Source organism: Ipomoea nil, unplaced genomic scaffold (assembly GCF_001879475.1).
Source record: "Ipomoea nil cultivar Tokyo-kokei standard unplaced genomic scaffold, Asagao_1.1 scaffold3251, whole genome shotgun sequence".
NCBI classification, from domain to species: Eukaryota; Viridiplantae; Streptophyta; class Magnoliopsida; order Solanales; family Convolvulaceae; genus Ipomoea; species Ipomoea nil.
The window spans coordinates 114,876-259,054 of NW_017619679.1; the positions used below are offsets into that span (position 1 = coordinate 114,876).

Sequence of the window (144,179 nt, forward strand, 5' to 3'; positions counted from 1 at the left end):
ATCTTGGTTATCCTGTCTTGATTCTTGCCGCGGTGGTTCAACAAAATCGTCATCAGTGTTTTGCCTAACCGTACCCTCTCGTGGTTGCTTCTTGGGTTTTTGATTCCTTGTTGCAACTGCTCAATACAAAACGCGTACAAAAATAAGAACCAAAGAGCTCACCACTAGGAAAAAAAAAACTAAGAATCAAAATACTCTATCCCACTTGTGCACACACAAAATATATATTAAATGTATTCAAAAATTGGTTAACTATTTCATGTTAGACACAAAACTTATTTCAGTTGCACAGAGAAACCACCTCTTACTGCACATATTACCCCATACCACATCCAAACAAAACTCAATTATGTAATCTGTTAATTTCTGAAATGCACATTTTAGCTAGTAATGCTTAGTCATAAAAAACAGAATGCACAAAAAAAAAAAAAAAACTCAGTAAATACAACACATCTAAAACAAGAACATTAAAAAACTTACTTCAAAAGTGTTTAAGTTTTCATTACCGTTTAGAAACACCTTAATTAGCATAATTAATTGTAGTAAAACAAGAATCGACTCTAGGCTCAGGTTTATGTTTGTTTCTCGTGATACTGTTTGCATAGAAAATTACAGATAATATTCCATCTTTTTCTCCAGAAAGAAAGTCAGCAAATTGCATGGTAAAAAGTTGACACTGTTAATTTAATATTTTTTTTAAAGGAAACGACCCTTACAAATTATTCAACACTAGGGCCACCATTCTTGAATCATCTAAATGGTATTGCCATTACTATAATGACAAGGAAGTCAAATATTGTGGATTCATTGGCTCAATTTGGTTGGCAGTCGGATTTCTCTTGCTAATCTTCTATATTTCGCTTATATATTTGTTGCACAACAACCACACTCATTCCAGCACAAATTAGCGCATCCCACATGCACAACACAATAAGGTAATATGCTCAATATCACAACAACAAAATGCACACTATCAAAACAACTAAATGCACAAAATATCCGTTCACTGTGTCATACATTTTTACCCAATTACTTATTTCGGTTAAGGTTCTTGCTGTAGTCAAATAAGTTGATGTATTGGGCAGTACGGTTTCACTTGCTAAGGTTCTATAATCCCATCCCCATGACCGGCGTCTCGTATTCAAAACCATTACAAAAAAAAAAAAAAACAAAAAAAAAAAAAACAAAAAAAAAACAAAAACCAGTGTAATCTGCGCCGTCTCTACGCTGTCGTACCCAACCCATCGCTACTCCCACGGAGTGACATTCAGTCGACACCACCCACGCCCAAAAGCGGCATTTTTTATTCAAAAAAAAAAGGGAAAAACAAACAACAACCCAAATAAAAACAATCATTAAATTCCAGTTTCCCTTACAACAAAAAAAAAAAATTAATTAATTTGGTCTCAGATTCTTACGGATTCTAGTCGTCGCTTCCCTGGATGCAGTCCATTGACTTCTCCTAGGTGTACTAGCCCCCTACTCTTCACGGCTTTGTTTGGTTGTGCAAGAGATTTGGTTGAGTTGGATGTGCAATGCTGAAACCTCACCATCACAATCAGTGTTTTAACCCTAAACGAAGAGGCACGCGTTTTTCGCTCCTTCCTTTTCCGTCAATGCACATTTAATTTCCCATTTACCCTTTTACCCCCAACCATAATTACTTGTACCGTTACTACCATATTTAGTGGGCTTTTAATTTCTCCTATTGTGCAATATTAGCCGTTTGATTATCTAATCCGGCGGATCAGAAAAATTCACAATCTTCACCTAAGGCTATATCCTCACTTGATCTCCACCTATATATAGGGAAAATCATATTTTTGGTCCCTCAATTAGTACCCCATTTACAATGTTATCTTTACTTTTCAATTTTGACAAATTTGGTCCCCTCAATTAGTCTGACGTTAGTCAATTTAGTCCTTCTGTGAGTGAATCACCCTTAACTCTATTTAGACTATGGGTATAATTGGAATTTCACATAGCAGTGATTATTTCTACCCAATTTCTTCGCCTTTGACATCTTTCTTCCAGCTTTCTTTCTTCCACAAGCTTTCTTAGACGACAATGTCTTCCTTCGCCGGACACCAATGTTGCCAATAGCCATTTTTGTTTAAATTCAATGAATCTAAATACAGATAGATGGTTGAGTATTCTGCAATATGCAATGGCCTTTATATGGAGGAGGAGGGCCTCCTCAGTCCTCATTAAAAACAATGAAGTGAGTTATATGAGACTCATGTTCTCATCAAGACCACTCTACGTTCTCTCTCCCAAAGCGTCGTCGCAGATTAAATCTTAGCTGTAATTATTCAAAACCGGCCGTTAAACGCCATCCTCTCGGCTTCAACACCTCGACATGCTTGGATTGTAGAAATGGTTTCTTAGGTCCTACGCTCCATCCTCAATTCCTCCCCTAGTCACCCATGACCATTGGCCGCCAGGACGATTTCCGCCATCGCTACCCTCTGAAACAAAGAAATCTCAGACAAGAATTCGACAAGGCTCGCTATGGAAAACTCGTTCTCGGTCCGACTGCTTACAAGGACCCCGAGAAAGTGCAGTTAGGGCTGTACAAAGCATTGGAATTTTTCGATTGGGTTAAAAGCAGTTGTAATTTTACTCACAATGAGCTCACTTGCATAGAGACGGTTGTTGTTCTTGCGAAAAGCGGAGGTAGATTGAAACTCCTCATGGACTTTGTAAGCATTGAAAAATTTAAATAATATTGTTGGACCGTGGTGGATAATTGATTGTTAAATTAATTACTTTAATTAGGTTAATTGGATTAATATTTATTTAATTGGGTTAATTAGATGGCCCATTGAATAATTAATTAAATGTAATTGGATGTTGGATTGTTCGGCCCGAGATGATGAAATATTTAATCGAGTTGGACCAGGCTGCTTGGATGAATTGGGTTGCCTAATTAGCGGGCTTGACTTGGTCTTGGTCCACTAAAATTATATGTGGATTATATAATTTTGAGGAATTTGAATATTTGATATTATTTGGAAATTTAATGAAATGATGAACCTGGACGCAATGGTGTCCCGATACATTCCTTAATTTAATTAAAGAAATTAAATTAAATAAGGAATTAAGAGTTGGTTGGAGATTTTCCCTCACCCTCACCACTATAAATAGTGGTTTCATTTTCAAGAATTGGAGCTCTGGAAATCTGCATACTGAAGCTCTGCCGAAGTCTCGCCAGGATATCGTCTGGAACACGCTCGCAGTTGTATTGCGTATACCGCGCTGAGGAACACGCCACTTGAACACCGGAAGCCCTTCTTTGAAGATCAAGCTGCATATTAGCCCTTCATTGAGGAACAAGCTACCAACTCCGGAGGCCCTTCAGCAAGGAACTACTCCAGTTCGGCATACTCCCGAACTCGGCATACTTCCAGTTCGGCCATACTCCCGAACTTGACATATTTCCAGTTCAGCATACTCTGAACTCAGCACACTTCCAACAAGGAACTCGGCATACTTCAGTTCGGCCATACTCCCGAACTCGGCATACTTCAAGTTCAGCATACTCTGGACTCGGCACACTTCCAATTTGGCATATTCCAAATTTGGCACACATCTAATAGGCATACTTCTAGTAGAGAATCAGAGGACTTCTCATATACAGAGATTGTACCCCTTCTTGATTGATACATACTACTTGTAACCGATACTTTGAATTTTGAATATATACAATTCAAGTTTTTCGCGTTTACATATTTTGGCACGCCCGGTGGGACAGCTCTGCCTCTCATCTCTCTACTACTACCATACCTCTACCTGCGCATCAAATGGCATCGAACAATCCCATGTTCAGGAGGACCTATGCCCAAGCTACCAAGTCCAAGTCTACGCCTGTAGCTAGCTCTGACACTACCCCAAAAACGCATGGTCCGCTGACAAGGAACCGCGCAAAGGATTTGGGGTCCAAGTGCCTGAACCTCAGTCCATGGCACGACGTGTGGTTTGAAGGCTCGACAAGGCCCCTGCTGCCTCAAAGGCAATTGCTTTTGCTGGAAGTCCACCCTCTCCCAAGGGAGCTACCGATGGTGGTAGTCCAACTTCTATGCAAGGGAACGCTAGTAGCGGGAGCACTTCCCCCGTAACTCCGCCTCATCCATTATGGAAGGCTGCACCTGAGTGGTCGCATGTCTACAACGTCATGCCGGCCATGGAGACAAACACAGAGTCTGTGGAGGAGCAATTAGCTAGAATTGCTAAGTCTCTGGAAGGAATGGCTGTCGCTCTCCAAAATCAAGAGAAACGGCTTAACACCCTCGATAATAGGGTAGGAAGCATCATGGAGGAGCAAGGAAGTCGTGCTCCAGGAAAGCAACCTGAAGGGCAAGAAGAGATTGGTCAGCAATCACCACCACCTCATGTTAGCCATGTGGTAGGAGAAGCTGCTTCCCACTTACCTGCAACTGAGAAAACTATTCCAGTTACCGAAGGCATGATACCGGTGGATCAATTGAAGGACTATATAATGGGGGCCATCAAAGGCAAGTTGGATGAAGGCCAACCTTCATATTCCTATGCTAAGCCCTACACACAAAGAATTGAGGAGTTGAAAATGCCCTACGGCTATCAACCTCCTAAGTTCCAGCAATTCGATGGCAAGGGAAATCCCCGACAGCACATTGCCCACTTTTGGAAACATGCAATGATGCAGGGACTTATGGCGATCTGTTGGTAAAGCAGTTTGTCCGTTCATTAAAGGGAACTGCGTTTGATTGGTACACTGACCTTGCGCCCGGCTGCATTGATAGATGGCATGATATGGAACGTGAGTTCTTATCTCGTTTCTATAGCACAAGGAGAACGGTCAGCTTCTTGGAACTCACCACTACTCGCCAATGGAAGGGTGAACGCGCCGGTACCTACATCGAAAGGTGGAGGGAACTATGCCTGAATTGCAAAGAAAGAATATCCCAAAGTTCTGCAATTGAGATGTGCATCCAAGGAATGCACTTTGAACTCTCCTATATCCTACAAGGGATTAAGCCAAAGTCCTTTGAGGAGTTATCCAGTCGTGCTCACGACATGGAATTGAGTATCGAAGCCAGCGGAGGGCTCAACATATTGAAATTGCCTAGCTCCTCCAATGCACCTGGAAAACAAGAAGTTAAAAAGTGGAACAAACCTTTTCCAAAGCAGGAAAAGAAAGAAGTGATGAATGTGAAGGCTACTCCCATGACAGTCTTCACTAAGGCAACTGAAAGGCCTAGGTCAAGATCATTTTCTGGCCCGTCAAGGGGTGGTAGAAGGCCGACAATTGAAGAAAGGCAGGAGAAGACTTATCCTTTCATGGATTCCGATGTATCTCCCATGTTTGATGAACTACTCAAACTTAGGCTCATTGAGTTGCCTGAAATGAAACGTCCCGATGAAGCTACAAGGGTGGATGACCCATATTACTGCAAGTACCACCGTCTTCTTGGTCATCCGATTGAGAAGTGTTTTATCTTCAAAGACAAAGTTATGGCACTGGCCAGGGATGGAAAAATTGAGCTCGCTGATGCTAACGCAAGCTCGAATCAAATCTCGATCACACCCGGACGGTTCGCTCGGCTGTGCACTGAAAAGGAAGATGGGAAACAACAGAAGCGTCCACTCCCCTTCATTGTTAAGCACGCTGTCGGTCAAAGTTCAGAACCACGGCGGAACGATAACACATCCGAAGGAAAATGGGTGATTGTCACTCATAGAAAGAAGAAAGTTGAGCCTGTGAAGCATCAAAAGCACATAGTGAAAAGTTGGCTTGAGAAAACCTCAAAAAATACTCATGCCCGCAAATCAAAACCGAAGGGCCATGTCAAATAGCCACATGCACCAGTTCCTTTGGCTCAATATATGCCAAAAGGATTTGATCTTCAAGGGGCAGGCACTTCTAGCTCCTGCTTAAATACAAATGACAAGCCAGAAGATGGAGGTGAATGTTCATCTCCTAAACATATCGAGGACGAGGAAGTGCTAATGCATAAGGCTACTTCCTATTCCACAGAAATTACCTTCAAGGATGAAGATTTGTTACTTGGAGGCACGCCACACAATCGCCCATTATTTGTTGAAGGCTACACCCGTGGGCAAAAACTCAAAAGAATTATGGTTGATCAAGGCTCAGCTGTCAACATCCTATCCCTCCGAGCTGTGAAGGACCTTGGTATATCTACAGATGAGCTTGCCCAAAGTCGTCTAATGATACAAGGCTTCAACCAGGGAGGGCAAAGAGCAATCGGCATCATCAGACTTGACTTAAGAATTGGAAGCCTAAGTTCAGGTGTCCTCTGCCATGTCATAGATGCAAGGACATCTTATAACTTGTTACTTGGAAGGCCGTGGATACATGAAAATGGGGTGGTACCCTCGTCTTGGCATCAATGCCTTATGTTTGAAAAGAACGGCGTAGTTGAAAAGGTTATCGCCGATGAAAGCCCTTTCACAGAGGCTGAGTCCTACTTTGCGGATGCAAAGTTCTACATTAAAAGGCAAGTTATTGTTGAATATGTTAAGGAAAGCAATGACGATTCACCTTCCCAGTCAAGGTCAAAAGCAAAACAAGTTGTAGAGGGAGATCAACACAACACAAAACTCATTTTCCCGCTTGCAAGGATCGATACACTCAAAGCAAATGCAGCAAAATCATCTGAAGAGAAAGATGGTGGTAAAGTGGGCCAAATATTCCCCGCCAAGCGTACAAAGGGTTTCGACCCTAATGCTTATAAGCTTCTAGCCAAGGCTGGCTATAACCCCAACGAGCCACAGAAGTTGGGAAAGCTTATCCCAGAAGCCGGTGGTAAAGGCAAAGCAAATCACCAAGAACCTCAAACGCGCAAAGGGTTAGGCTATGTTCCCCCTAAACCAGTGCGAATTCTTATAAACAGGGCTGCAAGTAATTGTATCTCCGCGGAGGGAAGCGAGTATGACCCAAAACTCACTCCTACCAATGGTAATGGGCAAGACAAAAAGCAGTCAGTCTTCGACCAAATTGGTAAGGCGGACTCTCGACGCTCAGTCTTTGATAGACTGGGGTCAAGTCCTAAAGCCCTAAAGAGAAAGTCGATGCATGATCGACTTGGAGCTGTCCAAGTTGTTAACGACAGTGCCAATGTTCTTGCTGAAGTGGAACCTCCCAAAAGGCTTAGAAGCATGATTCCTTCTCGGATGAGACGAGAAACATATATTCATGTTTCATGCGGTGAAGTGTTGAAAGTCCAACCAAAGACCATTGTACACACTCGTGTACATAAAGAAGAAAATGAGGAAAGCGTAGGCTCAAGTGATGACGTACCACCAACTACTCAGGAAGAGGCGGCATCGTCGTTCCATATCACGTTATGTGATGAAACCCCGATTGAGGGGGAAGGTGCAGAAGATGCACCCCATGAGTTAGAAGAAGGGGTACGAGCCGCAGTGGATGAATTAAAAGAAGTTGATCTGGGAACCCCTGAAAATCCTCGTCCTATCTTCATTAGCGCACTCCTATCCGATGAAGATGAAGAAATCTATGTCACATTGCTGAAAGAATATATTGATGTCTTTGCATGGACATACAAGGAGATGCCAGGGTTAGACCCAAAGGTAGCTGTGCACCGCTTAGCAGTGAAGAAGGGGTGTCGCCCGGTTAAGCAAGCTCAACGACGCTTCCGCCCCGAGCTCATTCCCTCGATTGAAACAGAAGTTAATAAGCTTATTGAGGCTGGCTTCATTCGTGAAGTTAAATATCCAACCTGGATATCCAGTATTGTGCCCGTGCGCAAGAAGAACGGCCAGATCCGCGTCTGCGTAGATTTTCGGGACCTCAATGTGGCATGCCCGAAAGATGACTTCCCGCTTCCTATCACCGAGTTAATGATAGATGCTGTGACTGGGCATGAGATCCTGTCATTCATGGATGGCTCCTCCGGTTACAATCAAATCCGCATGGCGCCGGAGGATGAAGACTTAACTGCATTCCGAATGCCGAAAGGCATCTACTGTTACAAAGTAATGCCCTTTGGTTTGAAAAATGCAGGTGCCACATACCAACGGGCTATGCAGACAATATTTGATGATATGCTGCACAAAATGGTTGAATGCTATGTAGACGACCTGGTTGTGAAGTCGAAATTGCGCACAAATCACTTGGTGCATTTAAGGCAAGTCTTCGACCGCCTACGGAAGTTTCAACTGAAAATGAACCCCCTGAAATGTGCTTTTGGGGTTGCTGCTGGAAAGTTCCTCGGGTTTACTGTTCGACACAGGGGCATCGAGATTGAACAAGCAAAGATTGACGCCATAATGAAGATGCCTGAACCAAGAAACCTTCATGAGCTTAAAAGCTTACAAGGGAAGTTGGCTTACATCCGAAGGTTCATATCAAACCTAGCAGGAAGATGTCAACCTTTTAGTCGGTTGATGAAAAAGGGCATCCCATTCATGTGGGATGAGGCATGCAAGAACGCATTTGAGAGTATCAAGTCATACTTGATGAAGCCGCCTGTGCTAACCACTCCTGTTCACGGTCGCCCACTAATCCTCTATATCTCCGCCCAAGACAGTTCTGTGGGCGCCTTGCTTGCTCAGGAAAATGACAAGGGGAAGGAGAATGCTCTGTACTATCTCAGCAGAATGATGACCCTGAACGAGTTAAAGTACTCCCCAATTGAAAAGCTATGTTTGGCACTTGTGTTCTCTATCAAAAAACTTAAGCACTACTTCGAGGCTCATACCATCCGACTTGTTTCCAAAGCGAACACGGTGAAATATGTTATGGCAAAGGTCGTTCTCTCCGACCGCCTCGCAAGGTGGTACTTATTGTTTCAACAGTTTGAAATTGTATATGTGCCGCAAAAGTCTGTCAAGGGACAAGCCTTGGCCGATTTCCTAGCAGACCACCCGATACCTGCTGAATGGGAGTTGTCTGACGATTTGCCTGATGAAGATGTGCTTGTCATTGAAATCCTACCCCCATGGAAGATGTACTTTGATGGAGCTTCGCATAGAGAAGGGGCAGGTGCTGGAGTTGTCTTCGTCACTCCAGAAGGCGAGGTGTTGCCATATTCATTCACCTTGACCGAGCAATGTTCAAACAACGTTGCTGAGTATCAAACATTGATACTCGGGCTCGAAATAGCGGCTGACATGAAGCAACTGAGAATTAACATTTATGGAGATTCAAAGTTGATCATAAACCAAGTGTTGGGTCTATATGAAGTGAAAAAGGCGGAGTTAGTCCCATATAACAACTATGCAAAGATACTAATGCAATGGTTGGGGGACGTCACAATTGAACATGTACCGAGGAAGGAAAACAAGCAAGCTGACGCCTTAGCTGCATTGGCTTCAACTATTACTCATCCTGCAGCCCGAGTGCGGGTATGTCAAAAGTGGGTAGTTCCACCAATCTTCAATGAAGACGGCTCAGTTGATGAAATTGTTGAACTCCCTACTGCCTCAGTGTATGATATTGGCAAAGATGATTGGAGGCAATCGCTAATGGACTACCTCGCTGACGGAAAGTTACCCGAAGATCCACGTAAGAGGGTGGATATAAAGCGTCGAGCTCCTCGCTTCATCTACTATAAAGAGACGTTGTATCGTCGTTCATTTGAAGGAGTCTTTCTCCGATGTTTAGGGGAAGAGGAAGCTTTACAAGCTATGCAAGAAGCTCATTCTGGGGTTTGCGGTGCACATCAATCCGGTCCCAAGTTGCACTTCCACATTAAGCGAATGGGATATTATTGGCCTGCAATGGTAAAGGATTGCATAGACTATGCTCGAAGATGTCAAGCTTGTCAATATCATGCAAACTTTATCCATCAACCACCAGAACCTCTGCACCCAACAGTTGCATCTTGGCCATTTGATGCTTGGGGACTTGATGTGGTTGGCCCAATTACGCCTAAGTCATCTGCAGGGCATGCCTACATATTAGCTGCCACCGATTACTTTTCAAAATGGGCTGAAGCCGTGGCATTGAAGGAGGTGAAGAAAGAAAATGTTGCAGACTTTCTCTGTGTCCACATCGTCTATCGATTTGGTATCCCGCGATATATCTTAACAGATAACGGGAAGCCATTTGACAACAAGTTGATGGACAAGATCTGCAAGCTTTTTGACTTTAAGCAGCGAAACTCATCAGCTTACTATGCAGCTGCAAATGGGCTTGCTGAAGCTTTTAACAAAACCCTATGCAATTTGTTGAAGAAAGTGGTCTCAAAATCGAAAAGGGACTGGCATGACAGAATAGAAGAAGCTTTGTGGGCGTATAGAACCACATATCGCACACCTACTCAAAGCACTCCATATTCTTTGGTGTATGGTGCGGAAGCGGTCTTGCCTCTAGAGCGCCAAATACCTTCCTTAAGGTTGGCTATACAGGAGGGTCTTACTGATGAAGAGAATGCTAAGCTACGCTTGGCTGAGTTAGAAGCCTTGGATGAAAAACGTCTGCAAGCGCAACAAAGCTTGGAGTGCTATCAAGCTCGTATGTCTAGAGCTTTTAACAAAAGGGTAAGGACCCGTTCCTTTCAAATTGGGGACAAAGTCCTAGCTGTTCGCAGGCTCATCATCGTCACGAGAAAAACTGGTTACAAGTTCACTTCAAGGTGGGATGGTCCCTACGTGATTTTAGAAGTTTACACCGGTGGGGCTTACAAGCTGATTAGTGAAGATGGTTTGAAGATCGGTCCAATTAATGGAAGGTTCCTAAAACTTTACCACTCTTAAACTTGGGGTGTCAACACAAGTCATGAAGATCTGATGAATGACTCATCCACCAAAAATGCAGCACGTGGTTAAACTGCTAATGCATCTCGCTTTGTCTATGGGTGGGCCCAAATCATAGACGCTCCTGGCCCGCATGAGTCTAAACTGTGAACGGCTCTACTAAAAAAAAAAATTATTTGAACTACGTTTGACTTGATCTCCTTCATAGGAGTACGTAGGCAGCTTAGAAAACAAACTATCTAAGTTCAGTCATAACAAAAACAAATCCAATTCATGTTGCAAGAGTGGTTTATCAAGACATCCGCTCAGCTCAGCAAGCCAATGCAAAGATGTACGAGTTTGCTAAAAGTCAAGCACAAAAATGAGAAGCACCCAATTATCAAGAGTTGAGGAAAGAAACAACATCAGTCTTGCAACAAAAAGAAATGACTAAAGGGAAAATGGCCTCATTCAAGCTCTCCCCATCTTTTGGAGTCAACAGAGTCAACCCTTAAATGAGAGAGACTTCTACCTTGGCATTTGAGACTGAATTCGCCTCAGAAGCGATAGAAGTGTCATAATCACAGCCATAGGGGCAAACCCTTCATGAAATCTTAAAGGGAAGAAGCTACAATTTTAAAGGAAAGAAGCTACAGGATACTCCCTGGCACGAGTCGAAACTGCCTCATCTTCTAAGACTCCCTGGCACGAGTCGAAACTGCCTCATATCTTTTCAAGACTCCTTACGTCACCAAGCATATATTATGTACGTACATATGTATATGATCCGCAAAGTGAAAATGCCAAACATATATATATTGTATACATATATATATACAGTCGCATGGACCAGTAGTGGAAGTAATATATCTACAGTGCATGCAAATGGTGGGGCAAAACAAAAACATTAAACATATATACCTATGGACCACGCATATATTATATATGTTATGCACAAAGTGTGTATATTATATATAATTTAAACATGTGGATTATGCATAGTGGGCCGCCGTGAGTTTATATTATATGTACATATACATATATGTAATTCGCACAAACAAAGCAGTGCAGTACATATATATTATTAATATTCATATACACAGTCACAATATACGTACATAAATAGAGAGGAGTGGCATGCAAAGTAAAAGACATGTGAATGTTTGAGTCATCTACACGCAGAGCAAAGGGAAGAGTACGCATGGGAATGCGTGAAAGGCTCTATGTAGACCCTCCCTTATTCCACTTCAGTCGTGCATTGAACAGAAAACAAAGCAAACATGTATATATGTGATATTTGGCCACATATATATACATGTACACGCAAGGGACAAGATATAGTGCATGCACTGTGAAAGGCACGTGGCTCAAGGTTGGAAATCAAAGCAGTCCAAGAGTATAAATTGTGAAGGCCTGGAGCGTGTGTGTACCTTAGCAAAATTTCTGTAAGGATTCATGCAATGCTCTGTTATGAAGAACTGCATGGTCAAAGATACCGGGAGGTGGTCTATGACGAAGAGCTGAGATGTTTTTAGTTACCTCGCTTGACGACGGTGACATGCCGGAGCAGGCACCTAACGATCTCTCAACAGTTTTCTCCTCCAGTGATGGTGGAAGCCGGAGAGTTCAAGAAGATCTATAGCAAAAAAAAAATCAAGAAGAAATGCGATACTAGATCACCGGAGTGATCCCATTCTCGATGAACACGCTGCGTCCTAGGCGCCGGTTGTTTTTGGCATGCGGGGGTTCAGCCTGGCTCCGTCTTCTTCATCACCAAATGCGATGAGAATAGGGAGGCAGTGGTTGCAGCGTCGTAGCAATCAACCCGTTCGTAGCAAGGTGCAAGGGTGAACCGTGACCTTGGAGTCTGAGCAACGATAGAAAACAAGCCTGGAAAACTCAATTCCCAAGTGTTTCTTCTTCGTTGGCAAAGACGACGGTGATGTGTGTCCGTGACGTGCCGGAGCAACGTCCGAGGCGAGTCTCTTGTGGCAGTAGCAGAAGCGTGCCGGAGCAAGTAGCCATGGAATCAAGTCCAAAGCTTGGCGAGATCTCCCTTTCGACGGCATTGCTATACCGTAGAACGGCGGCAACGGAGCACATGCTCGGTGAGTATAGTAGATGTCCTCCAATGCGATACTAGATCGCCGGCGTGATTCCGTTTCCTTCATCATCAAGTGCGAAGAGAATGGAGACACTGATCGGCGGCCTTCTCCTCCAACATTAACTCCCAGTGGCAAGAGTGAAACCAGACAATGGTGGAAAGCATTTCGAAAAAATCAATTTTCAAAAAAGTTCCGGCACCATGTTTGTGAAGATAGCGAGTCCAAGCAGTGATACAGTAGGAACCAGTCTGGATTTTTTCGTTCCTCCTGCAAAATTGATTAAGGGCAAATATGTATTCATGAATAGGGAGTAAAGGTGAAGATTACCTGCAGATTCTGCCCCTGTTTGTGAAGATGTAAGCGGGTGAATGACCGGCTAAAGATGCAGAAAAGAACATGTATTTATACTGTTGTTTGGTGGTCCATCTAGACTCCGAAACTATCTCAACTAGATACGTCGTATTTATCTTTGGAGTCAATTTGCAGGAGGTTTGTTACGTTTGTGTTATCTGCAATGGCATGGTTTATATGGACTCCATTATCTCCAGCAAGGATTCTAAAACCAATTACTATACGCTGTATATAATGGAACATGGGGAAATTTTCGTACGTTGCTAAGGGTTAAATTCCAAGTTCTGAAGGGAGAGTAATTTTGACTACAATTAGAATTAAAATTCTATTAAGAAATGGAAGAAGAATGGTAAAATGGACTGTCGATAACATGGTGGAAAATTGGATGTAGTTCCGTTGGGCCTGTGTATAACTTGGAAGTCTATAAATATGGATTCTTGGACTACTACGGTTAATTTCGAGACTACCTTCCCTCTGCATTTAAGGCACGTCAAGCAAGTCTCGAAGGGGCAATTTGTAAGCATTGAAAAATTTAAATAATATTGTTGGACCGTGGTGGATAATTGATTGTTAAATTAATTACTTTAATTAGGCTAATTGGACTAATATTTATTTAATTGGGTTAATTAGATGGCCCATTGAATAATTAATTAAATGTAATTGGATGTTGGATTGTTCGGCCCGAGATGATGAAATATTTAATCGAGTTGGACCAGGCTGCTTGGATGAATTGGGTTGCCTAATTAGCGGGCTTGACTTGGTCTTGGTCCACTAAAATTATATGTGGATTATATAATTTTGAGGAATTTGAATATTTGATATTATTTGGAAATTTAATGAAATGATGAACCTGGACGCAATGGTGTCCCGATACATTCCTTAATTTAATTAAAGAAATTAAATTAAATAAGGAATTAAGAGTTGGTTGGAGATTTTCCCTCACCCTCACCACTATAAATAGTGGTTTCATTTTCAAGAATTGGAGCTCTGGAAATCTGCATACTGAAGCTCTGCCGAAGTCTCGCCAGGATATCGTCTGGAACACGCCCGCAGTTGTACTGCGTATACCGCGCTGAGGAACACGCCACTTGAACACCGGAAGCCCTTCTTTGAAGATCAAGCTGCATATTAGCCCTTCATTGAGGAACAAGCTACCAACTCCGGAGGCCCTTCAGCAAGGAACTACTCCAGTTCGGCATACTCCCGAACTCGGCATACTTCCAGTTCGGCCATACTCCCGAACTTGACATATTTCCAGTTCAGCATACTCTGAACTCAGCACACTTCCAACAAGGAACTCGGCATACTTCAAGTTCAGCATACTCTGGACTCGGCACACTTCCAATTTGGCATATTCCAAATTTGGCACACATCTAATAGGCATACTTCTAGTAGAGAATCAGAGGACTTCTTATATACAGAGATTGTACCCCTTCTTGATTGATACATACTACTTGTAACCGATACTTTGAATTTTGAATATATACAATTCAAGTTTTTCGCGTTTACAGACTTCCTCAAGTAAATGTCAAAAAGAGGGCTTGTCACCACACCGATCATTACCTGTTTGATAAAAGTCCTGGTAGAGGAAGGGCTGATTAACGAAGCATTGTTCACCTTGTACAGGATGAAACAGTTTCACTGTAGAGTGTAGACCTGATGTCCATGCTTACAACACTGTCATATATGCCCTTTGTAGAGTTGGGAACTTCAAGAAAGCCAAGTTTTTACTGGAGCAAATGGATTTGCCTGGGTTTAGGAGGCATGTGATTTGCTTGTTGAGTTGGTGCAAGGAGGATCAATTCCAAAGGAATATACTTATGCTCTGGTGTGCAAGGCATTAGAAACTGCAAGAGAAATGCAGCTCTTAGATGGCAAATTGTGTTTTAGAGTAGAAGAAGGTATACAGTGCAGAATTGGACAAACAAAGAAACTTAATCCCTTGTTTAGCTGGAAATATGTGTTGTGACAATTAAGATAGTTGAGCGGCGGAGGAAATGGCAGACGACGGATGAAGGGGAAGAAATTGGGTAGAAATAATTAATGCTATGTGAAATTCCAATTATACCCATGGTCTAAACGGAGTTAAGGGTGATTCAATCACATAAGGACTATATTGACTAACGTCGGACAAATTGAGGGACCAAATCTGTCCAAATTGAAAAGTAAGGATAACATTGCAAATGAGGTACTAATTGAGGGACCAAAAGTGCGATTTTCCCCATATATATATATATATATATATATATATATATATATATATATATATATATATATATATATATATATTTGTATTCAAATGAGGACACATATATTATTGAGGATGATTAGGAAAAATTTGGTTTGTTGAATTTGTATAATGGATTGTGTAGATTTGTTCTGTTTTTAAATTATTTATGCTCATAGTTGGCCCGGGATTTAATTTTATTTTTTTTTTGTTTTTTTTTTTGTGGGTTGGGGATAGTCTTGTAATTTTAGTGAGGTTTTTATTTTTGGATCCTTTATTTTTGCCTCTCTGTTTCCTTTATCGTTCAGAACCCACGTTACCACCCTCGTCGTTTCCTTTTATATGTCGTGTGCCTTTTGTGCGTGTATTGTGAAAATATGTGGTCTGCCACTGTCGTAAAGTTAGAAGGTTGGAACTTTTGACAACCAGTATTATGAACGTAAATAGCAGAATATGGCTGAGGTAATAAGAACAGGTATAATGATATCACTCTGCTGTATGTCGTGTCTATAAGTCATGTGTCATGGTTGAGGATATCGTGTGCTATAAGTCATGTGTCATGGTTGAGAATATCGTGTGCTATAAGTCATGTGTCATGGTTGAGGATATCGTGTGCTATAAGTCATGTGTCATGGTTGAGGATATAGTGTGCTATAAGTCATGTGTCATGGTTGAGGATATCGTGTGCTTCATAGTAGTATGCGGTGTGCCATTGTCGAAAAATAAGAAACACAAAACTATGCCTCCACCCAGGCTCAAACCCAACACTTCCCACATAGGAGAGCAATTTGGTACTAATGAACCATAAGGTTGTTGGTTAAGGAGTAAATATTTACCACAATAATAATTAATACTTTTTTTTTTTGTTTAGTTTGTTAATTACAATCCTTCCCTAATTAAAACCCCTATCAAATGTCTTGTTTGCCCTCCTTTATTATTTCAATACGTAAATCACACCTTAATTTAGACAAGATCACATTCATCTACTCTATTGTATTTAATGGCTACAATTTGTACTCAAAGTCCTCTAGTAACATGTGTCCTCTTGTGAATAAGGGTATATATATATATATATATATATATATATATATATATATATATATATATAAGCGTATTAAAATGAGGACAACTATATTATAGAGGACTAGGAGGACAGATGTAGTCGTGTGTCATAATTTGAATGTCGTGTCCATAGATTTGTTAATTAATAGAGCCTGAGTTCGAAATCTATATTAACATGTATTCTTGTGCGCCATTGTGTATTAAATTATGTGCATGATACTAATTTGTCATGTGACTATTATCTGTCCGCACAGTCCTCTATATATTGCTGTCCTCATTTGAATGCAACCCTATATATATATATATATATATATATATATATATATATATATATATATATATATATATATATATATATATATATATATATATATATATATATATATATATATATATATATGAAAAAATTCAAATGTGGCGATGTCCTTAGGTGTGGCGGAATTTCAGAATACACCAATAGTGTTAACAACATGCACCAACAGTGCAAGGGAGGCACACCACAACGAAATGAAAAAAAAAACACCAAAAATTACACAACATTACTCTCTCTCTCTCTCTCTCTCTCTCAGAGAGAGAGAGAGAGAGTAATGTTCAAGTGCGACGAGGTATATATATATATATATATATATATATATATATATATATATATATAGAGAGAGAGAGAGAGAGAGAGAGGAAGTCGTTCAGGTGAGAACAGGTTGCCGAGGAGAGAACTAAGAACCACTCACATGTCCAAGTCTAACAGATTAGAAATACTGATTTTTTTTTTTAAAAAGGCGGTGGCATTTTCGTAAATAGTTGAACATCGAAGTGCAAGTAAATTGTGTTAAAAGTGCAAGTAAAAGTTTCATATAGTGCACCTAAATGTATTACAAGTGCAAGTAAAACGTATTACAAGTGTAAGTAAATGTATTACAAGTACAACAAATAATGTACACTAAGCATCAATATTGAGTGCACCTAACGTTATCATTAGTTGCATCAAACGTTATCATTAAGTGCACTTATGTGAAAGATTTTATTATTAGGTGCACAAATGTTAACAAGCTAAATTACTTACACTTGTAAGTACGTGAAAATAGTTGCACTTGTAAGTGATTTTTACTAGCACTTTTTACTTGCAAACTTGCACAAGTTACTAGCACTCTTCGTAAATTTTATTTGCATTTCAAAGTTTGAATTATTTACAAAAATGACACAACATCTTTTATAGTGTTTCTATTCTATTAGATCTATTTAGATCGCCAGTTGTGACGTGCTCATATTTCTCTCATGTGCGTGACTTCTCATTTGATCTGTTTAATATATATATATATATATATATATATATATATATATATATATATATATATATATAGACACACACACACACAAAAGGTTGAGTTCACATGAGGACATTGATATATATAGGACATTAGGTAATGCACACAACATACAGACTAATGGCACACGACTACACCTGTCAACCCTATGCACACTACATACAAATTACGGCACACGACTACATTAGGCTATGCACACAACATACAGACTAATGGCACACGACTGCACCTGTCCGCACAGTTCTCTATAATATACTTGTCTTCATTTAAATACATACATATACATACATATATATATATATATATATATATATATATATATATATATATATATATATATTCAATACATGATCATATATTTAATACAACTGTATGAATCATGGTGGACAGAAAAATTTGCCACACTAATGAAATTAGGCTACCTTTAGTTAAGAATTGAGGTCTAAGCTGTTAGAGATGTTTTATTTTGTTGTGGAAATAAATTAGTGCATTCTTATAATAAGGTTGAGTTCACATGAGGACATTGATATATATAAGTCTGTTCGGACAAATAATGGGCACATTACAAATTAGTATCACGTGCACAATTTAATACACAATGGCACACTAGTATACATGTAAACATCAAGTTTTGAACCTAGGCTCTATTAATTAATAAATATATGCACACGACATACATACTATGGCACACGACTACATTACGCAATGCACACAACATACAGACTAATGGCACACGACTGCACCTGTCCGCACAGTTCTCTATAATATACTTGTCTTCATTTGAATATATATATATATATATATATATATATATATATATATATATATATATATATATATAAAAGATACATTTTTAATATACTAACGACACATTATTTGTCTACTGAAGCTACATTATTTGAATGTTGAAGGTATATTGTTTGTTTACAATGAAATAATGTATATTCAATCCATGATCATATATCCGTACAACTGTATGAATCATGGTGGACAAAAAAATTTGCCACACTAATGAAATTAGGCTACCTTTGGTTAAGAATTGAGGTCTAAGCTGTTAGAGATGTATTATTTTGTTGTGGAAATAAATTAGTGCATTCTTATAATTTCATTATCCGGGTGCCAAGCACCTTGTGCTCAGATGGCACCCAGTTTAAATTCCTATATGGGAGGTTGTGAGTTTGAGTTTCAGTGAAGGCATTATTGGTTCTTGTAGATTGAGAAAGTAGCTATGAACGGATACTACATTGTAATAAATTAGTGCATTCTTATAATTTCATTGATATGTAATTGTTCTATTGCGAAAGGCCTTCATGAGGTTAATTTTAATTTTAAGTTTAACCAATTATTGTATCCCTTCAAAACATATATATATATATATATATATATATATATATATATATATATATAGGCGAGTTCAGGTGCGGCAGTGTTTTACAGTGCGGCGATTTCTTACGGTGCGGCAACACCAATAGTTCAACAAATATGCACCATCAACGTTAGAAAAATACACCACACAAAACAGAGTAAACAAAGCCCTGCATCACCAAACACACACCATTAGGCGTGAGTAAAAATACCATACACTGTTCGGAAATATACCATTGGGGGTGGTGAGTTATATTGTGTATTTTTTTGAGTCTGTTGTGTATTTTGTGATGTTTTATTGCATTTCATTGTGGTGTGTTTTTATTACACTGTTAGTGCATATTGTTTACACTGTTGGTGTATTTTGGAATTCCGCCGCGCCGCCGCATTTGAACTTTATTCTGAAAAAAATGCTTCTTTAGCTCTTAATTTTAGTTTTTTATGTATTTAGATGGTTTAAACAATCTTTTGAACAATTTTACAACCTCTTTTGTAAATAGTTTCTAAGAAATAACTATGGAAACCTTATATTTTAGTACTAAATTTTGAAAATTTTTAATTTTAAAATTTTTTTTAATTAAAAAAATAATAATAATAAAAATAAATAAAAATAAAAAATAAAAAATCGGGCCGATTAATCGGCGCCTAGGCGCCCTAGGCGCTAGGCGCCCAGCGTTTTTTGCAACATTATATATATATATATATATATATATATATATATATATATATATATATATATATATATATATATATATATATATATATATATATATATATATATATATATAGAAGAGCGCTCATATGCGGCAGGGTCTTACGGTGCGGCGGTGCGGTCAAATTTCAGAATACACCAACAGTGTTAACAATATGCACCAACAGTGTAATAAAAACACACCCCAATGAAATGTAATAAAACATCACAAAATACACCACAGACTCAAAAAAACACACCATATAACTCACCACCCCCAATGGTGTATTTCCGAACAGTGTATGGTGTTTTTACTCATACCTAATGGTGTGTGTTTGGTGATACAGGGCTCTGTTTACTCTGTTTTGTGTGGTGTATTTCCTAACGTTGATGGTGCATATTTGGTGAATTATTGGTGTTGCCGCACCGTAAGAAATAATCGCACCGTAAGACACTGCCGCACCTGAACCCACCTCTCTCTCTATATATATATATATATATATATATATATATATATATATATATATATATTATTGTACTCTTACAAGTAGCTGTGCGTGTGAAATCATTTAATTTGACGTGCTCCAACATAATGCTAATAGGCTACGCAAGTACTAACCTTAGCATTTACTCTTGCCTTCTATTCATCTTTACGTGAAATCATTGTGTCCGCAAGTAGTGGGGTTCTATCCTGCTAGCCGATTCTCATTATTTGCGCGCAAAGATGAATAGAAGGCAAGAGTAAATGCTAGGCTGTAAATAGGGCTATTAACGAATCGAACATAAACGAACGGAGGTTGTTCGTGTTCGTTTGTTAAGGAATTTAGAGTGTTCGTGTTCGTGTTCGTTTGTTAAGATTTTTGAAAATCATGTTCGTGTTCGTTTGTTAAGAGTTCGTTAGTGTTTGTTAACGTTCGCGAACATGTTCACGAACGTGTTCGTTAACGTTAACGAACATGTTCGCGAACGTGTTTGTTTACGTTCGTGAACACGTTCGCAAACGTGTTCGTTAACGTTAACAAACACGTTCACAAACATGTTCATTAAACAGCACGTTCACGAACATATTCATTTACGTTCATGAATACTTAATAAACAAACACCTGCACATGTTCATGATCACAATTCGTTCGCGAACAATAAATAATATATGTTCACGAACAATAATCAAACAAACAACACAACTACAAAACTAATATAATATAATATAATATAATATAATATATGTTTGTGAACATGTTCACGAACATTATTAAACGAACGCAAACGAGTTTGTTCACGAACATTATTAAACGAACATAAACGAGCTTGTTCACGAACATTAGTAAACGAACACAAACGAACTTGTTCACGATCTCTTAGCAAACGAGCTTACAACGGTTCAAGCTCTGTTCGTTTATTAACCGAGCTCTAATTTTTGTTTGTTAATGTTCGTTTACCTTAACTAACGAACATAAACGAACGCTTACCGAACACGAACACGAGTAGTTTGCCGAAAGCTCTGTTCGCTAACACCCCTAGGTGTAAACGAGCCGAGCTTGAGCCTGGGTAGGTTCGAGCTCGAGCTCGTTAATGGAGGCTCGGATTGAGTTGAAGTTTGAGTTCGAGTTCGAAAACTGATGCTCAAGTTTGAGTTCGGTAATTTTCGTGTTGCTCAAGCTCGGCTCGAGCAGCTCGATTGTTCGAGTTCGAATTCGAGCTTGATTTTGAGCTCCAGTTCGAGTTCGATTTTGACATTGAATTTGACCTATTTAATACTTTTGATTTAAAATTTAAACTACTTTATTTTATCCATACATAAATAATAGAAATTTTTTAGGATTTTGAATTCAAAATTTTAATTTCTAATTGTTATTTATATATATTATTATTATATTATATTTATTATATTATATTATATTATGTATTATATATATTATATATTATATGGCTCGCGAGCGGCTCGACGATCCACGAGCCTAGAACATCTATGCTCAGCTCGAACTTGATTACTAAACAAACCACTCGAGCTTGATTTTGACTGAACTCGAGCCGAGCATTAACCGCGCCGCTCGCGAGCTGCTCGGCTCATTTACACCCCTACTAAATTCTAAGGTAAGTACTTGCATAGCATTATGCATTATGTTGGAGTACGTCAAATTAAATGATTTCACACGCACAGCTACTTGTAAGAGTACAATAATTTTTTATTTTTTTTTTGAAGGGATACAATAATTGTTTAAACTTAAAATTAAAATTAAGCTCACGAAGGCCTTTCGCAATATTACAATTACATAATAATGAAATTATAAGAATGCACTAATTTATTTCCATAACAAAATAATACATCTCTAACAGCTTAGATCTCAATTCTTAACCAAAGGTAGCCTAATTTCATTAATGTGCACCAAGACTATGTAGTCTAATGGTACCTGGGTTGGACTTTCATTTGGAAGATTGTGAGTTCGAACTTTAGTGGAGGTGTTATTAGTTCTTTGTGTTTTAATCATGGTTGCAGTAGGCGCTAGTCGGGCGCCTAGGCGGAATCTAGGCAGTGCTAGACGGTCGCCAAAAAAACAGTAGCAGACTTGCAATTTGACAATTTTAATGAGGCTGTTTTCAACATTCAATCAAATAACAAATCCAAATAAATGACATAATGACAATTCATAAGTCATAACATCAAAAGAATATTAAAAAAAAAAAAAAACTAAATGAAATACCCAAATATTTCAATCATCCAAAGATTGAAAGTATCAAACTAGTCTACAAGTGTATATATGTCATATTATATATATATGTCATATAAATGAAAAAAATTAGCAAGGTTGAGTCGGTCGGGTTAACTCGACAGAAGTTGACCAGTTAACAAGGCATAATCGGATGAGTTAACTCGGCATAATCGGACGAGTTAGGCGCTAGGCGGCTGAATTAGGCGCTAGGCGGGCGCCTAGGCGGCCGGTCTCCTAGGCGGGAGCCTATGGGGGAAATCGCCACGGCCTATGGGCGCCTAGCGCCGATTACTCGGTGCCTAGGCGGGATTTTTACAACCCTGGTTTTAATAGGTTGAGAAAGTATATGAACAGATACAACAATGTAATAGAGCCAGTAGCATTAAAAAAAAAAAAATTCATTAGTGTGGCAAATTTTTCTGTCCACCATGATTCATACAGTTGTATGAATATGATCATGTATTGAATATACATTATTTCATTGTAAACAAACAATGTACCTTCAACATTCAAATAATGTAGCTTCAGTAGACAAATAATGTGTCTTTAGTATATTAAAAATGTATCTTATACATATATATATATATATATATATATATATATATATATATATATATATATATATATATATATATATATATATATATATATATATATATATATATATATTCAAATAAAAACAAGTATATTATAGAGGACTGTGCGGACAGGTACAGTCGTGTGCCATGAGTCTGTATGTTGTGTGCATAGCCTAATGTAGTCGTGTGTCGTAGTTTGTATGTCGTGTGCATAGGGTTGGCAGGTGTAGTCGTGTGCCATTAGTTTGTATGTCGTGTGCATTGCCTAATGTAGTCGTGTGCCATAGTATATATGTCGTGCACATAGATTTATTAATTAATAGAGCCAAGGTTCGAAACTTGATGTTTACACGTATGCTAGTGTACCATTGTGTATTAAATTATGCGCGTGATATTAATTTGTCATGTGCCCATTATTTGTCAGCACAGACCTCTATATATCAATGTCCTCATGTGAACTCAACCTTTTGTGTATACACACACACACACACACACACACACACACACACACACACACACACACCACAAAAAACACACAAATTAGGTACGCATCACCTAAACACACAATTCGGTGTGAGTAAAAAGATCATACAGTGTTCGAAAATACATCATTGGGTTGTGGTGAGTTATATGGTGTATTTTTTTGGTCTGTTGTGTATTTTTTGGTGTTTTTTTTTCATTTCATTATGGTGTGCTTCCCTTGCACTTTTGGTGCATGTTGCTAACGCTGTTGGTGTATTCTGAAATTCCGCCGCACCTAAAGACATCGTCGTATTTGAACTTTTTCCTATATATATATATATATATATATATATATATAGGCTTCGAATCTGGTGCAACCCCTATACTAGATAAGATCATGAGATCTCATGATATCCATTGATTCATTTTCCATAAATGGTTGAGATTATAAGAGATTGTGAAAATAATTACGGATATATTTAAATCAAAAAGATTAAATAGTAATTGTAGATATAAGTTTAATTATGGATATAATTCAATTGGAATCTTAAGCATTATATTAGGGAGATTATGAATAGAAATTGATATTTTAAATTATTAGGGACCCTATCAATGGTAATAATTAATTATATTTTGTACATCTGTAATTTTAAATTATGGGAAATTTTACGGCGGTGTGTGCGTGGGTGTGGAATGGTGTGTGCATTTTATAGTTTGCCATGGTGTACACCTCCTGTTACAGAAATCCGCACACGTCATTCCACACCTGCGCACACACCATCATAAAATTCACCACAATTTAAAAAAAAAAACACAACAAGCCCAATACTATATCTATTACGCACTGATTATCTATTCGAAATTCAAACGCTGAAAGCCAAATTAGATTCGTATATTTTTATTTTCTTTTGGATACGTTTCGCACACGCCCGAAACTAGTAACACACAAACAAAAATGTACATGCATTGTCACGAAACGCACATACCAAAACGCATAATTTTTTGAAAAAAACCAGCACACCATGGTGTACTAGCCCTGTTACAGTAAAACGCACACACCATTCCACACCCATGCACACACCGCCGGAAAATTCCAAAGAAAATCACTAAGAGAGAGAAATATTGATTAAGGAGAGCTGAAATAACGCTACAAATCTTTATAAACATGGAAATAAATGAAATGGAAAGTAATAAATATAGTGCTTAAGGACAAAAAGACCCATGCTTCATCTAAAATCAGTATAACATGGGATCCAACTGGTAATCAATCTAAATCGTCAAAAAATTAAAATCAACGATCAAGGAGTGTGCTCACGGGCTCTGCTGACTAGGGGCTGTGCACCGAATTCAAAAAAAAAAAAAAAAAAATATATATATATATATATATATATATATATATATATATATATATATATATATATATATATATATATATATATATATATATATATATATATATATATATATATATCTAGATTAATTGCATTCGCACACATTTAATCGCATTCGCACACACTTAAACAAGATCCCAATCTAGACTATTAAATTTATTAGATTGATGCTCAAGATTTGATCTCAAAATGTCACCTAGACCAATCTAGATCAATCGCATTTACACACACACTTAATCGCGTTTGTACACATTTAATAGCGTACGCACACAGTTAATCTAGACCATTAAAATAAATTAGATTGATGCACAAGATTTGATCACACAATCTCACCTAAACAGGTGATTTCATATGATTTTATATATATATATATATATATATATATATATATATATATATATATATATATATATATATATATATATATATATATATATATATATATATATATATATATGGCTGCATTCAAATGGGGACATCAATATATAAAGGACTGTGCGGACAGATAATAGGCACCCGACAAATTAGTATCATGCACACAATTTAATACACAATGGCACACAAGAATACATGTAAACACAGATTTCGAACCCAGGCTCTTTTAATTAACAAATCTAGGCACATGACATACAAATTATGGCACACGACTAAATTCGACCATGCACACGACATGAAGACTAATGACACACGACTACATCTGTCCTCACAGTCCTCTATAATATAGTTGTCATTTGAATACGCTTATATGTATATGTATATGTATGTGTGTGTGTGTATATATATATATATATATATATATATATATATATATACCCTTATTCACAAGAGGACACATGTTATTAGAGGACTATGAGGACAAATTGTAGTCATTAAGTACAATAAAGTAGATGGTTGTGATCGTGTCCAAATTAAGGTGTGATTTACGTATTGAAATAATAAAGGAGGGCGAACAAGACATTTCATAGGGGTTTTAATTAGGGAAGGATTGTAATTAACAAACTAAGTAGAAAACTTAGATGCGTGGTTTTCCTTCTTAAGGTGCGTGGTTTTCCTTCTAGTGCGTGATTTGTGTGCTTAAGGTGAGTTAGTTGCTGAAACTTAAGCTGCGTCGGCCTAAAGGTTTAGGTTCCTACTTTTTATGCTTAAGGTGCGTCATGTTGAGGCTTAGACTTACTATAGGTTTGTTAGTCTGTTACCTAGTCTATTGGACTTGTGTATGTTGGTTCCTTCTTCTGTGGGTTCACTCCCTATTTATGCCTTCTGTAATATCTCAATAACAGCAGTTCATTTTACACTCTCACATGGTAACAGAGCCATAACTCTAACGAGCTTTTTTTTTTTCCCCAACTCTTCCTTTCTCGTTAATGATGGCTGCCACCCTCATCCACTGTTATCCAGATTTATGCCCCTTCTCATCTCCCAATCAAACTTACCACATCCAACTTTCTCATTTGGAAAAAGGTAGTAGAGTCCACCCTCACCGGTTTGGACCTCGTCGGCTTCATTAATGGCACGAAGCGAGCCCTGGCAAAATACACGGACACAACACAAATGGTGTCTAATCCTGCCTACACGGCCTGGTACCGTCAGGATCAAATCATCCTAAGTGCACTCCTAGGCAGTTTGTCAGAGGTTCTACAGCCCATAATTTCGTCGGCCTCATCTGCGGTTGACGCCGGGACTCGACTCTCCACGACGTGCACAGCATCTTCCGCAATTGTTGAACTAACTCCTATGGCGCTAATAGTTTCTTCTATGGATCCCTTGACTGTTTTATCTCTTCCCAGTGCAGGTCAGAGTTTCTCTTTATCCAGATCAAGCAACTCAGGACAGCCAGCGTATGAACCGACTGGGGGCTCAGTGTCGGCTGCGCAGCCCAGCATAGCGACTCCGGTCAGTGAGTCTACATCGTCGGCGTCGGTGCCTGTGGCGTCGGCGTCAGCTCCTAAGGGCTCAGAGTCGGTACATGAGGGCTCGGGGTTGGTGCCTACTGCTTCATGTCTGAACTCAATGCATGCAGCTCCCGTTCCTTTGGCCGTGGGTCCGACACCGGAGTTTAGTTTATCACAAGCCGCAGGGTCAGTCTCGTCGGTCACAGCGCTAATGCCGTCCGAACCCAAAATACTTCAACGACAAAATGGTGAATGTTGCTACCGTTCATCCTGTAACATTTTTGATTGAACCCCGATCAGTGGCGCAATCATTGAAAAATGAAGACTGGGTGGCTGCCATGACCTCTGAGTTTGATGCATTGGTGGGGAATGAGACCTGGGACTTAGTGCCGCGGCCTGGTCATGCTGTGGTTGGCTACAAGTGGATCTTCCGGGTGAAGCATAAAGCGGATGGCTCGGTTGATAGGTTTAAGGCACGTTTGGTGGCCAAAGGGTTTTCGCAGGAGGCCGGTCGTGATTATTTTGAAGCGTTTAGTCCGGTTGTAAAACCGGTGACTATCCGGGTTATTCTCACAATTTCTTTGTCGAAAGGGTGGTCGTTACGTCAGCTGGACGTGAACATCGCTTTCTTAAATGGCACATTGTTTGAAGAAGTGTATATGGAGCAGCCGGCTGGTTTTCTCCATCAACAGCTCCCGGGTTATGTCTGCAGACTGCGAAAAGCAATCTATGGCGTGAAACAAGCCCCGCGCGCTTGGTATTTGGAGTTATCGAAATTTCTTGTGTCTTCTGGTTTCAAGAAGTCTGTAGCAGATTCGTCTCTGTTATTTATTATTCTCGGGATGTAATTGTGTATTTTTTAGTTTACATAGACGATATCATTCTGACATGGAATAATGATGGGTTCATTGACGCGTTTGTACGTCGCCTTGCGTTCAAAGAACTGGGTCCGCTTCATCGCTTCTTGGGTGTTGAGGTGGTTCCTTCTGCTGGTGGCTTGTTTCTGTCGCAGTCTCAGTATGTGGCTGATACTCTGGACCAATTTGGTATGACGGGGGTGAAAGAAGTAACAACACCAATGAACACGACTATTGACTTGCACGATGTGATCTCACTCGCGTTTGATGCCACCACTATTTATCGGCAAGAGATTGGTCGGTTACAGTACTTGGCTATCACCAGGCCAGAAATCTCGTTCGCCGTTAACCGCTTGCCGCAGTTTATGGCTGCACCTATTGAGCTACAATGGCAGTATGTGAAGCACGTTCTTCGCTACTTGAAGGGGACCCTTCATTATGGTTTGCACTTTCGTAGGGGTCATCCGTTGTCCCTTGTAGCCTACTCAGATTTGGATTGGGGAGGCGCTTGAGATGGGGGTCGCTCAACCACGGCCTATGTTGTTTATTTCGGGTCGAATGTTGTGTCTTGGAGGTCTGCAAAACAACGTTGCGTGTCTCGGTCTTCCACGGAGGCTGAGTTTCGTGCTCTTGCTAATTCCGCTGCCGAGGTTATGTGGATTCAGAATTTGTTGCGTGAACTTGGGGTCCGGTTGCCTACTCCCCCAGCTTTGGTTACTGATAATATGAGTGCTACTTATGTTTGCAAGAATCCAGTCTTCCACTCTAGGATGAAGCATTTGGTGCTGGATTACGTTTTTGTCCGTGAGTAGGTTGTGTTTGGCTTGCTGCGAGTGAGTTATGTGCGGTCGTCAGAGCAGGTGGCTGATTTGTTAACAAAGCCGCTTGGTCCGCACTTATTTACTATTTTTAGGTCCAAGATTGGTCTCACCGATAGTGCGCCCATCTTGCGGGGGCCTGTTGAGACTTAGACTTAGTATAGGTTTGTTAGTCTGTTACCTAATCTATTGGACGTGTATATGTTGGTTCCTTCTTCTGTGGGTTGGATTGCCGGAAGTCAAGCACGCTTAACCATAGAGTTCTATGGTACCTGGTTGCCATATCCTACTTAAAACCAATTGGTGATATGTAGGTGGACATTAACCATTTAAGTACATCTCTCCATGGTAAGCCGCAGCGCCACGTCTCAATCGAGCAGGCGCTGAACTCGGCCAACCCGGCCGACGCCCAACATGCACCATTTTAAAACTTTAGGTGTATGGTTTTTGTTCTAAATGTGCTTTGTTTGTGTGCTTGAGTTATGTGGTTTGTGTACTCAAAGATGTGTCTTTTTTAGTTATCTGCACAACGGCACGAGAAGCTATACCCACACCTGAACCCTTTCGTGTGTGTGTGTATATATATATATATATATATATATATATATATATATATATATATATATATATATATATATATATATATATATATATATATATAAAAGAGCGCTCATATGTGGTCATGTCATTAGGTGTGGCGGTGTGGTCGTATCTGTGTCGTTGAATCATTTTAATATAACGACAGTGGCTAATTTTGAGCGTTTGAGGATTTTCGCGCGTTGGGGTGTTATGGTAATTACAGTGGCCATTTATAGCGGCCGGGTTCCAGAATACACCAACAGTGTTGACAATATGCACCAATAATGTAATAAAACACACGACATTGAAACACACCAATAGTGTATTCCCGAACACTATATGATGTATTTATTCATATCTAATGACGCGTTTTTGGTTATGCGTACTTGATTTGTGTATATTTTTTGTTGTGCATTTCATAACATGGATTGTGTATATTTGTATAACAATTGGTGCCGCCGCACTGACCACACGGGAAGGCGTTGCCGCACCTCAACTTGGCACCAATGAGAATCTACAAATACACTAGAGTAATGCTAATAATGCACCAATTACACAAATAAAACACACAACAATGTGATTTTCTCTATTCCGGTGCCTTATGACGAGTTTACCCTTGCAGTTCACTGGTTAGGACAACGTGTGCGAAAATACTGGAAGAATATTGATTAATGTGATTCATTGGATCTATCTAATGTAATGGTCTCTAATTTACCATATGACCACACCTAACAACATGGCCACATGTGATCACTATATATATATATATATATATATATATATATATATATATATATATATATATTATTGTACTCTTACAAGTAGCTGTGCGTGTGAAATCATTTAATTTGACGTGCTCCAACATAATGCTAATAGGCTATGCAAGTACTAACCTTAGCATTTACTCTAATGCTAATATATTGAGTTCTTATCACGTCTCTCTCTAGTTTTCCGTTTCCTTTCCCTTAGCAAGAAGATGTGGAAGCTTAAGATTGGCGAAGGTGGGGGGCCGTACATATATAGCACGAACAACTACCTCGGTAGACAAATATGGGAGTACGACCCTAATGCCGGTACACCGGAAGAACGAGAAGCAATTGAAAAAGCCCGCCAAGAGTTCAGAGAAAACCGGCAGAATGGTTTCCATGTCTGTGGTGATTTGTTGATGAGAATGCAGGTATGTCACATACCCGCAGTAACAATATAATCCATCCTGATTTGATTGTTTTACTTTTTAATTTTTGTGTACAGATGATCAAAGAAAGTGGGATTGATGTGTTGAGTATTCCTCCAACAAGACTAGGAGAGGAAGAAGAAGTGAATTACGAGGCTGTCACAACCACTGTTAGAAAAGCCGTACGATTGAACTGTGCACTTCAAGCTAGAGATGGGCACTGGCCAGCTCTGAATGCTGGCCCTATGTTTTACACTCCTCCCTTGGTATCCTATATTTTTTGTTATAATGATTTCTTTAGGAGAGACTTGTGATACTATGGATCAGGGCCAATGAAAATATAATACTTATTATTAGAGTAAATACCGGCGGAGGTCCTCCGACTTTGGTGGTACTGTCACTTTTAGTCCTCAACTTTTAAATCAACCACTTTTAGTCCTCTTACTTTATGTTTCTAGCCATCTATGGTCCTTTCGTTAAATTTGACCATCTAATGCCGTTTTCTAAAAGATAATTCAGTCTTTCATAATTAATTTATTAATTATTATGTTTAATTTCCTCATCAGAATAGTCAAACAATGGTTTCTCCAGCTATGAACATGTACAAAACCAACTCTTGAATCAAAATGGCGTACAAAAGCTGGTACGAAGGTTGTGCCAAATCGACGTCGGGATATCTCGGTATGACTCGGCAAACATAATACTTAATATAATTATGAAAGGACTGAATTATCCTGTAATACACGGCATTAGATGGTCAAGTTTAACGGAAGGACCATAGATGGCTAGAAACAAAAAATAAGAGGACTAAGATTGGTTGATTTAAAAGTTGAGGACTAAAAGTGGCAGTGCCACCAAAGTCAAAGGACCTCCACTGGTATTTACTCCTTATTATTAGTATTATATTTTTAAACCGACCTGATCGATTTCACGTACAAAGATCCGTGAGACGGTCTTAAACAAGTTTTTACCTTACTTGACCAGTAGGGATGTCTTAATAAAAATAAAATAATGCTTTAAAATGATTTGCAGCTGATTGCGTTGTACATTAGTGGAGCAATTGATAAAATTTTAACGTTGGAGCACAAAAAAGAATTAGTTCGATATATCTACAATCATCAAGTACGTATCAAACTATATATTAATTTCATGTTCTAAAGATATGATTCTATATATGAAAATAATACTGTATTTTTGGTTGGTTGATTGTTTTGCAATTAATAGAATGGAGATGGTGGGTGGGGATTTTACGTAGATGGACACAGTACCATGATTGGGTCAGCACTTAATTATGTGGCCTTGCGTTTGCTTGGAGAAGATGCTGATGACGGTGATGGTGCCATTGTTAGAGGTCGAAAGTGGATTCTTGATCATGGAGGTGCCACTGGAATTCCCTCATGGGGAAAGCTTTATCTTTCTGTAAGTTAAGTTGATACTTTGTGAGTTGTGAGTTACAAGTTCAAATAATATAATAATTGTTGGACAGAGGTCAGTAGAAGTTAAGTCTATTACTCGATGGCTGAAATTTGTTAAAAGGAGGCTAGTAAAATACTTAAAAGTCAAGTTTTGCACTCAGTTTTTTGAAAATGTAATGGCGGTCTATAAGAAAATAAAGTTACGCCTTCACTAGTAACTATAGCTTTTGACGTACTAGTACTGTAGTAGGAAATTCTTGATCTTGTTGCGCTTAAAAAAGGCCGCGCTTCATCCTAACAATAATCATTTTTCAATTGTTAAAATTTAAATAATTTTTGGCATAGGTGCTTGGAGTGTATGAGTGGGATGGGTGTAATCCACTCCCGCCAGAATTTTGGCTTTTCCCTTCCAATTTTATTTTCCATCCAGGTAATTATTAAAGTGCTTAATTGCTTATTATAATAAAATAAGTAAATTATTTAAAATCGATTTATAACGATAACTCTCATTATATTATAGCAAAAATGTGGTGTTATTGTCGGACAACGTACATGCCTATGTCATACTTGTATGCAAGACGATATCATGGACCGTTAACTGATCTTGTTCTTTGCATAAGAAGTGAAATTCATGTCAAACCTTATGATCAAATTGATTGGAACAGTGCTCGTATGGATTGTTGTAAGGTTAGTTCATTTAACAAACCTACATACTGATGATATATCAAGTATACCCTTTTAAATTATAGATAAAATTAAAATTGACTTGTATATATACAAACAACTACCAATAATGCAGGAGGACTTGTACTACCCCCATAGTTTCATACAAGATCTGGTATGGAACACCCTTCAATATTGCACTGAGACATTCATGAGTCTTTGGCCTTTCAAGAAAATTAGAGAAATGGCTATGAGAAAAGCAATCAAGTATATGCGTTATGAAGCAGAAGAGACCAGATATATTACCATTGGTTGCGTAGAAAAGGTTAAAATATAATGCAGAGACCAGATATATTACCATTGGTTGCGTAGAAAAGGTTAAAATATAATGCATTAAATCAAATTGCTTGCTAAATAAATTTAATCATTTAATGGAAACTGATTTAAAAAAGATTATTATTGATTTATAATTTATTACAATTATTATGCCATCAATTATATTATTCAGTATTTTTGTAATTTTCTATATTAATCTACAAGGATGTCACCATAATCACCTCTACCAAGGCTCAAACCCACCACCTCTCACTAGGGACGGAGTCAAAGGGGGCAGCTCCCCCATCCCACCCCACCCTCAACCCATATATAATCTTTGTATGTATATATGTATATATAGTACATGTTTTAGTATTAGTATAAAAAACATTAAATGTTAATAAGAGATGAGTTGGATTAATTGGTAGAGTACATGTTTAATTAGCAATAGTAAATGTCAAAGGTTTGAATCCTTTATTAATAATGAGATGTGTTTTTTATTCAAATTATTTTATCAAATTAATTATGTTTCATATTTTGTTATGAATATTTTTATAAAGTTTCGATGTGTTTTATTTTTTACTCATATCCAACAATATTTACAACTATATTACTTAAGTAATTTTTTTTAAAAAATTATCTATTTTGTTTTAATGTTTCGCCTTTATTGAAAAAGTTTTCTGAATCCGTCCGTACTTCTTTGCCTCTCCCCCCCCCCCCCCCCCACCCCATCTCAACCGAATTTTTGGCTCCGTCCCTTCCTCTCACATAAGAGAGCAACTTGGTACCAATGAATCACAAGGTCCTCGATAATTTATGACCAATATAATATTATACATATCTAATTTTTAAAAAATTAATATTTTTATATAGATTTTCTAAAACAAGATATTAATTTTAGTATCGGTGACAAAATATTTGTTTTTGTAATTTTTCATATTAGTCTAAAAATATCAAAGAGATTTTTAAAAATTTCGTAAATTAACACGTATAATTACAATTTCACTAAGCTTTGAACTTCATAATAATATCTCCATAATAGAATCTATACTATTATTAAATATTAATTGATTTTCCAAAAAAAAAAAATTATAATTATATGAGAACATGCACTACTGGAAATTATGGAATTTCCGACCACCTGAAAGTGATCTTAAATCAAATTGAAACCAAAAAGTGGTCGAAAATAGCAACAAAGGTTTTTCCGGATAAAGTGGTCAGAACAAGACTTTCGACTTGATTTAAGATCACTTTCAGGTGGTCAGAAATTCCATGATTTCCAATAGTGATGGAAAATTAACTTGTGACATTAAAATGAATTCTAAAACAATGTTTGGACAAAACTCTAGTTAAATTATAAATAAATTAAATTAAATGTGAATGAAATTATTAAACTTTATTTTTGGGTATAGAGTTTGCAAATGATGTGCTGGTGGGCAGAAGATCCAAATTGCGATGAGTTCAAATACCATCTTGCTAGACTTCCTGATTATCTATGGGTTGCAGAAGATGGAATGACGATGCAAGGTTTTGGGAGTCAGAATTGGGATGCCACTTTTGCCACCCAAGCTATAATTGCCAGTGGCATGGTAGAAGAATATGGAGACTGCTTGAAAAAAGCTCATTTCTATATCAAAGAATCACAGGTATGGTAAAAAAAATTGATCAAAATGTAGCAAGATTTTTTACTTTATTTTATTTTGATGATGACGGAAACCCATAGTTACTACCTGAGCATGTGCACGAGGTAAATCTCGCTTTGTGATCCTAGCCGGCAAAGAACTACAATGAGATAAACCAACTTAGGTTGCCTATCATAACTGATGGGCTCAAATCAAGAAGGCCAATAGGATGCTCATGTTAGGAGTTAAACTTGTAATCTTGTGGTTAAGGGTGTCAATATCGGCTAGCTCGTCCCACTGTGGGTTTTAATTTTTGTGGGCCTTTGCAGGCCCGCCGGCAAAGCCCGCAAATTAGAATTCTTCAACCCTAGGCGGGCTAGCAAGCCCAGCATGCTAGCACGGGCAAATTATATTATGCACCGCGGTGCATAATCAATTATGCACCGCGCGTCTTTTTTTTTAAATAAAAATTAACAGTGTTTATTTCCGCCGTTTCGCACCCTTTTGCAAAAAGTAACTCTGTTATTCAGTGTCATTTTGTATACACTGCAGTTTCAGTTGAACATAACTACAGTTTCATTTCGATATAACTATAGTTTCATTCGATATTTATAGACTCAAATATGTGAAAATGTTATTTAATTTTATTTTATATACACTATAGTTTCATTAAAACACAACTACATGATCATTTTGATATAATTACAGCTTCATTGTACAATATACACTCAAATATGTGAAATGTTATTCAGTTTCAGTTTATATACAATGCAGTTTCATTTCACTATAACTACAGTATCATTTTGATATAACTGCAGTGTCGGTTTAGATATATTGTAATGTCAGTTGGTGTTTAATACACCAAACAAACGGACTCCGTTAACTCTAACGGCGGGCCGTTTCTTTACTTAAAGAAACGGCGTCGTTTTTGACCGCGGTGCACATGCACCGCGGTCTATAATATAACGACTGGCTAGCACGAGGACCAACTTGAAATTTTAAAAAAATATTATAGCATTATTTTATATTATAATAATTTGACCTAAATAATACTCCGTATTGGATTCTTTTGTGTTTAAAAATTAAAATATTTAAAATTTTTAGTTTGTTTAATGGTTAGTTAGTATTGCAAGTCCGCGTGTAGCCCACACTTTTACGGGTCAATTTTTTTTGCCTTTAACCCACCCCAAGGTGAGACGGTTTAGGGATAACCGGCTTCTCTTCGGCCTACTTTAACTGCGTATCACTACTTGTTATTAAGTTAACAATTTGATCAACTTGGTGATGTTGTTTTTTCAATATAGCAAGTTTTAGCTACACAATCTGAGACACAACTTTCCAATTTGAACACTAATAAAAATATGCAGATAAAAGAAAATCCAAAAGGAGACTTCAAAAGTATGTACCGTCATGTCAATAAAGGATCATGGACATTCTCTGATCAAGACCATAGTTGGACTATCTCCGACGGCGCAGCAGAAGCTCTTAAGGCAATCTAATTTTATTTATTCAAGGCAATATATGCAAATTAGTCAGTTAATAAATAAATAAATCACCTCTATGAACTTTAATTTGGTGCAGTGTCTGCTACTCCTTGGGCAAATGCATCCGGAAATTGTAGGAGAAAAGGCCGATGCTCAGCGCTTGTATGAAGCTGTAGATGTTTTGCTTTATCTTCAGGTAAGCTTGTTAGGATAAGCTCTTAACACTATGCTAAAAGTTATAGCTGATACTCTGATAGCGAAGACGCAACTTTATTTCCTTATAAACCGTCATCACTTTTTCGAGAGACAGTATGCTAGACTTTAGTTCTTTACCGGCCCCCGCCCAACACATAGCCAATAGTGGTGGTTATTGACTACTAATTAACATTGTATTTCATGGTCTTACATTGAAGAGTCCCAACAGTGGTGGTTTTTCTATCTGGGAGCCTCCAGTTCCGCAACCATATATGCAACTATTGAATCCCTCTGAATTCTTTGCAGATATTGTAGTAGAGAAAGAGTAAGCTATGATCACAATTCTTCTTTCAACGACAACACCAGATATATAAATAAAGTGACTAATCAACTTCAATTCATACTAACTACTGGATATTATTGTGGATTAGGCATGTAGAACCTACTGGATCTATAATCAGTGCTCTTGCGGCCTTTAGATCTGAATATCCAAATTATAGACCAAAAGAAATTGATATTTCTATTGCAAAAGCAGTACAGTACCTTGAAGATGAACAGCAAGCAGATGGGTCATGGTATGGGTACTGGGGAATTTGCTTCCTCTATGGCACTTGCTTTGCCCTATTAGGGCTGGCGGCTGGTGGAAAGAATTACGAGAATAGTGAAGCCATTCGCAAAGCTGTTCACTTCTACTTATCAAAACAAAACCAAGAAGGTGGCTGGGGGGAATGTCTTGAATCTTGCCCAAGCATGGTACGGTATCGATTCGACCAATCTCAAGCTTACATATGTAAAAATCAGACAAATCAGATCAAGTTTTTAAAGAAAAAACGTCGTGTTATTTTCGTAATTATCATCAACTCCACTTTATAACTTAGAACACTATACTATGCACTTTGTAACAATTAATTGTGCAATTCTGAAAATTGTTGAGAAATGCATAGTATATTGTTCTAGATTGTATAGTAAAATTATTAATAACGCTTTATATTTGTCAAATTCTCATGCTCTACCGTTGATAATTTTATGGAGCAGAAATACATACCGTTGGAAGGGAATCGTACAAATTTTGTACAAACATCATGGGCAATGCTAGGACTCATGTACACTGGACATGTTAGTACTATTTAGTGAAATCTAATATTAATAGTATGTTTTGAAGCATATATGTATGCTCAAAGAACAACTAATGTAATTAAGGGTGTCTTTTTTTTTTTTTTTTTTTTTTTTTTTTTTTTTTTGTACTATGTATTTCCTTGTTTACTAGGCTGAAAGGGATTTAACTCCTTTACACAAAGCAGTTAAGTTATTAATCAATGCACAACTGGAAGATGGAGATTTTCCCCAACAAGTAAGTCAACTATTTTAATTAAACTATTTACCTCTCTACGTATATTTAATTTGTAATTCAAATATTGGAAAATTATTTTCTTGGTCCTAATATTTATAGAAAATTGCAATTTCAAATGTTCAATTATATTGCTAACACAAATATTAATATCCTTTCAAATGTTTACGTACAAGATGACGGTTTTGGTTTCTTAACTTGTTAACGAGACTTTAATTAATGGGTTATAGCTGCAAATTTCCTATGTTGACTAAAATGGTTTACATGTGCAACGTGAAAGTGATGCACTCTAAAAATCTGTATTGGTGGGGAATCAAAATCGCCACCTTATACAAAACTGGATGATCAATAATTCTTACATGCATTAACAATTCAAAAAGGTTGAAATTGCTACTTCATATAAATATAAAGACAAAACTAGCTACTTTTCTTTAAATATTTTTATCTTTTTCAAATACTTTAATTTTCTAATAATTAATAATTACAAACACATAATCAGGACATTACTGGAGTCTTTATGAGGAATTGCATGTCGCACTATGCACAATATAGGAGTTACTTCCCATTGTGGGCATTGGCTGAATATCGTAAACGTCTGTGAACATCCAAAAGTCACTAAATGCAGTGGAATTTTATGTATCCATTCTACCTCCAAGTTAACATGTAATCCTGTGGTGTATACTATGTTACTTTAAGAAATAAAAACCTGTGTATGATCGAGTTTGATTCTGTAACATTATATCAACTCCTATATTAGTTATAAATTATTTGAACAACTTTTGTCAGTTCAATTAGACAGACAAAATGAGATGTATGATGTAATAAAAAATTAAAAGTTTGTAGTTTACCATTTTGGGCTCGTAATTATTTGCAGAATTTTTCTCTCATAATTTTTTGTTTCTCCAATCCCATTATTTGCTACATTCTCTGGCCATCATTCATTTCATATATTCCTAAAGATCGACTTGATTGTTAATTTCTCAAAACTATCGAGACAAGTTATGTTGAAATGTTAACAAATTAGTCAACAAAAACTTTAGTTCCAAGTTGATGCACATTGAAAATAACACATAGCAGACTTAGCACGATTTGTAGTTTGTGAAACGACGTTAAAAAAATATAAATAAGAGCAACTAATAAACTGCTAAAAGGTAAGTGTGTAAAGTAAAAGTGAGAAATAAAATTTGATAGAGGTTTGAGAATGTTGTAGTTCATCTACTCTACGAGCTTGTTACTCTTCCTCATTATTCAACTCCGTGTTTGAGAAGATTGATTTTCCCCAACAAAAGAGACTTCTTGAAGATCTGGATCAGCTTTGAAGTTTCGAGTCTCTTCTAGTGATTGGATTGCATTGAAAGCTTATCTTTCTCACTTGATTTCTGTGATGACTTGAAAATTATATATAATTTCACTTATCTCTAGTATCTCTTTGTTACGATTGCTATTGAGAAAAGAGAAAAAGGAAAGTGATATCTTCATTCAACAAGAACAACGGTTACAGCTTGGCAGTTTAAATAGTAACGACCAGGGCTAAACTTGTCTTTTCGCACTTACAACTGCCCTAACGACTAAGCTACATCAAACGCTGCGTTTTGCTTAACTGCCCTAACAGCTCGGTTATCAAACGCTGCGTTTCAAGCCTTATAGAAAGGGTTCATTACAATACCCTCTCCTTAAACCCAACCTTGTCCTCAAGGTTTAAAACTGGGAAACTGAGACATGAGATGGTGGTATTCTTCCCATGTAGCTTCTTCTGGAGATAGGTTGGCCCATTGTACCAATACTTCTACTAGGGCTGCATTGTTTCTCTTCAAGATCCTTCTTCCCAAAATAGCCACATGTTCGGTTAGTGGTTGTCCATCAGGCCCAACCAGTGGTGGTTCCAATTGGACTGATCTGCCATGGCTGACTCTCCTCTTGAGTTGAGATACATGGAAAACTGGGTGGATCAGGGCCCCAGCTGGAAGCCTTAATCTATAAGCCACTTGCCCAATCTTCTCTAACACTTCATAGGGTCTAAAGAACTTAGAGCTGAGCTTGACACATTTTCTGATGGCCACAGATATCTGTCTATATGGTTGCAGTTTCAAGTAGACCCAATCACCTATCACAAATGACCTCTCTGATCTATTTTTATCAGCATAATGCTTCATTCTCTGTTGTGCTTGCCCCAAGTTATCTTTAAGTATGGATAACATGTGTATCCTATTATGTATCCAGCTCTCTGATCTCTCATTAGCTGACCTGGATGCATCATTGATGGCTAGTTGTGGAGGTGGGTATCCATACAAGGCTTGGAAGGGGGACATTTTTAATGAACTGTGGTAGTTAGTATTATACCAATGTTCTGCTAGGGACAGGCTAACTCTCCCATTGTTGGGGTTTATGTGAGCATACACATGCATCTGAGGTAAGTTTCCAGGCATCTATTGAGCCTTTCTATTTGCCCATCTGACTGGGGATGATAAGCAGTACTCATGTGCAACTTAGTTCCCATTCTTCTAAAAGTCTCTCTCTAAAATTTACACTAGTACAAAAAACATCAATAAAATTGAATAATTCGCGTCCAAAGTTTGAACTTTGGACGCCAAAAGTGTAATGCGGTGGCATTTTTGTAATTAAAATGCCACTATATAATTTGTTTTTATTATTTTTTTTAAAATTAAAAAGAACTGGCGTCCAAAGTTATAGAACTTTGGACGCCTATTATTAACCCGTCCAAATAATAAGAGTCCAAAGTACGAAACTTTGGACGCCTATTAGAGTTCCAAGATTATACCCGTTCGTCTTCATCAGTTTCTTCGTCGCGACTTCTCCAAAACCCTCGCCTCCACAGCCCCGTTCGTCTTCACCACTCCAAATCCCCATCTTCCGCCGCCGCTCGTGGTCTCCACAGCCATCGTCATCGCCCCCATTGTCGTTGATACAGAGCTCTCGCTGCCGCCGTCGCTCATCGACTCCTCCATCGCCGGCGGTCTCAATGTTATGACCTTAGAAGATGAAACCAAAGATTTGGGAATCAAGAGAGGAAGGCAGAAGGAGAAAGATCAAAATAATTCTAAGTGAGGGAAGTCGGGGGACCAATACGACATCGTTTGAAGGCAGCGGGTAGGAGCCGTTATTTCACTTAAGCAAACGACGTCGTCGGATGCGTTGGTTGGGCGGAATTTAAACGAAGCACAAAACGTCGACGTTTGGAGTATAGCCGTTGGAAGAAGATACCAGACGACGTCGTTTCAAAGCTAGCTTGCTGAATAGGATTGCAGCTGAGAAAGCGGAAGTTTGTTATGTTATTTTGTTTGTATTAGCCTAGATATATAGATATTTTTCTGCATTGAGATGTTTTTATGCTTATGCTTTATGAAATCACAAACCCTAGCTTTTCTTTACCCCTAAATTCTATTCTCTGCTTCTTTATCTCCTTCTGGATCCTTGGTTTTGTTTGGAATTTTGTTTTTAAAATTTCAGGTTGTGACATTTTGGTATCAGAGCTCACCATGGTTACTGCATCGACAACAGCCATGGAGGAAAGGATTAGCAGACTGGAAGCCATAGTTATGGAGCAGGGCAGTAGCTTGACAGAAACTAGACAAGCAATGGAGGATAATACCCAAGATCTGAAGGCCCATATACAGCGTTTGGAGAATAATATGCAGATTTGGAAGGATGAAATTGTTGAGCTGCTATGGCTCAATAGACCACCACCACCCTCTATGGAGCCATCCTCAGTTCATGGGCAAGCTCACCACACTCAGTTTAGTCCTGGAGAAGGCAGTGCTGAACCTGGGAGGAGGCAGGGAAAGGAACCTGCTATGGAGGTGCCACCTGAAGTGGAGGAGGTTTCTGAAGAAGAGGAAGGGTTAGGAGAGAACTTCATTGCCCAACCTAGGAACCTTATGGCAGCAGAAAGGCCTTGGGGACCAAGGAGAGTTCATTTTGATGCTAGGCCAAGGCAGAACAACCTAGGAGGGGATCAAATGATGAGGTATAAATGTGAATTTCCATTGTTTGATTATGATAACCCTAGGCTTTGGGTGGTAAGATGTGAGAGGTTTTTTATGCTAGCTAGAATACCCAGGGAAGAAATTATGCATGTTCTATGTGTTAATTTAACTGGTAAAGTGGCTCTGTGGTTTGAGGCTTATTTGAATGGGCTTAGAGAAGGTTTCCAGTGGAATTTGTTTGCCATAGCTGTTTGTAAAAGATTCTGTGATAGTCAAGGGGATGTGATGGAAGAGTTTTCCAGCTTTAAACAATGGGGGAGTGTAGTGGATTTTTCTGATAAGTATGAGGAATATAAGGGATTACTATTGCAGAATTACCCTACTTTAACTGATCAGTACTTTCTAGATAGCTTTGTGGTAAGATTGAAGCAGCAATTAAGGTGTTTTGTAAGAGCATCCAGACCAGCTAACTTAGAGGATGCCATTTGGTTGGCAAGGCAATTTGAAAAGGGGCTCAAGGGGGGAGACTTTCAAAGAAATAATCCTCCTGTGACACAAAAATCAACCTATACTACCCAAAGAACACCAACCAATTCCAGATCCTACAACCCAAAACCAAATGAACCAAACAGAAACCAAACTAGCCAAAACACACCCAGAACCACCTCATCCAATACCTTACAATCTAATGCTAGGACCCCTGAGGTCAACAAGTTCAGGGACCAACTAAGGGAGCAAAATAGATGTTTCAAGTGTTTTGAACCATGGAATCCCTGACACAAGTGTAAGGGACCTACTTTCAACATAATAGAGGGTCAGGAATCACTAGAGAACGCATCAGAAGATGGTGAGGATCCAAATGAGAGTTCTGAAACAATAACAGCCCCAGAGACAGATGAGATTGAAGTAACTATGAATGCTGTGATTGGAGGAGAGGGGTTTAATACCACCAAATTGTGGGGTTCCATCAATAAGCAACCAGTTACAATATTGGTAGATAGTGGAAGTACTCACAGTTTTGTTGATCCCAGGGTGTTAGACCAGCTAAGAATTGTGGTGGATAGGGCAGAAACTCTCATAGTTACAGTGGCTAATAGAGAGAAACTGAGTTGTGAGTCTATGTGTAAAGGGCTGAGATGGCAGATTCAGAAGGAAGAATTTAAAATGGACATGAGAGTCCTTAAGTTGGGAGGATGTGACATTGTTCTTGGTATGGATTGGATTGATATTTATGCTCCAATCCAGTTGCATACCAGGCCACCAGGCATTTCATTTCACAAGGAGGGAAAGAAGGTTCTATTGAAGGGTTTAACCAAGAATATTAGTTTGCAACAAGCTATTAATTAAGAAGGAGGTTAGGAGATGGCAGAAAGAAGGGGTACAAGGCTATATGTTACAAGGATTATTGCAGGAAATCAGCCCTATGGATTTGACAGAAGGAAATCAGCCTGAATTGTCTGCTCTTTTGCTGGATTATCAGAAGTTATTTGAAGAACCAAAAACTCTTCCACCATAGAGACCATTTGATCATGAGATACCATTAGTTCCAGGAGCCAAGCCAGTCAATTCCAAGCCATATAGATACTCCTATTTGCAGAAGAACACTATTGAGAAGATGGTAGAGGAAATGATGACAGCTGGAATAATCTCACCAAGTACTTCCCCATTTGCCTCTCCTGTGTTGCTGGTGTAACACCCCCCAAAAACAAGACCTAAAAACAAGTCTTAACACATGCAGATTAACAACAAAACACTAGCACAGCGGAAGATAGAAAGATAACAGGATAAAAGGAATCCAAAACGGGGTGTTAAGCCACGTATACCACACTTGGCATACGCTACGGCGACAATCTGCAAGTGTATCACTATCCCAAAAACACCAAACTAGAACAATCTAAAGACATTGGCACACAGGCCTCAAAAACACTGTCTAAAGATACAGGTGCTAAGCTACCGGCTCTAGACATCGCGCTCGACTACGCATCACCTGAAAGATACAAAGATAAACATCGGGACGACGCCTGGTCAGCGAAAGATGCTGGTAACCCACCAATACCGTTAAGTATCATAAATAGGTAGATATATAATATGAAAACCATTTTCGAAACAGAATACATATATATAAGTCAAAAGCCAAGATCAAAGGACAACACAAGACTCACCACTCGCAAGGATAACACCGGGAACACATCCCAACAACAAAGGTTAACCACACACAAGGATAAAGACTCACCCAACGGCAACAAATGCCAAAACACCACAAGACTTCGTGACTACACACGTCACGAGAGAAGATCACACAACAACGGCTTCACAAGCCCTCGTGTCACACATCATGAGTTGATATGCCTTCCTTATGCCCTGTTCCAACCTTATGGTTACCCCCAACCTTGTACCTTCAAAGCCAACCATTACCTCCAGAAAACCCCTGTACAGCCAAGTCCAACCTTATTCCGCCGAGACCGTCGTCCCCCACCTATAACCACCAACGAAAACCCACCAATTCACGGCAACACATGCCCGGATAACACAATGTTATCCCCCAAACACGTGGACTCAGCCACAACTCCATAATCACGTCACGGCCACCACGAGGACCGCTGCAATACCTTGGTGACTAGCGTCCCATACCACTAATCGTGCAATCCAGGTAAAGCCACACACGCACCACCACTCACACGAAACAAGCAACGGATTGCAAAAGAGGTATGAAACATACTCAATCAAGAGACGGGTCACCACCCAACGACAACAACGATGCTAGCATTAGGATAATAACTAGCAAGCTCAACAACGGGGAGACTCAAGATAGTTCCGAGGAACACACAAGACACCACACGGTTCAACGAAACACAATGTTGAACACTTAGCACGATTCACAACACCAAAGATCCTACATGGATACCTACCATAAAGCTCTAGACCTACGAAACATCAAGAAGACGCTCAAATAGTTCCACAAAAGAACATCGGGAGGCCAAAAGATCAAAGACCGAGACAAACAAATCACGGGGAACAAATCCCATCACAACACCAACCATGTACCCGCGGGTGGATCCACAGGTAGCGCCCCACCCGTGGTTCCGCCCGCGGGAACATATTCCCACAGGCTATGTACCCGCGGGTAGGCCGGCGGGTGGTGCCCCGCCTGCCGTTCCGCCCGCGGGAACACTCCTGTTCCACAACAAATCCCTTCGGGGATTTTCTTCTCCAAACACAAATTCAAGTCCAAAACATGCCAAATCTCACCAAACACAACAAAATGATTTGAACCAAGGAAAATGCCAAGCAATGGCACAAAGGAATCCTAAACACAAGCTCTAGATATGCAATATCACAAGATAAATGCATAAACACTCACATTTCATAGCAAAACACATATAGAAGCCAAGAAATCATATATAAGTAAGCAAAATAGGTTTTGTAGAGCATGAGTTACCTCTTGAAGACCAAAAGACTCTTCTTACACCACAACAAGCTCTCCACTAAGCTCACTAGCCAAACCCACTTCAAGATCAAACCAAAAGATCATAAAGATCCAACCTTTAAGAAAAAGACAACCAAGATGGAACCAAAAAGACTAGACAAGCTTAGATCTTACCCTTCTAGATGCCAAAATAGAGGAAAGATTGAATCTTGGGAGCAAAACTTGGAATCTTGACAAAGGCTTCTTTTGGCTTGAAGAACAAGCTACACTTCTATTCTAGAGAGAAGGTAGAGATATTTTCTAGGAAATGTAAGGGATGAACAATGAAGAAGTCTTCTAGGTTTAGGTTACAAAACTAGCTCTTGGTGAAAAGACAAGGATACCCTTACTAACTCTTAAAAAGTGTAAGGAACAAGGGAACTCCTCTCAAAGCACAAGGTACAGCACCACTTAAAGATTGACTAGTCAAATACTAGTCCTTGAGTATTAAAAATCAGGATTTTAGGAATCAATTCCTCAAAAGAAATAGAATTAATTACTCAATTAATTCATGGTTTGGAGTGTGGATTTTTGGGGTGTCACATCCTCTCCTCCTTCAAAAAAGTTTCGTCCCCGAAACTTGGGTGCAACGAATTAAGAACGAAAGGTAACAAGGAAACAAAATTGTGACAAGATGTCCAAGAATATCCCTTTTGGTCAAAAACTCCAAAAGTTCTCACAAGGTTCCAAGGCAATGAGAAAGACATTACGAATTCAAGGACAGGCAAGAGGTCAACAAACGGATAGATTGGGCATCAAGAACTCTACCCTCAACACAACAACCAACTTCTAGACAACAACTAAGAACTAAACTACTAACTCAAACACCAACTAACACACTAGCTAAACAACAAGGCAACAAACAAAACAAGCAAGCACACAAAGCACACAACAACCAAACACCAAGCTACAAAGGCTAAGAAACAACAAAGAAGAAGCGAACGGGGTTACCACAACACCACTAGAACTCTTCACTCTCCGACTCTTCGGCCTCTTCAGACTCTTTTTCTTCGGTTTCAACTCTGTGACTAGAACTAGCTTCAAACCGATCCAGCCTCTGATGCACTGCGGCAAACTGCGACCTCACAAACGCAAAACCTTCGGCGATCAAACTGTTCTGCTGACGAAGCAAAGAGGCGACATCCTGCCTTCTCTTGGTGCGAACTTCTTCCCTTCTACGGCGTTCCTCACTGTCTGATTCACTTACTTTAGCCTCAGCGGTCTCCGGTGCTCTTTCCTCTTCTTCCTGATCTGCTTCTTCCTCAACTTCTTCGTCACCACCCAAACTCTGGACTGCAAGGCTCAACTTCCTGGCATGAATCTCAAGCCCAGCAGCTAACTCTGCTCTCTCAACAGGTGCTTTCCTAGCAACCTCTTCAAGCGTGATGTACTCACCACTATCCAACTGAAACAGATTACAACTCCGGAGATTGGCGGTATCCAACACCATCTTTCCCACAGCCTTCGAGGGTCAACCATTCACACTAACACCTTTCTTAACCAAGATCCAACTTAGCACCATGCCATACGGCAAACTCTTCCGGTTGTGATCCCGGCAAAACACCATGTGTTGCATCATCAAAGCAGGCAGATTGAACTTAACCATATTCTTCAAACAGAAAGCAAAGGTACACTCCAACTTACCCAACAAACTGCTCTTGTTGTTGTTAGGCAACAAACAATCTGACACCAACATCACCAAGATCCTTTGTTTCGCAGACAACCACTTCTTCTCCGGCCTAGAGGCTTGAGTGAAACCACTCGTACGGCCAAACAGATAACTCAAATAGTCACGGTACCCCATGGTATCCGTACTAATCCAAGAATGACCACTGTACTGAGCCACTTCGGTAGCAGACAAACTCAACAACTGAGCTAACCTCTTCTCAGACAACACAACCTTCACACCTCTCACCTTAGAGGTGATCTCAAGCCTTTCACCTTCCTTCGTCACAACCATGTGACGGTAAAACTCCTTCACCAAACTCGGGTAAGTCTTGGCCCTTATGGCGAGAAAACCATCTAGCAAACCTTGAAACTTAAGCAAATCCAACAAGGAACTTGAAAAAGATTCCGGGTCAAAAGCTTTACCTTCAAGCACAAGGTAGTGGGCATCCACCCATTCCGCTTTTCTTGCCAAACTTGACCTTCTAGGCATGGTGAAAGATGATCCAAAGCTCAACAAACAAAGCCCACAACTTCTTCTTCTTCTACCACACTCTCGCGGCTCTCCCTCTCTCGCTGCTCTCTCTCTCTCTCTCTCTCGCGACTGCTCAGCGGCACGACACACAGCAGGACGGCGGCGGCGACGGGACGGCGAGGCTCCGGCGGCGAGGCGGCGGCGAACGGCGACGGGCAGGTTGGTGGTGGCGGGTTGCGAAGGAGCGACGGGGTGGGGTGGCTTCGGGTAGCTCACGGGTAGGGAGAAGGAAAAAGAAGAAGAGAATTTTGGGGAAAGAAATTAGGGATTTGGGTGAGATTGGGGAAAAAGATGATTAAATTTGGGGATTTTGAACGAATTGGGATTTAAGGTTTAAAAAGAATTAAAATGGGTTAGGTTTTAAGAAAGATAATTAGCTCAAGTGGTTTAAAGGTTGGGTAGAAAAGAAATAGGCTAAGGTTCAAAACTCAAAGGCTACAAAGAAACATTAGGCTCAACTTTTAGGCTACACAAGGAAAGATTTTGGTAGGGGTTGGCTATTTTTTTCCAAATCAAAGAATACTTGGAAAATTTAGGGAAAAGCACAAGGAATTGTTGTAAAAACAACCAAGTCCAAAGGTGAAAGAATTGGGCTAAGCACAAGATAACTCAAGGATAGATGGCTACCACAAACAAGATGCCAACTAAAGAAAACACTTAGCAAGAAAAGAGTCTATACTAAGCATCCAACGAAAAACAAGCAAGGGAAACAAGCCAAGTCTATACTAAGCATCCAACGAAAAACAAGCAAGGGAAACAAGCCAAGGATTGCCAAACAAAGACAACTACGAAACACAAGATAGCACCCAAAGCAACAAAGAACACAAAGACAACTACGAAACGTAAGATAGCACCCAAGGCAACAAAGAACACAAAGCTCTCGGGGGCACAAGGATAGGCTCAAAACAAGGGTTACCTGCTAACTCCTCCTCCACCAGACCCTCCGACTCCGCCTGCGAACGCGCCATCACAAAAACTCTCCTCGGCGGCCTAGCTCCAACAGCTCCACGACCTGAACTCCCTCCTAGTGCTCCTCCACTCCCGGGGGTAGCGGTAACGCTCTCTGACCGACAAGCTGAGGACACTCCGCAACTCTATGACCAACAACCCCACAGCGAAAACACTTAAACGCCTGGCCATAACAAACTTGACCCGGATGCACTTTCCCACACTTGCGACAACCAACCGACTTAGCTTGAACCGGAGGCTTCATCCTAACTGGTCCTTGAGAAGAAGATGACACAACTCTAGCCGGAAAACTCCGTCGGGGCTTCTTGAAAGCAAAAGAACCACCACTCTCAACTCTCTTCCTAGCCAACTCAAGCGAACTCTTCTGAAGCTGCTGAACACGAAACAGATCCGCGGCACACAGATACGCATCCTTGAGGGAACTGGGTCTACTCACCGTCAACGCTTTTCGTGCCTCATAATTCAGACCGGCAACGAAACGCTCAACTTTGGCAAGCTCTGTAGGCCCAACACCCTCGCGAAGTGCGCCAGCTCTAAAAACTTCTTGTGGTACTCCACCACAGATAAGGGTCCTTGCTGCAGATGAAGGAACTCATCAAAAATGGCGGCTCACACATGCGCTGGGTAGAACCTTTCGCGCATCCTGTCCTTGAGCGCGGTCCAATCAAACCCAGGCTCTTCAAGAAAGGCCGGACTCTCGTGAACCCACCACAGATCAGCTTCTTGGCAGAAGTAGAACGTTGCCAGTTCTACTCTACTCTCTTCGGGACAACCCACCACGGTAAAAATCATATCAAACACCCGTAGCCACTCTTCAAGGACTACAAGGTCTTTTTCACCAGCAAAGGAAGGCGGCCGATGCCCAGACACTAAACGACCCACATCGCGGTGCCCAACCGGAGGCGGAGGCGGTGCAGCTTGATTGTTGTTCAACAGAGCTTCACTGAGCGACTGCATCGTCTGCGTCAACTGATGGAGATTCTGGGCGAGCTGCTCGTTGGTCGGGGTCTCTGGGGAGCGGGCGCGAGGACGAGGAGGCATCGCACTTCTGCTACAACAACAAGGTTACCACAAAAAGCAAGCAAGTAAGACAGAAAACAACACACATCTCACCGCGCAACCTAGAGTCCTAAACTTAACACTTAGCTTCTTAAGGTCGCTTAGAGGTCTCAAAACACACTTAAACACTTAGAAAGTCTAGACTTAACTCTTCCTAGGCTCTAAACCAAGGTTCAAACCTAGGCTCTGATACCAACTGTAACTCCCCCCAAAAACAAGACCTAAAAACAAGTCTTAACACATGCAGATTAACAACAAAACACTAGCACAGCGGAAGATAGAAAGATAACTGGATAAAAGGAATCCAAAACAGGGTGTTATGCCACGTATACCACACTTGGAATACACTACGGCGACAATCTGCAAGTGTATCACTATCCCAAAAACACCAAACTAGAACAATCTAAAGACATTGGCACACAGGCCTCAAAAACACTGTCTAAAGATACAGGTGCTAAGCTACCAGCTCTAGACATCGCGCTCGACTACGCATCACCTGAAAGATACAAAGATAAACATCGGGACGACGCTCGGTCAGCGAAAGATGCTGGTAACCCACCAATACCGTTAAGTATCATAAATAGGTAGATATATATAATATGAAAACCATTTTCGAAACGGAATACATATATATAAGTCAAGAGCCAAGATCAAAGGACAACACAAGACTCACCACTCGCAAGGATAACACCGGGAACACATCCCAACCACAAAGGTTAACCACACACAAGGATAAAGACTCACCCAACGGCAACACATGCCAAAACACCATAAGACTCCGTGACTACACACGTCACGAGAGAAGATCACACAACAACGGCTTCACAAGTCCTCGTGACATCACACATCACGAGTTGATATGCCTTCCTTATGCCCTGTTCCAACCTTATGGCTACCCCCAACCTTGTACCTTCAAAGCCAACCATTACCTCCAGAAAACCCCTGTGCAGCCAAGTCCAACCTTATTCCGCCGGGACCGTCGTCCCCCACCTATAACCACCAACGAAAACCCACCAATTCACGGTAACACATGCCCGGATAACACAATGTTATCCCCCAAACACGTGGACTCAGCCACAACTCCATAATCACGTCACGGCCACCACGAGGACCGCTGCAATACCTTGGTGACTAGCGTCCCATACCACTAATCGTGCAATCCAGGTAAAGCCACACACGCACCACCACTCACACGAAACAAGCAACGGATTGCAAAAGAGGTATGAAACATACTCAATCAAGAGACGGGTCACCACCCAACAACAACAACGACGCTAGCATTAGGATAATAACTAGCAAGCTCAACAACGGGGAAACTCAAGATAGTTCCGAGGAATACACAAGACACCACATGGTTCAACGAAACACAATGTTGAACACTTAACACGATTCACAGCACCAAAGATCCTATATGGATACCTACCATAAAGCTCTAGACCTACGAAACATCAAGAAGACGCTCAAATAGTTCCACAAAAGAACATCGGGAGGCCAAAAGATCAAAGACCGAGACAAACAAATCACGGGGAACAAATCCCATCACAACACCAACCATGTACCCGCGGGTGGATCCACGGGTAGCGCCCCACCCGTGGTTCCGCCCGCGGGAACATATTCCCACAGGCTATGTACCCGCGGGTGGTGCCCCGCCTGCCGTTCCGCCCGCGGGAACACTCTTGTTCCACAACAAATCCGTTTAGGGATTTTCTTCTCCAAACACAAATTCAAGTCCAAAACATGCCAAATCTCACCAAACACAACAAAATGACTTGAACCAAGGAAAATGCCAAGCAATGACACAAAGGAATCCTAAACACAAGCTGTAGATATGCAATATCACAAGATAAATGCATAAACACTCACATTTCATAGCAAAACACAAATAGAAGCCAAGAAATCATATATAGGTAAGCAAAATAGGTTTTGTAGAGCATGGGTTACCTCTTGAAGACCAAAAGACTCTTCTTACACCACAACAAGCTCTCCACTAAGCTCACTAGCCAAACCCACTTCAAGATCAAACCAAAAGATCATAAAGATCCAACCTTTAAGAAAAAGACAACCAAGATGGAACCAAAAAGACTAGACAAGCTTAGATCTTACCCTTCTAGATGCCAAAATAGAGGAAAGATTGAATCTTGGGAGCAAAACTTGGAATCTTGACAAAGGCTTCTTTTGGCTTGAAGAACAAGCCACTGTTCTATTCTAGAGAGAAGGTAGAGATATTTTCTAGGAAATGTAAGGGATGAACAATGAAGAAGTCTTCTAGGTTTAGGTTACAAAACTAGCTCTTGGTGAAAAGACAAGGATACCCTTACTAACTCTTAAAAAGTGTAAGGAACAAGGGAACTCCTCTCAAAGCACAAGGTACAGCACCACTTAAAGATTGACTAGTCAAATACTAGTCCTTGAGTATTAAAAATCAGGATTTTATGAATCAATTCCTCAAAAGAAATAGAATTAATTACTCAATTAATTCATGGTTTGGAGTGTGGATTTTTGGGGTGTCACAGCTGGTTCCAAAGAAGGATAACTCTTGGAGGTTTTGTGTGGACTACAGGGCATTGAATGGCATCACCATTAAGAATAAGTTTCCCATACCACTTATAGAAGATATTTTTTCAGAATTGGCCCTTGCTAAGGTTTTCACTTAGTTAGATCTAAGAGCTGGGTATCATCAAGTGAGGATGAAGCAAGGAGAAGAGTTCAAAACAGCTTTCAGAACCCATCAAGGACTATATGTGTAACACCCCGTGTTACGATCCCTAAAAACTAATTAATCATTTAACCAATTACCCAAAAGAAAGAATTAAATCACATAATTAATTAGGAATGGCCCACCATAGTCCATGGGCCCTTATCCCTAAACCCAATCCTTAGTCCTAAAAGGAATAGAGTTAGCAAACCTATAGTAATTAGGCCCTAAGTAAGACTCTTAGATATATAAATAGGGAACATAAGGAGGCACCTAGAACTCCCACCACAATAATCTCTAACCACACCAAGAATTCCAATAATTCCCCTAGGAGAAATCAAGAAAGAAGAAAGCTTAAAGAAAGACCCTTCATAGCCAAGGAATCAATTAAGGCTAAGAGGTAACCCATGTCTCAACAAAACCTATTTTCATAGCTATGATCCCCCTCTTAGGATTTCCCCATATTATTGTGTATTGATGATTTGTGATATTATTATTGATGATTGGTGTGATGATTCCATGGGTGATCTTGATGATGAGAGGTTCTTGATAATTATGGTGTTCTTGATGATTATATGACGTTCTTGATGATTATATGATGTTCTTGATGATTGTAGGATGTTCTTGGTGTTTATGTGGTATTCTTACCGAATCTTGATATTAGAAGATGAATTGTGTCCTTGTTGATTTAAAAGTGATTAGAACCCTAGGATCTATCGTATGATATTATTCTTGGTGTATTGGGTGGGAAATTGCATGTTTGGGTGTTAATTATGTTTAGAAAAGCATGATAGGTTATGTGCCGTATGTTCCTCGCTTTGATCCGTCAATTGTCTACGTGTTGTTGTCAATTGTGTTTAAAAGTGTCTAAGCATGGTTCCGGGTTCCACAAAGGTTCCCGGGGCATTTTTGGTGATGAAAGAGTCAGTGGGGGGTAGGGGTGTAACACCCCGTGTTACGATCCCTAAAATCAATTAAATCATTTAATCAATTGCCCAAAAGAAAGAATTAAATCACAGTAATTAATTAGGAAAGGCCCACCATAGTCCACGGGCCCTTATCCCTAAACCCAATCCTTAGTTCCAAAAGAAATAGAATTAGCAAGCCTATAATATTAGTTCCTAACTAAGACTCCTAAATATATAAATAGGGGGCTTAAGAGGCACCTAGAAACCCCCCACCACAATAAACGTTCCACCACCCCAAAGAGCTCCAAGAATCCCCTTAGAAGAAATCAAGAAAGCAAGAAAGCTTAAAGAAAGACCCTTCATAGCCAAGGAATTAATTAAGGCTAAGAGATAACCCATGTCTCAACAAAACCTATTTTCATAGCTATGATTTCCCCCGTAGGATTTCCCCATATTATTGTGTATTGATGATTTGTGATGTTATTATTGATGATTGATGGGATAATTCCATGGGTGATCTTGGTATCGGGAGATTCTTGATAATTATGGTGTTCTTAACGATTACGTGGAGTTCTTGATGATTATATGTTGTTCTTGATAATTGTATGGCATTCTTGATGCTTATGTGTTATTTGTACCGAATCTTGTAATTAGAAGACGAATCGTATTCTTGTTGGCATAAAAGTGATTAGAACCCTAGGTTGTATTGTATGGAATTATTCTTGGTATATTGGGTGGGAATTCGCATGATTGGGTGTTTATTATGTTTAGAAAAGCATGATAGGTTATGTGCCGTTTGTTTCCTGATTTTGATACGTTAATTGTCTACGTGTGTTATCAATTGCGTTTGAAAGTGTCCAAGCATGGTTTCGGGTTCCACAAAGGTTCCCGGGGCGTTTCTTGATGAAAAGAGTCAGTGGGGGGTAGGGGACCCGCCACCTTCCCGCGGCCTTCTTGGGCAACGCCGGCAGCGGGCAGTCGGCGGGCGGGCAGCTGCCCGTCGGGCACCCGCTGCCCGGAATGGCTGCCGCCGGCGGGCAGCCGGCGGGTGAACCCTCACCCACCGGCTACCCGCTGGTTTGCACCCCAATTGGGGATTTTGGCTTCCCCGTTTGATGTTCCCCCGACCCCCGTGGTGTCCCAACGGACTCCGTCTATTGTGCCTATGTCTAGTTTGATTTTCGGGTACCGTTCGTAGGTCGTATGAGTCTTGTATATTGCATGCTAGTTGAATTGGTACCCCGTTGACCTAGGTGAAAGAAGTATGAACCCCTTAGGACTATTCTTAGTATGTGAAGGATCACGCATAGGTTTTGTTATACGTTTTCTCCCCCTTCCCAATGTGTTAATATGGGTTGCATGTGCTTGCTATATGTTATGTGTGCATGTTACCAAGACTTGGTTGAGATCAATCGGGCTATACGGGCAGTCGGGTGGGCTGAGAACCATACTGGCTGTTAACCAGGCTGGTAGAGACCGGTCAGGTATATAAATATTATATAGGACTAAGATCCACTATACGGGCAGTTGAATGGGTTGAGAACCATCCCAACTGTTAACCAGGCTGGTAGAGACCGGTCAGGTATATAAATATTATATAGGACCGAGGTCCACTATACGGGCAGTTGAATGGGTTGAGAACCATCCCAACTGTTAACCAGGCTGGTAGAGACCGGTCAGGTATATAAATATTATATAGAGCTGCGGCTCATTGGTCGGTTGCGATCGACCCCTCCGTGCTGTGAGACGGGGCAGGGTGCTGCGGGGCCGTGTCAGAGCTATATGCGCTGACCCTCATGTATGGGCATGCGATTGGTCTTGTGGCGCCAACAAAGTGTGCTATGTGATGAAGTATGGATGAGTTGTTGTTATGAGTATCTTGGGGATGAGACTATGAGATTTATACAAGGGATTGTATATGTTGGGTTATGATTATTAATGGTGCTTATCTTATCTGTCTTGCTTGTTGTAAACTGTATATGCTCGGTATAACTGCTGTCTGTGCTTAGCCCTATCTGTTGAGTCTATCCCTGTTTTAAAAGCTAGAGTTCGTAGGAGATATCCTCATGTTCAAAATGACTTTTCATATATCTATATATATATCTATATGTATTGTATTTCAACGCGTTGGAGTGGGTTACCAGCATCTCTCGCTGAACAGATATATTTGGCTTTCAGGCATAGACGAGTAGATCACTGGAGCGCGCTAGAAGCTTGGACGTAGCTTAGATAGTTTTTCCCTTCCGGCCTGCGTGCCATGATTTAGTATTGATACCTTTGAGGATATTAGTTAGTTAGCCTGTGCACCTGAGTTCTCTAGCTCAGGTGTGGCATAGCACCCCATACTCTTGTATTATGTTTTGGGATTTAATGAGATTTCACCTTTATTTTATAAGTTTTAAATATCCTGAAAATCTGGGGTGTTACAAGGGGACCTCGAACTAGCCGCCATCATGTTCGCACTAAAAATTTGGAGGCATTACTTATATGGGGTGCAATGCAAGATTTACACGGACCATAAGAACCTAGAATACATCTTCACCCAGAAGGACCTAAACATGAGACAGCGAAGGTGGTTAGAACTCATAAAGGACTACGACCTGGACGTCCAATACCACGAGGGAAAAGCTGACGTTGTGGCGGATGCCCTAAGTAGGAAGACTAGCCACGCCCTCAACACCACCTGGATCCTACCGGACCAGCTGTACAGGGACTTCCAAAGACTGGATTTGGAAATAATAAAGCAAGATCAAATCTACCCCGACGCCCACTTGCTCAACGCACAAGTCATACCTACACTCTTCGAAGAAATCAAAATAGGACAACAGCAGGACCCGGAACTAGATAAGATCCGCCGCGACCTGACCCAGGGGAAAGAAGGGCCCTTCAAAATACACGAAGACGACAGTCTCCGTTACCAAGGAAGGTGGTGCGTGCCCTCAACGCACCCCCACTTGAAACAACAAATCTTGGAAGAAGGACACAACTCCCCATACTCAGTTCACCCAGGAGGTGACAAACTATACCAAGACATAAAAAGGTCGTTTTGGTGGCCCAACATGAAAAAGGAGATTGCGGATTTCGTGGCCAAGTGCCTGAATTGCCAAAGGGTGAAGGCCGAACGATGCAAGCCCAAGGGACTCGTACAACCCCTTGAGATACCACAAGGGAAGTGGGATTCCATATCCATGGACTTTGTCGGAGGATTACCCCCAACAAAGACCGGCAAGGATAAGATTTGGGTCATAGTAGACCGACTAACCAAAACGGCGCGATTCATCGCTATGAATGAAACGTGGACAATGACGCAACTAGCCCAAGCCTACTTGAGTCGAGTAGTGAAGTACCATGGAGTTCCCCGAAACATCGTATCCGACAGAGACTCCAGGATCCTATCACAATTCTGGAAATCCATGCAACTAGCCTTGGGAACACAACTAAAGCTAAGCACCGCCTTCCACCCCACCACGGACGGCCAGACCGAGAGAACCATTCAAACTCTCGAAGACATGCTAAGAGCCTGTGTGTTAGAATTTCAAGGGACATGGGAGGAACACCTAGACCTCATCGAATTTTCATACAACAATAGCTACCACGCAAGCATACGTATGGCACCCTACGAAGCTCTATACGGACAAAAGTGTAGAACCCCCTTATGTTGGCAAGACATGGTCGACCCAATAGCACTAGGGCCCCAACACCTACAAGATGCCATCACCAAGATCAAGCACATCCGGGAAAGGATGAAGACTGCCCAGGACCGCCAGAAGTCCTATGCCGACCTAAAATGGAAACAAGCCGAGTTCAACACCGGGGACAAGGTTTGGTTGAGAATCTCGCCCACACGGGGGGTGATGAGATTCGGAAGAAAAGGGAAGCTCAGCCCACGATTCATCGGCCCCTACGAGATCATAGAAAGAGTTGGGAACCTAGCCTATCGCCTCGCGCTACCCGTTGAACTAGAACGAGTACACAACGTATTCCACGTATCCCAGCTAAAGAAATACGTGCACGATCTGAGACATGTACTTCAACCCGAGGTTGTGGACCTCGGCGAGTCGCTAGTATACGAAGAAAAACCCGTGAGAATCCTTGACACCAAGACGAGGACCACACGACGTCGAACCATAGAAATGGTGAAAGTTCTCTGGACCCATCATGGGACCGAGGAAGAAACATGGGAACTCAAGGACACGATGAGGGAACGCTACCCCGAACTTTTCGCACCAGGTAACTCGGAAGAAGTCACTCGACAAGGACCAAGTTTCGGGGACGAAGCTTCCTGTTAAGGGGGGGGGGGGGGAGAGTGTAACACCCCGTGTTACGATCCCTAAAATCAATTAAATCATTTAATCAATTACCCAAAAGAAAGAATTAAATCACAATAATTAATTAGGAAAGGCCCACCATAGTCCACGGGCCCTTATCCCTAAACCCAATCCTTAGCTCCAAAAGAAATAGAATTAGCAAGCCTATAATATTAGTTCCTAACTAAGACTCCTAAATATATAAATAGGGGGCTTAAGAGGCACCTAGAAACCCCCACCACAATAAACGTTCCACCACCCCAAAGAGCTCCATGAATCCCCTTAGAAGAAATCAAGAAAGCAAGAAAGCTTAAAGAAAGACGCTTCATAGCCAAGGAATTAATTAAGGCTAAGAGGTAACCCATGTCTCAACAAAACCTATTTTCATAGCTATGATTTCCCCCGTAGGATTTCCCCATATTATTGTGTATTGATGATTTGTGATGTTATTATTGATGATTGATGGGATAATTCCATGGGTGATCTTGGTATCGGGAGATTCTTGATAATTATGGTGTTCTTAACGATTACGTGGAGTTCTTGATGATTATATGTTGTTCTTGATAATTGTATGGCGTTCTTGATGCTTATGTGTTATTTGTACCGAATCTTGTAATTAGAAGACGAATCGTATTCTTGTTGGCATAAAAGTGATTAGAACCCTAGGTTGTATCGTATGGAATTATTCTTGGTATATTGGGTGGGAATTCGCATGATTGGGTGTTTATTATGTTTCGAAAAGCATGATAGGTTATGTGCCGTTTGTTTCCTAATTTTGATCCGTTAATTGTCTACGTGTGTTATCAATTGCGTTTGAAAGCGTCCAAGCATGGTTCCGGGTTCCACAAAGGTTCCCGGGGCGTTTCTTGATGAAAAGAGTCAGTGGGGGGTAGGTGGGGGTAGGGGACCCGCCACCTACCCGCGGCCTTCTTGGGCAACGCCGGCAGTGGGCAGCTGGCGAGCGGGCAGCTGCCCGCCAGGCACCCGCTGCCGGCGGCGGGTGAACCCTCACCCACCGGCTACCCGCTGGTTTGCACCCCAATTGGGGATTTTGGCTTCCCCGTTTGATGTTCCCCCGACCCCCGTGGTGTCCCAACAGACTCCGTCTATCGTGCCTATGTCTAGTTTGATTTCCGGGTACCGTTCGAAGGTCGTATGAGTCTTATATATTGCATGCTAGTTGAATTGGTATCCCATTAACCTAGGTGAAAGAAGTATGAACCCCTTAGGAATATTCTTAGCATGTGAAGGATCACACATAGGTTTTGTTATACGTTTTCTCCCCCTTCCCAACGTGTTAATGTGGGTTGCATGTGCTTGCTATGTGTTATGTGTGCATGTTACCCCGATTTGGTCGAGATCAATCGGGCTTTACATGTAGTCGGATGGGCTGAGAACCATACCGGCTGTTAACCTGGCTGGTAGAGACCGGTCAGGTATATAAATATTATAGGACTGAGGTCCACTATACGGGCAGTTGAATGGGTTGAGAACCATCCCAACTGTTAACCAGGCTGGTAGAGACCGGTCAGGTATATAAATATTATATAGAGCTGCGGCTCATTGGTCGGTTGCGATCGACCCCTCCGTGCTGTGAGACGGGGCAGGGTGCTGCGGGGCCGTGTCAGAGCTATATGCGCTGACCCTCATGTATGGGCATGCGATTGGTCCTGTGGCGCCAACAAAGTGTGCTATGTGATGAAGTATGGATGAGTTGTTGTTATGAGTATCTTGGGGATGAGACTATGAGATTTATACCAGGGATTGTATATGTCGGGTTATGATTATTAGTGGTGCTTATCTTATCTGTCTTGCCTGTTGTAAACTATATATGCTCGGTATAACTGCTGTCTGTGCTTAGCCCTATCTGTTGAGTCTATCCCTGTTTTAAAAGCTAGAGTTCGTAGGAGATAACCTCATGTTCAAAATGACTTTTCATATATCTATATATATATATCTATATGTATTGTATTTCAACGCGTTGGAGTGGGTTACCAGCATCTCTCGCTGAACAGATATATTTGGCTTTCAGGCACAGACGAGTAGATCACTGGAGCGCACTAGAAGCTTGGACGTAGCTTAGATAGTTTTTCCCTTCCGGCCTGCGTGCCATGATTTAGTATTGATACCCTTTGAGAATATTAGTTAGTTAGCCTGTGCACCTGAGTTCTCTAGCTCAGGTGTGGCATAGCACCCCATACTCTTGTATTATGTTTTGGGATTTAATGAGATTTCACCTTTATTTTATAAGTTTTAAATATCCTGAAAATCTGGGGTGTTATAAGGGGACCCGCCACCTACCCGCGGCTAAAGATGGCGTCGCCGGCAGCGGGCAGCTGCCCGCCGGGCACCCGCTGCCCGAAAAGGGCTGCCGGCGGCGGTTGAACTCTCACCCACCGGCTACCCGCTGGAAAAATACCCAATTTGGGATTTTGGCTTCCCCGTTTGATGTTCCCCCGATCCCCGTGGTGTCCCAATGGACTCCGTCTGTCGTGCCTATGTCTAGTTTGATATTTCGGTTACCGTTTGTAGGTTGTATGAGTTTTATATATTGCATGCTAATTGAATTGGTATCCCGTTGACCTAGGTGAAAGAAGTATGAACTCCTTAGGATTATTCTTAGTATGTGAAGGATCACGCATAGGTTTTGTTATACGTTTTCTCCCCCTTCCCAATGTGTTAATGTGGGTTGCATGCGCTTGCTATGTGTTATGTGTGCATGATACCCCAATTCGGTTGCGATCGGATTGGTTGTTCCTGGGCTGCGGTTCAAAAGCTGGCTGCGTTCAGATTTTCACTCTTGGGCTGCGGTCCACCGTTTGGTTGCGATCAAACGTTTCTACATGAGCTGCGGTTCATATTTCCTCGCTGCGGTCAGATGACATACTCCTGGGCTGCGGTCCACTGTTTGGTTGCGATCAAACTATGATGAGCTGCGGTTCATCGGTCGGTTGCGATCGACCCCTCCGTGTTGCGATACGGGGCAGGGTGCTGCGGGGCCGTGTCAGAGGTATATGCGCGGACCCTCATGTATGGGCATGCGGTTGGTCCTGTGGTGCCAACAAAGTGTGCTATGTGATGAAGTATGGATGAGTTGTTGTTATGAGTGTCTTGGGGATGTGACTATGGGATCTATACTGGGAATCGTATATGTTGGGTTATGATTATTAATTGTGCTTATCTTTACCTGTCTTGCCTTTTTGTAAACTGTATATGCTTGGTATAACTGTTGTCTGTGCTTAGCTCTATCTGTCGAGTCTACCCCTGTTTTAAAAGCTAGAGTTCGTAGGATATATCTTCATGTTCAAAATGGTTTCCGTATATCTATATATATCTCTATATGTATTGTATTTCAACGCGTTGGAGTGGGTTACCAGCATCTCTCGCTGAACATATATATTTGGCTTTCAGGCACAGAGGAGTAGACACTGGAGCGCGCTAGAGTCTTGAAGCGTAGAAGTAGATAGTTTCCTTTTCGGCCTGCGTGCCACGCTTATATATTTACGTTATTGAGGATATTTGTTAGTTAGCCTGTGCAACTGAGTTCTCTAGTTCAGGTGTGGCATAGCACCCCGTACTCTTTATATTATGTTTTGGGATTTAATGAGAACTTACCTTTATTATATAAGCTTCAAAAGTTTAAAAATTTCGGGGTGTTACAGTTGGAATCAGAGCCTAAGTTTGACCCTAGGATAAGACTCTTAAGATCGGACTTTAGGACACTAGGCTGGAACTCTAGGTATTTAGGAACCTAGAACCCCCACCACAATAATCTCTCACCAACCAAAGAGCTCCAAGAATCCCCTTAGAAGTAATCAAGAAAGCAAGAAAGCTTAAAGAAAGACCCTTCATAGCCAAGGAATTAATTAAGGATAAGAGGTAACCCATGTCTCAACAAAACCTATTTTCATAGCTATGTTTCCCTTCTTAGGATTTCCCCATATTATTGTGTATTGATTATTTGTGATATTATTATTTATGGTTGGTGGGATGATTCTATGGGTAATCTTGATGAGGAGAGGTTCTTGATAATTATGGTGTTCTTGATGATTATATAACGTTCTTGATAATTATATGGTGTTCTTGATGTTCTTAATGATTATATGAGGTTCTTGATAGTTATATGATATTCCTACCGAATCCTGATTTTGGAAGATGAATTGTGTTCTTGTTGATTTAAAAATAGAACCCTAGGTTATATCGTGGAATTCGTATGATATTATTCTTGGTATATTGGGTGGGAATTCGCATGATTGGGTGTTGGTTATGTTTAGGAAAGCATGATAGGTTATGTGCCATATGTTTCTTGATTTTGATTCGTTAATTGTCTACGTGTGTTATCAATTGCGTTTGAAAGTGTCTAAGCATGGTTTCGGGTTCCACAAAGGTTCCCGAGGCGTTTTTGGTGAAAAAGAGTCAGTGGGGGGTAGGTGGGGGTAGGGGACCCGCCACCTACCCGCGGCATAGTTGGGCAACGCCGGCAGTGGGCAGCTGCCCGCCGGGCACCCGTTGCCGAGAATAGTGCCGCCGGCGGGTGAACCCTCACCCATCGGCTACCCACTGGTTTGTACCACACTTCGGGATCTCGGCTTCCCCGTTTGATGTTCCCCCGACCCCCGTGGTGTCCCAACAGACTCCGTCTATCGTGCCTATGTCTAGTTTGATTTCCGGGTACCGTTCGAAGGTCGTATGAGTCTTATATATTGCATGCTAGTTGAATTGGTATCCCATTAACCTAGGTGAAAGAAGTATGAACCCCTTAGGAATATTCTTAGCATGTGAAGGATCACACATAGGTTTTGTTATACGTTTTCTCCCCCTTCCCAACGTGTTAATGTGGGTTGCATGTGCTTGCTATGTGTTATGTGTGCATGTTACCCCGATTTGGTCGAGATCAATCGGGCTATACATGTAGTCGGATGGGCTGAGAACCATACCGGCTGTTAACCTGGCTGGTAGAGACCGGTCAGGTATATAAATATTATAGGACTGAGGTCCACTATACGGGCAGTTGAATGGGTTGAGAACCATCCCAACTGTTAACCAGGCTGGTAGAGACCGGTCAGGTATATAAATATTATATAGGACAAAGGTCCACTATACGGGCAGTTGAATGGGTTGAGAACCATCCCAACTGTTGACCAGGCTGGTAAAGACCGGTCAGGTATATAAATATTATATAGAGTTGCGGCTCATCGGTCGGTTGCGATCGACCCCTCCGTATTGTGAGACGGGGCAGGGTGCTGCGGGGCCGTGTCAGAGCTATATGCGCTGACCCTCATGTATGGGCATGCGATTGGTCCTGTGGCGCCAACTAAGTGTGTTATATGATGAGATAAGAAGGATTGATATTGTGACTTTTATGGAAAACGTGACCATAGGATTCTTGCTAGTAAACTATACATGTTTAATTGTGATTATTGGTTGTGTTTATCTATAACTGTGCCCTATGTCGAGAATCGTATATACTTGGTTATGACTGTAGATTGTGTGTACCCCTATTTGTCGAGTCGGTTCCCTGATTTGAAAGCTAGAGTCTCTTAGGATATATCTTCATGCTTCGAAAGAACTTTTCGTATATCTATGTATATATATATATATATATATATATATATATATATATATATATATATATGTATGTATTGTATTTCAACGCGTTGGAGTGGGTACCAGCATCTCTCGCTGAACAGATATATTTGGCTTTCAGGCACAGAAGAATAAGTCACTGGAGCGCGCTAGATCTTGGAACGTAGAAGTAGATAGTTCCCTTTCGGCCTGAGTGCCATGTTATGCATTTACTTTGTTAAGGATATTAGTTAGTTGGCCTGTGCACCTGAGTTCTCTAGCTCAGGTGTGGCATAGCACCCCGTACTCTTTATGTTACATTTTGAATTAATGAGATTTCACCTTTATTTTATAAGTTTTAAACGTCCTGAAAATCTGGGGTGTTACAGTTGGTATCAGAGCCTAATTTGACCCTAGGATAAGACTCTTAAAACCAGACTTTAAGACATTAAGCTTGAACTCTAGATATTTAGGAACATAGGATCCAAGAACCTTAGGACGCGCGGTGAGATTGTGAAACCTACACATAACCTCTCCTCCCTTACCTGAAGAAAACTTTCCCCCGCTTATCACGTCAAAGAAGGACACCAAGCCCCAATTTAAAATTCTTATAAACGTTGACTCAGGAAGACGACAGCATGGCACCCAACAGAAGACAATCAAGGACTCCAGAACCCGCCGCACACGACCCCCTAACCCAAACACTAGAACAACTAACACAAGTCGCTCATGCACTAAGCGACGTGGCTCTCCGCAACAACAGGCCCCCACCACCTCCATCGAACGCAAACGCAGACTTCGCCCGACAAGTCTCTAACCATCGACCACCCACGTTCTCAGGAGAAGAGGATCCCGTAATCCTGGAGGAATGGATCCGAACCCTCGACAAAATTCTCGGGTTAGTAGAATGCCCAGAAGAACGCCGCGTGGAGATAGCTTCGTTCTACTTCGGACACGAGGCCAATCTTTGGTGGATCCACGAGGGTCCCACTTACCAACAAGAACCGGGGTTCAACTGGGAACAACTCAAAACGCGACTACGAGAGCGATTCTATCCAACACACGTAAGAGCATCCATGTACGAAGAGTTTCTCCATCTGAAACAAGGGACAACTACCGTTATGGAATACCACAAACGAATCCTTGAACTAGAACGCTTCGCACCAGAACTAGTCCCCACCGAGGTAACCAAAATAGAGAGATTCGTATCGGGCCTCAACTTTGAAGCCCGAAAAGCACTAGTGGTAAGCAGACCTCGGACTCTCAATGAGGCTTACTCCAGTGCCGCTAATCTCTACCGAATCCAACTACTCCAACGCGGGGTTCAGGAGCAAATATGAAAGAGGAACCCTGGAGGAGGGGCACCACCAGTAAAGAGAACGAGAAACGACGCCAACACAAGACCAAGTAACCTGACCAACCAAAGGCCACCTCTGGGGAACAACGACGCTAGCGCCAGAAGCTTTCCTTGCCCGAAATGCAACAAGAACCATAGAGGCAAGGATTGCATGGGCAATCCCTTGCGATGCTTCAACTGCGGAGAGGAAGGACACAAGGCCTTCCTTTGCACCCAACCCCAAAGACCACGCACTACCACCATGGGACAACATGGGGGCACCGCTCATCGAGGAAACTACGACGCTCCCCGAAAAATATTCGTCATGAGCCGTACTCAAGCCGACCTCGGGAACGAGAGCAATCTCGAGGAAGGAAACCTAACCCCAGAAGACGAGGACCACGCAAACCCCGTGGGAGAAAACCAAGAAGACGAATTCTGTCTAGGTTCGGTTGGCAATTTCTTGTAATCACCTTCGTGGTAGAACTACTTATTTAGCTTAATTACTTCGGAGATATTATAAATATAAGAATGGTTCGAAATTCGGTCCTATTTACGGGGATAGAACTAGAACTATACAAACTAGCCAAGTCTCACCACTAGAAGACAAAAGAAGGAAAAAGACAGGGGCCCCATCATCAAAGGGCCTAGTGTTACCAATGAAAATTGAACTCTTGACCTTCCACTTAAGTAACCAAGACTTTAACCACTAGCCCATAAGTGTTTCTTGAAACCTCAAGGGAACACTCCCTTGTTAAAGCCCCTACAAATCCCTAAAACCCACAAAATCCCCAAATCAAAAACCCTTCTTCTTCTTCCCTTTCTCCTTTTTCTTCCCCACTCCCTTCCCTACTCTCTCTCACGCTCCTCGCCGCACCACACCGAAGAAACCCCCCAGCCACTTGACGCCGCCACCAACCTAACGCCGCCGCCGGCCAACCACTTCCCGCCGGTCCCACGCCGCTACACCAGCGCCCCGCCACCTTCGCCCGGCGGTCGCCCAGCCGCCGCCCGCTGCCACGCACCGCCCAACCCCACTCAAAACCCATCACCGCCCCTCGCCGAGCCACCACCTCCCCTCGCCAAGCCACCGTCGGAGCGCAGCTCACCGCTGCCCACCTTGCCCGCAAGGAAAAACGCGCCGCCGGAAAATACGCTGGAGCCCCGCCGGAAAAGCCACCGGAGAAGTCACACCACCGGAGCACTCGCCGGAAAAACGCCACTTGAAAGAAAAAGAAAATGCCGAAAAAGCCCTTCGGAACCCGCACCTCGGAATGGAGCAACGCCGATTACACCGTAATCGGAGGTAAAACCCTTGAACCCGACTAATTTTCTCCGGAATTGGTTGATATGCTTAAACACCAAGGTCTCCTGGATACATATCTCACCATCAAGGGGGATACGTACCCCGAATTGGTGAAAGAATTCTATCAACATCTTGTAGCCACCAAACGGGGTGACAAACTAGAAATCACCACCAAGGTCCGCGGCAAGGAAATTGTGCTTTCCGAAGGCCGTCTGGCCAAGCTCTTGAAATTGACCACCACGGGTGTGTCTGACTACGACCGAAAGGGATGGATAGATACCCAAAACACGGGGTACAAGGACTATCTCGGGTACCTACTCGGGAGAGAGGACGGGTTCACCTCGGCCACGCGACCAAACCGAAAGTGGCTATCGGCGGAGCAAAAGATATTAGTTATGATTGTGACCGATAGCCTCTTGCCCACCAATAATAAGAGCAAGGACGTAGGGAGCTTAGAGTGCACCTTTGCCTATCTCCTGAAACATAAAATCAAGTTCAACCTGTCGGCACTCATGCTAAGACACATGGAGTTTTGCAAGACAAACAACCGACTTAGCCTACCCTACGGGATGATCCTAAGTTGGATCATGGAGAAAAAGGGGGTGGACCTAAGCCACACCGAGGTCAAGACCGCAAATGGCATGGTCTTTAATGCCTAGAACCTACGCCGCAATGACATCTACTACACCGAGGGAGGACATTACCTCACCCTCGAAGAAATTTGCCAAAAACCCGAGGATGAACGAAGAGAATTGGTCGACCAATTAGACATCTCCAACAAGAAGCTCAAACGGGCAATGCAAGATTGCGGAATTCTGGAGGGAAATGAGGACCAGGAGGAGGATGACGAACCCAACCCGTCGGTGCAACCACGATCAGGAGGGAACCCAAGGGAGCAAAACGAGGGCTCAATCAATGAACGCATACTCGCACAGCTCAACCGACAAAACCAAATCATGGAGGAAGGATTCTCATCCTTGATCCGTACGACACGCGCACTAGATCAGAGGGTGGCAGCAATCGAGGCCACCTTGGGCACTCGCGGGGCGTCCAGCTCAGGAGTAGGATACCGAGGTAGACCTAAAACCCTTCTATCACAACACAACCAGAAATCCAGTCTACCCCAGCTAAGGCAAAACGTGGGGCCACATTCCTAACCGGGAGGCCAAGATGCGGGATGCCTAGGGGTGAAAGAATGGATTAACACACCGGGCTTCGGGGACGAAGCCCCTCGTAAAGGGGGGGGGGGGGGGGAAGAGTGTAACACCCCGTGATACGATCCCTAAAACCAATTAATCATTTAACCAATTACCCAAAATAAAGAATTAAATCACAATAATTAATTAGGAAAGGCCCACCATAGTCCATGGACCCTTATCCCTAAACCCAATCCTTAGTCCCAAAAGGAATAGAATTAGCAAGCCTATAATTTTAGTTCCTAATTAGGACTCCTAAATATATAAATAGGGGACTTAAGAGGCACCTAGAACCCCCACCACAATAATCTCTCACCACCAAAAGAGCTCCAAGAATCCCCTTAGAAGAAATCAAGAAAGCAAGAAAGCTTAAAGAAAGACCCTTCATAGCCAAGGAATTAATTAAGGCTAAGAGGTAACCCATGTCTCAACAAAATCTATTTTCATAGCTATGTTTCCCCTCTTAGGATTTCCCCATATTATTGTGTATTGATTATTTGTGATATTATTATTTATGATTGGTGGGATGATTCCATGGGTAATCTTGATGACGAGAGGTTCTTGATAATTATGGTGTTCTTGATGATTATATAACGTTCTTGATAATTATATGGTGTTCTTGATGTTCTTAATGATTATATGAGGTTCTTGACAGTTATATGATATTCCTACAGAATCTTGATTTTGGAAGATGAATTGTGTTCTTGTTGATTTAAAAATAGAACCATAGGTTATATCGTGGAATTCGTATGATATTATTCTTGGTATATTGGGTGGGAATTCGCATGATTGGGTGTTGGTTATGTTTAGGAAAGCATGATAGGTTATGTGCCGTATGTTTCTTGATTTTGATCCGTTAATTGTCTACGTGTGTTATCAATTGCGTTTGAAAGTGCCTAAGCATGGTTTCGGGTTCCACAAAGGTTCCCGGGGCGTTTTTGGTGAAAAAGAGTCAGTGGGGGTAGGTGGGGGTAGGGGACCCGCCACCTACCAGCGGCCTAGTTGGGCAATGCCGGCAGCAGGCAGCCGGCGGGCGGGTAGCTGCCTGCCGGGCACCCGCTGCCCGGAATAGTGCCGCCGGCGGGTGACCCCTCACCCACCGGCTACCCGCTGGTTTATACCCCACTTCAGGATCCCGGCTTCCCCGTTTGATATTCCCCCGACCCCCGTGGTGTCCCAACGGACTCCGTCTATCGTGCCTATGTCTAGTTTGATTTCCGGGTACCGTTCGTAGGTCGTATGAGTCTTATATATTGCATGCTAGTTGAATTGGTATCCCGTTGACCTAGGTGAAAGAAGTATGAACCCCTTAGGAATATTCTTAGCATGTGAAGGATCACACATGGGTTTTGTTATACGTTTTCTCCCCCTTCCCAACGTGTTAATGTGGGTTGCATGTGCTTGCTATGTGTTATGTGTGCATGTTACCCCGATTTGGTCGAGATCAATCGGGCTATACGGGCAGTCGGATGGGCTGAGAACCATACCGGCTGTTAACCTGGCTGGTAGAGACCGGTCAGGTATATAAATATTATAGGACTGAGGTCCACTATACGGGCAGTTGAATGGGTTGAGAACCATCCCAACTGTTAACCAGGCTGGTAGAGACCGGTCAGGTATATAAATATTATATAGGACAAAGGTCCACTATACGGGCAGTTCAATGGGTTGAGAACCATCGCAACTATTAACCAGGCTGGTAAAGACCGGTCAGGTATATAAATATTATATAGAGTTGCGGCTCATCGGTCGGTTGCGATCGACTCCTCCGTATTGTGAGACGGGGCAGGGTGCTGCGGGGCCGTGTCAGAGCTATATGCGCTGACCCTCATGTATGGGCATGCGATTGGTCCTGTGGCGCCAACAAAGTGTGCTATATGACGAGATAAGAAGGATTGATATTGTGACTGTTATGGAAAACATGACCATAGGATTCTTGCTAGTAAACTATACATGTTTAATTGTGATTATTGGTTGTGTTTATCTGTAACTGTGCCCTATGTCGAGAATCGTATATACTTGTTTATGACTGTAGATTGTGTGTACCCCTATTTGTCGAGTCGGTTCCCTGATTTGAAAGCTAGAGTCTCTTAGGATATATCTTCATGCTTCGAAAGGACTTTTCGTATATATATATATATATATATATATATATATATATATATATATATATATATATATATATATATATATATATATATATATATATATGTATGTATTGTATTTCAACGCGTTGGAGTGGGTTACCATCATCTCTCGCTGAACAGATATATTTGGCTTTCAGGCACAGAAGAATAAGTCACTGGAGCGCGCTAGATCTTGGAACGTAGAAGTAGATAGTTCCCTTTCGGCCTGCGTGCCATGTTATGCATTTACTTTGATAAGGATATTAGTTAGTTGGCCTGTGCACCTGAGTTCTCTAGCTCAGGTGTGGCATAGCACCCCGTACTCTTTATGTTACGTTTTGAATCAATGAGATTTCACCTTTATTTTATAAGTTTCAAACGTCCTGAAAATCTGGGGTGTTACAGACCCGCATGTGAACAAGACCACGAATTTAACTGGGAAACCCTAAAAGCACGACTACGAGAACAATTCTACCCAAATCATCTAAGAGCCACCATATATGAAGAGTTCCTCCACCTTAAACAAGGTGCGGCCCCAATCACTGAATACTACCAATAATTCCCCCGGGTGGCTCGCCTCATCCCCGAGCTAGTACCCACCGAGAGGATCAAGATCAAGAAGTTCATAACAGGCCTTGATCCCGAACACCAAAAAGCTCTGGCCACACAAGAGCCAGGAACCCTTGGGGAAGCCTATGCCAAGACATCCCAACTACAACAAGTGTCAAACCAACCTCGGGAAACACGCCTGGGGTACAAAGGAAACCGGAAGGGGATCACACAAACCCCACCCAAGGGCCTAAGAACCCCAGGGCCGTCTCACCTCACCAGGTCACCACGCCAACCATTCAGGGAAGGATCCTTACTCTAAGCAAAGCCAGGATCGGAGACATCAACATAGTCTCCGAAACGTTCCTGGTACACGCCACCCCGCCACTATATTATTTGACTCGGGGGCTACCAACTCGTTTATAGCAATCGAGTTTGCCACTCGGCTCGGCCTCAACACCAGCACCAAGGTCCGACTTCAGGCCAAGGTGGCCTCCGGCGAAATCATAAAATGCGACCGCATGTACGAGAACGTAATGATTACCATCCAAGGGGTGGAATTTCCCAGCAAATTAATACGATTCAAACTGGATGGGGTACAAGTGATCTTGGGCATGGACTGGCTAGGGAAGTTCCAAGCACAAATCCTATGCGGAGAACAAAAAAGTGGTCCTACGGGGACCAAACGGTAAAAGGGTATCACACCGCGGGACCCACCAGGAATCAGGGATCAAATTGGTGAACATGATGAAAATGAAGAAATACCTAAACAAGGGAAGCGAGGCCTTCCTATGCTCGGTCGAGGACCTCAACACCAAAACCCCCGAACCACAAACCATTTCAGTGGTAAACGAATTCACCGACGTCTTTCCGGACGAAATCCCCGGGGCACCCCCAGCCAGAGAAGTCGAGTTCACCATAGACCTCATACCTAGCGCTGCCCCGATCTCTAAACCACCCTACAGGTTGGCACCAAAAGAAATGAAGGAACTGAAAACGCAACTACAGGAATTGCTAGATAAAGGGTACATCCGCCCCAGCACCTCCCCATGGGGGGCCCAGTACTATTTGTTAAAAAGAAGGATAGAAGCATGCGCCTGTGCATTGACTGCCAGAAACTTAACCAAGTCACAATAAAGAATAGGTACCCCCTTCCCCGGATCGATGATTTGTTCGACCAACTAAAAGGAGCAGGGGTATTCTCAAAAATTGACCTAAGGTCCGGATATCACCAAATACAAGTGGCCAAACCGGACATTCAGAAAACGGCCTTCCGGACACGTTACGGCCACTATGAATTCACAGTAATGCCCTTCGGACTCACCAACGCACCCGCCATATTCATGGACCTCATGAACCGAGTATTCCGACCCCACTTGGATGACTTCGTCGTTGTATTCATTGACGACATCCTAGTCTACTCCCGAAACAAGAAAGAACATGAAAGACACCTCCGCATAACCCTGCAAACTCTAAGAGAACACCAACTATATGCCAAGTTCTCTAAATGCGAATTCTGGAAAGACAGTGTAGCCTTCCTAGGCCACGTGATAGCTAAGGAAGGAATTAAGGTGGACCCCGCCAAAATCCGTGCCGTTAAGGAATGGACCACACCGAGCTCACTCTCAGAAGTCCGAAGCTTCCTAGGCTTGGCTGGCTACTACAGGAGGTTTGTACCCGACTTCACCAGGATAGCCCAACCCCTCAACAAACTCATGAAAAAGGAAACCCCCTTCCGATGGGACAACGACTGCATCTCGGCTTTTCAAGAATTGAAGGATAAGCTAACCACGGCACCCGTGCTCGCCATCCCCTCCGGGGAGGAAGGGTTCGAGGTCTTTAGTGACGCGTCCAAAAAGGGATTGGGGTGCGTGCTAATGCAAAAAGGCAGGGTAATAGCATACGCATCCAGGCAACTCAAAACCCACGAAGAGAATTTCCCCACCCACGACCTCGAACTAGCCGCTATCGTGTTCGCACTAAAAATTTGGAGGCATTACTTATATGGGGTGCAATGCAAGATTTACACGGACGACAAGAACCTAAAGTATATCTTCACCCAGAAAGAGCTGAACATGAGACAACGAAGGTGGCTAGAACTCATAAAGGACTACGATCTAGACATCCAATACCACGAGGGGAAAGCTAACATTGTGACAGACGCCCTAAGCAGAAAGACTAACCACTCCCTCAACACCACTTGGATCCTACCAGACCAGCTGTACAAGGACTTCCAGAGACCGAATTTGGAAATAGTAGAGCAAGATCAAATCCACCCCGACGCCCACTTATTCAACACGCAAATCATACCTACACTCTTCGAGGAAATCAAAATAGGACAACAGCAGGATCCGGAACTAGATAAAATCCGTCTCGTCTTAACCCAGGGGAAGGAAGGGCCCTTCGAAATACACGAAGACGGTAGTCTCCGTTACCAAGGTAGGTGGTGCGTGCCCTCAACACACCCTGTAACACCCCAGATTTTCAAGACATTTAAAACTTATAATAAAGGTAGAATCTTATTAAATCCCAAGATATAAATACAAGCGTTCGGGGTGCTATGCCACACCTGGGCTAGAGAACCCAAGTGCACAGGCTAACTAACTAATATCCTCAAAGCGTAAATACGTAAACGTGGCACGCAGGCCAAAAGGGAAACTATCTACTTCTAAGTTCTAGCGCACTCCAGTGACTTAATCTTCTGTGCCTGAAAGCCAAATATATCTGTTCAGCGAGAGATGCTGGTAACCCACTCCAACGCGTTGAAATACAATACATATAGAGATATATATAGTTATACGAAAACCATTTTGAGCATGAAGATATATCCTACGAACACTAGCTTTAAAACCGGGAATGACTCGACAGATAAGGCCAGACACAAGCACAGTTATAACGAGCATATGCAGTTCACAACAGATAAGGCAGATAAGGCAAAGCATAAACAATGATCATAACCCAATATGAACAATCCCCAATATAAATCCCATAGTCACATCCCCCAAGACACTCGTAATCACAACTCGTCCATGTCACAACACATAACACACTTTGTTGGCGCCACAAGACCAATCGCATGCCCATACATGAGGGTCAGCGCATATAGCTCTGACACGGCCCCGCAGCACCCTGCCCCGTATCTCAACACGGAGGGGTCGATCGCAACCGACCGATGAACCGCAGCTCATCATAGTGTTTGATCGCAACCAAACAGTGGACCGCAGCCCAAGAGGATGTCATCTGACCGCAGCCAGGAAAAAGGACGAACCGCAGCTCGTATAGAAACGTTTGATCGCAACCAAACGGTGGACCGCAGCCCAAGAGTATCAATCTGACCGCAGCCAGCTTCTGAACCGCAGCTCAGGATAACCAATCCGATCGCAACCGAATTGGGGTAACACACACATAACACATAGCAAGCACATGCAACCCACATTACACATTAGGAAGGGGGAGAAAACGTATAACAAAACCTATGCGTGATCCATCACTTACTAAGAATAGTCCTAAGGGGTTCATACTTCTTCCACCTAGGTCAACGGGATACCAATTCAACTAGCATGCAATATAATAGACTCATAAACCTACGAACGGTACCCGAAACATCAAACTAGTCATAGGCACGATAAACGGAGTCCGTTGGGACACCACGGGGAACGGGGAACATCAAACGGGGAAGCCGGGATCCCGGGTGGGATGAATTTCCAGCGGGTAGCCGGTGGGTGGGGGCCACCCGCCGGCTGCCCGCTGGAGAATACTGTTCCGGGCAGCGGGTCGCCGGCGGGCAGCTGCCCGCCCGCCGGCCACCCGCTGCCGGGCGGTGCTTCACGGCCGTGGGTAGGTGGCGGGTCCCCTACCCCCCACCTACCCCCCACTGACTCTTTTCACACACTTTACGCCCCGGGAACCGTTGTGGAACCCGAAACCATGCTTAGACACTTTACAACGCAATTAACGACAACACGTAGACAATTAACGAATCAAATACAAGAAACGAACGGCACATAACCTATCATGCTTTTCTAAATATAATCAACACCCAAACATGCGATTTCCCCACCCGATAATCCAAGAATAAGGTCATACAATACAACCTAGGGTTCTAATCACTTTTATATCAACAAGAATACGGTTCGTCTTCTAATTGCAAGATTCGGTAAGAATAACACATAAACATCAAGAGCATCACACAATTATCAAGAACGACACATAATCATCAAGAACTCCATATAATTATCAAGAACACCATAGTTATCAAGAATCTCCCAATATCAAGATCATCAAGATCCCCCATGGGATCATCACATCAATTACCAATAATAATCATCATAACTCGCCAATATACAATAATATGGGGAAACCCTAAGGGGGAATTATAACTATGAAAATAGGTTTTGTTGAGACATGGGTTACCTCTTAGCCTTAATTAATTCCTTGGCTACGAAGGATCTTTCTTTAAGCTTCCTTGCTTTCTTGATTTCTCCTAAGGGGATTCTTGGAGCTCTTTTGGGGTGGTGGGGCGTTATTCTTGTGGGAGGAGTTCTAGGTGCTTCATAAGTTCCCTATTTATAGATCTAGGGATCTTATTTAGGGTCTAATCCTATTGGGATTAGGGGTTGGGTTTATATAGGAAGGCTCATGGGCTACGGTGGGCCTTTTTCCCTAATTAATCATTATAATTTATTCTTTCTCTTGGGCTATTAATTAATTAATTAATTGGTTTTAGGACTCGTAACACGGGGTGTTACACTCTCCCCCCCTTAACAGGAAGCTTCGTCCCCGAAGCTTGGCCCCTGGTGAAGAAAAAAAAGGTTTTCTCTTAGTTACCTGGAGTGAACAGCTCGGGATACCGCTCCTTCATCATGTCCTTAAGTTCCCATGTTGCCTCCTCGGTCCCGTGGTTGGTCCAGAGGACCTTCACCATTTCTATGACTCGGTTCCGGGTATTTCTTGTCTTGGTGTTTAGGATTCTTACGGGTTTCTCTTCGTATACTAGTGACTCGTGGAGGTCTACGGTCTCGTGTTGGAGTATGTGGCTTGGGTCATGTATGTATTTCTTTAGCTGAGATACGTGGAACACGTTGTGTACTCGTTCTAGTTCGATGGGTAAGGCGAGGCGGTAGGCCAAGTCCCCGATTTTCTCCACGATTTCGTAAGGACCGATGAACCGGGGGCTGAGTTTTCCTTTTCTTCCGAACCTCATTACTCCTCGTGTGGGCGAGATCCTTAGCCAGACCTTGTCCCCGAGGTTGAATTCGGCTTGTTTCCTCTTTAGGTCGGCGTAAGACTGATGGCGGTCTTGGGCGGCTTTCATCCTTTCCTGGATGTGTTTGGCCTTAGCTATGGTGTCTTGTAGGTATTGGGGGCCCAGTGTTACCGGGTTTACCATATCTTCCCAACATAATGGGGTTCTACACTTCTGGCCATACAGTGCTTCGTAGGGTGCCATGCGAATGCTCGCGTGGTAGCTGTTGTTGTATGAGAACTCGATGAGGTCTAGGTGTTCTTCCCACGTCCCTCGGAAGTCTAGTGTGCAGGCTCTTAGCATGTCCTCGAGGGTTTGGATGGTTCTCTCGGTTTGGCCGTCTGTGGTGGGGTGAAAGGCTGTGCTTAGTGTTAGGTGCGTTCCCAACGCTGATTGTAGTGATTTCTAGAATTGTGAGAGGAATCTGGAATCTCTATCGGACACAATGTTTCGGGGGACTCCGTGGTATTTCACCACTCGGTTTATGTAGGCTTGGGCTAGTTGCATCATTGTCCAAGTTTCCTTCATGGCAATGAATCGTGCCGTTTTGGTCAGCCGATCCACTATGACCCAGATTTTGTCCTTGCCGGTTCTTGTTGGGGGTAACCCTCCGACGAAGTCCATGGATATGGAATCCCATTTTCCTTGTGGTATTTCAAGGGGTTGTACGGGCCCCTTGGGCTTGCATCGTTTAGCCTTTACTCTTTGGCAATTTAGGCACCTGGCCACGAAATCTGCGATTTCCTTCTTCATGTTTGGCCACCAAAATGTTCTCCTTACGTCTTGGTATAACTTGTCACCCCCTAGGTGGACCGAGTACGGGGAGTTGTGCCCTTCCTCCAAGATCCGTTGTTTCAAGTGAGGGTGCATTGAGGGTACACACCACCTTCCTTTGTAACGGAGGCTACCGTCCGGGCGTGCTTTGAAGGGGCCTTCCTTCCCTTGGGTTAGGTCGTGGCGGATCTTATCTAGTTCCGGGTCCTGGTGTTGCCCTGCTTTGATCTCCTCGAAGAGGGCGGGTATAGCTTGCGTGTTGAGTAGGTAGGCATTGGGGCGGGTTTGTCCTTGCTCTATTATTTCCAAGTGTAGTTTTTGGAAGTCCCTGTACAGTTAGTCCGGTAGGACCCACGTGGTGTTGAGGGAATGGTTCGTCTTTCGGCTTAAGGCGTCTGCAACAACGTTGGCTTTTCCCTCGTGGTATTGGATGTCTAGGTCGTAGTCTTTTATGAGTTCTAGCCACCTTCGTTGTCTCATGTTTAGGTCCTTTTGGGTGAAGATGTACTTTAAGCTCTTATGGTCGGTGTAGATTTTGCATTGTACCCCATACAGGTAGTGCCTCCAGATTTTTAGTGCGAAAACGATAGCGGCTAGTTCGAGGTCATTGGTGGGGTAGTTTTCTTCGTGGGTTTTGAGTTGCCTGGATGCGTATGCTATTACTTTCCCTTTTTGCATCAGCACGCATCCCAACCCTTTCTTGGATGCATCGCTGTAGACCTCGAATTCTTCCGTTCCGGCGGGGATGGCTAGCACGGGCGCCGTGGTTAGCTTGTCCTTTAATTCTTGGAAGGCTGAGATGCAGTCGTTGTCCCATCAGAAGGGGGTTTCCTTTTTCATGAGCTTAATGAGGGGTTGGGCTATCTTGGTGAAGTCGGGTACAAACCTCCTGTAGTAACCGGCCAGGCCTAAGAAGCTTCGGACCTCTGAGAGTGAGCTTGGCGTGGTCCATTCTTTAACGGCGCGAATCTTAGCGGGGTCCACCCTGATCCCTTCTTTGGTTATTACGTGGCCCAAGAAGGCTACGCTGTCTTGCCAGAATTCGCACTTGGAGAATTTAGCGTAAAGTTGGTTTTCTCTGAGGGTTTGTAGTGATATACGAAGGTGCTTCTCATGCTCTTCTTTATTTCGGGAGTAGACTAGGATGTCGTTAATGAACACAATGACGAAGTCATCCAGGTGAGGTCGGAATACTCGATTCATGAGGTCCATGAATATGGCGGGTGCGTTAGTGAGGCCGAAGGGCATTACGGTAAACTCGTAGTGGCCGTAACGCGTCCGGAAGGCCGTTTTCTGGATGTCCGGTTTGGCCACTTGGATTTGATGATATCCGGATCTTAGGTCGATCTTCGAGAATACCCCTGCCCCCTTAAGTTGGTCGAATAAGTCATCTATCCGGGGAAGGGGGTACCTATTCTTTATTGTAACTTGGTTGAGTTCCCTGTAGTCGATGCATAGGCGCATGCTCCCATCCTTTTTCTTAACGAATAGTACCGGTGCTCCCCATGGGGAGGTGCTGGGTCGGATATAACCCTTATCTAGTAGTTCCTGGAGTTGTGTTTTCAGTTCTTTCATTTCCTTTGGTGCTAGTCTGTAGGGTGGTTTAGAGATCGGGGCGGCGCCCGGTGTGAGGTCTATGGTGAACTCGACCTCTCTGGCCGGGGGTGCCCGGGGATTTCGTCCGGAAAGACGTCGGTGAACTCGTTTACCACTGGGATGTCTCGTGGTTCGAGTATTTTGGCGTTGAGGTCTTCGACTGAGCATAAGAAGGCCTCGTTTCCTTGGCCCAGATACTTCTTAATTTTCATCATGTTTACAAGCTTGATCCCCGGATCCTGGCGGATACTGCGGTATGACACCCTCTTTCCGTTTGGTCCTCGTAGGACCACTTTCTGCTCTCCGCACAAGATTTGCGCTTGGAATTTCCCTAGCCAGTCCATGCCCAAGATTACTTGCATCCCATCCAGTTGGAACTGGATTTGGTTGCTGGGAAATTCCACCCCTTGAATGGTGATTATCACATGTTCGTACATGCGATCACATTTTATGATCTCGCCTGAGGCCACCTTGACTTGGAGCCGGACCTTGGTGCTGGCGTTAAGGTTGAGCTGGGCGGCGAATTCGGTTGCTATAAATGAGTTGGTAGCCCCCGAGTCAAATAGTATGGTGGCTGGGGTGGCGTGCACTAGGAAAGTTCCGGAGACTATGTTGCTATCTCCGACCCTGGCCTTGCTTAGGGTGAGGATCCTCCCCTGGGCAGTCGGCGTGATGGCCCGGCCCAGTGGGGTGGTTTTGAGGTTTTTAGGCTCTTTGGTGGGAATTGGGCGACTTCTTTCGGGCTTCCTTTTATACCCCAGTTGTGTCCCTTGGGGCGGGTTCGTTACCTGTTGTAGTTGACACGCCTTGGCGTAGGCCTCTCCGAGGGTCTTTGGTTCTTGGGCGGCCAAGGCCCTCTGGTGTTTGGGGTTAAGGCCTGCTAAGAATTTCCTGACTTTGATCCCCTCGGTGGATACTAGTTCGGGGGTGAGGCGAGCCAGTTGGCAGAACCGTTGGTAGTATTATGAGACTGGGGCTGCCCCTTGTCTTAGGTGGAGGAATTCCTCGCGTGTGGCGGCTTTCAGGTGGTTGGGGTAGAACCGTTCTTGTAACCGTGTTTTTAGGCCTTCCCAGTCGAATCCGGGGTCGTGTTCGTACGTAGGCCCCTCACGGGCCCAGCAGATGTCGGCCTCGTGTCTGAAGTAGAAGGAGGCTATCCCGACTTGGCGGTGTTCGGGGCATTGGGTTGCCCTGAACACCCTGTCGAAGGTCTCAATCCATTCCTCGAGGGTCGTGGGGTCTTCGTCTCCCGAGAAGGTGGGCGGTTGGTGTGCCGAGACTTGGTGGTGGATTTCCAAGCTCTCGTTCGTTGGTAGGGGTTGGGGAATGACAGTGCTTAGTGCCTGGGCGATTTGGGCCAGGCGTTGTAGATTCTGAGTCAGGAGTTCCTGAGTAGGGCGTCTCGGTGTTCCTGTCTGTTTCTTCTTGGGTGCCATCCTGGTGGTTAAAGGTTGATATTATTTTGTGTTTTCACCTTGATGTAATAAGCGGAGAAGAGTTTCTTAATATTTAGAGAGGGTGAAGTGAGGGGAGGTGATGTGTAGGTTTCTCAATCTCACTGCGCGTCCTAAGATTCCTGAGGCCTATGTTCCTAAGCATCTAGAGTTCAAGCCTAATGTCCTAAAGTCCGGTCCTACGAGTCTTTCCCTAGGGTCAAACTTAGGCTCTGATACCAACTATAACACCCCAGATTTTCAAGACATTTAAAACTTATAATAAAGGTAGAATCTTATTAAATCCCAAGATATAAATACAAGCGTTCGGGGTGCTATGTCACACCTGGGCTAGAGAACCCAAGTGCACAGGCTAACTAACTAATATCCTCAAAGCGTAAATACGTAAACGTGGCACGCAGGCCAAAAGGGAAATTATCTACTTCTAAGTTCTAGCGCACTCCAGTGACTTAATCTTCTGTGCCTGAAAGCCAAATATATCTGTTCAGCGAGAGATGCTGGTAACCCACTCCAACGCGTTGAAATACAATACATATAGAGATATATATAGATATACGAAAACCATTTTGAGCATGAAGATATATCCTACGAACACTAGCTTTAAAACCGGGAATGACTCGACAGATAAGGCCAGACACAAGCACAGTTATAACGAGCATATGCAGTTCACAACAGATAAGGCAGATAAGGCAAAGCATAAACAATGATCATAACCCAATATGAACAATCCCCAATATAAATCCCATAGTCACATCCCCCAAGACACTCGTAATCACAACTCGTCCATGTCACAACACATAACACACTTTGTTGGCGCCACAAGACCAATCGCATGCCCATACATGAGGGTCAGCGCATATAGCTCTGACACGGCCCCGCAGCACCCTGCCCCGTATCGCAACACGGAGGGGTCGATCGCAACCGACCGATGAACCGCAGCTCGTATAGAAACGTTTGATCGCAACCAAACGGTGGACCGCAGCCCAAGAGTATCAATCTGACCGCAGCCAGCTTCTGAACCGCAGCTCAGGATAACCAATCCGATCGCAACCGAATTGGGGTAACACACACATAACACATAGCAAGCACATGCAACCCACATTACACATTAGGAAGGGGGAGAAAACGTATAACAAAACCTATGCGTGATCCATCACTTACTAAGAATAGTCCTAAGGGGTTCATACTTCTTCCACCTAGGTCAACGGGATACCAATTCAACTAGCATGCAATATAATAGACTCATAAACCTACGAACGGTACCCGAAACATCAAACTAGTCACAGGCACGATAAACGGAGTCCGTTGGGACACCACGGGGAACGGGGAACATCAAACGGGGAAGCCGGGATCCCGGGTGGGATGAATTTCCAGCGGGTAGCCGGTGGGTGGGGTCCACCCGCCGGCTGCCCGCCGGAGAATACTGTTCCGGGCAGCGGGTCGCCGGCGGGCAGCTGCCCGCCCGCCGGCCACCCGCTGCCGGGCGGTGCTTCACGGCCGTGGGTAGGTGGCGGGTCCCCTACCCCCCCACCTACCCCCCACTGACTCTTTTCACACACTTTACGCCCCGGGAACCGTTGTGGAACCCGAAACCATGCTTAGACACTTTACAACGCAATTAACGACAACACGTAAACAATTAACGAATCAAATACAAGAAACGAACGGCACATAACCTATCATGCTTTTCTAAATATACTCAACACCCAAACATGCGATTTCCCCACCCGATAATCCAAGAATAAGGTCATACAATACAACCTAGGGTTCTAATCACTTTTATATCAACAAGAATACGGTTCGTCTTCTAATTGCAAGATTCGGTAAGAATAACACATAAACATCAAGAGCATCACACAATTATCAAGAACGACACATAATCATCAAGAACTCCATATAATTATCAAGAACACCATAGTTATCAAGAATCTCCCAATATCAAGATCATCAAGATCCCCCATGGGATCATCACATCAATTACCAATAATAATCATCATAACTCGCCAATATACAATAATATGGGGAAACCCTAAGGGGGAATTATAACTATGAAAATAGGTTTTGTTGAGACATGGGTTACCTCTTAGCCTTAATTAATTCCTTGGCTACGAAGGATCTTTCTTTAAGCTTCCTTGCTTTCTTGATTTCTCCTAAGGGGATTCTTGGAGCTCTTTTGGGGTGGTGGGGCGTTATTCTTGTGGGAGGAGTTCTAGGTGCTTCCTAAGTTCCCTATTTATAGATCTAGGGATCTTATTTAGGGTCTAATCCTATTGGGATTAGGGGTTGGGTTTATATAGGAAGGCCCATGGGCTACGGTGGGCCTTTTTCCCTAATTAATCATTATAATTTATTCTTTCTCTTGGGCTATTAATTAATTAATTAATTGGTTTTAGGACTCGTAACACGGGGTGTTACACACCCCCACCTGAAACAATAGATCTTGGAGGAAGGGTACAACTCCCCATACTCAGTTCACCCAGGGGGTGACAAACTATACCAAGATATGAAAAGGTCGTTTTGGTGGCCCAACATGAAAAAGGAAATTGCAGATTTCGTGGCCAAATGCCTGAACTGCCAAAGGGTGAAGGCTGAACGATGCAAACCCAAGAGACTCGTACAACCCCTTGAGATACCACAAGGAAAGTGGGATTCCATATCCACGGACTTCGTCGGAGGGTTACCCCCAACAAAAACCGGCATGGATAAAATTTGGGTCATAGTGGACCGACTAACCAAAACGGCGCGATTCATTGCCATGAAGGAAACATGGACAATGACACAACTGGCCCAAGCCTACTTGAGCCGAGTAGTGAAGTACCACGGAGTCCCCCGGAACATCGTGTCAGATAGAGACTCCCGGTTTCTCTCACAATTCTGGAAATCGCTGCAACTAGCCTTGGGGACACAACTAAAACTGAGCATCGCCTTTCACCCCACCACTGACGGCCAAACCGAGAGAACCATTCAGACTCTCGAAGACATGTTAAGAACCTGTGTGTTAGACTTTTAAGGGACATGGGAGGAACACCTAGACCTTATTGAATTCTCATACAACAACAGCTACCACGCAAGCATTCGTATGGCGCCCTACGAAGCGTTATACGGACAAAAGTGTAGAACCCCCTTATGTTGGGAAGACATGGTCGACCCAGTAGCACTAGGGCCCCAATACCTACAAGATACCTTAACCAAGGTCAAACACATCCAGGAAAGGATGAAGGCTGCCCAGGACCGCCAGAAGTCTTACGCCGACCTAAGGAGGAAACAAGCTGAATTCAACACCAGGGACAAAGTCGGGTTGAGAATCTCGCCCACACGGGGGGTGATGAGATTCGGAAGAAAAGGGAAACTCAGCCCACGATTTATCGGCCCCTATGAAATCATAGAAAGAGTTGGGAACCTAGCCTATTGCCTCGCTCTACCCGTTAAACTAGAACGAGTGCACAACGTATTCCACATATCCCAGCTAAAGAAATACGTGCACGACCCAAGCCACGTGCTTCAACCCGAGGTCGTGGACCTCGACGAGTCACTAGTATACGAAGAAAAACCCGTGAGAATCCTGGACACCAAGACAAGAACCACCCGACATCGAGCCATAGAAATGGTGAAAGTCCTCTGGACCAACCATGGGACCGAGGAAGCGACATGGGAACTCAAGGACACAATGAAGGAACGCTACCCCGAACTTTTCACACCAGGTAACTAAAAAGGAGTCACTCGACAAGGACCAAGCTTCGGGGACAAAGCTTCCTATTAAGGGGAGGAGAGTGTAACACCCCATGTTACGATCCCTAAAAACCAATTAATCATTTAACTAATTACCCAAAAGAAAGAATTAAATCACAATAATTAATTAGGAAAGGCCCACCATAGTCCATGGGCCCTTATCCCTAAACCCAATCCTTAGTCCTAAAAGGAATAGAGTTAGCAAACCTATAGTAATTAGGCCCTAAGTAAGACTCTTAGATATATAAATAGGGAACATAAAGAGGCACCTAGAACTCCCACCACAATAATCTCTCACCACACCAAGAATTCCAAGAATTCCCCTAGGAGAAATCAAGAAAGAAGAAAGCTTAAAGAAAGACCCTTCATAGCCAAGGAATCAATTAAGGCTAAGAAGTAACCCATGTCTCAACAAAACCTATTTTCATAGCTATGATCCCCCTCTTAGGATTTCCCCATATTATTGTGTATTGATGATTTGTGATATTATTATTGATGATTGGTGTGATGATTCCATGGGTGATCTTGATGATGAGAGGTTCTTGATAATTATGGTGTTCTTGATGATTATATGACGTTCTTGATGATTATATGATGTTCTTGATGATTGTAGGATGTTCTTGATGTTTATGTGGTATTCTTACCGAATCTTGATATTAGAAGATGAATTGTGTCCTTGTTGATTTAAAAGTGATTAGAACCCTAGGTTGTATCGTATGATATTATTCTTGGTGTATTGGGTGGGAAATCGCATGTTTGGGTGTTAATTATGTTTAGAAAAGCATGATAGGTTATGTGCCATATGTTCCTCACTTTGATCCGTTAATTGTCTACGTGTTGTTGTCAATTGTGTTTAAAAGTGTCAAAGCATGGTTCCGGGTTCCACAAAGGTTTCCGGGGCATTTTTGGTGATGAAAGAGTCAGTGGGGGGTAGGGGACCTGCCACCTACCCGCGGCTAAAGATGGCGTCGTCGGCAGCGGGTAGCTGCCCGCCGGGCACCCGCTGCACGAAAAGGCTACCGCCGGCGGGTGAACTCTCACCCACCGGCTACCCGCTGGAAAAATACCAAATTTGGGATTTTGGCTTCCTCGTTTGATGTTCCCCCGATCCCCGTGGTGTCCCAACAGACTCCGTCTGTCGTGCCTATGTCTAGTTTGATATTTCGGGTACCGTTCGTAGGTTGTATGAGTCTTATATATTGCATGCTAATTGAATTGGTATCCCGCTGACCTAGGTGAAAGATGTATGAACCCCTTAGGATTATTCTTAGTATGTGAAGGATCACGCATAGGTTTTGTTATACGTTTTCTCCCCCTTCCCAATGTGTTAATGTGGGTTGCATGTGCTTGCTATGTGTTATGTGTGCATGATACCCCAATTCGGTTGCGATCAGATTGGTTATTCCTGGGCTGCGGTTCAGAAGTTGGCTGCGGTCAGATTTACACTCTTGGGCTGCGGTCCACCGTTTGGTTGCGATCAAACGTTTCTACATGAGCTGCTGTTCATATTTCCTGGTTGCGGTCAGATGACATACTCTTGGGCTGCGGTCCACTGTTTGGTTGCGATCAAACTATGATGAGCTGCGGTTCATCGGTCGGCTGCGATCGACCCCTCCGTGATGCGATACGGGGCAGGGTGCTGCGGGGCCGTGTCAGAGCTATATGCGCTGACCCTCATGTATGGGCATGCGATTGGTCCTGTAGCGCCAACAAAGTGTGCTATGTGATGAAGTATGGATGAGTTGTTGTTATGAGTGTCTTGGGGATGTGACTATGGGATCTATACTGGGAATCATATATGTTGGGTTATGATTATTAATTGTGCTTATCTTTACCTGTTTTACCTGTTTGTAAACTGTATATGCTTGGTATAACTGTTGTCTGTGCTTAGCTCTATCTGTCGAGTCTACCCCTGTTTTAAAAACTAGAGTTCGTAGGATATATCTTCATGTTCAAAATGGTTTCCGTATATCTATATATATCTCTATATGTATTGTATTTCAACGCGTTGGAGTGGGTTAGCAGCATCTCTCGCTGAACAGATATATTTGGCTTTCAGGCATAGAGGAGTAGACACTGGAGCGCGCTAGAGTCTTGAAGCGTAGAAGTAGATAGTTTCCCTTTCGGCCTGCGTGCCACGCTTATATATTTACATTATTGAGGATATTAGTTAGTTAGCCTGTGCACCTGAGTTCTCTAGTTCAGGTGTGGCAAAGCACCCCGTACTCTTTATATTATGTTTTGGGATTTAATGAGAACTTACCTTTATTATATAAGCTTCAAAAGTTTAAAAATTTCGGGGTGTTACAATATGAATTCAAGGTTATGCCCTTTGGCCTTACTAATGCACTAGCAACATTTCAAGCTTTGATGAATCATGTGTTTAAGCCACTAATCTGGAAAACTGTACTGGTGTTTTTTGATGATATTTTAGTGTACAGTCCTTCTATGGAGAGTCACTGGCAGCACTTAAGGGAAGTGTTAGAAATCATGAAGAAGAATCAACTATTGGCTAAGCTGAGTAAATGTTCATTTTCAAGGAAGGAAGTGGAATACTTAGGCCATATTATTTCTGAGAGAGGGTTGCAGATTGATCCTGAGAAATTGGCTGCTGTGAGGGCATGGCCAAGACCAAACAACATTAGGGAATTAAGGGGATTCCTTGGTCTCACAGGCTACTACAGGAGGTTTATCAAATCTTATGGTACTATAAGTAGGCCACTCACTGATATGTTGAAATAAGATGCATTCAAGTGGAGTGTGGAATCAGATGAAGCCTTTGAACTCCTTAAAGATGCTCTATGCTCAGCCCCAGTGTTGACCTTGCCTGATTTCAATAAGAAGTTTGTGGTTGAATCTGATGCTTGCCATAAGGGGATGGGAGCAATACTAATGCAAGAAGGGAAGCCAGTGACCTATTATAGCAAAGGATTTGGCCCAAAACACCTGGGATTATCCATCTATGAGAAGGAATACTTGTCTATAATCAATGCAATAGACAAGTGGAGGCCTTACTTGTGTGGAGGGCACTTTTTGATTAAAGCAGATCATCAGAGCTTACAGTTTTTACTTGAACAGGATATAACCACTGCCATGCAGCAGAAAGGACTAACCAAACTTCTAGGACTGAGTTATGAAATTCAATATAAAAAGGGCAAGGAGAATGGTGGGGCAGATGCTCTATCAAGAAGAAGGGATGTGGGGAAAGCTGAGTCCATGGCTATAACTACTGCTAAGCCATTATGGATAGAAGAAGTCCTCAAAAGTTATGAAGGAGATGAGTATGCTAATAAAGTGTTGACTGAGAATCTAATTGCACCAGAGGAAGGATCAAGGACTACTATCATTGAAGGATTGATCAGATATAAAGGTAGACTGTATGTGGGAGGGTTAGGTGATTTAAGAAGCAAATTGTTAACTCAAATGCACAGCTCACCCATTGGAGGACATTCAGGGCAACAAGTCACTTACCATAGACTGAAACAACTTTTTTATTAGAGGGGTATGAAAGCTGAGGTAGTGGCAGCAGTCAAGGCTTGTGAAGTTTGTCAGCAATGCAAAGAGGAAAATGTGGCTTATCCAGGCTTGTTGCAACCTCTCAAGATTCCTGAACAAGCTTGGCAAAGCATTTCTATGGATTTCATTGAAGGGTTACCAATGTCACATGGGAAGGAAGTTATTATGGTTGTGGTGGACAGATTCACTAAGTACAACCACTTCATTTCTTTATCACATCCATACACAGCTGAAAAAGTGGCAGAAGCATTCATGGAAAATGTTTACAAACTCCATGGGATTCCTAAAGATATAGTGAGTGACAGAGATAAGGTCTTTCTGAGCAAATTTTGGCAAACATTGTTCAAACAATTGCAGGTTAAGTTGAGTATGTCAACAACATATCATCCACAGTCTGATGGACAAACAGAGAGAGTTAATAGATGCCTGGAAACTTATTTAAGATGTATGGTGTTCCACAAGCCCAAATCATGGAGTAAATGGTTACATTTAGCTGAACACTAGTATAACACTAACTATCACACATCCCTACAGTGTTCACCATTCCAGGCTTTGTATGGATACTTGCCTCCTACTATAGCATTTGATATGGTGACAGAAGGAGACGGGAATGAATGGTTCAAAGAAAGGGCAGTCATGGTGGCCATTTTAAGAGAGAATTTGCAGAAGTCCCAAGCAAGAATGAAACAACAAGCTGATAAAAAGAGGAGTGAAAGAAGTTTTGAAGTGGGAGATTGGGTATATTTGAAAATACAACCATATAGACAAATATCAGTGGCTGTCAGAGCTAACATCAAGCTTACTACCAGGTTTTATGGTCCTTATAAGGTCACAGCTAAGGTGGGAAGGGTTGCGTATAGGCTGGATTTACCTCCTGATGCTGCTATTCACCTAGTGTTTGATGTGTCACAGTTGAAGAAAAGGATAGGAGGAGAATTGATTTCCCAAGCTGCTTTGCATCTTACTGATCAGGATGGGATGATTTTAGCACAGCCTATGGCAGTAATTGGGAAGAGGTTGGTCAAGAAGAACAACAAGGCTGAGGCAGAAATTCTAGTTCAATGGGAGAATCTACCTAAGGAGGCAGCTACCTGGGAAAATTTTCACCACATAAAGAGGCAGTTTCCCAGTTTTGATCCTTGGGGACAAGGATCTAATGAAGGAGAGGGGAATGTTATGACCTTAGAAGATGAAACCAAAGATTTGGGAATCAAGAGAGGAAGGCAGAAGGAGAAAGATCAAAATAATTCTAAGTGAGAGAAGTCGGGGGACCAGTACGACATCGTTTGAAGGCAGCGGGTAGGAGCCGTTATTTCACTTAAGAAAACGACGTCGTTGGATGCGTTGGTTGGGCGGATTTTAAACGAAGCACAAAACGTCGATGTTTGGAGTATAGCCGTTGGAAGAAGATACCAGACGACGTCGTTTCAAAGCTAGCTTGCTAAATAGGATTGCAGCTGAGAAAGCGGAAGTTTGTTATGTTATTTTGTTTGTATTAGCCTAGATATATAGATATTTTTCTGCATTGAGATGTTTTTATGCTTACGCTTTATGAAATCACAAACCCTAGCTTTTCTTTACCCCTAAATTCTATTATCTGCTTCTTTATCTCCTTCTGGATCCTTGGTTTTGTTTGGAATTTTGTTTTTAAAATTTCAGGTTGTGACACTCAAGCGCTCTCCCCTCGCCACCAGTCTCCAGCCCAGCGCCGCCGCACCGGTGTCCAGTCCAGCCGTCGTCCCCATCGTCTCCGATCCCCTCCGCCACAAGTCTCGCTGCTGTCGTCCCCGCCGTTATAGGTTAGTATTTTTTCTTTTGTTTTTATTTTATTTTATTAATTTGTAATATATTTTAATATTTTTATTGTTTATTTTAGTTTAGATTTGTTGTGTGTTGTTGTATATGTTAGGCATTATTGTGATGGAGAAAGTTGAATAATTATAATTTATAAAGTTAAAATATAGATGAGGAAGTTTTAATAGCATTTAGTTCTATAGAGGAATTTCTGCTCTAATGACAGTGAATGTCTCAGTGATTTCGGCAAATAACTTTTGAGTGCATAATTATGTGATTGGATAGATAAGCTTTATGGAGTTTCTTCTCTGTTATGGTTCTCTTGTAGCAGTTATGAGCCTCAGTCTATACTCTCCAACTTTCTTCCCTTATTGATTTGAAACTGGATGGCTAATTATTTAGATAGCTTATGTTACTGTCTGTTAGACTTTGAAAAGTTGAAGTTTAAAGCTTTTGGAAACAGAAACCTCAACAAATGTGGTGGGCTTCCTCATAAAATTGGGAAACATAACATATAAGAGAGACCTGAAACAAGATTTCTCTTTGATTTTCACATCTTTTGTTTATGGAAGAAATTTTATTTGGTTTTAACTTGATTCCTCATTTGTAATGCTTATCCCCCAAGAACCAACATTCCACATTGATATAAAGGAAACTAGTGTGGTTTGTAGTGGCCTGTGGCCATGTCTTTCTGTGCAACTTTTTGGTTAAATGTTAACAAAAAAAAAACTGAAAAGAGCGAATCAACTGATATGCACATAAGGCATCTATTTGTAACACTGTAACAATCTTAAGATACCACATTTTAAACACTAAAATGCCAGCCTTACCAGGATCTGCTTAGTTTCCTAAAAGAGTTGGATTAAGTAGTAACAATCCTCCCTTTTTGGAGCTTTATTTTCCTAAAATAATGCCTCAATTTATAAATTTGCCAGTGCAAGACTGCAAGTGCAAACTAAAATTGTTTATAAATTTCCTGCTTCATTCACTTTAGAACTATGTGGTTTTATTCTCCAAATAAGGAAAAAAAATAAATGTTTTAGTTCCAAAATTGCAGTTAATGTATAGTGATGATGATAAAGCATTTGGAACAACTGCTGAATTGTGTGTTGATGAGAGAATGAGAATTGCATCAGATGGTATAATAGTGATCAGGTAGCATTCTGGAGCATCCAGCTTGTGTATATTTTACTTTGTGATACTGATAGCTTGATTTATGCTACAGTATGGAGATTTTACATCCTCAACCCACTGATACTCTATCTGAGAAAGCTATAACAGGAAAAATAAGAATGATCACTAATATTAATTATTTATAGTACGTACTAATAAACCTATGAATGCACTTCTGTTATTACCTGGTGCTAAAATTTTATCTACTTTAAGGGGACACATTATTAATTACGTTTTATAACTTTCTCTGTGAAAATTGTATGAATTCAATGATTATGTATTAGGTAAAACTTAGGGAGAAATACACAATTCATTTGATATGATCATTGGTTAGTTGGAGAATTCTATTTCTAAGTGACTAATGAGTAGAGTAAACTAGTAATGGAGCTATTTATGGTATGATATATTGGAACTTAGTCTCTTGTACATATTATAGAACATTCCATGTATGTATGGAGTTTGATTTATTTGTGCTGTTCATCCTTATTACTTGAGTATGCCTAGAGTTGAAATGCTTTATTTCATTTTATTTTCTACTGTGTGAAGTCTTAAGCTGAAACGTATTTTTTCCTGATTTAACCTTTTACCATCTATACACACTGCTAAGGTTTGTGAAAGTTGTTTTCTAATAACAATTTGCTCTAGATACCAATGAATTTTCCAGTACTTGCTCCGACTTAAGCGGACACAAATGGAACTGGAAAAATGCTCCGACTTAAAGCATGCCTATTTGACATTTCTTTAATTTCCCAGGTGGACGTTATAGAATCTCAGTGGAATGTTTTGCAGTCTCACATTCAGAATTCTCATGATTTCACAGAACTTGTGGGCTTCCATCAAGAGTAAGTAAAGAGGAAAGCTTAAAATTTTATGGGGAAAATTTAATATGCTTATAATGTGGGATTTGTGACTGGGATTTCTAGCTTATTGGCTCTGCCTCTTCTGTTTTAATTGCTCTCTTTTGTTGCCTTGAGTTGCTTCTGTAAGCAACTGCATTCCTTCAAGTTTCTTTTAGGATCCTTTTCCAATTTTCAGTTTAGTAAGCTATTTATTCATTCTCAAAGTTCAGATCCATTTCCCAATCTCAGGCTTATAGTAATTCTAACGATATCCTTATATGTGCTTGAATGCTCTCCCCAGTTGGTTTTGTTGATATTAATTATGGTTCTAATTTTCCTGCATAATCATTTTGCTGGATTCACATCCCCTACACCAATTCAAGCACAAACATGGCCCATTGCACTACAAAATCGGGATATTGTAGCGATTGCCAAGACAGGATCTGGTAAAACGCTGGGTTATCTTATGCCTGCATTTATGCAGCTTTCCCAACGGCGCAATAATCCCCAGAATGGGCCAACTGTATTAGTCTTAGCTCCAACGCGTGAGCTTGCAACACAAATACAGGATGAAGCACTAAAATTTGGACGATCATCAAGGGTTTCTTGCACGGTAAGTTGACAATTGATTAGTCAGTATGTACTCTCATTATTGTGGAATGAACTATAGATTCATCTCTTTGTTTCAGTGCTTGTATGGCGGTGCTCCTAAGGGTCCACAGTCAATTTCTGGTTCAGAAGTGGATCTTAAGATTTTTCCAAGTATGTTTAGATTATCTTTTTAGATTTAAATATACTATGCGCCTATAAGTTCAATGCCATAAAAGATGACAATTTATTGTTTGTCATATTGGCCCTGTTTGGTAAAAAATTGGCCTATAGGCCAATTTTAACTTATTTGATAACTATTAATTGTTTGATTTAGTTAAAATATCAATATAAATGTTTGGTTAATTAGCTTTTTCCAACTCCAAAAGGCTAAAATTGAAAATGCTACCCCAAGCAACTTTTTCAATTAGCTTTTTTAGAAAAGAAATTATACTGAACAACTATCAGCTAATAGCTAATTTACCAAACACTTTTTTACAATCAGCTAATGTTATCAACTATTTATACCCTCTAATTAACACAATCAGCTAACAACTAACAGCTATCAGCTAACAGCCATTTTACCAAACAGGGCCATTATGTATTAGTGTTGATTTCAGTTTTTTATCTTAAATATAAAAAATATATATATAATACGCATACAAAGTTCATGAACTTTGTATAGTATTTTTTTTTAAAATAAAAACACTATACGCGTCCAAAGTTCATGAACTTTGGACGCGTATAGTGTTTATTTTTTAATAAAAAAATACTATACGCGTCCAAAGTTCTTCAACTTTGGACGCGAATTATCATTTTTCGCGTCCAAAGTTGAGGAACTTCGGATGCGAATTATCATTTTTCGCGTCCAAAGTTACTTTGGACGCTAATTGTATATACAATCAGCGTCCCCGACATCTGCGTCCCAGCTACTTTAGACGCGAATTAGACTGAACTTTGGACGCGAATGACTGTTTCTGTACTAGTGTTACAGAGGAACTTGTCTCTATCTGATACAATTCCTTGTGGCAGTCCATGCAATTTATACACATTTTCCATGTATTTGTTGGCTACCTTCTCAACAGTGAATGGGTGAATTAGGCTCATGAAGTGGCCATATTTTGTGAATCTATCCACTACCACCATGATGACATTCTTGTTGTTGGACTTAGGTAAGCCTTCAATAAAGTCCATAGACACTTGGGTCCAAGCTTGCTCAGGGATAGCTAGGGGCTGTAGGAGTCCAGGGTTCTGCACATTTTCTGACTTATTTCTTTGGCAATTATCACAGCTACTCACAAATTGCTTGACTTGCCTCTTCATTCCCTTCCAATAGAAGACTGCTCTCAGTCTAGTGTAAGTCACCTGGGTTCCAGAATGACCTCCCACTGCAGTAGTATGGAATTCAGTGATTAGTTTCTCTCTCAGATCATCCTGATCTCCAATCACCAACCTGCCTTTGTGTTTTAATAGCCCATTTTCCATGCTCATGGCAGGCACAGAATGGGGATCCAGCATTAATGCAGCCATTTTCTCTTGTATCCAGTTGTCATTCTTGTAACTTTGCAACACTTCTTCTATCTATAGGGGTTTAAAGCTGGATAGGGCATTACACTTCCCCACTTCTTCTTTTCTAGATAGGGCATCAGCTGCTGAATTATCCTTCCCTTTCTTATAAGTGATGGAGTAGTCCAACCCCAACAGCTTAGTCAGTCCCCTTTGCTGAAGGACTGTAGTGATATTTTGTTCTAGTAGATATTTCAAACTTTGATGATCAGTTTGAATACTGAAGTGCCTCCCTTGCAGGTAAGGTCTCCACTTCTCCACTGCATTTAAGAAAGCCAAGTATTCCTTCTCATAGATAGACCAGGCTGCATGTTTAGGCCCTAGCCCCTTGCTGTAATATGATATTGGCTTGCCTTCCTGCATTAGTATGGCCCCAATCCCTCTGCAAGATGCATCAGCTTCAATTGCAAACTCTTTCTCAAAATTGGGCATGGTTAAGACTGGAGCTGACCACATGGCTGTCTTCAACTGTTCAAAAGCCAATTGTGCCCCCTTGGTCCAAGAGAATCCATTCTTTTTCAGCATGTCTGTTAAGGGTCTGCCTATGGCTCCATATCCACTTATGAATCTTCTATAGTAGCCAGTGAGGCCAAGAAACCCTCTTAATGCCTTGATAGTGGAAGGTTTAGGCCAAGACATCACAGCCTCTATCTTGAAAGGGTCAGTGGCCATCCCTTCTCCTGTCATAATGTGCCCCAAGTATTCCACCTGTTTTTGAGCAAAGAAACACTTGCTTCTCTTGGCAAACAACTGGTTTACCCTTAGTAGTTGCAAGGTGATGGCAAGATGTTCCAGATGGGTATCCAAACATGGGCTGTATACTAATATATCATAAAAAAACACAAGAATGAATTTCCTTAGGTGTGGCAGAAATACCTCATTCATCAGTGCTTGAAAGGATGCTGGGGCATTGGTGAGCCCAAATGGCATAACCCTGAATTTATTTAGGCCTTGGTTTGTCTTGAAGGCAGTCTTAAACTCCTCCCCTTCCTTCATTCTAATTTGGTGGTACCCAGCTCTTAGATCAATCTTTGAGAAGTATGTGGAGCCTGCTAGTTCTGAGAATAGATCTTCTACAAGAGGAATAGGATACTTGTTCTTGATTGTCATCTTGTTCAAGGCTCTATAGTCTATGCAAAACCTCCATGATCTATCTTTTTTGGGCACCAGTAGCACTGGGGATGCAAATGGTGATGTACTTGGGCATACAATTCCTGCTTGTAGCATTTCTGCAATCATCTTTTCAATAATATTTTTCTGATCATGAGTATATCTATAGGCTTTCAAATTGACAGGGTTTGCATTGGCCACCAAGGGAATGGAATGGTCATGCCTTCTGGAAGGAGGTAATCCTTGTGGCTCTTAGAAGATATCAACAAATTGTCTCAGCAACTCTTCCACTACAGTGTTCATAGTTACTTTAGATGCCTAGGAAGACTCTATAGCATTGTAGGATCAAGTCAGTCCAGCTGGTTTCTGTTCTGAATTACAACAATAAATCAAGAACCCCAATGCTCCTTTCTTAGACCAATTAGCTTTCTCTTTTGTGGTGGCTTCCTTAAGGTTCATTCTACTAGAAATTCCTTCTAGTGTAACCTCCTTTCCTTCTTTAATGAATGTTATTCCCAAGGGTCTGGTGTGCAGTTGAATGGGGGGAGAATTGATCAAGCCAGTCCATGCCCAAAACCATATCACACCCTCCCATTCTTAACAATCTCAAATCTCTCTGGAACTCTTCTTCTTGTACTATCCAAGAAAACTCACTGCATGCCTCATCACACATCAAGGTTTGGCCATTGGCTACTGTCACATAAAGGGGGTTAGTTTTGTAAATGTGAGATTTAAGCCCTTGAACCACTGCAGGATCCAAGAAACTATGTGTGCTGCATGTGTCTACCAGAATGACCAATTTCTTCTTCCCCACTTTGCCCAATATTTTGATTGTGCTCAATCCTTCCCCTCCTAGCATGGCTAAGAGAGAAACCTCAGCAAGCCCTTCTTTCTCTTCAAAACTGTTCTCTGTTTCCAGATTTTCCTCTATCTCCCCTTGATCAAGCTGGACCCCCTCTAGGCCTGTCATCACATTGAATGACTTAGGTCTACATTTATGGCCATGTTGCCATTTTTCTCTTCAATAGAAGTATAACTTCTGTTCCTTTAGCTTTTCCATTTCTGCCTGACTTAGTTGGACTGTAGGTTGCCTTCTGTTCCCACTAACAGAAGCTGGTGTGTGAGTATTGGTTACCCCACCTCTGTTAGACCATTCAGTTCCCATCAACCCTTCTTCAAACTGTCTAGCATACACATATGTATCCATTAGGGAAAGTGGGTTGGTGGTTTTAACAAGGCATCTTATGTGACTCTTTAACCCACTGATGTAATTCTTGATGAAATACATTTCTGTCAGTGTGGGATGTGCCATCAACATTTGAATTCTAAGCTCATCATATCTGTTATTATATTCTTCCATACTCCTAGTTTGTCTTAACATATTAAACTCTTCTTCCACACATTCTACACACATCATCTGCAAATTCATCCCAGAATATTCTCTCCCTATCGTCCAGCACATAGCCTTCAAACCAAGCATCAATACCCCCTTTAATGAAAAAAGAGACATATTCCATTTTCAATTCTTCAGGAATACGATACAAGAGAAAGAATTTGTTACACCTCCTAACCCAACCTCTAGGGTTTGAGCTATCAAACTCGAGAAACTCAATTCTAGGTCTAGGAACCCTTAAGTAATCTTCATTATTACGCAACACAACCCTAGGTTGATCTTGAGCATTTCCCCCATACAACCCAGAAGCAACATCAATGTGATTAGGGGGTGGCCGATTACCTATAGATGGTCGATCAGCTCTGAATTGGGGGTTCGCTGAGGTGCTCCCTGTCTCCGAATGTTGTGCTATGGATGGTGGATTGGCAGGACCTGGTGCGGCCATGGTTCTCATCCACTGTCTGACCTCCATTTGAAAGGCTTGAAATCCTGTCTGGAAGGCCCCCAGGGTTTCAACCTAAGCTTTCTGGCTGTCGTTAAACTAAGTTTGTATGTTCTACATCTGCTCTTGGATCTCAGTAATGTGCCTTGCTACTTCGTCGAAGTCTCTGCGTGCGTTCGTCATCGGCTCTGATACCAGTTGTTACGATTGCTATTGAGAAAAGAGAAAAAGAAAAGTGATATCTTCATTCAACAAGAACAACAGTTACAGCTTGGCAGTTTAAGTAGTAACGACCAGGGCTAAACTTGTCTTTTCACAATTACAACTGCCCTAACAACTAAGCTACATCAAATGCTGCGTTTTGCTTAACTGCCCTAACAACTCGGTTATCAAACGCTGCGTTTCAAGCCTTATAGAAAGGGTTCGTTACACTCTTGTCTTGTAATACTTATCCTCCCAAGCTCACTCTTAGTTATACTAGCTAGGAATTTAAATTTGCCAATTGAAGGAAAACAAATTCAAATTCATCAATTTGCAAAAAAAAAAAAATAAAAAAAAATAAAAAAAATTAGGATTTGAAGTGTAGATTTTTGTCCAACAATTGTGTGCAACTTATATATAAAATTCAGATTGAACTCTTTCTACATCAACTATACTTGTTTGGGCAAGTACATATCTTTCTTCGATAGTGTGCCAACATCTCGTTTTAGGAGTAAGAAAACCTTGTATAAAGTTGAGGATGAATTTCTGGTCTTTAATTATTCAAGCAAAGTTGAGAGATTGTAGGGAGAAGATTTGGATGTGTTTGCTCCATGATTCAAGGGATGTGTAAGCAAGATATCTTTAAGAGTGTTCAAGTATAAATAGAAGACAAATCTCCAATGATTATGAAGCTGAAAAATACACTTTCACGCCAACTTCCCTGAGGATTTAATATATTGGCCCTGCTATTTTAACCTTTGTTATGCTATGTTAATGTGTAAAGTTTGTTAAATCATTTCAGACTTATTTATTATAAATGTCTGTCTAGATTGAGTTTAGTTTGTAATCGGGTATTATTCAAGTATCGGGAGTCCTATTGATAGGGGTCCAGGAAGGGTGAAGAAATATCAACTCAGAAGAGGATGATGATTAGTTGGTATAGAAGATTAGGCCATAACTGTTGTATGGGAATCTATTGAACCTTATATCATCTGTGATCATCTAGTGGAGTTGGGTTTCACCTATGTGTGGTCCCGCAGACATAGGAGTGATTTTCCGAACTACGTGACCTGGTTCAATTTATTTTTCCTGCACTGTTTTTACTATTTATTCTGTTTCTGATACAGTACTAATTTCGGTTGGTTAAGTCATTCTAAATACTAAGTAGGAACTAAATAGGTTTTCTCCCACTTTCAAGATTCACTATTTTCAATTGGTATTTGAACACGGAGACTTAATTTATTAGTCCAAAGATCTGGTTGCCTTGTGTTTCTTGAACTTAGGAACGAAGTTCTTTTCATGAGTTTTTGGTTTTTTTTTTTTTTTTTTTTTTTTTTTTTTTTTTTTTTTTTTGTTTTTTTTTTTTGTTTTTACAGTGTTGAACGTACTACCAGTTTATTGAGTGTTTCAGCATGGATAGACACAGGCCACCAGAGTTAACTAGGGCTAACTATGCCTATTGGAAAACTCGCACAAAAATGCACCTAAAAGCTCAATGTGAGTTAGTGGGGAGATTTGTGTTAATTGGATGATATCACCCAACTAAGCTTGGTGCAACTGCAAATGTTCCACCTGTGTTAAAGCCAGAAACTAAATGGACAGTAGTCGAAATGACATTGGCTAACTACAATAACAAAGCTTTGGATACAATTTTTTCTCTAATGCATGAGAGTCAATTTACTATTATTGTAGGTTGTGATACAACAAAGTGGCGTGGGAAATACTTGAAACCACTTATGAAGGCACGAGCTCAGTGAAACAATCTAAGTTGCAGCTGGTCCGGACCGACTTTGAACATCTTAAAATGAAGGAAGAAGAATCGATAGTGGATTTTCATGCAAGAATCCAGGAGCTTGCCTATTGTGCTGTAGTACTTGGTGAACCATTTCCTCAGCCTAAACTAGTTAAGAAAATTCTTAGGTCCCTACCTCAACGATTTAGAATGAAGGTAACAGCCATCCAGGAGAATGTTGGTTGGGAGAACAAACTCGTGGCCGAACTGATGGGCAATTTACAGACCTACTTTAACACCCCAAAAATTTAAAACTTTGAATACTTATGAAGTAAAGGCAATACTATCATTAATCCCAAAACAGAGCACTACTAAACATAAGTGTTTGGGGTGCTATATGCCACATCTAAGCTGGTGAACTCAGATGCACAGGCTATACTATCTAAATATCCTCAAAACAATGTCATTACATCATCATGGCACGCAGGTCGATAGGGAAACTAACTAACTAAACTTCAGGTCCTCTAGCACGCTCCGGAGCTATTCATCTGTGCCTGAAAGCCAAATATATCTGTTCAGCGAATAATGCTGGTAACCCACTCCAACGCGTTAAAATACAATATAGGTGTATATATATATATATATATATATATATATATATATATATATATATATATATATATATATATATATATATATAGAAAACCATTTTGAAGCCAGAAGATATATATACTTAGGATACTCTAGTAAACTGAGAATAAACTCGTCAAGTAGGGACAAGCACATTTATCAGTTATAATCACGCATATAAAGATACTAGCATACACCCTAAGGTCACAAGTTTATTCCATATCAACATATCAGTATTCAATCATTATCTCAACACATAAGCACACTTTAGTGGTGTCGCAGGACCAATCGCATGCCCATACATGAGGGTCAGCGCATATAGCGCTAACACGGCCCCAAAGCACCCTGCCTCGTACCGCAGCACGAAGGGGTTGATCGCAACCAACCGATGAACCGCAGCTCATCATAACGTTTGATAGCAACCAAACGGTGGACCGCAGCCCGAAAAGTATGTATTTCTGATCGCAACCAGATTATGAACCGCAGCTCATTTATAACGTTTGATCGCAACCAAACGGTGGACCGCAGCCCTATATACATTTATATACCTGACCGACCGCAACCGGCTTGGTCAATAATCGATGGTTCTCAACCCATCCAACTGCCCGTATAGCCAATTGATCGCAATCAATTGGGGTATCATGCACACATAACACATAGCAAGCACATGCAACCCACATTTGCACATAGGGAGGGGGAAAACGTATAAATAAAACTTATGCGTGGCCAACGGGATACCAATTCAACTAGCATGCAATACCTAAGACGATTTTATCCTATGAACGGTACCCGAAACATCAAACTAGACTTAGGCACGACAAACGGGGTCCGATGGGACACCATGGGACACAGGGAAACATCAAACGTGGAAAACCACAAATCCACACTGGGAAAACCAGCGGGTGGCCGGCGGGTGTAGGACCACCCGTCGGTTGCCCGCCGGCGGCGCCACAATGGGCAGCGGGTGCCCGGCGGGCAGGCTGCCGACTGCCCTTCTTGGGCAGCGGGTAGGTGGCGAGTTCCCCTACCCCCAACTTACTCTTTTGTAATAATTTGGTCCTGGGATCTTTCGTGGAACCCGAAACCATGTCTAGACACATTTAAACACGAACGACGACACCACGTAATCAAGTATTGGATTAAAACCAAGAATCACATTAAATGCATCCTAACATGACTTCTACACAAAATCAACACCCGAACATGCAAAATCCCACCCAAATATACCAAGAATATCACAATACAAAATCCACGATTTAACCTAGGGCTCTAGTCATATTTAAAGCACAAGATCATAACTTTATCTTTAAAATCAAGAACATCAAGATTATCAAGATCAGCACACAATTATCAAGATCCTCATCAAGATCATCAAGATCAACACATAAGATCATCTCATAAACATCAAGATCATATCAAAATCATCATAAAAGCCTTATCAAGACACGAGTATAAAATTGCATATCAAGGAGCCAAAGAAGACGATTATTGTAAAGAAAATAGGTTTTGTTGAGACATGGGTTACCTCTTAGCCTTAATTAGAATCCTTGGCTACTAAGGTTCTTTCTCTAAGATCTCCTCTTCATGATTTCTCCTACGTTTGGTGATAGGGGAATTCTTGGAAATTCTTGTGTGGTGGAACCTATTGTGGTGTGAATTCAAGGTGCCTCCTATATCCTTATATATATCTAAGAGTCCTAATTAGGGTCTGAATGGTAGGGATTTACTAATTCTATTCCTTATAGGACTGAGGGTTTGGTTTAGGGATAAGGGTCCATGGTCTATGGTGGACTCTTCCTAATTAATTAAGGGGGTTTAATTCACTTTTTTAAGGGTAAGTAATTAAATAATTAATTTGGATTAGAGACCGTAACACGGGGTGTTACACCCTCCCCCCTTACAAGAGGCTTCGTCCCTGAAGCCGGTGCGTGGATCCATTCTTTCACTCCTGGACGTCACGTATTTTGGCCTCCTGATTAGGAAATGTGGCTCCACGTGTCGTTTTGCTGGGGGTAGAGTGGAGCTTGGTGAGGTGGTGTTTGGAAAGTTTGGGTTTACCTTGGTTTCCTGTTCCCGAGCTAGATGCCCCGCACGTGCCTAACATGGCCTCGATTGTCGCCACTCTCCGATCTAATGAGTGCGTCGTGTGGATTAGGGTTGAGAACCCTTCATCCATGATTTGGTTTTGCCGGGTGAGTTGCGGGAGGATGCGCTCATTGACAGGTCTTTCATCTTGGCCTTCCGGGTTCCCCATCTCTTGTGCGAGTGCAGGTGGGTTAGGCTCTCTATCTTCTTCATGTTCCTCTTGTTCTTCTTGTTCCCACATTCTTGCATTACCTGTCTCAGTTTCATGTTGAAGATTTCCAACTGATCAACCAACTCTCGCCGATCTCCCGTGGGCTTTAGACAAACCTCCTCGTGGGTGTTGTATTGTCCCTCTCCGATATGGTAGATGTCGTTGCGGCGGAGGTTCTAGGCATTGAAAATCATTCTGCTCACGGGTTTGGTTTCCGTATGGCTTAGGTCCACCCCTTTTCTTTCCATGATCCCACTTAGGATCATCCCGTAGGGTAGCCTAAGCCGGTTGCTAGACTTGCAAAATTCCATGTGTTTCAACATAAGGGCGGGTAGATTGAACTTGACCTTGTGTTTTAGAAAGTAGGCAAAGGTGCACTCTAAGCTCCCCACGTCATTGCTCTTGTTGTTTGTGGGCAACAAGCTGTCAGTTATAATCATGACTAGCAACTTCTGTTCGGTGGTTAGCCATTTCCTGTTTGGTCGGGTGGCCGAGGTGAAGCCATCTTCCTTTCCGAGTAAGTACCCGAGGTAATCCTTGTACCCCATGCCTTAGGTACCGATCCACGCCTTTCGGTCATAGTCTGACACACCCGTGGTGGTCAGTTTCAGGAGTTTGGCCAAGCGGCCCTTGCAGAGGACAATTTCTTTTCCCCGGACCTTGGAGGTGATTTCCAATCTGTCCCCTCGTTGGTGGCTATCAAGTGGCAATAGAATTCCTTTACCAACTCGGGATATGTATCTCCTTTGATTGTGAGATAGGTATCTAAAAGCCCTTGGAAGTTAAGCATATCGATCAATTCCGGAGAGAATTGGTCAGGTTCGAGGGCTTTACCTCCGATCACCGTGCAGTCGGCGTTGTTCCATTCCGGGGTTCAGATACCAATGGGCTTTTTCGGCATTGGGAGATATTTCCAAGAAGTGATATTTTTCCGGTGATGCTCCGGTGAGATTCCGGGTGTGGCGGTGGAGCTCGGTTCTAGCGGCGACTAGGGGTGGCGGCAGTAGAGTGGCAGGCCTAGGCGGGGTTGGAGGCGATGTGCGGCGGTGTGCGGCAGTGGGGTGTGGCCGGGCGAGCGACGGGCGGTGGCAGTGTCGCGGGTGGCAACGGCAGGCACACGGGAGGTGGTGCTGACCGTGTGGTTGACGGCGGTTGTTGGTGGCGGCCGCTGGCAGGGTGAGCTGCTGTGGTGTTCGGGTGGTGCCGGCGACGTGGAGAGGGGGAGAGAGAGAGGAAGAGAGAGAGAGAGAGTGTGGGAGAAGGGTTTTTGATTTGGGGATTTTTTGGGTTTTAGGGATTTAGAGGGGTTTAAGAAGGGAGTGTTCCCTTAAAATTTTAAGAAACACTCATAACCTAGTGGTTAAGTTTTTGATTTTGTATGTGAGAGGTCTAAGGTTCCATTCTCATTGATAACATTAGTTTTCTTTGTTGTGCATTCTTTTGGATCTTTTTCCTATCCTTCTTTTAACCCAAAGTGGTGAGGGTTTTGACCGGTCCTCCTTTTTGAACTTTCGCCTGTGTGTTGATTTTGTGACTTGTGGGTCTATGGGGGATGTTAGTCCTCCATTTTATGCTAATTTAATTAACTTTGTCTTTTATTCATAAAAATTCTAAATAACTATACTAAACAAGCGGCTTCACTACGAGGGTGGTTCACAGGGGTCCACGGATCATCCTAAGCAGAACTCTTCTCCCTGATTTTCTTCCGATTGATTGGCGGGGTCCTCGTCTCCTGGGGCCACGTTTTCTTCGTCGAAGTTGCCTTCGTTTTCAAGATTAGCCTGAGTGCGACTCATGACGAATACTTTTCCGGAGGTACCGTAACTCCTTTGGTTGCTCGTGCCACCTTGTTGGCCCATGATTGTAGGCTGTGTGTTTGGGGGTTGAGTGCACTGGAAGGATTTGTGTCCCTCTCCTCCGCAGTTGAAGCATCGCCAGGGGTTTCCTAAGCATTCCTTGCCCCTATGGTCCTTGTTGCATCTTCGGCAAAGGAAGGGCCTTGCATTTGCTTCGTTGTTCCTCAGGGGCGGCCCTTGGCCAGCTGGGTTGCCTGCCCTCGTGTTAGTGTCGTTTCTAATCCTTTTTACAGGTGGCGCCCCACCTCCTATGTTCCTTTTTCGGATCTGCTCCTGAACTCCTCGTTGTAGCAGTTGGATTCGATAGAGGTCGGCGGCGCTGGTGTAAGCTTCGTTGAGGGTTCGGGGTCTGCTCACGATTAGGGCTTTTCGGGCTTCGAAATTGAGGCCTGGCACAAATTTCTCTATCTTAGTTGTCTCCATAGGAACTAATTCGGGTGCGAAACGGGCCAGCTCGAGGAATCGTTTGTGGTACTCCGTGACGGTGGTCATCCCTTGTTTTAAGTGGAGGAATTCTTCGTACATGTTTGCTCTTACGTGTGCGGGGTAGAACCGTTCTCGCAGCCGTATTTTTAGGCTTTCCCAGTTGAATCCTGGTTCTTGCCTATAAGTGGATCCCTCATGGATCCACCAAAGGTCTGCCTCGTGTTCGAAGTAGAATGAGGCTATCTCTACGCGGCGTTCTTCTGGGCATTCCACTAACCCGAGGATTTTTTCGAAGGTTCGGATTCATTCTTCGAGGATCCTGGGGTCCTCTTCCCCCGAGAAGGTGGGTGGTCGATGGTTTGAGACTTGTCGAGTGACATCCGAGTTTCCGTTTGGCGGTGGTGGTGGTCGGTTGTTGTTACGGAGGACTACGTTGCTCAGTGCCTGGGCGACATGGGTCAGCTGCTGTAGATTTTCGGCTAGAGGATCATGAGTGGTGGGTTCGGGGGTCCTTGATTGCCTTCTGTTCGGTGCCATGCTGATGGTCTACAGGGCCAATGTTTATTGTAATGATGAGTTAGTGTGTTTCACCCTTACCTTGATGTGATAAGCGTAGGGGGGAGTTCTTTAAATTAAGTGTAGAATAGAGTGAGGAGAAAGTTATGTAATGATAGGTAGGCTCACAATCTCACCGCGCGTCCTAAGTTTCCTGAATCCTATGTTCCTAAATACCTAGAGTTCAAGCTTAATGTCCTCAAGTCTTATCTCAAGAATCTTATCCTAGGGTCAAACCTAGGCTCTGATACCAACTGTAACACCCCTAAAATTTAAAACTTTGAATACTTATGAAGTAAAGACAATACTATCATTAATCCGGAAACAAAGCATTACTAAACATAAGTGTTTGGGGTGCTATGCCACATCTGAGCTGGAGAACTCAGATACTATCTAAATATCCTCAAAACAGTGTCATTACATCATCATGGCACGCAGGCCGATAGGTAAACTAACTAACTAAACTTCAGGTTCTCTAGCAAGCTCTTGAGCTATTCATCTGTGCCTGAAAGCCAAATATATCTTTTCAGCGAATAATGATGGTAACCCACTCCAATGCGTTAAAATACAATATAGGTATATATATATATGTATATATATATATATATATATATATATATATATATATATATATATATATATAGAAAACTATTTTGAAGCCGGAAGATATATATACTTAGGAGACTCTAGTTTAAAACTGAGAATAGACTCGATAAGTAGGGACAAGCACATTTATCAGTTATAGTCTCGCATATAAAGATACTAGCATACACCCTAAGGTCAGAAGTTTATTCCATATCAACATATCAGTATTCAATCATTATCTCAACACAGAAGCACACTTTGGTGGTGCCGCAGGACCAATCGCATGCCCATACATGAGGGTCAGCGCATATACCGCTAACACGGCCCCTAAGCACCCTGCCTTGTACCGCAATCAACCAATGAACCTCAGCTCATCATAACGTTTGATCGCAATCAAACGGTGGACCGCAGCCCGAAAAGTGTGTATTTCTTATCGCAGCCAAATTATGAATCGCAGCTCATTTATAACGTTTGATCGCAACCAAACGGTGGACCGCATCCCTATATACATTTATATACCTGACCGATCGCAACCGGCCTGGTTAACAGCCGATGGTTCTCAACCCATCCAACTGCCCGTATAGCTAATTGATCGCAATCAATTGGGGTATCATGCACACATAACACATAGCAAGCACATGCAACCCACATTAGCACATAGGGAGAGAGAAAACGTAGAAATAAAACGTATGCATGGTCAACCACATACTAGGAATAAGCCTAAGGGGTGCATACATCTTTCACCTAGGCCAACGGGATACCAATTCAACTAGCATGCAATACCTAAGACTCTTTTAACCTAAGAACGGTACCCGAAACATCAAACTACACTCAAGCGCGACAAACAGGGTACGATGGGACACCATGGGACACGGGGAAACATCAAACGGGGAAAACCACCAATCCACACTGGGAAAACCAGCGGGTGGAGGACCACCCGCCGGCGGCGCCACAATGGGCAGCGGGTGCCCGGTGGGCAGGCTGCCGGCGGCCCTACTTGGGGCAGCGGGTAGGTGGCGGGTTCCCCTACCCCCCACTGACAATTTTGTAATAATTTGGTCCCGGGATCTTTCGTGGAACCCGAAACCATGTGTAGACACATTTAAACACGAAGGACGACACCACATAATCAAGTAATGGATTAACACCAAGAATCACATTAAATACATCCTAACATGACTTCTACACATAATCAACACCCGAACATGCAAAATCCCACCCAAATATACCCAGAATATCACAATACGAAATCCACGATTTAACCTAAGGCTCTAGTCATATTTAAAGCACAAGATCATAACTTTATCTTTAAAATCAAGAACTTCAAGATTATCAAGATCAGCACACAATTATCAAGATCCTCATCAAGATCATCAAGATCAACACATAAGATCATCTCATAAACATCAAGATCATATCACAATCATCATAAAAGCCTTATCAAGACACGAGTATAGAATTGCATATCAAGGAGCCAAAGAAGAAGATTATAGCATGGAAAATAGGTTTCCTTGAGACATGAGTTACCTCTTAGCCTTAATTAGAATCCTTGGCTACTAAGGTTCTTTCTCTAAGATCTCCTCTTCATGATTTCTCCTACGTTTGGTGATAGGGGAATTCTTGTGTGGTGGAATCTATTGTGGTGTGAATTCTAGGTGCCTCCTATGTCCTTATATATATCTAAGAGTCCTAATTAAGGTCTGAATGGTTGGGATTTACTAATTCTATTCCTTATAGGACTGAGTGTTTGGTTTAGGGATAAGGGTCCATGGTCTATGGTGGACCCTTCCTAATTAATTAAGGGGGTTTAATTCTCTTTTTAAGGGTAAGTAATTATATAATTAATTTGGATTAGAGGCCGTAACACGGAGTGTTACACCTACGAATTGGCGATGTTGTCTGATCACAACAAAAAAGTGAAAAGCATTGCCTTTGCTATTGGAGAAAATGAATGTGTCTCACACTTTGAAGAGTCATATGATGATCTTGTTGTTTAACTAACCAAACAATTTTCTAAAATCTTAAAACAGGTAAAACAAAGGAATGATTCACGTGAAGGGAAATCACAAAGCCAAAAAGGATAATGTTCAAACTCATAAAAAAAGAAACGATGCTTCAAATCACAACAGGGGATCATCCTCAAGGAGTTCTCAATCAAAAGAAAAGAACAAAGGAATTCGCTGCTATAAATGTGAAGGATACAGGCATGTTCAAGACAAGTGTCCTACATACCTAAGGAGGAAAAAGTCCACATCTGCGTTAACATGGAGCAATGATGAATCTGAATTAGACCACTCTGAATCTGATTTAGAAATTACAGGAAATTTTGTTGCTTTCACAACTGTAGCTGGAACCGATTCAGAATCAGACGCCGTGGAGTATACCTCAGCTGAAGACAAAGAGCTACCAGCCCATTCGTTTGAACAAGAGTATAAGATGTTGCATGCAAAATGGGAAATTTTGTTAAAAGTTAATCGCTCCTTGTCTAGTAAGGTTAAAATGTTAGAAAATGCACAAAATATGTATAAAAATCAAGTATCTGGTAGAGATGTATTGATGAAGGCAGGTCTTGAACGAGAAGAAAAGCCGAAACAGGAGCCGGAAATGCTAAAATGGCGAATCAAGATGATGGATAATACATCCACTCTAGATAAAATCCTTGATTCAGGAAGGAAATCCACCACAAAGTATGGTTTGAGATTTACAGGGGACAAAAATCACAACACAGTCTTTGTCAAGGCAACTATAGAAAACAAAAATATTCAAGAATCTAGCACAACTTAGTAAGAACGCCTTAGAGTAAGGCAACCTAAACAGAAATATATGACTTATAATCCCGTTTGTCATTATTGCAGGGTTCGAGGGCATACAAGGCCAGAATGCTATCATTTTTACAAAGACCAAAGGCATGAGAAGTATATCTCTAAAAATATCACACCATTTCTCAAACAAGTGTGGGTTAGGAAAGCTGATTTTGTATGTCATGTATCTTTTCATTACAAAAGTGTGTCACGAGAAGAAAGATGGTATTTCGACAGTGGCTGCTCATGTCACATGACGGGCAATTCACAATATCTAAATAATGTCAAAACCAGTGAAGGTGAAGTCACTTTTGGCGATGGGGTCAAAGGCAAAATCATTGGCGTTGGAACGCTAAACGTGGCTGTAACACCCCTGATTTTCAGCATATTTTAAAACAATTAAAGCTTACGAAATAAGAATAAGTTTATCATTAATACCCAAATAAGCGGAAGCTAAGCGTAATAGTTTAGGGGTGCTATGCCACATATAAGCTAGAGAACCTAGATGCACAGGCTACCAACTAACTAATCATAATCCATAAATATCATTTGAATACAAAATGGCTCACAGGCCATCAAACTGAAGCTAACTACTAACTAAGCTAGGAACCACAACTCTGTCTAGCGCGCTCACGAGCCAACTAATCTGTACCTGAAAAACATGCGGTGTAGTAACCGTTAGCGAATAATGCTAAGTAACCCACTCTCACGCGTTGAGTACGATATATATAGATATAAGAAAACTATTTTGAGACTTGAGAATACATAAATATAGTCCTAAAATCAGGATGAGGACATATGACATACAAATAGGCTCAACACGATAAGACACATTAAGATACAAGCATGCAGACCATGACTACAAGACACGACAATGACATAAAATATGACCACAAGACACGGCAACAACAACAAACAACAAGAACACAATACGTCCATGTTCCAACCTTATACCAAATTCCAACCTTTATCATCTCCATCCATATATCAGTTCCAACCTGTACCTCCAGGCCACCCTATACACCATCAACCTTATCCCTCCGGAGCAATGCTCCCCGCCTATCCAACCACCAATCTGTTAGTCCCAAAAGAGGTAAGATGAAAGTCTAGAGGGGGGGGGGGGGGGGAGGGTGAATAGACTTCCAAGCTTTTTCGCACAGCACAACAATTGCTAAGGCACATAGAAACCAAAACTCTTAACTAGATTGTTAGAGTATGGTACGCAGCGGAAATAAATAAAGATAAGTGTGTGTGAGATTGTGTCAAGTAAAGAGAAGTATATAAAGAAAGCAGTAAAGAACACAAGACAATTATAGTGGTTCGGAGGTGGTGTAATCCTCCTACTCCACTTGCTCTTATCTCCAAGAGCAATTCACTATATCCACCACTTCTTGGTTCCAAGATACAATGAATTCCATGATCTAGTGCTTTGATCACCAAGCCCGTACTAATCACGCTCAGTGACACCACACTGCTGCTTCGGGTTTCACGTGGCAGCGCTACTTTCCAAGGATTTCATGACTCCGCTTTACTTCCCCCCCCCCCTCCCCCGTCTTCTATGCTCCGGTAGAAACACTCTTCCATGATCTATTGTTTTTATCACAAAGCCCACACAAATCACGCCCAGTGTCTCCAACTCTGCTGCTTCGGATCTCACAGCTCCGTGTGACAATCCAGGATTTCACAACTCCGTGCTACTTTCCTCCCTTCCTACACTCCCGTAGGAATATCACTTGTTCAAAGACAAGTTTTCTTCTTGCTTCCTACTTCTGAGACTCTATAGATGATCTTCAATATGATGCTGGTTTCTTGTTGATGAAGATATAACACCCTTGAGTGATTTCTCGTGAAAGCTCTGTATCTCTGAGTGTTTTTCTCTCTTTGAAAGTATCAAGTATAGCTATAACACCCCGTGTTACGATCCCTAAAATCAATTAAATCATTTAATCAATTACCCAAAAGAAAGAATTAAATCACAATAATTAATTAGGAAAGGCCCACCATAGTCCACGGGCCCTTATCCCTAAACCCAATCCTTAGTTCCAAAAGAAATAGAATTAGCAAGCCTATAATATTAGTTCCTAACTAAGACTCCTAAATATATAAATAGGGGGCTTAAGAGGCACCTAGAAACCCCCCCCACCACAATAAACGTTCCACCACCAAAGAGCTCCAAGAATCCCCTTAGAAGAAATCAAGAAAGCAAGAAAGCTTAAAGAAAGACCCTTCATAGCCAAGGAATTAATTAAGGCTAAGAGGTAACCCATGTCTCAACAAAACCTATTTTCATAGATATGATTTCCCCCGTAGGATTTCCCCATATTATTGTGTATTGATGATTTGTGATGTTATTATTGATGATTGATGGGATAATTCCATGGGTGATCTTGGTATCAGGAGATTCTTGATAATTATGGTGTTCTTAATGATTACGTGGAGTTCTTGATGATTATATGTTGTTCTTGATAATTGTATGGCGTTCTTGATGCTTATGTGTTATTTGTACCGAATCTTGTAATTAGAAGACGAATCGTATTCTTGTTGGCATAAAAGTGATTAGAACCCTAGGTTAAATCGTATGGAATTATTCTTGGTATATTGGGTGGGAATTCGCATGATTGGGTGTTTATTATGTTTAGAAAAGCATGATAGGTTATGTGCCGTTTGTTTCCTGATTTTGATCTGTTAATTGTCTACGTGTGTTATCAATTGCGTTTGAAAGCGTCCAAACATGGTTTCGGGTTCCACAAAGGTTCCCGGGGCGTTTCTTGATGAAAAGAGTCAGTGGGGGTAGGGGACCCGCCACCTCCCCGCGGCCTTCTTGGGCAACGCCGGCAGCGGGCGGCCGGCGGGCGGGCAGCTGCCCGCCGGGCACCCGCTGCCCGGAATGGCTGCCGCCGGCGGGTGAACCCTCACCCACCGACAACCCGCTAGTTTGCACCCCAATTGGGGATTTTGGCTTCCCCGTTTGATGTTCCCCCGACCCCCGTGGTGTCCCAACGAACTCCGTCAATCGTGCCTATGTCTAGTTTGATTTTCGGGTACCGTTCGTAGGTCGTATGAGTCTTGTATATTGCATGCTAGTTGAACTGGTACCCCGTTGACCTAGGTGAAAGAAGTATGAACCCCTTAGGACTATTCTTAGTATGTGAAGGATCACGCATAGGTTTTGTGATACGTTTTCTCCCCCTTCCCAATGTGTTAATATGGGTTGCATGTGCTTGCTATATGTTATGTGTGCATGTTACCCCGACTTGGTTGAGATCAATCAGGCTATACGGGCAGTCGGGTGGGCTGAGAACCATACCGGCTGATAACCAGGCTGGTAGAGACCGGTCAGGTATATAAATATTATATAGGACTAAGATCCACTATACGGGCAGTTGAATGGGTTGAGAACCATCCCAACTGTTAACCAGGCTGGTAGAGACCGGTCAGGTATATAAATATTATATAGGACAGAGGTCCACTATACGGGCAGTTGAATGGGTTGAGAACCATCCCAACTGTTAACCAGGCTGGTAGAGACCGGTCAGGTATATAAATATTATATAGAGCTGCGGCTCATTGGTCGGTTGTGATCGACCCCTCCGTGCTGTGAGACGGGGCAGGGTGCTGCGGGGCCGTGTCAGAGCTATATGCGCTGACCCTCATGTATGGGCATGCGGTTGGTCCTGTGACGCCAACAAAGTGTGCTATGTGATGAAGTATGGATGAGTTGTTGTTATGAGTATCTTGGGGATGAGACTATGAGATTTATACCGGGGATTGTATATGTTGGGTTATGATTATTAATTGTGCTTATCTTATCTGTCTTGCCTATTGTAAACTGTATATGCTCGGTATAACTGCTGTCTGTGCTTAGCCCTATCTGTTGAGTCTATCCCTGTTTTTAAAAGCTAGAGTTCGCAGGAGATATCCTCATGTTCAAAATGACTTTTCATATATCTATATATATATCTATATGTATTGTATTTCAACGCGTTGGAGTGGGTTACCAGCATCTCTCGCTGAACAGATATATTTGGCTTTCAGGCACAGACAAGTAGACCACTGGAGCGCGCTAGAAGCTTGGACGTAGCTTAGATAGTTTTTCCCCTTCGGCCTGCGTGCCATGATTTAGTATTGATACTCTTTGAGGATATTAGTTAGTTAGCCTGTGCACCTGAGTTCTCTAGCTCAGGTGTGGCATAGCAACCTATACTCTTGTGTTATGTTTTGGGATTTGATGAGATTTCACCTTTATTTTATAAGTTTTAAATATCCTGAAAATCTGGGGTGTTACAGTTGGTATCAGAGCCTAAGTTGACCCTAGGACAAGACTCTTAAGACCAGACTTTAGGACAACAGGCTCGAACTCTAAGTATTTAGGAACATAGGATTCAGGAATCTTAGGACACGTGGTGAGACTGTGAAACCTACACATAATCCCCCTTACTTGGAGAAAACTTTCCCCCGTTATCACAAAAAGGGACATCAAGCCCCAATTTAACGTTCTTATAAACACTGACCTAGGAAGACGACAACATGGCACCCAACAGAAGACAATCAAGGACTCCAGAACCCGCCGCGCACGACCCCCTAACCCAAACACTACAACAACTAACACAAGTCGTCCAAGCACTGAGCGACGTGGCTCTCCGCCACGACAGGCCCCCACCACCTCCGTCAAGCGCAAACGCAGACTTCGCCCGACAAGTCTCTAACCAGCGACCACCCACGTTCTCAGGGGAAGAGGATCCCGTGATCCTGGAGGAATGGATCCGAACCCTTGACAAAATTCTCAGGTTAGTGGAATGCCCAGAAGAACGCCGCGTGGAGATAGCCTCGTTCTACTTCAGACATGAGGCCGATCTCTGGTGGATCCACGAGGGTCCCACTTACCAACAAGAACCGGGGTTCAACTGGGAGCAGCTCAAAACGCGACTACGAGAGCGATTCTATCCAACACACGTGAGGGCATCCATGTACGAGGAGTTTCTCCATCTGAAACAAGGGGCATCTACCGTCATGGAATACCACAAACGATTCCTTGAACTAGCACGCTTCGCACCAGAACTAGTCCCCACCGAGGTGACCAAAAGGCACTAAGTGGTAAGCAGACCTCGGACTCTCAACGAGGCCTACTCCAGTGCCGCTAACCTCTACCGAATCCAACTACTCCAACGCGGGGTCCAAGAGCAGATACGAAAGAGGAACCCCGGAGGAGGGGCACCACCAGTAAAGAGAGCAAGAAACGACACCAATACAAGACCGAGTAACCTGACCAACCAAAGGCCGCCCCTGGGGAACAACGACGCTAACACCAGGAGCTTTCCTTGTCCAAAGTGCAACAAGAACCATAGAGGCAAAGATTGCATGGGCAATCCCTTGCGGTGCTTCAACTGCGGAGAAGAAGGACACAAGGCCTTCCATTGCGCCCAACCCCAGAAACCACGCACTACCACCATGGGACAACATGGGGGCATATCTCATCAAGGAAACTACGGTGCTCCTGGGAAAGTATTCGTCATGAGTCGCACTCAAGCCGACCTCGGGAACGAGAACAATCTCGAGGAAGGAAACCCAACCCCAGAAGACGAGGACCACGCAGACCCCGTGGGAGAAAGCCAAGAAAACGAATTCTGTCTAGGATAAGTCGGCAATTTCCTTGTAATCACCTTCGTAGTGGAACTACTTACTTAGCTTAATTACTTGGAAATATTATAAATAAAGGATTAGTTCGAAATTCGGTCCTATTTACGAGGGGGGTAGAACTAAAACTATACAAACTAACCAAACCTCACCACTAAAAGCCGAAATAAGGAAAAGACAAGGGCCCCATCATCAAAGAGCCTAGTGTTACCAATGAGAATTGAACTCTTGACCTCCCACTTACAAGACCAAGGTCTTGACCACTAAGCTAAGGGTGTTTCCATCATCAAGGAAAAGACAAGGGCCCCATCATCAAAGAGCCTAGTGTTACCAATGAGAATTGAACTCTTGACCTCCCACTTACAAGACCAAGGTCTTGACCACTAAGCTAAGGGTGTTTCTTGAAACCATAAGGGAACACTTTCGTCTTAAAGCCCTACAAGTCCCTAAACCCACAAAAATCCCCAAATCAAAAACCCTTCTTCTTCTTCTTCCACACCCTTTTTCTCTCCCTCTTCCCTTCCTTCCTCTCGCGCTCGTTCGACCACCCCCACGAATCACCACCGCCAACCACCAGACCACGCGCAGCCGAACGCCACCACCGGCCGAACACCATCCGTCCGCCCACGCCACCGCGCCGCCGCCTAAGCCGACCGACCCACCATCACCCACGCTACTCCCAGCTGCAACCCGCTGCCACCACTGCCCAACGTCGCCACCCTGCCATCGCTCCCTCGTCGCCCTGCGCCGGAACCCGCCTAGCCGCCGTCTCCCTCGCAAACACCGCGCCACCGGGAACCTCGCCGGAAAACGTGTCATCGCCGACTCACCGGAAAACCACCGGAAAGTTCGCCGGATAATTTTCCACCAAGAGAAGCTCCACAATGTCGAAAAAGCCCCTCGGAACCCGCTCCCCGGAGTGGAGCAACGCCGATTACACCGTGATCGGAGGTAAAGCCCTTGAACCCGACCAATTTTCTCCGGAATTGGTTGATATGCTTAGACACCAAGGGCTTTTAGATACATATCTCACCATCAAGGGGGATACGTACCCCGAATTGGTAAAAGAATTCTATCAACATCTTGTAGCCACCAAACGGGGCGATAAGCTAGAAATCACCACCAAGGTCCGCGGCAAGGAAATCATACTTTCCGAAGGCCGTTTGGCCAAGCTTTTGAAATTGACCACCACGGGTGTGTCAAGCTATGACCGAAAGGGGTGGATCGATACCCAAAACACGGGGTACAAGGACTATCTCGGGTCCCTACTCGGGAGAGAAGACGGATTCACCACGGCCACACGACCAAATAGGAAGTGGCTATCGGCGGAACAAAAGATATTGGTTATGATTGTAACCGATAGCCCCTTGCCCACAAACAATAAAAGCAAGGACGTGGGGAGTTTAGAGTGCACCTTTGCCTACTTCTTGAAACACAATATAAAGTTCAACCTGCCGGCCCTCATGCTAAAACACGTGGAGTTTTGCAAAGCAAGCAACCGACTTAGCCTACCCTACGGGATGATCCTAAGTTGGATCATGGAGAAAAAGGGGGTGGACCTAAGCCACACCGAGGTTAAAACCGCAAACGGCATGATCTTTAACGCCCAGAATCTCCGCCGCAACGACATCTACTACACCGAAGGGGGACACTACCTCACCATCGAGGAAATTTGCCAAAAACCCGAGGAGGAACGAAGAGAATTGGTCGACCAATTAGACATTTCCAACAAGAAACTCAAGCGGGCAATGCAAGATTGTGAGATCCCGGGGGAAAATGAGGACCGGGAGGAGGACGACGAGCCCGGACCACCGTTACACCCACGATCAAGGGGGGATCCCAAGGAGAAAAATGAGAACTCGATCAATGAGCGCATACTCGCGCAACTCAACCGACAAAGCCAAATCATGGAGGAAGGGTTCTCATCCTTGATCCGTACGACACGCGCGCTAGATCAGAGGTTGGCAGCAATCGAGGCCACCTTGGGCACTCGCGGGCCGTCCAGCTCAGGAGCAGGAAACCGAGGTAGACCTAAAACCCTTCTATCACAAACACCACCTGAAATCCAGTCTACCCCAGCTAAGGCAAAACGTGGGGCCACATTCCTAACCGGGAGGCCAAGACGCGGGATGCCTAGGGGTGAAAGAATGGATTAACATACCGGGCTTCGGGGACGAAGCCCCTCGTAAGGGGGGGAGAGTGTAACACCCCGTGTTACGATCCCTAAAATCAATTAAATCATTTAATCAATTACCCAAAAGAAAGAATTAAATCACAATAATTAATTAGGAAAGGCCCACCATAGTCCACGGGCCCTTATCCCTAAACCCAATCCTTAGTTCCAAAAGAAATAGAATTAGCAAGCCTATAATATTAGTTCCTAACTAAGACTCCTTAATATATAAATAGGGGGCTTAAGAGGCACCTTGAAACCCCACCCCCCCCCCCCCCACCACAATAAACGTTCCACCACCAAAGAGCTCCAAGAATCCCCTTAGAAGAAATCAAGAAAGCAAGAAAGCTTAAAGAAAGACCCTTCATAGCCAAGGAATTAATTAAGGCTAAGAGGTAACCCATGTCTCAACAAAACCTATTTTCATAGATATGATTTCCCCCGTAGGATTTCCCCATATTATTGTGTATTGATGATTTGTGATGTTATTATTGATGATTGATGGGATAATTCCATGGGTGATCTTGGTATCGGGAGATTCTTGATAATTATGCTGTTCTTAATGATTACGTGGAGTTCTTGATGATTATATGTTGTTCTTGATAATTGTATGGCGTTCTTGATGCTTATGTGTTATTTGTACCGAATCTTGTAATTAGAAGACGAATCGTATTCTTGTTGGCATAAAAGTGATTAGAACCCTAGGTTAAATCGTATGGAATTATTCTTGGTATATTGGGTGGGAATTCGCATGATTGGGTGTTTATTATGTTTAGAAAAGCATGATAGGTTATGTGCCGTTTGTTTCCTGATTTTGATCCGTTAATTGTCTACGTGTGTTATCAATTGCGTTTGAAAGCGTCCAAACATGGCTTCGGGTTCCACAAAGGTTCCCGGGGCGTTTCTTGATGAAAAGAGTCAGTGGGGGTAGGGGACCCGCCACCTCCCCGCGGCCTTCTTGGGCAACGCCGGCAGCGGGCAGCCGGCGGGCGGGCAGCTGCCCGCCGGGCACCCGCTGCCCGGAATGGCTGCCGCCGGCGGGCAGCCGGCGGGTGAACCCTCACCCACCGACAACCCGCTGGTTTGCACCCCAATTGGTGATTTTGGCTTCCCCGTTTGATGTTCCCCCGACCCCCGTGGTGTCCCAATGGACTCCGTCTATCGTGCCTATGTTTAGTTTGATTTTCGAGTACCGTTCGTAGGTCGTATGAGTCTTGTATATTGCATGCTAGTTGAATTGGTACCCCGTTGACCTAGGTGAAAGAAGTATGAACCCCTTAGGACTATTCTTAGTATGTGAAGGATCACGCATAGGTTTTGTTATACGTTTTCTCCCCCTCCCCAATGTGTTAATATGGGTTGCATGTGCTTTCTATATATTATGTGTGCATGTTACCCCGACTTGGTTGAGATCAATCGGGCTATACGGGCAGTCGGGTGGGTTGAGAACCATACCGCTGTTAACCAGGCTGGTAGAGACCGGTCAGGTATATAAATATTATATAGGACTAAGATCCACTATACGGGCAATTGAATAGGTTGAGAACCATCCCAACTGTTAACCAGGCTGGTAGAGACCGGTCATGTATATAAATATTATATAGGACAGAGGTCCACTATACGGGCAGTTGTATGGGTTGAGAACCATCCCAACTGTTAACCAGGCTGGCAGAGACCGGTCAGGTATATAAATATTATATAGAGCTGCGGCTCATTGGTCGGTTGCGATCGACCCCTCTGTGCTGTGAGATTGGGCAGGGTGCTGCGGGGCCGTGTCAGAGCTATATGCGCTGACCCTCATGTATGGGCATGCGATTGGTCCTGTGGCGCCAACAAAGTGTGCTATGTGATGAAGTATGGATGAGTTGTTGTTATGAGTATCTTGGGGATGAGACTATGAGATTTATACCAGGGATTGTATATGTTGGGTTATGATTATTAATTGTTCTTATCTTATCTGTCTTGCCTATTGTAAACTGTATATGCTCGGTATAACTGCTGTCTGTGCTTAGCCCTATCTGTTGAGTCTATCCCTGTTTTTAAAAGCTAGAGTTCGCAGGAGATATCCTCATGTTCAAAATGACTTTTCATATATCTATATATATATATAGATTTTGGTTCATGTGAGGTCATGTCTTCCCGTGTGGTCAGTGCGGCATACACCATTAGGTATGTATAAATGCACCATACAGTGTTCGAAAATACACCAGAATGAAATGTCAAAAATACACCACAAAAAAAAAAATACACCACACATAATGGTGTATTTTCGAACACTGTGTGGTGCATTTTTACATACCTAATGGTGTATGCCGCACTGACCGCACGGGAAGACCTGACCTCACAGGAACCTGACCCTATATATATATATATATATATATATATATATATATATATATATATATATATATATATATATATCTATATGTATTGTATTTCAACGCGTTGGAGTGGGTTACCAGCATCTCTCGCTGAACAGATATATTTGGCTTTCAGGCACAGACGAGTAGACCACTGGAGCGCGCTAGAAGCTTGGACGTAGCTTAGATAGTTTTTCCCCTTCGGCCTGCGTGCCATGATTTAGTATTGATACTATTTGAGGATATTAGTTAGTTAGCCTGTGCACCTGAGTTCTCTAGCTCAGGTGTGGCATAGCACCCCATACTCTTGTGTTATGTTTTGGGATTTAATGAGATTTCACCTTTATTTTATAAGTTTTAAATATCCTGAAAATCTGGGGTGTTACAGTAGCACTTGATTTTATGCTCTGTTTAGCTCTGCTTTTAGAACTCTCTGAATTTTTCTCTTTTAAGCTCTCTGAGTTCTTTTTCTTTTCTCACTTGAAGATTTTTTTTCGTATGCTCTGTACCAATTGAAACTCTTGCTCTTTCTAAGCTCTTGTTCGTGAGTTCGTGTTCTTGCTCTTTCTTAGCTCTCTTCTTCAAGTCTTCATATCTTCATCCTTATATAGCTGGTAATGAGAATCTGCTCGTTGGAAAGAGACGATCTCATTTTTGAGTTCTTGTATCTTTTGTAAAAGATCTTATCTTATCTTCTGGCAAGGTGTCAGAAAGATAATCTAGTCGTTTGTAGAGCTTCAACTTCATGCAAATGAGTTCCCAAACTTGTTTTATGTAGAACGACTTCTCTAATCAGCTCTGTAGTGGGTTCTTGGGATTTAAATACTTCAAAAAGTATTCTTCAATTTAATCTCATACTAGTTAGACTAGTAGTTTTTCCTTCTGAGAATTTCTTCATTCTCACGCCTGGGTGTTCTCATGTTTCAGATTTGGCTTCTCAAAAGGTGTCAGAAAGATAATCTAGCCGTTTGTAGAGCTTCAACTTTTGTTTCATGTAGAACGGCTTCTATGATCAGCTCTGTAGTGGGTTCTTGGGATTTAAATACTTCAAGAAATATTCTTCAATTTAATCCCATACTAGTTAGACAAGTATTTTTCCTTCTCACGTCTGGGTGTTCTCATGTTTCAGATTTGGCTTCTCAAATTTTACCTTGCATACTTGTAGATAGTCAGATTCAAACTTGAGCAATTACATATAATACATCGGGCATCTCCCAACTCGTCCGTACGATCAATTTGTTATATCTCCAATCTTCTTTGATGTACTCTTTTCTGTCCATAGATGCTTGATCTTCATGTCAAATTCATGCAATCTTTCAATCTTAATTTTCTTCAACGAAAATTCCCCTGGGAATTCCTTTTTAGTAGCATCGACGTGAATTTCATATTATTCATCTTCATCTTCAATTTGTCATTTTCACCAGACAAATTCTTGATTTTCGGCTTGATATCTTCTTCTTCTTCTGTTTTCATGCATCTTCCTCTGTTTTTCTCTTTTGCAAACTAAATAATTTCCCTATCATGGTCTAAGACTCTACTAGACATATAAATATAATTGGGGGTTCTACAAATACAAATTTGGCATATAAAAACCATTACACTTTATTTCTATCAATTTCCCCCCTTTTGATAATGTCAAAACCTATACTCAGTCATTGGCTTTAAGTCTTTGAAAAATAATCATTTTGCTCAATTTTATTTGACAAAGCCAAGATGAGTTTAACAAAAGGTTTTTTAGACACAACCAAAAGCAACTTGTGAATTAATTTTTAGACAAGTTCCTAAACGCATCTTGAATTATTTTTCTTGATCAATTTTAATTTTAATGTGCGTTTGACATTTCATGTCTTTTTAATTCACGATGGTCCAATTGCAAAAGACAAATAGAATTCTAAACTCAGAATAGACCATGTGAAATTATTATTGAGATATTTCGAATATTTAGAGAAAAACGCAACAGAGGTTTGAAAATAGCAAAAACATCAGCTTAAGAGAATATCCAGATTACCTTCGGGGTTTCTTCACAGCCATGTCTTTCTTCAAAATTTCCTTGACATGTTCTCTTAGCTTGAAGATATCATCTTTCAACTTCGCATTCTGAAATCTCTTTGTAACTTGCCCAGCCATGTAGTATCCAAAAGCTTCTCTAATATTGGTGCCCGGAAGAACTCCAACTTCCCACCATACAACACATTCTTCGAAGTTTCTTTCATCTCCAAGATTCATGCCAATGTTTCCTGTAAAATCTCTTAGTTCATACCACATCTCAGTTCGTTTCCTTTTGGCTTCTTCTTCTTTGTTCTTGTCCGAGATCCATTGGGCTTGATCGGCTGCAGGCCATTTCTTGATCATGCTTGGTAGATTTTCCTTAGTCCATATTGTCTAAGTGGCGGGACCTTTTGAGCATTCAAACCAGCCACGAGATTCAGCAACCTTTGATGTACTCGTAGCAAGACTAGGACTTGCGAACTGAGCAAAACCAATCTGAGATGGTTGTTGTGGAGATTGTCCGCGACTTCGGCCTCGACCCCTTGGGTCGATGTTACTGGCTGTTGTTGACTTCCAAGAATAAACTCTTGTTGTTGCAAAGCCAAGTGACTGAGAATTTCTTCCCCCCTTTTGGCGTTATCAACCAAAAATGCAAGGGTCTTAGAATCTATGTCTTGGTTCGTCTTTACAGTTTCAATACCATTGTGTGTTTCAATAGACAACTTGTACGTTATCCAGCTTGTTTGTTGCAACTGTTAGTTCAACTTCAAGTTTGTTGATTCGGCTTTCTTGATCTTGAATATCTTTGATCTGTCTAAAGTGACATTCGTTGTGAATGTTTTCGGCTGCTTCACGTTCATTCTTCATAAGTTGGATCACTTCAAGCAATCCTTTTGTCACTTCTACTTTCAAGATTCTTTCAGCTTTGTCAATCTGAGTCTTCAAACTGTGTTGATACTCCATGAGTTCTTTCAGATTGACTCGGGTATCCGTGTGTTATTGTTCTATCATTTGATTTTGATCAGCCAACTTCTCTCCAATGGTTTGACAAACAACATCACTGGATTCGGCAACTTTGGCAAATAAAGATATAAATATGTCATCTTCTTGATCATTTATCTGCACAATATTTTGAGGAGATCCGAATAGACATTTTCTCGGATCTGTTAGAACGGGTGTATCAACGAGTTGCATTTCTTCTTCTTCTTCTTCTTCAGGTGATTCAACTTCTTGATTCAGATCACCAATCTCTAAAACTTCTATTCTGGTACAGGTGTCTGCAAATAAATTCTCATTTTCTAGAGAGTGGTCCACAATAGGCATGGTGGACTCGGTATTGTGCACTGCCAATACACTAGATGATTCCTCTCTGTTTGGTTGTCTACTCTCAGTAGCAACTTCTACTGCAACTTCAACTGGTACTTCACCTCTTACTTCTTCTGACAATTCTCCTCTTAATTCTTTTCTTCTTTTATCCCTTCTTGTAGCCATATTTTTTAAATTTATTTCTTTTTGTTTTTATTCATATATTTTTCTCTTTTTTTTTTTTTTTTGTGTATCTTCTTGGCTACGAAACATTTGTTCTTTTTATAAGCCTTGTGGATTTTTCATTTTTAGGAGAAAGAGATAGAGAGAATCAGTAACAAAAATAACCATTTTTTTATCTCCTTCTTAGGGAGAGAGAGAGCGAGAGAGATAACATTTCCAGATCACACAACATATTCAGGCTTCATTGGTAGAGAAGCTAGCGCCGTGATTAGCCTCAAAGTCAGTATGCGGTGGAGACGGAGAACTTGATTTCGAAGCAAAGACTAATCCGGGTTCCGTTGCAGGTCGAGCGGATCGCTTAAAGCTGCGGGTTTGAGGTCGAGATGACAGGGGTGATGCTGTTGAGCGTCGCGGCTGCACTGCTAAGACTTCTTAACCTTTTTGAACTTGATCCTTGGTTGGTGGTTGTCATTCCCTCTTCTTTAGAGAATAGGATGAGAGGATCGCTAGGTGTGTCTCCAACTTCATGTCCTTCATTTGCAGCACGTCGAGCTCTCAGCATCTCTTGTCTTGCTTGCTCGGCCACTCTCCTGTAAAATCTTCTCTTTTCTTGATTCTTCGGAGTCATCGAAACCTGCAAAATTAGATATAAACAAAAGAAATCTCCACACAGACTTGTTTGCTTCAGGTCCAAATTTATAGGCCTAGGAAGGTGCTAGAATCATGTGAACTAATGATGGAGGGGTTGAAAGGTTTCCTTTGGGTTTAGCCGACGCTTGGTTTCAAAAGGTGTGATGAATGCTTGCATGACTCTTCATTGGTCGAGAAGGCGGTGTATTTGATGGGTAGCGGTTTCTAGGAGAGTTAAAGAGGATTGGGGTGACAATTTGAGAGAGTATATCGGTTAGGGAAGGATTTCGATTTAGGAGAGGATTGTGGGGGGAGGTTTAGGTTGGGTGGAGGTTTATTATGGGTAGGAGTTTATGGGTGGAGGTTTGATTCCCTATTAAACTCTGATTTTCCTCCTTATCTCCTGATTTCCTTCTAAAAAACGTGTACCACATATATAATCACACTCAAACATCTTGTTTGTATCAAAAATCATCCATAAATAATCAATCACACATAACCGTATATATTTATTACCACACGGCAATTTCCCAATCAAAACAAACACATTTTGGAAATTAACAAGATTATCACACATTTTCCAAAATTATATTTAGAAACATCTTCACATAATTTTGCACACAAATCAAATTCTAAAACATTTTAGAAACTAACAAAATTTAACTTTCAGCTCAGATTTCTAAAACATCTTTATCACATAAGCACGCAACATATATATTATGCTATACGCACATTGAACATGCAATTTTAAATTAATCAATTGTTGGTCCCAGACAGAAACAGATTGACCATGCAATTCTAAACAAATTGTCAAATAATCACAAATTGCACATTTTATCAAATTAATTTGCATGGCATATAAATTCACGTTAAATAACACATGCAAATACACAAATAGATTCCTAACACATATTGCAATTTTATTACACAAAATTTCGAATAAATATATGCATGCAATCACGTAAAACAATGTATTTTGAGCACATGTATCAATTTAAATTGAGAGATTAAGTCCAGTGATACTTAGCTCATTTTGATCATTCCCAATTCTTGCCTTAAGGTAGAAAATCTCATTTCGCACAAAGGCTTCGTGAGAATATCAGCAACTTGATTTTCCGTAGGGATATATTTGATCTTTAGATTTTTCTTTTCAACGTGATCCCTTACGAAATGATGTCAAATGTCGATATGTTTGGTTCTTGAGTGAAGCACTGGATTGTGAGTGATAGCGATTGCACTAGTATTATCACAATAAATACTAACATCATCACAATTAACTCCGTAATCCTTCAATTGTTGCTTCATCCACAAAATTTGCGCACAACAACTCCTACAGCAATATATTCGGCCTCGGCGGTACTAGTTGCGATGGAATTTTGCTTTTTACTGAACAAAGAAACAAGGCTTCCCCCCAAGAACTGGAATGTCCCGGAAGTGTTTTTTCTGTCTATTTTGCAACTTGAAAATTCCGCATCTGAAAAACCCGTTAGAGTAAAATCTGTACCTTTAGGATATCACAATCCTACATTGATTGTGCCTTTCAGATATCTTATGATCTTCTTTGTTGCGGTGAGGTGGCTTTCTTTTGGATTTGCTTGGAATCTTGCACACACTCCCATAGCATAAGAAATGTCCGGCCTGCTTGCAGTAAGATATAGAAGAGAACCAATCATTCCTCTATATTTTGTTTGATAGACTCCTTTCCATCTTCATCTTTGTCTAGCCTTAATGATGTGCTCATTGGAATTTTGATCGATGATTTTCCATCAAAGCCAATCTTCTTTATCAAGTCGCGGGTGTACTTTGCTTGATTGATGAATATTCCTTCTTTTAATTGTTTGACTTGTAAGCCCAAGAAGTAATTCAATTCACCCATCATGCTCATTTCAAACTTGTTCTGCATAAGTTTTGAAATTTTCTCACACAAAGAATTGCTAGTGCTTCCAAAAATAATATCATCAACATAGATTTGCACTAATAAAATATGATTACCATCCTGAATTCTAAATAGAGTTTTGTTAACAAGGCCTTTGGTGAATCCACAGCTTATTAAGAACATTGGCAAGGTATCATACCAAGCTCTAGGTGCTTGTTTCAACCCATACAATGCCTTTTTAAGTTTGTAGACTTTATCACCTTCGCTTTTTACCTCAAAACCTGGGGGTTGTTCGACATAACTTCTTCTTCGAGTTGTCCATTCAAGAATGCGCTTTTCACGTCCATTTGATAAACAGTGAAATCTTTGTGTGCGGCGTAGGCTACGAAAATTCTTATTGCTTCGAGTCTTGTTACCGGTGCAAAGGTTTCATCAAAATCTATTCATTCTTCTTGAGAGTATCCTTTTGCAACGAGCCTTGCTTTATTCCTAACAATCACGCCTTCTTCATTTGCTTTGTTCCGGAAGACCCATTTGGTTCTTACAACATTGTGGTTCGCCGGTCTTGGAACAAGTTCCCAAACGTCATTTCTTTTGAATTGATCGAGCTCTTCTTGCATAGCATCTATCCAATTCGGATCATTAAGAGTTCCGTCCACTTCTTTTGTTTCAATTTGAGATAGATAGCACGTGAACAATGCTTCCATAATAGATGATCTCGTTTTCACGCCTTCACGTACATTCCCAATAATTAATTCTGGAGGGTGATTTTTGAGCCATCTTAAATTTGGTTCAAATGGGTACATAGTACTGGGTGGATCCATTTATTGTGAACTGGCAGTGTTAGTTAGAATTTCTCCATTTAATTCTTCTTGAACTTCGCCACCAACTTCACTTCTAACTTGATCGCCAACTGGATCACCAACTTCAACCCGTACTGCATTTCTATTTTCACGTGTAGCTTCACCTCCAAAATTATTTTTAAAAGAATTTCCAGCTTCTTCTGGATGATGGATGGGATTTCCTAGAGAATTAATTTCCAACTCATCCATTCCCTGCAAAACATCATCTTCACACGTATCATTAGTATCACAAAAATCAATACGACACTTGTTACCATTTTGTTCAATTTCTTCGTCCAGTGCACCATTATTGATTTGTGATTTTTCATCGAAAGCAACGTGTATGGATTCTTCAACCACCATTGTTCTTTTATTCAAAACTCTGAACGCCTCGCTCGTAGTCGAATATCCTAGAAAAATTCCTTCATCCGCGCGCTCATCAAAAGCTTTTAGATGCAATTTATCATTAATATGAATAAAGCATTTGCATCCAAAAATATCCAATATTTGGTTTTCTCCCTTTATATAGCTTGTATGGCGTCTTCTTGTACTGCTTATGAATCATGCTTTGATTTTGTGTAGCAAGCAGTATTGATAGCTTCCGCCCAATATCGTTTCGAGAGAACGGTTGTACTTATCATCACTCGTGCGGCTTCTTTGAGCGTCCGATTTCTTCTTTCGGCAACACCGTTTTGTTGCGGTGATCTTGCGGCAGATAATTGATGAGGAATTCCTTGTGAAATGCAAAAAGCTTGTATAACGCCATTCACGAATTCGGTTCTGTGATCCGTTCGTATTTTTGATATTTGCAATTCTTTCTCATTTTGGAGTTGCTTCAACAGCTTCGCTAGAACTTGCTCAACTTCATTTTTCTTCTTGAGAAACACGGTCCATGTGTACCTGGAAAAATCATCAATAACAACGAGTGTATATTTCTTACCACTTACACTTATTGGATCAACCGGTCCAAATAAGTCCATGTGTAGTAAGCTTAGCGGTCTTGGCATTTACTCGTGCGTCTTTGATTTGAATGATGATTTTATTTGCTTTCCGCGTTGGCATGCATCACAGACTTGGTCCTTCTTGAAGATAATATCCGGTAAGCCTTCAACTAGATTCTTCTTCGCAAGTTGATTGATAGTCTTGAAGTTTAAGTGGTTGAGCTTTCTGTGCCATTCCCAATTTGCTTCATTCGAATTCCTCGCCATTAAGCACACTGAATCTTTGCTTGTACTCCAATCAACAACATACATGTTCTTTTTCCTTTTCGCAGAGAGCACAACTTCATTTGTGAGCTCATTTTTTATTATGCATTTATCTTTAGAAAATTCCACAAGATAGCCTTTATCACAAAATTGACTAGTGCTCAACAAATTGAATTTCAAGCCTTCTACAAATGAAACATCTTCAATCTTTAAGTCATTTTTCTTGATTGTGCCAACTCCTTTTGTAATTTCATAATTTTGATTTCCTCCGAATATAAATTTTGGTCCATCGATTCCTTTGAAATTCACTAGATATGATTTATTTCTAGTCATGTGGCGTGAGCAACCACTATCAATGTACCAAACATCCTGCAAAAAAGATTAATTAACTCTAGGTACCCATACTTGCTTGGTTCCTTTACTATTACTGATTTTTGGTAACCAAACCCACCTAGATCTTATTGAATTAAGATAAGGCGATTTGTAACCATTTGAAACACGATAATCATAACTCACTTTAGAAAACATTTTTGGCGCTGGATTTTGAAAAACATTTTTATATTTTGGCACCTGGGAAGAGAATTGTTGCTTTGGTCTATAAAAAGCATTAAATCTATCATACAACCAATCCTTTTGAGTGGGATAAAATTTCCCAACTCTATTTCTAGAAAAGCTTCCCTCTTTTCTATGAAATCTTTTTGCACTTGACTCTTTGGCATATCTTTGCTTGAAGAATTTTTGTTGCTTTGCCGTAGTATAGAATTGTTTCGGCCTTTCAACATTCAACTTTGCTTTCTCATGATAGCCAAGTCCTTATCACAACGTGCTATTCTGACTTTTGACAAATTTTACCACTTGAACTTTATTATTTAAAGTAGTAGCAAAATTAGTCAGATTTGGAGGGGTTTGAGAACATGTGGAGTCATAACCGATTCCGGTTCAATCTCCTGATGGCTTTTGCATGCTCACCATTTTATCCATTATTTTGGACGAATTAGTGAACGTAGCAATGATAGCCCGAAGGTTATGTTCTCTAACCTCTCTTGCTTTACACTCTTCTTGAAGGTGAATATTTTCACTCATCAACTTACTCACTTCAAGTAAAGCATTTTGCAATTTTTTATTCATCTCTTCTTTTTCAAGAATTAGAATATTATTGCGCTCCTTGAGTTGAGGATGAGTGAGCAGAATCTCTTGAAATTCTCGCATTAGGCTGCCAATAGATTCACGAGAAAAAGAGGAATTAACAGAATTGAAAGAATTAGATGTTACCTCTTCTTCCTCTGCTCCGAGTGCCATAAAGCAATCTTCGCTTGAACTCAATTTAAATGATTTGCATACTAGGGTCGTATCATCATCCGAACACGAGCTTTCATCGCTTGATGATGATTCCTCCGATTCATCATTTTCGTTTGATTCGTTGCTGATGAGAGCTTTTCTTTTGTCGCGCTTGAACCTTTTGCTTCGGATTTGTTCGGCGCAGGTTCAACATTTTTGCCTTGATACTTGCTAACGATCGAATATGGACAATTTATTTTAAAATGTTCGGGTTTGTGGCAATTGTAGCATAAATCCTTGTTTTCTTTTACTTTTTCTTCTTGTGTCATGCGAGAGACGAATTTTCCACGTGAAGAATTTTTGTTGTCTCCTTTCCGCATAAACCTTTTGAATCTATTAACAAAAAGAGCAAACTGTTTGTCAGTCATAAAATCAACATTATTTTCTAATGACTTGGAGGTTGACGGTTGTTCAGCCATTAGAGCAGAATTTCGAGCTTCATAAACATCACCATCTTTGGCCTTCATTTCGAACTCATATTCTTTTAGATCATTAAATAATTTGTCTGTTGACAACATTCTTAGATCTCAGTGATCGCGCATAGCCGTAACCTTCATATCCCATGCAGATGGTAAGCCTCGTAGGATTTTGAGATTAATTTCTTTTTAGCTAATATTTTTGCCAAGATCAATAATCTCTCCAAGAACTTTGATCATTCGAGCTTCCATGTCTGCAACACTTTCATTTGAGAGCATTTTGAAATCTTCAAATTTCTTCATGGAGATTGTGAGCTTATTGTCTTTCTCTTGTTCATCTCCTTCGCCAATCTTGATGAGAGTTTCCCATATTTCTTTAGCAGTAGCACACTTTCTGATCTTCGGAAATATTGTATCATCCACGGCTTTGAATAGAATATCCTTGGCAATATTGTTAAGATTATTGCGTGTTCTATCATCCAATGTCCATTCCGGTGTAGGCATTTGTACATACTGTAGAGCATCCGCAGATAAGACAAACGCCGTATTGGTTTTCAATATTTCTATAGGGCCAATGGAAATAACTTCCCACATTCCATCGTGTAAAGCCGATAAGTGTAACTGCATACGAACTTTCCAATCATCAAATTTATCAAGTGAGAATAATAGATTTTGAGCTAAATCTTTCTTCATCATCATCATCACGAGAGATATGAAAGATTAATCCAATCACACACTTTGTAGAATGGATCTGCTTAGCAGTTAGAAACAGGTTGACCCAAATAGGCAACGTGCTCTGATACCAATTGTTGGTCCCAAAAGAGGTAAGGTGAAAGTCTAGAGGAGGGGGGGGGGGGGGGTGAATAGACTTTTAAACTTTTTCGCACAGCACAACAATTGCTAAGGCACAGAGAAACCAAAACTCTTAACTAGATTGTTAGAGTATGGTACACAGCGGAAATAAATAAAGATAAGTGTGGGTGAGATTGTGTCAAGTAAATCTCGTGAGAAGAAAGTAAAGAGCAGCAAGTAAAGAAAACAATAAAGAACACAAGACAATTATAGTGGTTCGGAGGTGGTGTAATCCTCCTACTCCACTCGCTCTTGTCTCCAAGAGCAATTCACTATATCCACCACTTCTTGGTTCCAAGATACAATGAATTCCGTGATCTAGTGCTTTGATCACCAAGCCCGCACTAATCATGGCCAGTGACAACACACTGCTGCTTCGGGTTTCACGTCGCAACGCTACTTTCCAAGGATTTCACGACTCCGCGTTACTTCTCAGCCCCCCCCCCCCCGTCTTCTACGCTCCGGTAGAAACGCTCTTCCATGATCTAGTGCTTTTATCACAAAGCCCGCACTAATCACGCCCAGTGTCTCCAACACTGTTGCTTCGGATCTCACAGCTCCGTGTGACAATCCAGGATTTCACAACTCCGTGCTACTTTCCTCCCTTCCTACACTCCCGTAGGAATATCACTTGTTCAAAGACAAGTTTTCTTCTTGCTTCCAACTTCTGAGACTCTGTAGATGATCTTCAATATGATGCAGGTCTCTTGTTGATGAAGATATAACACTCTTGAGTGATTTCTCGTGAAAGCTCTGTATCTCTGAGTGTTTTTCTCCCTTTGAAAGTATCAAGTATAGCACTTGATTTTTATGCTCTGTTTAGCTCTGCTTTTAGAACTCTCTGAATTTTTTTCTATTAAGCTCTCTGAGTTCTTTTTCTTTTCTCACTTGAAGATTTCTTTTCGTATGCTCTGTACCAATTGAAACTCTTGCTCTTTCTAAGCTCTTGTTCGTGAGTTCGTGTTCTTGCTCTTTCTTAGCTCTCTTCTTCAAGTCTTCATATCTTCATCCTCAGATAGCTGGTAATGAGAATCTGCCCGTTGGAAAGAGACGATCTCATTTTTGAATTCTTGTATCTTTTGTAAGAGATCTTATTGTAACACCCCGTGTTACGATCCCTAAAACCAATTATCATTTAATCAATTACCCAAAAGAAAGAATTAAATCACAATAATTAATTAGGAAAGGCCCACCGTAGTCCATGGGCTCTTATCCCTAAACCCAATCCTAAGTCCTAAAAGGAATAGAGTTAGCAAACCTATAGTAATTAGGCCCTAAGTAAGACTCTTAGATATATAAATAGGGAACATAAGGAGGCACCTAGAACTCCCACCACAATAATCTCTCACCACACCAAGAATTCCAAGAATTCCCCTAGGAGAAATCAAGAAAGAAGAAAGCTTAAAGAAAGACCCTTCATAGCCAAGGAATCAATTAAGGCTAAGAGGTAACTCATGTCTCAACAAAACCTATTTTCATAGCTATGATTCCCCTCTTAGGATTTCCCCAAATTGTTGTGTATTGATGATTTGTGATATTATTATTGATGATTGGTGGGATGATTCCATGAGTGATCTTGATGATGAGAGGTTCTTGACAATTATGGTGTTCTTGATGATTATATGACGTTCTTGGTGATTATATGGTTTTCTTGATGTTCTTAATGATTATATGATGTTCTTGATATTTATATGATATTCCTACCGAATCTTTATTTTAGAAGATGAATTGTGTTCTTGTTGATTTAAAAATAATTAGAACCTGTTGGTCCCAAAAGAGGTAAGGTGAAAGTCTAGAGGGGGGGGGGGGGGTGAATAGACTTTCAAACTTTTTCGCACAGCACAACAATTGCTAAGCCAGAGATAAACCAAAACTCTTAACTAGATTGTTAGAGTATGGTGCACAGCGGAAATAAATAAACATAAAGTGTGTGTGAGCAGTATATCTCGTGTAGAGCGAATATGTAAATAGCGGTAAGTAAAGAAAGCAGTAAAGAACACAAGACAATTATAGTGGTTCGCGAGGTGGTGTAATCCTCCTACTCCACTTGCTCTTATCTCCAAGAGCAATTCACTATATCTACCACTCCTTGGTTCCAAGATACAATGAATTTCCGTGATCTAGTGCTTTGATCACAAAGCCCGCACTAATCACGCCCAGTGACACCACACTGCTGCTTCGGGTTTCACGTCGCCGCGCTACTATCCCAGGATTTCACGACTCCGCGTTACTTTCCCCCCGCCTTCCACACTCCGGTAGAAACGTATCCCGTGATCTAGTGCTTTGATCACAAAGCCCGCACTAATCACGCCCAGTGCCTCCGACACTGCTGCTTCGGATCTCACAGCTCTGTGTGACAATCCAGGATTTCACAGCTCCGTGCTACTTTCCTCCCTTCTCTTGTTTTGCTCCAAAACAAGTGTTGTCTTGCTTCCAACTTCTGAGACTCTGTAGATGATCTTCAATGATGCGCAGGTCTCTTTGATGAAGATAAACACTCTGGAATGAATTCTCTTGATAGCTCTGAGTGTTTTCTCTCTTCGAATATATCAAGTAAAGCACTTGATATTTTTGCTCTGCTTTGCTCTGTTTAAGAACTCTCTGAATATTTTCTTTGAAGCTCTCTGAGTTCTTTTTCTTTTCTCACTTCTCACTTGAAGATTTTTGGTATGCTCTGTACCAAATGAGATTTTTGCTCTATGCTCTTTCAAGCTTAATTGCTCTATTCGATCTCTTTGATGAGTTTCGAATTTTCTGCTCTCTTGTTCGTGAGTTCCCCAACTGCTCTATTGCTCTTCGCACTTCTTCAAGTCTTCATATCTTCATCATTTTATAGCTGGTAATGAGAATCTGTCCGTTGGAAAGAGACGCTCTCATTTTTGAAATCTTGTATCTTTTTGTCAGAGATCTTATCTTATCTTCTGCGAAGATGCCAGAAAGGACAAGCTAGCCGTTTGATGGATCTTCATCCCCATGTAAATGAGCTCCCAAACTTCATCTGATATTCCTCTGGTTTAACGTTGAGTGAGAATATCTGGGTCTCAATTTTGGTGTAGAATGGCTTCTCTAATCAGCTCTGGAGTGGTCTTTGTATCTTTGGGATTTAAAAATATTCATTAGTTTAATCCCATACTAGTTTAAACTAGTATTTTTCCTTGTGAGAATATTTTCACTGTAAGTTCATCTTCATCTTCTTCATTATCACGTCTAGGTGTTCTCAGATTTCAAACTGGCTTTGAACTTCCACCCAATTTGAATTTCTCCTTTGTAATTGACACCCAATTTCAATTGGCTTGTAATTGGCACCCAATTTGAATTTCTCCATGTAATTGGCTCCCAACTTTGACTTCGAAATTGGCTCCCAGACTTCTTCTGGTATTGAATTTGATCTCAATTCAATTTGATCTCCATGTCTTCTTTGAATCGGTCTCCAACTTGAAATTGCATCCCATACTACAACCTCAATTGCATCCCATACTACAACCTCAATTTCCCATGCTCCCAATTTCTTGAATTGATTCCCATGTGAAACTTGCTCCCAATTTCAATTGACTACATTGGCTCCCATCTTGAATTGATTCCCATGTGAAACTTGCTCCCAATTTCTTGAATTAATTCCCATGTGAAACTTGCTCCCAATTTCAATTGACTACATTGGCTCCCATCTTGAATTGATTCCCATGTGAAACTTGCTCCCAATTTCTTGAATTGATTCCCATGTGAAACTTGCTCCCAATTCCTTTGAATTGGCTCCCAAGTGCAATTGCATCTTGAATTGATTCCCATGTGAAACTTGCTCCCAATTATGTGAAACTATTGATTCCCATGTGAAACTTGCTCCCAATTCCTTTGAATTGGCTCCCAAGTGCAATTGCATCTCAATTTCCACTTGTAAGTGAAATTGCTTCCCAATTTCCACTTGTAATCGGCTCCCAAAGCTTAAACTAGTGCCCAACTCCATCAGATTAATTTAATTTGACTTCTCAAATAATTTTACCTTGTAAAATTGTTGATAGTGAGTTTTGAACCTGAGCCATTTTGCATAATATATTAAGCATCATCCACTTCATCCGTACAACTTTTAATTAAATCTCAATCACATTTTATGTACTCCTTTCTTTCCATAGATGTTTGATCTCCAAGTCAATTTCATGCATTCTTCCAATATTAATTTTCTTCACGAAAATTCTTCTGGGATATCTTCCTTGAGTAGCATTGACGTGATTTCATATCATTCATCTTCTTCTTCAATTTGTCATTTTCTCCAGACAAATTCTTGATTTTCGGCTTGATATCTTCTTCAACTATTTTCATCCATCTTCCTCTGTTTTTCTCTTTTCATATTTAAATAATTTCCCGATCATGGTCTAAGACTCTACTAGACTTATAAATAAAATTGGGGGATCTACAAATACAGATTTGGCATATCAAAACCATTACAATTTATTCCTAACAATTTCCCCCCTTTTGATAATGCCAAAACCTATACTCAGTCATTGGCTTTAAGTCTTTGAAAAATAATCTTTTTGCTTAATTTTATTTGACAAAGCCAAGATGAGTTTAACAAATGGTTTTCTAGACACAATCAAAAGAAACTTGTGAATTAAATTTTTAGACAAGCTCCTAAACGCATCTTGAATTATTTTTATTTTGATCATCATCAATTTTTAATTTTGTCGTGCGCTTTGACATATTTCTTGTCTTTTAGTTCACGAAAGTCTAATTACATTAAACAAATAAAATTAAAGATTCAAAATAGACCATGGGAAATTATTATTGATATATTTCGAATTTATAGAGAAAAACGCAACAGGGGTTCGAAAATAAAAAAAATATCAACTTAAGAGAATTTTCAGATTACCTTCTGGGTTTCTTCACACCAGAGTCTTTCTTCAAAATTTCCTTGACATGTTCTCTGAGCTTGAAGAAATCATCTTTGAACTTTGCATTCTGAAATTTCTTTGTGAGCTGTCTGGCCATGTAGTGTCCAAAAGCTTCTTTGATATTGTTGCCCGGAAGAACTCCGTTTTCCCACCATAAGACACATTCTTCGAAACTTCTTTCTTCTCCAAGATTCATGCCCATATTTCCGATGAAATCTCTTAATTCATACCACATCTCGGTTCTTTTCCTTTTGCCTTCTTCTTCTTTATTATTCTCCGAGATCCATTGGACTAAGGTCCAAAAGTCAGTTGTTTTAAATACTGGAGATATTCTGAATTGCTCATATTCAGAATTTCAGCATACATATCAGGTTGAACAACTGGAGAGAATTTCATGAATGGAGGCTCAGACCCTTCCACTTGGTCTTGTTCTGCCAATGGTTTCTTGGCACCATCATCTTCTTCATAGATAAAGCCCGGTTCACGCGGTGGTGATTCTGCAACTACTTGAGTTTGTGACGACTCCTTTTCTTGCTCCCTTTCATCAAATATTAACACCAGAGGGTTGCTTGGTGTTTCTCCTGCCATTTTTCGTCCGTCCGTGCGTGTTGCCCTTCGGGGTTGTTTGAGAACTTTCTCCCAGGTTCTCTGACTTTGCTTCCCTATCTCGTTTTCCTGAGACTCGCTGGACACCATCTTGCACCTGCAAAAATTCAAACAACAAAATCTTCCACAACAAGTATGTCTCGGCTGTCTCCCAATATATAGGGCGGTCAGGAGTGTAATCGGTTCACTTGCCGATGGAGAGTTAATTCTTCTTGCCGTCGTTTAGAGTTTACGGATGTGATGGATAGTGGCAAGACTTCTCATTGGCTAAGATAACGGTGGATGGGAAGAGATTTGATGGGCAACGGTTTAGAGGGGAGAGTTTAATGAGGGGTTAGGTTTTAATTGCTCTGTGGGAGACGATTGATATTATTAAGCTGAGAGAAGGTATGGGGTGTCGATTTGAGAGAGAGAATATCAGTTTGGAAAGATTTGATCTAGGAGAGGATTATAGGGGGAGGTTTAGGTTGGGTGGAGGTTTAGAAAGGGTAGGAGTTTATGGGTGCAGGTTTGATGTCCAATTAAACTCTAATTATCCTCCTTTATCTCCTGATTTCCTTCTCAAATTCGTGTACCACAAACATAATAACACTCAAACATCTCGTTAGTAGCAAAAATTACTCCAAAAATAATTAATCACACATACCAATTATATTAAACTCATACACCGTAATTTCCAATCAAAAATTAAACACATTTTGGAAACTAACAAAATTAACATTCATATTCCAATTAACATTTAGAAACATCTTTATAATAAAAAGCACATTAAACAGATTCCAAAATATTTTAGAAACTAACAAAAATATTAACTTCTAGATTTCTAAAACATTTTATAGCAATTTATATCACATATAATGCATATATACGAAACACATATACAATTAACACTTTAAATCACATTTTGCACATAACACATATATATATTATTAAACAAACATGGTAAATCATTTTTAGAGCAAATTGTTCATGCAAACAAGTTAGTTAATTTACAGAAACATGAACACATACTCAAAATCTGATTTAGCACATTAAAACATGCAATTTTAAACAACTTATCAAATAAATCACGAATTGCACATTTTATCAAATTAATTTGCATGGCATATGATCTCACGTTAAATAACACATGCAAATTCACAGTTAAATTCCTAACACATATTGCAATTTTATCACATAAAAATTTCGAATAAAAACATGCATATAACACACGTAAAACAATTTATTCATATAGAACAATTTATTTTGAGCACAAGTATCAATTTAAATAGAGAGATTAAGTCCAGTGATACTTAGCTCATTTCGATCATTCCCAATTCGTGGCTTAAGGTAGAAAATCTCGTTTCGCATCAAGGCTTCGTGAGAATATCAGCAACTTGGTTTTCCGTAGGGATATATTCGATCTTCAGCTTTTTCTTTTCAACGTGATCCCTTATAAAATGATGTCGAATGTCGATATGTTTGGTTCTTGAGTGAAGCACCGGATTGTGAGTGATAGCGATTGCACTAGTATTATCACAATAAATACTAACGTCATCACAATTAACTCCGTAATCCTTCAATTGTTGCTTCATCCACAAAATTTGCACACAACAACTTCCTGCAGCAATATATTCGGCCTCAGCGGTACTAGTTGCGATGGAATTTTGCTTCTTGCTGAACCAAGAAACAAGCCTTCCCCCGAAGAACTGGCATGTCCCGGAAGTGCTTTTTCTGTCTATTTTGCAACCTGCAAAATCTGCATCTGAAAAACTCGTTAGAGTAAAATCTGTACCTTTTGGATACCATAATCCAACATTGATTGTGCCTTTCAAATATCGTATGATCTTCTTTGTTGCGGTGAGGTAGCTTTCTTTTGGATTTGCTTGGAATCTTGCACACACGCCCACAGCATAAGAAATGTCCGGCCTGCTTGCAGTAAGATATAGAAGTGAACCAATCATTCCTCTATATTTTGTTTGATCGACATCCTTTCCATCTTCATCTTTGTCTAGCCTTATTGATGTGCTCATTGGAATTTTGATCGATGATTTTCCATCAAGGCCAAACTTCTTTATCAAGTCGCGGGTGTACTTTACTTGATTGATGAATACTACTTCTTTCAGTTATTTGACTTGTAAGCCCAAGAAGTAATTCAATTCACCCATCATGCTCATTTCGAATTTATTCTGCATAAGCTTCGAAAATTTCTTACACAAGGAATTGTTAGTGCTTCCAAAAATAATATTATCAACATATATTTGCACTAATAAAATATGATCACCATCTTGAATTCTAAATAGAGTTTTGTCAACAAGGCCTTTGGTGAATCCATAGCTTATTAAGAACATTGACAAAGTATCATACCAAGCTCTAGGTGCTTGTTTCAACCCATACAATGCCTTTTTAAGTTTGTAGACTTTATCACCTTCGCCTTTTACCTCAAAACCTGGGGGTTGTTCGACATAAACTTCTTCTTCGAGTAGACCATTCAAGAACGCGCTTTTCACGTCCATTTGATAAACGGTGAAATCTTTGTGTGCGGCGTAGGCTAGGAAAATTCTGATTGCTTCAAGTCAAGCCACCGGTGCAAAAGTTTCATCAAAATCTATTCCTTCTTCTTGAGAGTATCCTTTTGCAACGAGCCTTGCTTTATTCCTAACAATCACGCCTTCTTCGTTTGCTTTGTTCCGGAAGACCCTTTTGGTTCCTACAACATTGTGGTTCGCCGGTCTTGGAACAAGTTCCCAAACATCATTTCTTTTGAATTGATCGAGCTCCTCTTGCATAGCATTTATCCAATCCGGATCATTGAGAGCTTCGTCAATTTCTTTTGGTTCAATCTGAGATAGATAACATGTGAACAATGCTTCCATGGTAGACGATCTTGTTTTCACGCCTTCATGAATATTCCCAATAATTAATTCTGGAGGGTGATTTTGAGCCATCTTAAATATGGTTCAATGGGTGCATGGTACTGGGTGGATCCATTTGTTGTGTACTGGGAGAGTTGGTTCGAATTTCCACATTTAATTCATTTTGTAATTGACCACCAACTTCACTAGTAACTTGATCACTAATTGGATCACCAACTTGTACTGCATCCTCATTCTCACGTGCGGCATCACTCCCAAAATTATTATTTAAGGAATTTCCAACTTCTTGTAGATGAGGGATGGGATTTTCTAGAGAATTAATTTCCAACTCCTCCATTCCCTGCAAAACATCATCTTCACACGTATCATTAGTATCACAAAAATCAATATGACACTTGTTACCATTTTGTGCAATTTCTTCGTCCAGTGCATCATTTTTGATCTGTGATTTTTCATCAAATACCACGTGTATGGATTCTTCAACCACCATTGATCTTTTATTCAAAACTCTGAACGCCTTGCTGGTAGTTGAATATCCTAGAAAAATTCCTTCATCTGCATGCTCATCAAAAGCTTTTAGATGCAATTTATCATTAAAATGAATAAAACATTTGCATCCAAAAATATGAAAATAACCAATATTTGGTTTTCTCCCTTTATATAGCTCATATGGCGTCTTCTTGTACTACTTATGGATTGACGTGATTTCATATCTTCTGGGATATCTTCCTTGAGTAGCATTGACGTGATTTCATATCATTCATCTTCTTCTTCAATTTGTCATTTTATCCAGACAAATTCTTGATTTTCGGCTTGATATCTTCTTCTACTATTTTCATCCATCTTCCTCTTTTTTTCTCTTTTCATATTTAAATAATTTCCCGATCATGGTCTAAGACTCTACTAGACCTATAAATAAAATTGGGGGATCTACAAATACAAATTTGGCATATCAAAACCATTACACTTTATTCCTAACAGAACCCTAGGTTATATCGTGGAATTCGTATGGTATTATTCTTGGTATATTGGGTGGGAATTCGCATGATTGGGTGTTGATTATGTTTAGTAAAGCATGATAGGTTATGTGTCGTATGTTTCTTCATTTTGATCCGTCAATTGTCTACGTGTGCTATCAATTGCATTTGAAAGTGTCTAAGCATGGTTTCGGGTTCCACAAAGGTTCCCAGGGCGTTTTTGGTGAAAAAGAGTCAGTGGGGGGTAGGTGGGGGTAGGGGACCCGCCACCTACCCACGGCCAAAAGAGGTCTCGCCGGCGGGCGGGCAGCTGCCCGGCGGGCACCCGCTGCCCGGAACAGTGCCGCCGGCGGGTGAACCCTCACCCACTGGCTACCCGCTGGTTTGTACCCCACCTTGGGATTTTGGCTTCCCCGTTTGACGTTCCCCCGACCCCCGTGGTGTCCCAACGGACTCCGTCTATCGTGCCTATGTCTAGTTTGATATTTCAGGTACCGTTCGTACGTTGTATGAGTCTTATATATTGCATGCTAGTTGAATTGGCATCCCGTTGACCTAGGTGAAAGAAGTATGAACCCCTTAGGAATATCCTAAGTATGTGAAGGATCACGCATAGGTTTTGTTATACTTTTTCTCCCCCTTCCCAATGTGTTAATGTGGGTTGCATGTGCTTGATATGTGTTATGTGTGCATGATACCCCAATTCAGTTGCGATCGGATTGGTTATTCCTGAGCTGCGGTTCAGAAGCTGGCTGCGGTCAGATTTACACTCTTGGGCTGCGGTCCACCGTTTGGTTGCGATCAAACGTTTCTACATGAGCTGCGGTTCATATTTCCTGGCTGCGGTCAGATGTCATACTCTTGGGCTGTGGTCCACTAGTTGGTTGCGATCAAACACTATGATGAGCTGCGGTTCATCGGTCGGTTGCGATCGACCCCTCCGTGTTGCGATACGAGGCAGGGTGCTGCGGGGCCGTGTCAGAGCTATATGCGCTGACCCTCATGTATGGGCATGCGATTGGTCCTGTGGCACCAACAAAGTATGCTTGTGTGATGAGATACGGGCGAGTTGTCGTTATGAGTGTCTTGGGAATGTGACTGTGGGATTTATACTAGGAATCGTATATGTTGAGTTATGGTTACTAATTGTTCTGTCTTGCCTGTCTGTAAACTGTTTATGCTTGGTATAACTGTTGTCTGTGCTTAGCTCTATCTATCGAGTCTATCCCTGTTTTAAAAGCTAGAGTCTCGTAGGATATATCTTCATGTTTCAAAATGGTTTTCGTATATCTATATATATGTCTATATGTATTGTATTTCAACGCGTTAGAGTGGGTTACCAGCATCTCTCGCTGAATAGATATATTTGGCTTTCAGGCACAGAGGAGTAGACACTGGAGCGCGCTAGAGTCTTGAAGCGTAGAAGTAGATAGTTTCCCTTTCGGCCTGCGTGCCATGCTTATATATTTACATTATTGAGGATATTAGTTAGTTAGCCTGTGCACCTGAGTTCTCTAGTTCAGGTGTGGCATAGCACCCCGTATCTTTATATTATGTTTTGGGATTTAATGAGAACTTACCTTTATTATATAAGCTTCAAAAGTTTGAAAATTTCGGGGTGTTACAGTTGGTATCAGAGCCTAAGTTTGTCCCTAGGATAAGACTCTTAAGACCGGACTTTAGGACACCTGGCTGGAACTCTAGGTATTTAGGAACATAGGACCAGGAATCTTAGGACGCGTGGTGAGATTGTTAAACCTACACATAACCCCCTCACTTTATTCCTCTCTAACTTAAAGAAACTCCCCCTCCGCTTATTGCGCTCAGGTAAGAATGCAATATAACATCGACCTATGAACACCAGAATGGCACCGAAAGGAAGACAGGTAGGAACACCGGAACTCCCCACGCAGGAATTCTTGACTCAGAATCTGCAACGCCTTGCCCAAATTGCCTAGGCACTGAGTACTACCATTCCCCAACCTTTACCAACAAACGAGAACTTGGAAATCCACCACCAAGTCTCGGCGCATCAACCACCCACCATCTCGGGGAACGAAGACCCCACGGTCCTCGAGGAATGGATCGGAACTTTTAACAAGATATTCCGGGCAACCGAATGCCCAGAAGACCACCAAGTCAGAATAGCCTCCTTCTACTTCAGGCACGAGGCCGATGCCTGGTGGGCCCACGAGGGACCCGCATGTGAACGAAACCACGAATTTAATTGGGAAACCCTAAAAACACAACTACGAGAACAATTCTACCCCAATCATCTAAGAGCTACCGTATATGAAGAGTTCTTCCACCTAAAACAAGGTGCAGCCCCAATCACGGAACACTACCAACGATTCCACCGGCTGGCTCGCATCATCCCCGAGCTAGTACCCACCGAGAGGATCAAGATCAAGAAGTTCATAACAGGCCTTGATCTCGAACACCAAAAAGCGCTGGCCACACAAGAGCCAGGAACCCTCGGGGAAGCCTATGCCAAGGCATCCCAGCTACAACAAGTATCAAACCAATCCCGGGAGACACGCCTGGGGTACAAAAGGAAACCTGAAGGGGATCACACAAACCCCACCCGAGGGCCTAAGAACCCCAGGGCCATCTCACCTCACAAGGTCTCAACGCCAACCATTCAGGAAAGGATCCTTACTCTAAGCAAAGCCAGGATCGGAGACAGCAACATAGTCTCCGAAACCTTCCTGGTACACGCCACCCCCGCCACTATATTATTTGACTCGGGGGCTACCAACTCGTTTATAGCAACCGAGTTTGCCACTCAGCTCGGCCTCAACACTAGCACCAAGGTCCGACTTCAGGTCAAGGTGGCCTCCGGCGAAATCATAAAATGCGACCGCATGTACGAGAACGTAATGATTACCATCCAAGGGGTGGAATTTCCCAGCAACTTAATACAATTCAAACTGGATGGGGTACAAGTGATCTTGGGCATGGACTGGCTAGGGAAATTCCAAGCACAAATCCTATGCGGAGAACAAAAAGTGGTCCTACGGGGACCAAACGGTAAAAGCGTATCACACCGCGGGACCCACTAGGAATCAGGGATCAAATTGGTGAACATGATGAAAATGAAGAAATACCTAAACAAGGGAAGCGAGGCCTTCCTATGCTCGGTCGAGGACCGCAACACCAAAACCCCCGAACCACAAACCATTCCAGTGGTAAAACGAATTCACCGACGTCTTTCCGGACGAAATCCCCGGGGCACCCCCAACCAGAGAAGTCGAGTTCACCATAGACCTCATACCTGGCGCTGCCCCGATCTCTAAACCACCCTACAGGTTGGCACCAAAAGAAATGAAGGAACTGAAAACGCAACTACAGGAATTGCTAGATAAAGGGTACATCCGCCCCAGCACCTCCCCATGGGGGGCACCAGTACTATTTGTTAAAAAGAAGGATGGAAGCATGCGCCCGTGCATCGACTACCGGAAACTTAACCAAGTCACAATAAAGAATAGGTACCCCCTTCCCCGGATCGATGAGTTGTTCGACCAACTAAAAGGGGCTGGGGTATTCTCAAAAATTGACCTAAGGTCCGGATATCACCAAATACAAGTGGCCAAACCGGACATTCAGAAAACGGCCTTCCGGACACGTTACGGCCACTATGAATTCACAGTAATGCCCTTCGGACTCACCAACGCACCCTCCATATTCATGGACCTCGTGAACCGAGTATTCCGACCCCACTTGGATGACTTCGTCATTGTATTCATTGACGACATCCTAGTCTACTCCCGAAACAAGGAAGAACTTGAAAGACACCTCCGCAAAACCCTGCAAACTGTAAGAGAGCACCAACTATACGCCAAGTTCTTTAAATGCGAATTCTGGAAAGACAGTGTGGCCTTCCTAGCCACGTGATAGCCAAGGAAGGAATTAAGGTGGACCCCGCCAAAATCCGTGTCGTTAAGGAATGGACCACACCGAGCTCACTCTCAGAAGTCCGAAGCTTCCTAGGCTTGGCTGGCTACTACAGGAGGTTTGTACCCGACTTCACCAGGATAGCCCAACCCCTCAACAAACTCATGAAAAAGGAAACCCCCTTCCGATGGGACAACGACTGCATCTCGGCCTTTCAAGAATTGAAGGATAAGCTAACCACGGCACCCGTGCTCGCCATCCCCTCCGGGGAGGAAGGGTTCGAGGTCTTCAGTGACGCGTCCAAAAAGGGATTGGGGTGCGTGCTAATGCAAAAAGGGAGGGTAATAGCATACGCATCCAGGCAACTCAAAACCCACGAAGAGAATTACCCCACCCACGACCTCGAACTAGCCGCTATCGTGTTCGCACTAAAAATTTGGAGGCATTACTTATATGGGGTGCAATGCAAGATTTACACGGACCATAAGAGCCTAAAGTACATCTTCACCCAGAAAGACCTAAACATGAGACAACGAAGGTGGCTAGAACTCATAAAAGACTACGACCTAGACATCCAATACCACGAGGGGAAAGCTAACATTGTGGCAGACGCCCTAAGCAGAAAGACTAACCACTCCCTCAACACCACCTGGATCCTACCGGACCAGCTGTACAAGGACTTCCAAAGACTGAATTTGGAAATAATAGAGCAAGATCAAATCCACCCTGACGTCCACTTATTCAACACGCAAATCATACCTACACTCTTCGAAGAAATCAAAATAGGACAACAGCAGGATCCGGAACTAGATAAAATCCGTCTCGACCTAACCCAGGGGAAGGAAGGGCCCTTCAAAGTACACAAGACGGCAGTCTCCGTTACCAAGGTAGGTGGTGCGTGCCCTCGACGCACCCCCACCTGAAACAACAGATCTTGGAGGAAGGGCACAACTCCCCATACTCAGTTCACCTAGGGGGTGACAAACTATACCAAGATGTGAAAAGGTCGTTTTGGTGGCCCAACATGAAAAAAGAAATCGCAGATTTCGTGGCCAAATGCCTGAATTGCCAAAGGGTGAAGGCCGAACGATGCAAACCCAAGGGACTCGTACAACCCCTTGAGATGCCACAAGGAAAGTGGGATTCCATATCCACGGACTTCGTCGGAGGGTTACCCCCAACAAAAACCGGCAAGGATAAAATTTGGGTCATAGTGGACCGACTAACCAAAACGGTGCGATTCATTGCCATGAAGGAAACATGGACAATGACACAACTGGCCCAAGCCTACTTGAGCCGAGTAGTGAAGTACCACGGAGTCCCTCGGAACATCGTGTCCGATAGAGACTCCCGGTTTCTCTCACAATTCTGGAAATCGCTGCAATTAGCCTTGGGGACACAACTAAAACTGAGCACCGCCTTCCACCCCACCACTGATGGCCAAACCGAGAGAACCATTCAGACTCTCGAAGACATGTTAAGAGCCTGTGTGTTAGACTTTCAAGGGACATGGGAGGAACACTTAGACCTTATTGAATTCTCATACAACAATAGCTACCACGCAAGCATTCGTATGGCGCCCTACGAAGCTTTATACGGACAAAAGTGTAGAACCCCCTTATGTTGGGAAGACATGGTCAACCCAGTAGCACTAGGGCCCCAATACCTACAAGATACCATAACCAAGGTCAAACACATCCAGGAAAGGATGAAGGCTGCCCAGGACCGCCAGAAGTCCTACGCCGACCTAAGGAGGAAACAAGCCGAATTCAACACCAGGGACAAGGTCTGGTTGAGAATCTCGCCCACACGGGGGGTGATGAGATTCGGAAGAAAAGGGAAACTCAACCCACGATTTATCGGCCCCTATGAAATCATAAAAAGAGTTGGGAACCTAGCCTATCGCCTCGCTCTACCAGTTGAACTAGAACGAGTACACAACGTATTCCACATATCCCCGCTAAAGAAATACGTGCACGACCCAAGCCACGTGCTTCAACCCGAGGTCGTGGACCTCGACGAGTCACTAGTATACGAAGAAAAACCCGTGAGAATCCTGGACACCAAGACAAGAACCACCCGACGTCGAGCCATAGAAATGGTGAAAGTCCTCTGGACCAACCATGGGACCGAGGAAGCGACATGGGAACTCAAGGACACAATGAAGGAACGCTACCCCGAACTTTTCACACCAGGTAACTAAGAAGAAGTCACTCGACAAGGACCAAGCTTCGGGGACGAAGCTTCCTGTTAAGGGGGGGAGAGTGTAACACCCCGTGTTACGATCCCTAAAACCAATTAATCATTTAACCAATTACCCAAAATAAAGAATTAAATCACAATAATTAATTAGGAAAGGCCCACCATAGTCCATGGGCCCTTATCCCTAAACCCAATCTTTAGTCCTAAAAGGAATAGAGTTAGCAAACCTATAGTAATTAGGCCCTAAGTAAGACTCTTAGATATATAAATAGGGAACATAAGGAGGCACCAAGAACTCCCACCACAATAATCTCTCACCACACCAAGAATTCCAAGAATGCCCCTAGGAGAAATCAAGAAAGAAGAAAGCTTAAAGAAACACCCTTCATAGCCAAGGAATCAATTAAGGCTAAGAGGTAACCCATGTCTCAACAAAACCTATTTTCATAGCTATGATTTCCCTCTTAGGATTTCCCCAAATTGTTGTGTATTGATGATTTGTGATATTATTATTGATGATTTGTGGGATGATTCCATGAGTGATCTTGATGATGAGAGGTTCTTGATAATTATGGTGTTCTTGATGATTATATGACGTTCTTGGTGATTATATGGTGTTGTTGATGTTCTTAATGATTATATGATGTTCTTGATATTTATATGATATTCCTACCGAATCTTGATTTTAGAAGATGAATTGTGTTCTTGTTGATTTAAAAATAATTAGAACCCTAGGTTATATCGTGGAATTCGTATGCTATTATTCTTGGTATATTGGGTGGGAATTCGAATGATTGGGTGTTGATTATGTTTAGAAAAGCATGATAGGTTATGTGCCGTATGTTTCTTGATTTTGATCCGTTAATTGTCTACGTGTGCTATCAATTGCGTTTGAAACTGTCTAAGCATGGTTTCGGGTTCCACAAAGGTTCCCGGGGCGTTTTTGGTGAAAAAGAGTCAGTGGGGGGTAGGTGGGGGTAGGGGACCCGCCACCTACCCATGGCCAAAAGAGGTCTCGCCGGCAGCGGGCAGCTGCCCGCCGGGCACCCGCTGCCAGAACAGTGCCGCCGGCGGGCAGCCGGCGGGTGAACCCTCACCCACCGGCTACCCGCTGGTTTGTACCCCACCTTGGGATTTTGGCTTCCCCGTTTGATGTTCCCCCAACCCCCGTGGTGTCCCAACGGACTCCGTCTAACGTGCCTATGTTTAGTTTGATATTTCGGGTAACGTTCGTAGGTTGTATGAGTCTTATATATTGCATGCTAATTGAATTGGCTTCTCGTTGACCTACGTGAAAAAAGTATGAACCCCTTAGGATTATCCTTAGTATGTGAAGGATCACGCATAGGTTTTGTTATACGTTTTCTCCCCCTTCCCAATGTGTTAATGTGGGTTGCATGTGCTTGCTATGTGTTACGTGTGCATGATACCCCAATTCGGTTGCGATCGGATTGGTTATTCCTGAGTTGCGGTTCAGAAGCTGGCTGCGGTCAAATATACACTCTTGGGCTGCGGTCCACCGTTTGGTTGCGATCAAACGTTTCTACATGAGCTACGGTTCATTTTTCCTGGCTGCGGTCAGATGACATACTCTTGGGCTGCGGTCCACTGTTTGGTTACGATCAAACACTATGATGAGCTGCGGTTCATCGGTCGGTTGTGATCGACCCCTCCGTGTTGCGATACGGGGCAGGGTGCTGCGGGGCCGTGTCAGAGCTATATGCGCTGACCCTCATGTATGGGCATGCGATTGGTCCTGTGGCGCTAACAAAGTGTGCTTGTGTGATGAGATATGGGCGAGTTGTCGTTATGAGTGGCTTGGGAATGTGACTATGGGATTTATACTGGGAATCGTATATGTTGAGTTATGGTTACTAATTGTTCTGTCTTGCCTGTCTGTAAACTGTTTATGCTTGGTATAACTGTTGTCTGTGCTTAGCTCTATTTGTCGAGTCTATCCCTGTTTTAAAAGCTAGAGTCTCGTAGGATATATCTTCATGCTTCAAAATGGTTTTCGTATATCTATATATATGTCTATATGTATTGTATTTCAACGCGTTGGAGTGGGTTACCAGCATCTCTCGCTGAACAGATATATTTGGCTTTCAGGCACAGAGGAGTAGACACTGGAGCGCGCTAGAGTCTTGAAGTGTAGAAGTAGATAGTTTCCCTTTCGGCCTGCGTGCCATGCTTATATATTTACATTATTGAGGATATTAGTTAGTTAGCCTGTGCACCTGAGTTCTCTAGTTCAGCTGTGGCATAGCACCCCGTACTCTTTATATTATGTTTTGGGATTTAATGAGAACTTACCTTTATTATATACGCTTCAAAAGTTTGAAAATTTCGGGGTGTTACACTTATCTTATCTTCTGGCAAGGTGTCAAAAAGATAATCTAGCTGTTTGTAGAGCTTCAACTTCATACAAATGAGTTCCCAAACTTGTTTTATGTAGAACGGCTTCTCTTATCAGCTCTGTAGTGGTTCTTGGGATTTAAATACTTCAAAAAATATTCTTCAATTTAATCCTAGTTAGACTAGTATTTTTCCTTCTGAGAATTTCAACCATTCCCACTTGTAATTGACGCCCAAAGCCAAACTAGTGCCCAACTCCATCAGGCTTAATTAATTTTGGCTTCTCAAATTTTACCTTGTAAAATTATAAATGGTGAGATTTGAACTTTGAGCCATTTCATATAATTCA

General features: G+C 41.9%; 3 protein-coding genes and 1 long non-coding RNA gene across 4 annotated transcripts in view; 2 read left to right on the forward strand and 2 right to left on the reverse strand.

The window, feature by feature from the left end:
• Window positions 1-1,567, reverse strand: part of LOC109169152 — a 1,814-nt gene extending 247 nt beyond the window's left edge. The window contains exons 1-2 of the long non-coding RNA XR_002052179.1: window positions 1,419-1,567; window positions 1-116 (exon numbers count right to left, since the gene is read on the reverse strand). The exon at window positions 1-116 is cut by the window's left edge and continues 247 nt beyond it. This is a non-coding gene — a long non-coding RNA (uncharacterized LOC109169152). The remainder of the gene's footprint in view (window positions 117-1,418) is intronic.
• A 28,517-nt stretch (window positions 1,568-30,084) lies between these two features.
• On the forward strand, window positions 30,085-38,160 carry LOC109169112 (dammarenediol II synthase-like). Its single transcript, XM_019317986.1, has 15 exons — window positions 30,085-30,289; window positions 30,364-30,552; window positions 31,319-31,408; window positions 31,511-31,705; window positions 32,047-32,131; window positions 32,222-32,388; window positions 32,501-32,689; window positions 34,092-34,325; window positions 35,669-35,791; window positions 35,883-35,981; window positions 36,199-36,305; window positions 36,412-36,733; window positions 37,016-37,096; window positions 37,248-37,331; window positions 37,828-38,160. The coding sequence occupies exons 1-15, from the start codon at window positions 30,089-30,091 to the stop codon at window positions 37,927-37,929; spliced, it is 2,268 nt and encodes a 755-aa protein (XP_019173531.1). The 5' UTR covers window positions 30,085-30,088; the 3' UTR covers window positions 37,930-38,160.
• Window positions 38,161-39,019: 859 nt separating this feature from the next.
• Window positions 39,020-39,754, reverse strand: LOC109169119. Its single transcript, XM_019317992.1, has one exon. It carries the CDS (start codon window positions 39,752-39,754, stop codon window positions 39,020-39,022), a length of 735 nt encoding a protein of 244 aa, XP_019173537.1.
• Window positions 39,755-39,789: 35 nt separating this feature from the next.
• On the forward strand, window positions 39,790-88,381 carry LOC109169120. Its single transcript, XM_019317993.1, has 4 exons — window positions 39,790-39,807; window positions 40,125-40,310; window positions 86,943-87,067; window positions 88,288-88,381. Exons 1-4 carry the CDS (start codon window positions 39,790-39,792, stop codon window positions 88,379-88,381), a joined length of 423 nt encoding a protein of 140 aa, XP_019173538.1.
• The last annotated feature ends 55,798 nt before the right edge of the window (window positions 88,382-144,179 follow it).

What these genes read in the sequence shown, in the direction of transcription:
- LOC109169119 (XM_019317992.1), bottom strand. Translation starts at nt 39,754, where the DNA reads ATGCCTGGAAACTTACCTCAGATGCATGTGTATGCTCACATAAACCCC.
- LOC109169120 (XM_019317993.1), top strand. An exon ending in CCATCGCCGGCGGTCTCAAT is followed by an intron (nt 40,311 to 86,942) that starts GTTATGACCTTA and finishes GTGACACTCAAG; the next exon opens with CGCTCTCCCCTCGCCACCAG. An exon ending in TGTCGTCCCCGCCGTTATAG is followed by an intron (nt 87,068 to 88,287) that starts GTTAGTATTTTT and finishes TTTATGCTACAG; the next exon opens with TATGGAGATTTTACATCCTC.
- LOC109169112 (XM_019317986.1), top strand. Translation starts at nt 30,089, where the DNA reads ATGTGGAAGCTTAAGATTGGCGAAGGTGGGGGGCCGTACATATATAGC. An exon ending in CCATTGGTTGCGTAGAAAAG is followed by an intron (nt 32,690 to 34,091) that starts GTTAAAATATAA and finishes TTTTGGGTATAG; the next exon opens with AGTTTGCAAATGATGTGCTG. An exon ending in GCGCAGCAGAAGCTCTTAAG is followed by an intron (nt 35,792 to 35,882) that starts GCAATCTAATTT and finishes AATTTGGTGCAG; the next exon opens with TGTCTGCTACTCCTTGGGCA.